General features: G+C 37.5%; 7 protein-coding genes, 1 long non-coding RNA gene and 1 pseudogene across 13 annotated transcripts; 1 reads left to right on the top strand and 8 right to left on the bottom strand.

The window, feature by feature from the left end:
• Positions 1–7,138: 7,138 nt before the first annotated feature.
• ppp2r5eb (protein phosphatase 2, regulatory subunit B', epsilon isoform b) lies at positions 7,139–27,454 on the bottom strand. The gene is made up of 14 exons (XM_056760880.1): positions 27,120–27,454; positions 24,393–24,553; positions 14,898–15,094; positions 13,804–13,905; positions 13,168–13,260; positions 12,928–13,058; positions 12,763–12,822; positions 12,253–12,361; positions 12,086–12,139; positions 11,062–11,112; positions 10,799–10,918; positions 8,859–8,986; positions 8,643–8,744; positions 7,139–8,549 (listed from the first exon to the last, which is right to left on the bottom strand). The coding sequence occupies exons 2-14, from the start codon at positions 24,547–24,549 to the stop codon at positions 8,450–8,452; spliced, it is 1,404 nt and encodes a 467-aa protein (XP_056616858.1). The 5' UTR covers positions 24,550–24,553; positions 27,120–27,454; the 3' UTR covers positions 7,139–8,449.
• A 5,893-nt stretch (positions 27,455–33,347) lies between these two features.
• wdr89 (WD repeat domain 89) lies at positions 33,348–36,615 on the bottom strand. 4 transcript variants are annotated; one of them, XM_056761001.1, is made up of 3 exons: positions 36,541–36,615; positions 34,221–34,926; positions 33,348–34,136 (listed from the first exon to the last, which is right to left on the bottom strand). In XM_056761001.1, the coding sequence occupies exons 2-3, from the start codon at positions 34,906–34,908 to the stop codon at positions 33,637–33,639; spliced, it is 1,188 nt and encodes a 395-aa protein (XP_056616979.1). In that variant the 5' UTR covers positions 34,909–34,926; positions 36,541–36,615; the 3' UTR covers positions 33,348–33,636. The 4 variants fall into 4 exon arrangements, with proteins under 4 accessions (XP_056616979.1, XP_056616977.1, XP_056616976.1 ...); XM_056760999.1 differs by lacking the exon at positions 36,541–36,615 and adding an exon at positions 35,952–35,993; XM_056760998.1 differs by lacking the exon at positions 36,541–36,615 and adding an exon at positions 35,079–35,970.
• A 745-nt stretch (positions 36,616–37,360) lies between these two features.
• sgpp1b (sphingosine-1-phosphate phosphatase 1b) lies at positions 37,361–49,831 on the bottom strand. Its single transcript, XM_056760377.1, has 3 exons — positions 48,837–49,831; positions 43,960–44,049; positions 37,361–40,046 (listed from the first exon to the last, which is right to left on the bottom strand). Exons 1-3 carry the CDS (start codon positions 49,533–49,535, stop codon positions 39,495–39,497), a joined length of 1,341 nt encoding a protein of 446 aa, XP_056616355.1. The 5' UTR covers positions 49,536–49,831; the 3' UTR covers positions 37,361–39,494.
• A 2,419-nt stretch (positions 49,832–52,250) lies between these two features.
• On the top strand, positions 52,251–53,019 carry LOC130431388 (uncharacterized). Its single transcript, XR_008908233.1, has 2 exons — positions 52,251–52,388; positions 52,631–53,019. It is a non-coding gene; the product is annotated as an uncharacterized LOC130431388 (long non-coding RNA).
• Positions 53,020–56,752: 3,733 nt separating this feature from the next.
• syt16 (synaptotagmin XVI) lies at positions 56,753–68,977 on the bottom strand. 2 transcript variants are annotated; one of them, XM_056760376.1, is made up of 7 exons: positions 68,768–68,977; positions 65,053–65,229; positions 61,582–61,794; positions 59,878–60,188; positions 59,153–59,590; positions 58,292–58,475; positions 56,753–57,663 (listed from the first exon to the last, which is right to left on the bottom strand). In XM_056760376.1, exons 1-7 carry the CDS (start codon positions 68,778–68,780, stop codon positions 57,350–57,352), a joined length of 1,650 nt encoding a protein of 549 aa, XP_056616354.1. In that variant the 5' UTR covers positions 68,781–68,977; the 3' UTR covers positions 56,753–57,349. The 2 variants fall into 2 exon arrangements, with proteins under 2 accessions (XP_056616354.1, XP_056616353.1); XM_056760375.1 differs by lacking the exons at positions 65,053–65,229; positions 68,768–68,977 and adding an exon at positions 64,190–65,034.
• A 618-nt stretch (positions 68,978–69,595) lies between these two features.
• Positions 69,596–73,695, bottom strand: LOC130431805 (snRNA-activating protein complex subunit 1-like). Of its 2 annotated transcripts, none has more exons than XM_056761003.1 (10): positions 73,442–73,695; positions 73,075–73,234; positions 72,808–72,948; positions 71,334–71,441; positions 71,076–71,225; positions 70,944–70,988; positions 70,781–70,843; positions 70,509–70,644; positions 70,129–70,203; positions 69,596–70,046 (listed from the first exon to the last, which is right to left on the bottom strand). In XM_056761003.1, exons 1-10 carry the CDS (start codon positions 73,570–73,572, stop codon positions 69,994–69,996), a joined length of 1,062 nt encoding a protein of 353 aa, XP_056616981.1. In that variant the 5' UTR covers positions 73,573–73,695; the 3' UTR covers positions 69,596–69,993. The 2 variants fall into 2 exon arrangements, with proteins under 2 accessions (XP_056616981.1, XP_056616980.1); XM_056761002.1 differs by having other exon boundaries at positions 69,599–70,046; positions 71,073–71,225.
• Positions 73,696–76,200: 2,505 nt separating this feature from the next.
• On the bottom strand, positions 76,201–78,773 carry LOC130431917 (interferon alpha-inducible protein 27-like protein 2A). Its single transcript, XM_056761137.1, has 5 exons — positions 78,664–78,773; positions 78,539–78,580; positions 78,276–78,376; positions 76,713–76,773; positions 76,201–76,502 (listed from the first exon to the last, which is right to left on the bottom strand). The coding sequence occupies exons 1-5, from the start codon at positions 78,770–78,772 to the stop codon at positions 76,414–76,416; spliced, it is 402 nt and encodes a 133-aa protein (XP_056617115.1). The 5' UTR covers position 78,773; the 3' UTR covers positions 76,201–76,413.
• A 10,668-nt stretch (positions 78,774–89,441) lies between these two features.
• On the bottom strand, positions 89,442–93,447 carry LOC130431825 (snRNA-activating protein complex subunit 1-like). Its single transcript, XM_056761026.1, has 10 exons — positions 93,177–93,447; positions 92,829–92,988; positions 92,562–92,702; positions 91,042–91,149; positions 90,780–90,932; positions 90,651–90,695; positions 90,488–90,550; positions 90,216–90,351; positions 89,834–89,908; positions 89,442–89,751 (listed from the first exon to the last, which is right to left on the bottom strand). The coding sequence occupies exons 1-10, from the start codon at positions 93,305–93,307 to the stop codon at positions 89,699–89,701; spliced, it is 1,065 nt and encodes a 354-aa protein (XP_056617004.1). The 5' UTR covers positions 93,308–93,447; the 3' UTR covers positions 89,442–89,698.
• Positions 93,448–115,131: 21,684 nt separating this feature from the next.
• LOC130431958 (nesprin-2-like) overlaps positions 115,132–117,716 on the bottom strand; it is a 6,946-nt pseudogene continuing 4,361 nt past the window's right edge.

The following is a 117,716-nucleotide window of genomic DNA, read 5'->3' as shown; positions in this document are numbered from 1 at the left end:
TATATTCCTAGATGTTTAATAATTCAAGATTCATTTCAAATGTCACAAACACAAAACACAGTGGGGGTCGTGACCTCGCTGCACTTCCAGAGATGGACACATGCTGTGAGATCGCAGACGTTCACAGTTACTTATAGTCATAATGTAAGCACACTCAACATGCCACTGTAATGCTATGGTGTTCACTAGCTCACCAATCTGCGCATGAACGAACACAGTTTTGAATCTATTTCCATTCAGTTGTGGCTACTGGTGTATACTGTATCTGTATCTCTCTCTTTCTCATGCCCATATATAGCCATATACAAAAAGTTCTTCCTGATTAGAATCTGTTTGAACACAACTAAAAATATCCTGTCGATAAGTCAATAGTCTCTGAACCTGAAAGCAAAAAGGTTTCCTTCAGCAATTGTGACAGTGTCAAAGATCCAATGATATCTTCACAGAGATCATAGATTTGCTTCGCCTTTACACCATTAGTGGTTTCTGTAGCTCTGCCAGACTTCCCTTAGAAGACAGGATATCAGTAATGGCTGCTCCATTAATTGAGCTAGATATGTTTAAAGTTAACATGAAACAGCATGGACAACCCATTTTACTTCTGTGTAATGGTATATGCAGTATATGGGTGAATTGCTAGTCATAAATAAATCAAATCCTGTGTTTATACGTCAGAATTGGACTGAATCTAGCAATACCAAACAAAATAGCATAATTACAAAACTACTCCGCTCACATAAAAATATTTGCAAGATATTAAGCGGCTGCATTGTTCTGGTGATATTAGACGAGTTGTTTCAAATTTACTACATAAGACAATAACTTTCTTTTAAAGGTTCAGTGTGTCATTTTCTGGAGGATCTTCGAACGGAAATGCAATATAAAATAAATAACTATGTCTTCAGAGGTGTATAAAGACCTTAGATAATTAAGCTTTATATTTGTATTACCGTAGAATGAGTTATTTCTATCTATATACAGTGCAGGTCCCCTTTCATGGAATTCACAGTGTCGTTTCAACAGCTATAAACAGACAAACTGCTCTAGAGTGCGTTTCATAAATAAGTAATCTCCTTCGACAAAAAAAAATCACAAATGTGAGAACATCGTTTTCCTGTGAGAGCCCCCGTAGTGCTTTGAATTAGAGGGGTGAAGGATGGAGTGAGCCATTTGTTGCTATTCACAACCTCACCACTAGATGCCACTAATATATCCACATGTCTCCTTTAAATTCCTAATGAATCGTGCAGAATAACATCAAGTAAATCCATTTTGATTCCATGTCCATCTTAAGAAATTGTGTAACTGTTTGAATAAAACTTTCAATTTGTACATTTGGCTTTTTGGAGGAAAAACATTGTTTAGACTAAACAGGAAAAAGGTAAATACTTTTTGGGGGAACCAAAAATATGAATTCTATGGCATCACTGTGATGAGAACCTTTCGTTGGACCTTCTGTAGGACCTTTTGTAGGACTGTGTTTTGGAAATGCAAAATTATTGTGTAACTGTATAGATCTAAACATCCCAGAAACAAAAATTAAGTCGTCAGAACAGTGAAAAGTTTGTGATCAAATTCAAAATTAGTCATCAAACTAGTACAGCACAGTTCACAGGAAACAGCTGTAAAGCTTAGCAGGACTTCAGCATCTGAAACCGACAGACATATAGGCATTGTGCTTTTCCCAGCAGACAGAGAAACGAGAGGTATAACAATCAAACATAAGACCATAACTGAAACTGAAGACTTCTTAACAGAGAATCAAGTGATTTTTGCAGCTGTTCTCACAGCATGATACAAATTCGAGTAAGACTTAATACAGGGGAAATTTCAGTTAGTTCATGAAACTATCAAATTTATTTATAAATGTTTTTCTGCCACCCTTATTCCATTTGGCTATGCTGTAAACATCTTATTTCATGCATCAGGCTGTCACTGTTTTTAAAGGAAATATTCTATGTGTTGCTGAAGCAGAGAAGCTTATTTATGCATTTGTGACCTAAGGACTTGTCTACTGTAATGCACTACTTAGTGGTTGTCCTGCATCATCTATAAATATACAGTTAGTTCAGAATGCATATGCCTACCACGAGACTGCATTTATTAGATATTATTTACTATAATGATCTTGCTTGTTCTGCATGCACTGTGCGTAGTTTTACCTTTTTTGTTTTTTTCTATTCTTCTTATTTTCTCCTGTAATGCTGCTTTGGAACAATGCACATTGTTAAAAGCGCAATATGAATAAAATTGAATTGAATTCAAAGACATCGCACATCAACAGCAGTATGTCCCAGAACTGAAATAACGCACCTGGAACCAATGAGATTAGACTCCTTTCCTCATGTGAAGTTGTAACATTTGTTCCCTGAGGTCACGTTTAAGTTCACGAATGTGTGTTTAAATGCAGATAAATACACATCGCCTTCCGCCTGTGATGTTGAGCGCCCCCTCGATCTCTTTTGTCTCCAAGCATGGGCTAATTACAGCTCAGCCCACGATTACTGTCCACGTTCTCACATTCAGAGCCGCGGAAACATTTATACACAGGAAGGTCTGCTTTTAAGAGATCTACTGCAGACACAAAGATATCAGCTTCTGCACACAAGCACCACAACAAGAAATAATGTGACTGACTCTATAACTGTATGTCCCAGGGGCTGATTTTTGTTACAACATACGTTAACATTTTACTTGTTGTTAGGCTGAGGTCATGATAAAACTGTCAATCTTTAAGTGTGTATATATACATTTTATCTGGTTTATACTGTTAGACATTTTTTGTTTGATAAAAACTGAAGCTAAAATTATAATAAAAAAAGAGAGATGAAAATATTTTTTATGAGTGAGAGAGTGAGAGTGAGAGAGATTAAAGAGGGATCTTGATTGGATATGTCTCACTGATTCACATTTAGTCAGGGCCTCATTTAATGAGTTAAAACATTCCTGCATTATCCAGGATTGAAGTGTGTTTAATAGTCTAAGACGATGGATAATTACAGCAAGTCTCAGACCAGTTCAAGGAGTCAAGATTTTTTATTATCTCATCAGAGTGAAAGTGTGAGCAAGAGGAGGGTTTGGGTTTCTCCACAGAGAGCAACACAGGTGATGATAAAAACGGATGCCACTATTTCAGAACATCCAGAGTTATATGTATGCTTTAAAAGATACATACTCACCCCATTCAAAACCCACAGTACTTGCTTCTGTGAAACAACAAAGAGATATTTAGCAGAATGTGAGAGCGATCGTTTTCATATAAAGAATATAACAATAACAACATCATTTAAGAAGTTGACATGAGTTATGCACTTACCACACTGCCCTACAAAGGCAAAGTGCAGTAACTACACATTTGGTCAAATTTTCTCCCGTTTTAGTGAAACAAGAGTGTCAAAATAGCAGAAACTGGGTGCAATGACGGTCTGGTGTGAAAACTTTGAAGACATTTTTCTCAGTTTCAGTGTTTGTGCAGTCACTGCCCTTTGCCTTTGTAGGGCAGCGACAGTACACAGTATGTACAACATCTTCAAAACCCTTAATAGATTTATAGAATAACAAAAACAAGAGTATTATGTATTATACAATTTTCCTAATCAGAATAAGTCTATTAATAAGTTTGTATGAGAGTGTCTCATGGTAACCCGCTGATGCCTCTTAAATGGATTTGAACACTTTGATAGGTCAGAAAGGTTTAGTTACAGCTCACTAAACATCTTCAGAAGAACATTAAAACGGTTTAAATATTCAGAGAGGATTGGAGAGAAAGACACAAAATAGAAGGAAACTGTTTTGGGGAAAAGAGAGAGACTGCGAGACATGTTCTCAAGTACTTCACCCAAGAATGAAAATTCTGTTATCATTTACTCACCTCGAAATCTGTATAAATGTCTTTGTTCTGATGAAGACAGAGAAAGATATTTTTAAGAATGCTTATAACCAAAGAGGTCTTGTCCCCCTTGACTCCCATAGTAGGAAAAATGACTTCTGTACACAATATTTTGAAGAATGTAGGACAGTAAACAGATCTGGTGCACTTTTGACTTCCATTGGATTTTTCCTACTATGGTAGTCAACGGGGGGCAAAATCTGTCTGGTTACAAGCATTCTTTCAAATATATTTCTCTGTGTTCATCAGAACAAAGATATTTATACAGATTTGGAACAACTCAAAGGTGAGTAAATGATGACAGAATTTTCATTTCTGGGCGAAGTATCCCTTTAATTTCTAAACATTAATAATGCATCTTTTTAGCACCAATAAAAATACATCTAAAAGCCTGCGGCGTACAGCTTTAATATTTACTATATGATGATTATGTTATTAGTGTGTCATTTCTTCGTAACTATACTGTCAGCAAATGTAAGTACAAAATAATTTCAAACCGATGAAACACTCCACCTTCCCATGTCGGACCAAACATATGCCAGTGATTGAGACATTACTGATATTTTAGGACGGTCAGGATTCAAAGAAAACTTATAAAACAGTCATGGGGAATATGTCTATTTCTGCATATTAAACTGGTAAAGGATTAAGCTTAGGCTTTTTAAAAACATGGATTCCCCCAAATAAAGTATGAAAGATTCCGAACCCCACACAGCATAGTCAGGGTTACGTAAGTCTAATGAAGGGGAGATGAGCTAAGAAAGGAGTGGGAAGACTCTTGTTTGTGATTCAGCCAATAACCAAACCTATCATTTGGGTCTATTTACCGGACAAGAATTTAAAAGTTTCATCAAGACTCACAGCGCAGTGTTTCATCACATTAATAAGAGTGTTATTTCACCGCATGACAGCGCAATTGTGAAATACATCACAGCTTTAGTGAAAGTTCTGTTGTGCCATTGATCACAACCCGGAACAAAGACAGTGGGGGCCTCAGTTGAATTTTACTTCAGGAACAGCAGTGGGTGGATCTTGCTGTGTACATCACCATATTTCATTCAGACAAACATATTAAACACTGAAGACTCTAAAAAAAACACAAATGTCCTTTGTGAAAACCCTGCTTTCTTAGACATACCGAGCTTATTTACACACATACGTCACCCAGCTAAAATCTTCAGAAGCTGTCCATCTGTAAACACGTCCACACACACACTTGCACACACTCTACTGACCAATAGGATAATAAGATATTTACGTACATTACATTATTATTTACATACATTAAGTTTTCCTGAAACATAAACAAGGGAAACCCAAATATAATTGAGTTAAAACTGGGTTAAAAGGTTTTACAAAGAACATTGTACAAAAACATATACTGGGGAAATAAGTGATTTTTAAGATCAATCGTGGAAATGTAATAGATAAATAAGCAGCTGCAAGAACTCTCTGACACTTGAATTTATTCTGATGATAAAATACACGTGCAGTCAGTTTGCTCCTGAATTCATTGGATTTGAAGCTACATTTGAAGTGAGGAACTTTTAATTTAACATGACAATGTTCTTATATTAATCTAGATTATGGAAAGAAATCTTATATGCGTATACAAACTTGTTCATATTTCATCAATGTGTCTAATGGAAATGACTAAGACTATTTTCAGTATTTTCCAAGAATACCTAACATCCATTATTTAAGTGGCATGTTATTATAGTAAAAATAAAATCATATAATATTCATTTCTATGAAATCAAAGCACATTTTCGAAATAGAAGTTGATTGTTTGGGCAAATATTGCATGAATGAATATACAGAGAGACAAATCACTGTACTGTAACAGTCTCTTCTGCAGAAAAAAGATATCCTTAAAGTGATAGTTCACCCAAAAATGAAAATTCTGTCCTTATTTACTCACCTTCTCGTCATTTCAAACCTTTATGACTTTTTTAAAATATCCTTTGTGTTCTGTGGAAGAAAGTTGGTAACCGAACAGCACTGGCCCCCGTTCACTTCTACTGTATGGATATAAAACCATTGCGAGTGAATAGGGGCCAGTTAAAATTCTTCAAAATATCATCTGTGTTCTGTGGAAGAAAGAAAGGCATATAGGTTTGAAATGATTCAAACACTCACTATAAAAAATAAAACTTGAATTAATATTGGATCAATAGGTTAATGACCTATTCCATTTATGAGTAGGCCATACTTATACATATGACATCCGCTGTCACAGGATGCAGGACAATCTTCCTAGCAAAACTTTACATTGGGGGATTATTTTGCCTGTGAAAGAGACTGATTATGTTGTTTCCAGCTAAAGCAAGCAGTCAGACAAATTTTCAAACCCTTTTCTCCTCTCTACAAGTATTTGACAAGTAAATGCTAAGACTGAGAAAATAAAGCCTGCCTATCACTTAAATACTGTACATATATGCCTGGAACGCCATATATACATTATATACATTAACGCCCCTGCCAAATCCTCAACCCAGAGTGACCTGCATTAAAAGACTACATGCACATAGTAGATAATACACCCAAGGTTCATAAAAGCAACTATTTTAAACAGTAAAATTAAATTCACCTGTAAAGTTTCAATTATAAGCTCTGCTGCCCTTTGCTGGTAACATTTGTTACTGCTGACTAAAGGGCTCTAGAGAGAACTGAAAGCATTTAAACAAAGATCAAGTTCACGAATTCATGACAGTTCATTAAAGTAACCTTTTTCAATTCATGAACAATGGTTTTGATTAATTTATGAATCAAAGTTAAACTGATTATGTTGGTGTTTTTTTCTAGAACCTTCACATCCCGTTTTCATTGACTTTCATTAAATGGATAAAGAATGGACAGGATATAAAATAACTCACCTTTTAGAATCACATGAGGGTGAGTAAACAGTGTTGACATTCGTGTCTACCTGTTTAAAGGGATACTTCACCCAAAAATTAACATTCGGTCATCTTTAGGGAAAACAAATACTACGGGATGAGATGCGTTTGGTTACTAGCATTCTACCAAATATCTTCTTTCGCGTTTAGCAGAATAAATAAATTTAAACAGGTTTAGAACAATCTGAGAACGAGTAAATGATGACAGAATTTTTTAATTTTTCCATGAACTATCCCTTTAAGCAAACTGATCCAACAAATTTGGTGTTTATTGAACCCTTATGCAGTCACCCGCTCATGCACACCAAAAATAAGGCACGAAGTGAATTTCATCTATATCACAAAACAGGTTTAATTTAATATCTCTTTATTTTTTAAAATAATTAAACATTTGTATTTCTCCGACCCTTTTTTTTACTTTTGTAACTGTTGATGTCTGGGATCTTAAGCACAGTTTCATTCTGACAAAGCTCACCACAGAATCAGTCCTCCACAATCCCAGAATTCCCCTCTCACTCCCTCCCCCATCCCCCCAATCAGCAACTAAGTAAAAAAGGAAGAGAGAACAAATTCCACTTGGTCAAAACAAATCCAATTCCAGACAAAAAATAAACCCGAAACAAATTAGAAGTGAAACCCGAGAAAGAAAGAAAACTAAATCCCAAGAGGCTGTGTTCAATCTTTCCTCGTTATATACTGGATTCTCCTAAAGAAAAATACGCTATAGGTTCTACTAGATACAGAGTATCAAAGTACTGCATTCAGATACAGCATACAGGTACTTAACACTGTAAGAAACTCCCTCGCACACTCCGAGGCAGAATGTGCGTGTGAACGTGCAGTTCCATTTCTCGTGACAAGCATCTCCGGCTTGGCGCTGGAATTCTGGATACCTCCTCAGATGTGTGTGTGTGTGTATGCGTCACTGGTACCAGTACCGGACTGGCGCTAGAGTCCAAATGCGTGAACTAGGCGGCACCTTTGGACAGAAAAAGAATGAAAAGGGAAAACGCATGGGCGTGTCAGAGCTGGTGTGTAATCATGTTTCTGTGTCCCCTTCCTCTTCTCTGCAGGTAACTGCGTAGTGTCCCTATTGAGAAGTCTGCAATCCAGACCTGCTGCATTTATCCAGATCTTAACAGATGATCCATTGCACTGGGGTCAAAGGTCAAGAACATTTTTGTTTCAATACAGGACATCCATGTTGCAAGAAAGGGAGGTATAGGAGAGGGGCGTGAAAAGAGAGAGAGAGAGAATTGGGCTGGTGTTGTTCTGTAAGGATGGGTGAGGTATGTCAGATTGGCGGGCTGAGATTCTCCGTTTGGTTGTTGATTTCATTCATTCGTTCATTCCTCCACAGTAGTGGTTCGATTCAGTCCTACTGTCCGTTTAAAGTCCTTCCCCCTCCAGTGTGGTTTTCCTTTTTTTGCTCGTTTTCTTTTTTTAACTGTGTTTTCTAGTCACGTTCTTATTACGGCATAATATTTTAACGGGGGAAATAAAGGAGATAAAATAAAGTTATTTACAGTGCTTTTGAAATAATGAGACTGACGAGGTGAATCTACAGTAAAGTAAGTCGCACAAATACAGAAAGGAAAATAAAGGCCAACGTTCCGAGCGTGTGGTGGAGGCGTTGGGAAAGCGTTCAGGAGGAGGCGCGTCGTTAAGTGGGAATAATTCCGTCGCTTTGGAAGCTTCTCTTCAACTCCAAGTCCTCGAGCCTCTTCCACAACTCCTCTCTCTCCTTCTCTTTCTTCTTCTCCCTGATGATGTGCAATGAAAACAGATAAGACTCGGAATGTATGTTTGTTCAATATAAACGCATACACGTTTTCCACGACAATAAGGATTCTTACCTCTGACGATCTGATTTGTAAGTGGATGTGAGTTCATCAAACAAAGTGCTGTTCATTTCCATGAAGGCTTTCAGAACATTATAGACTAAAGCTACTATGGCCCTGAGAGCAAAAACAAGGATCATTTCCATCATCATCACACAAGAACATTCAATTCAGATTCCAACATACACTGGAGATTGTATATTTGTGAGAATTATCTGATGTTTGACTCACGGGTTCCAGTGCTCTTTTGAGATCCGGTAGAGGCTTGTGAACATTATGGGAAGAATCACGTTGGAGTTTTCCTCTATCAGACTCATAATGTACTCATTGTTCCAGTAGTACAGAGCTCTCTCGGCCACCTGTACACACATACACAAGTATCACACCTGCGACTTCATATACGTACAGTGAGGGAAATATTTATTTGATCCCTTCCTGATTTTGTAAGTTTGCCTGTCTATCATTTTTATGGTTAGCTTATTTTAATTGAAAGAGACAGAATATTTAAAAAAATCAGGGGGAAAATGTTATATAAAGGTTATAAATTGATTTGCATTTCAGTCAGTGAAATAAGTATTTGATCCCCTAGAAAAAAAAAACTTTTTACTTGCTGAAGAAACCCTTGGCAAGCACAGAGGAAAAACATTTCAGATAGTTGGTCACCAGGTTTTCACATGTGTCAGGATACATTTGTCCACTCCTCTGTCAATCTTTAAGGTTTCTTGGCTGTCGCTCAGCAAATTGGAGTTTTAGTCTCCTTCACAGATTTTCTATAGGACTAGGGTCTAGAGACTGGCTAGGACATTAATGCACTTCTCCTTAAGCCACTCTTTGTTTGTCTTGGCAATATATTTCTAGTCTGCCATGTTAAAGGCACATCCATGACCCATCTTCAGTGAATAAGTTAAGGGATGGTGGTGAGATGGTGGTCTAGTGGGCTAAACCACTGAACTGGTAAATCAAAGGTTGCTGGTTCGATCCCAGCAGCCACCACCAGTGTGTCCTTGAGCAAGACGCTTTACTCCACGTTGCTCCAGGGGGATTGTCCCTGTAATAAGTGCACTGTAAGTCGCTTTGGATAAAAGCGTCTGCCAAATGACTAAATGTAAATGTAAATGTCTAAATGTAAGGGAAGAAAGTTCTCGTCCAAGATTTTACAGTACACTGGCCCGTCCCTCACCCCCTCAATGCGGTGAAGTCATCCTGTGCCCGTAGCAGAGATAAAAAGCCCTAAAGCATAATGTTTCCAACATTGTGCTTCTCTGTAGGGATGGTGTTCTTGGGGTCATAGTCAGCATTTCTCTCCTTACAAACACAGGAGTCAATGTTTTGGTCTCACAGCAGCAATTTTCCTTGTCAAACTTCAGACGAGCCAGATGGACCTTCTTTGGCAGGAGGACCTTGCGGGTGCTTCAGAATTTCAATCTTTTGTGGCATAGCGTGTTACCAATGGTTTGCTCGCTAACTGTGATCCCAAATGTCTTGAAATCATTTACAAGCTTCTTCCATATAGTTCTGGGCTGATCTTTAACCTGTCTCATGATCATCTTTACTCCATTGGGGAAATCTTGCAGGGAGCTCCAGAACAAGGGCATTTGATAGTTATTTTGTATTTCTTCTATTTCCTAATAATCGCACCAACAGTTGTATCCTCCTCACTTAGCGTCTGTCTGTAGCCTATTCAAGGTTTGTGCAGGTCTACAATCTTGTCCCTGACATCCTTTGAAATCTATTTGGTCTGGACCATGGTGGTGGAGAGGTTGGAACGGAAGATACAGATTCTGTTGGCAGGCATCTTTTATATACATAACAAGCTGATTTAGGAGTACTTTCTTAAAGTGATGGGACTAATCTGTGCTCAATATAGGCACATAAGTAATCTGTGGAGCCAGAATTCTTGCTAGTTGGTAGGGGTTCAAATACTTATTTCACTGAATGAAATGCAAATCAATTTATAACATTTACATAAAATTAGATTACATTTTCTGTCTCTATCAGTTAAAATAAACCTACCTTAAAAATGATAGACCTTTCATTTCTTTGTAAGCAGGCAAACTTACAAAATCAGCAGGGGATCAAATAAATATTTCCCTCACTGTATATCCAATATATCATTTAATATCCTGATTAATATTTAATTTACTGTCAGATCACACTGGGTTCACACAGACCTGAAAATGTGGGCTTGAGACACATCTGGAGATCTGTTTGAAGAGGTGTTCCTGGATCTTCACAAACTGTGTGGGCTCAATCACATCCAAAATCTCCTCCAGCTCTCCCAGGTACATGACCTACACGCATATCAATGCAGACATCAGTCGTGTGAATCAGAGTTGGACACAAAAGATACCACAGGAGCCCTCATCAGTGGCTCTATTGTCCTGAAATCATGACTGATCAACCTCATGCTGAGATCTCAAAAACTCTAGCTCACCTCTTTCTGACTACAGGTTTTCGGCCAGAATTTCAGCAGACCTCTGATGACCTGTTACAAACAAGAAAACCATCAGAAACTGTGAGACTGGAGGAAAGAGAAGCGGAATATATGAAAGGCGGTTAATGTAAAGACCTTGATACTTTATCTAACAAAAAAATGGAAAACCCAAAAAGGACTTGACAGTAGGGGTTGCACAAACTAATTGACAGTAATGTTCTGCTGCAATATTTAAAGCTTGATATCGACAAGTCGCAGGTCATGTGATTTTTTCGACACTGTACCTTTAAGAAGACGGCTGAATGTTCCAAGGACAATGTGTCTCGTTTTCGCCTGCGACATTCACAATTTGTTCTGACACCGCAAAAGCTCACAGGTAAAGCCTTACGTTCAGTGTGCTATCTTCTACACGCTGATCTTTTAATATTATAGGAATTTTTTGTACTTGTTCCCCATTTAATAAAACATGAAAGAAACAAGATAAATAAATAAAAATCTCTTTCTATTGGCTGTTGTCTCACTCCTTTTGTAAGTCCACTATGATATAGCGTCTGCTGCATTAGGATAATAAATGTATTGACTGTTCTAAAGTCAGAGGCAGACACAAACAAACAACACATTTCTCTGTTGTTTCATGTATTAGTGCACATGACCCTATCAGTTGATTTGTTATAAATGTCAGGGAAGTTTGGTCTGTACACATGCTTCTGATCTGAAGCAACGTTAGGCTGCAGTAGAGATCCACCTGCTGTTCTTTCACTGCATAGTCCAGCTACCACCGACCTTGCGCTTTAAAATAGTTTTATTTTATTTTAGTTGTTCTTGTGCAACCATATATTTAGAGGCTATTTTGTGCAAATCCTGCCATTCACCCATCAGATCTTGTTGCAAAACATTCCCTAGCCCTTATTTTATTTACTAATGACATCATCGACCAGTCAACATAACTTTATCAATAATACTTGACTTAAAAACAAGAAGGCCGTTCAACCCCTACTTGATAGAGAAAATTTATAGTGCTTACCGGTTCTGTCAATGCAGGATCTTTCTCTAGGAACTGTACAATACAATAGGCCAGCTGCAAAAACAACACAAACAAACAGGTCAAACCAACACTTCACTGTACATACAGATGAAAAACATCCAGAAGTCAAGACCATGGGAAACACGCATGCGAACATGGGGCAGTACCTGTGCGTGGAAAAGTGAGAGGCTCTTGACGGTGTGAAGAGGAATCAAAACTTTCACCAGAAACTGTTTGTGTTCAGCCTTCAGTGGCAGAGCGAAGCCATTGATGATGCTGAGAGGACAAAACAGAGCTAATGTTCACCATTTTGGCATAGCTTGGATTTAAACTGATCTTTCTCTTTCTCATCCCCATGCTTTTATTGCTTGGAGAAGAACCGCATAAACACTCTTTAAATAGTTTCTTTTAGATTTTGTCAAAAAGGAGTCATTGTGGGTTTGCAACACAATGAGGATGATACAATAACACTTTCCTTATAGCTTGAACTAAACCTTGAAAACTTCAGATACTTACATAATCAAGATAACTTCATATATCCTCTCTATAGGAAACTCCAATTATGCAGTTATGGTAATTAACTGCAATTATGTAATTGGCATATTTGTGTGAATGACACAAACTTGCACTGAAACATTCTTAAAATAACAAACAACTCAAGCAGCACAAAAACTCACCTGCCCAAAATCTCCAACAATTCTGCCACCCCATTGAAGTGCTCAGTTTCATAAACAAAACTAAAAAGAGAGAGAGAGAGAGAGAGAAAGAGTGAGTGAACATACTGATTGCACGAATAAATATTATGTAAACCAGTCATTTAGATCATGTGTAAGATGTCTCACCGTAGAAAAATATTATTTATCTGTTTTCGTATAAAAGCTCTCAGGCCCAGGAATTTGCCGTAGATTCTGTGTAAGACTGTCTTCAGGTAATCTCTCTCCCTTGGGTCTTCGCTGTCAAACAACTCTAGAAGCTATCAGGAAAACATACAAAAAGAGCAGAAATCAAGAAAACACAGAGATGAACAAACACAAGGAAGAGAATGAGGAATAAATAACCCTTAGTACGCAATGCCGCCTCACCTGTAAGACAAATTTCTGATCTATGTACTTTTTTGCAATGCTGGGTTGAAACTCCTGACTCTCCAAAAAACGAATGAAGAACTCGTACACCAGCTGAAAAAGAGAGATAGAAAATAGAAGGGTATGTTATTTAGTCATTTAAACATCTGTTCTTAAAACATGTATTATTAAAGCAGAGAAGGGGACGGTTAAACTGGGTCAAATGTCACGGTTCAGTTAAGGTTAAAAGACACACCCTGACTATCATCAGGGGTCGTCTGCATTGTAAAAACAGGATTGAAAAGACAGGAATACATATTTGGATCATTGTTTTTAGGTTATCGTGTTTGTTGCTCGGAATAGGTCACGAAACCAGGGATTACTAACGAAACGAACGAAAGAGGAGTTTTACCAGGAAGATTCTCCTTGAGATATGCATCTCATTTCTAAAGGAGTCCTGGAGGCATACAGCGAGTACACACACACACAGAGCGGGTCAGAAAGAGTGTATGTAGAAACACACAAACATGCAGAAACAATGACAGACTGCAGCTCTACATTAGGAGAGAGGGACCCGAAATGAATATCAGCATTTGAGCACGCAAGCAAAGAAAGAAAAATCACGCTTTTGACTTTATTCTAAACCACCTCACACACCTGTAAATGTGGCCACGAGGCTTCTAGAGTCGGTTCATCCTCCTCTGGGTCAAACTCATTACTGTCACTGGGAGGAAGAGTTCGGAATATATTATAGGACACCTGAAGAAAGAAAGAGATTCACAACATTTTCTGATTTTTTTTCCAGTTGATACATGACAAAACATTGATGATAGATCAAAATCCATTTCACATTTAAAATGTGAACAAGCCTTGAATAAACATGTAATCATCCATTAGCGTTAAATTTAATACAGATCCCATTATAGTTATCGTTTGATGTTGTGAACGGGGCATAAGACTACATGCACTTCTAAAACAACAGATACTAGGGGTATAACAATATTATCGATATTATGTTATCGCATTCGTAATAGCAAAATTGTCTCAATATTATCGTGGTAACATAACACTATGAAACGATAGGTAGTCCGGGCCTAAGATAAAGAAAGTTAGAAAAAATTATAGATGTCACCATTGTCAAAGTCCATCGAGTACAATTATTTTATTTAATAAAAGGGATGTTTCAGTAATTTGACCATACTCATTGTAGTAGAGTAGGCGGGGCGAGACCGTGGTTCGAGTCCGGTGAGTAATTGTGAATGAGCGCCAGCTGTGCGCACACCGGGCTCGAATCACGTAGGAGATTGGGAGCATATAAAAGGAACGAGCGACCGGACCGTCGGAGAGAGAGGACCGGGCCCGAACTTGTGTTTATATTTGTACTTATGTTCTAGTGTTTTGTATTTATGTTTTGTTCGCCGGCGGTCGGCCGTGAGGGGCCGCCGGCTGATATTATTTATATTAAACGTTTAAATGTTTGCCGGTTCCCGCCTCCTTCCTTCCCTTTTATGGAGATTTCTACACTCATATTATAACTTATACCTCTAAGCAACAGTTATGATATGGAGGATAATAAAAAGAGGATGCTTATGGCTCGTTTCCAAACCATCAATTGTCATTTTAAATATCGTACAGTGGTCTTTATTCCGAGATATTATCGGTCAGTGAGATTTTAATATTGTTACATCCTTAATAGATACCCACCGACATGTAACCGCTTACGTTGGTGATTTGACAGTGCGTAAACTCACCATTTTCACAACCTCTGGGTAGGCCTGTTCCGTGAGGTATCCTCTGCTGACCGTGACATAATCCACCAGCTCATTGAGGGTCGAGCGCTTGTATTCTTTCATCTTCAGGTCTGACAGAGTGTCCATGAAATCAAAAACCGCACAACACTGCTGAAGCTTCTTCAGGAACAACTCCGGCTGCTCCTGAGCAGAGACGTCTGTGCACAAACACGTACAAGAAGGACTAAATTAATATCACAAAAACTTCACACGTATTAACTCAGAATTGTGTGTTCATAAAAGCACTTACATTGAACCGGACTACCTAAATTCAGGATGCATTTCCATACAATGCCAAATCAATCTGACTTAAGAGAATAGCTGATAGTGAGATGCATTTAGGGAAATTGTGAACAGTTTTTTTCTATTTTAATGTATGGAGGAGAGATCTGACGGCATGAAAATCAGAGATCAGCGGTCAATCTGAACTATAAAAAATATGTGTTTTACATTCCTTTTCAGTGTTGATCATCTTAAACACGTCAGAACACATACATACACAAGGCATATATACATATATTTGTCTAAACTTTGATTATAGACTGTTTCATCAAACGTGTGCACGCCTGACCCCCAGTTAACCCCGGTTTGTGTTTGGCTAGTGTCTAATAACATTGCTATTGATATTTTATTTAATATATGTTAATATCAATTTGTATTATTATTTAACTGTATAATAATTGTAATAAATAAACAAACCATATGTTCATTTTATTCAATAAACCAATTGTTGAATGGGTTACATTTACACAAACCGTATGGTACATTGACATCTAGCCGTTGAGCTTGGTATCGGAGTCTAAATTTGAAACATTGGAGTGTAAAGATTAGCCAAGTAACGGTTCTTCTCGGTTTCTTTTGATTGTTATCAGAAATAATCTATAGGCAATCTTTTGTTTGTGAATGTGTACTGAAAGTTCAATTGGGGTAACAAGAGAGCCCATGCGAGTTTTATTTGATATGGAATTTATGAAACACATATGAATTTCTAATGTCTTAATTCATATGTGTGAATCGTATCCCGAGTTCTGTATCGTTAAAAGCATCACAATGTGAGCTGAGTGAATCGTTACATCCCTAGTTGCAAACCACAGCGATATGCACATTTGCAATTTTACAATAATTCTGATATATACTGCAGTCATAATAACTAATGTTACTAGCCATAAAGCTATGATAAAAAATCATGTTTGGGTCTCTAATATTTAAAAAGCACATGACTCCTCCTGACACCTGTCAAATACACAAATCTGAAACGCTAAACACAACCCTGTAATAGAGTGTTTCACATTTGGGCACCACAGACTGTTACAAAAAAACTGTACTATGATATTGCAGACAAGAGCGAGATGCAGAACCTCCCACTTAAACCGAACACCTAAATGTACACAACACAAACCACAAACAGCTAAAAACACAGAAAGACAGTGGATAACAAAGTCAAGATTGACTTTGAATAGCCACAGCAAACTCATTCAGACTAGCTCTAATTCTGACCTCTAATCACATCATCACTCAACAAAAAAACAATACAAATACTGAACTTCACCCGAAACTTGATTAACTTCAGACACTCACCATCATTTTGGCGTAATCGATTGAATCATTTGCTGTTGTTTTCCATTTGTGTCTACAATGAATTCCTATTGCATTCAATCTATTAGTCCAAGGAACTTGAATTGTTTAAACAGAAAGTATAAAAGGTTATAAACAGCAGCAGGTCTGAAGCCAAAGGGTTCTTCAGAGAGACATTGAATGGTTTGGGGAAATGGATCTCCAGTAAGCAGCAACACATTCATATTCAGTGACGGCATGTGCTGCTTTACAACACACACACAACATGTACACGATAACATACGCACAAACACAGTTAAAAAAATTCCGTGGGGAAAAACCCCTCTTCGGAGGAATGGTGGTCTTGGATTACTCCGCGAAAGTAAGCTATGCGAGTGTGTGTGTAAAAGAAGAGAGTACTGATCACAGAAGTGTATAAAGTTGTGTGTCTTGTCTAAGTTACTTAAGCACAGCATGTGCAAAGTGTGTGTATGTGTGAAAGAGAGAGAGTTGTTCTGACAGGTGGGATCAGCAGGTGACTTTCACAGATCCAGAAACTGGGAAAGAAATGTACTGCATGTATCTAATGCATAAACAAACAACTTGCCCACTGACAACCACACATACAAATCAACTGTATATTAACTACAAAGCAAACTTAATACCGGTTGTCACCGTTTCAGTAAAATTTCAGACAGTATAGCCAACCATTTTGATGTTCTTTTATCTAAAAAGATTTCAGTGTCAAGAAGAAACCCAAGTAGACAGAAATGTCAAGAATCGGTCCGATTTAAGATGGAATTTGAGTCTTGAAAAAAATGCATCAAATAAAGCAGCATGTTGCACTGCATGTTCAGATTTGGATGCAGTCAGAAATAATAATGCCACAACAATGCAACCCAGTTCATGCTGCACTGTAAACAATGCACAATTTAAAGAGAATACAACAATTCATGTCCACTTCAGCATGTAAAGCAGCTTTGCATACAATTCATGCACACATTCAAAAAATGTATACATTTAACCCTATGCAGGTCACAAACACAAACGTTTTCAATACAGTTCCTAAGCACAAATTCTGAACACGGTGATCTCCAAAAGAGGGAAGTCATGTTGTGTGTGCTCAAACTGACATGTCTGAATGTTTTGCACCAGAGTTAATTTAGCTTTATTAATATTTTAAATTAGCTTTTCTTTTACATTTTTGTGTTAATTTAAGTTAGGTTTCAGCAATTTTGGTATATGCTTTTATCATTTATAATTTATTGTTTTTTTTTTTTATGTTGCTATATAAGATTAATTCATTTTTATTTTAGTTTTCTATTTAGCTTTATTGTTATAATTTTACTGCTTTAAACTTACTTCAGTTTATTTTTCAGGCAACATTTCAAGTTTTCTTTGAGTTACTTTTCTCCTATCATTTTTAGGTCAATATTTGATTTGATTTCAATGATCATTTTAGTTAACTAAAATAACCTCTTTCTGCACCTGAGAATAAAAACACCTCATTGTTTGAAATTATTTCTAACAAACAAGAGCTGGGCAAACAGAACCTACAAATCCGAATAAAGACATTTGAGCCAGCAACCTGCTGGACCAAAATCCTCACCATACAGCAAAAACAATAAAAGATGGAGAACTAGAGAAAGAACAACAAAATATTATGCCACACCATATCTTCATCATCACTCACTTCAACAAGCCTTTTTCCAGATTTCTTTCTTCAATCTCAATCAATCCAGGGAAGTTGGTGACCAAAATTCATTGATTCATCGATTCATAACTCATTGATTCGCAAATGTATGTATGTGTGTACAGTGCAGAGAGCTGTAACTCCAGAGAGAAACACATGAGATCAGATGTCAGAGCGCCGAGCTGAGCCCACGGAAACTCGGATGGGCTCTGCGTCCAAAGTTCTATTTTTGCCCTCCTCGTTTTAAACTCTCCAGCTCACAAGGTCAGAACATGAGGAGGAGGGGCTTGAAGATGGGATAGGAGAGAAGATGATTTGTCAGTGCGTTTGGTGAAAAAACTAACACTGAGTGCCCCTCTGGTGGACAAATCCGGAACTTTATATGGACACAGATTTTTGCTAACTTTTGCCTTTGTCCTGCATAATGAGAGCAACTGGTGTGATGTGATTTGCAATAAGTACACATAAACCCAAAGCATTAACTTCAATTTCTTATGTAAAAAATAGTAGAGTAAAAAGTATGTAGAATACCGATATAGACGGTTTTAGCCCATTTATTGTCAAATGTCTGTCTCGTCAGGAAACAGTTATGTTTCCACAGCACCATCTAACGGCCACTGAGACACATGTCAGTTTGATACTTCTATTCAAAGAGTGCATAAGAACCCACAGGACATTATAATGAAATGATTTATAAAAACTCCTGCTGTAATCTGACTTGGAAAAGGTAAACTGTAAACAAACAAAAATGATAGAATACAATAAACACAGACAATGAATGCGTCAAAAAAAGAAAAGAAGTTAACATTTTTCTTAAAGCATGTATGTACAATGCATTATATAGAGTTATTAAAGGGTAAAATGGATTATAAATCTTCATAATGTGTGTAGTAAGGCATTATATGTAGTTGTAAAGAATTATAACCAATTTAAAATGTGTAGTGTTATAATGTATTGCATTATTGTTATAATGTATTAACTGCAATACTGTATTACAATGCTTTAAAACTACTTTTATAATGCATTATCATACATGCTTTACAGAAAGTGTTACCGAAAAGAAAGTCCTTTTATCATTTACAGTCATTCCAAACCTGTATGACTTTTATTCTGCAGAACACAAAATAAGATACTTTGAAGGGTGCTGATAACCACAAAACAATAGACAGCATTGATTTCCATCGCATACACACAAAACCGAAACAAGACATTTCTCAGGATATAATTTTGCCGTTTCACAAAAGAAAGAGCCATGTACATGTTTTAAAGCGGTAATATGGTGCAAATACGTGTTTTTTTGTGTCTTTTGTATGTTATAAGTTGCCCATGCATGTAATACACACGTAAAATTGCAAAAATGTAAGTGTTGGAAAAAAGAGGTATTCCTTCTAAAAGCGAATGCTCACCCAGACCTGCCTGAAACGCCTCGTGTAAGCGCACCCCCACAAATCTATGTCAGTTTGTGGTATGATTTGACTAAGGCCGCCAAAATGTATACGGGTAAGGTATACAGTAAGGTGGGTGTACCTGTCAGTACAATTGCTTTGGAACCTGATGTTTCAAATATGGTAAGAGTCGTTACATTTCCATCACACGCTTGCACTATTCGACCAATCACTACGCACTGGTTAACAGGCCAATCATAGTACACCTCGCTGTTCAGAGCGATGAGCTTTGTAAAAAATGTGTGCATTTCAGAGAGGCGGGTCAGAGAGGAAATACAACATGCACGGTATGTGGAAAATACAGTGTTTTTGAGCCTTACATCTTGTATACACATTGCATTATATCTAAAACAAACGATAATATTAGTTTTAGCCGTGTCATATGACCCCTTTAATGACAAATATTTATCCTTCGAATTATGCCAAACTCTAGAATACTGGGAAAACTGTGGAGTGGGGTACAGCCTTCAGACATTGTTGTGGATAACTACCACTTAAGCTACCATGTACCTCATGTGTACTGAAACAGGGCTTTAATTAGCCCATCATATCTGTCACTCCCACACCCATCTTTCTGACCTTTGAGTGACCCCGGCAGGGGGGGGGGGGGTGCTTTGAAGACTGCGGGGTACATCCTTCCCATAATCCTTATTGTGCATTCTGCAGGGGACAAAGGTCAATGCTAACGAGGCAAAGCATTTTCACTTCATCACACCTGTTCCCTCTGTTGGTTCATGAGCGATGAAGCGTGTTTTTGAATCAGTGACTGGAACAGATCCATCTGAATCAATAACTTTATCTGACTTAACAGCCAGTTTTACAAGCTGAATGACAACAATAGCAGACTGTACTTTTGCAAATTTGCCTAGTCAGTTGCATGCCTGAAAAATTTCTAGACTGATTAAATCAGATTTAAACCTATGTAAATCAAGCTGGTTTCTGATTTGTGTGAGCCCAATCTGATGTGTTGTTCAGATGACGTTAACATAGCATGTGGTTCAGTTCTAACTGCTATGTAGAACAGAGGGACACATTACTAAGGTGTCTCAAAGCACATTTTAAAATGCTCGAATATTATTTTCTCAAAACGCATATTAATGGTGTCACGGTTAAAAAAAAATGTATGAGACACAACATACAGTGAGAGCAATAATAGTTGATCGCCTGCTGGTTTTGTAAATTTGCCTGCTTACAAAGAAATTAAGTGTCTATTATTTTTATGGTAGGTTTATTTTAACTGATAGAAACCGAATATCAACCAAAACCATATTTACCAGGTAACAATTTTTATATAAAGGTTACAAATTGATTTGCCTTTTAATCAGTGAAATAAGTATTTGATCCTCTACCAAATACCTCAGATTACTTATGTGCCTATATTGACTCAAGATTAGTCCTGTCACTTTAAGAAACCTTGTTATGTATATAAAAGATGCCTGCCAACAGAATCTGTATCTTCCTTTCCAACCTCTCCACCACCATGGTCCAGACCAAATAGATTTCAAAGGATGTCAGGGACAAGATTGTAGACCTGCACAAACCATGAATAGGCTACAGACAGACGCTTGTGGTGAGGTGGAGACAACTGTTGGTGCGATTATTTGGAAATGGAAGAAATACAGAATAACTATCAAATGCCCTTTGTCTGGAGCACCATGCAAGATTTCCCCAATGGGGTAAAGATGATAATGAGATCAGCTCAGAACTACACAGAAGAAGCTTGTTAAGATTTCAAGACAGTTTGGACCTCAGTTAGCAAGCAAACCATTGGTAACGCTATGCCACAATAGATTGAAATCCTGAAGCACCCGCAAGGTCCTCCTGCCCATGGAGGCCTGCCTGGCTCGTCTGAAGTTTGACAATGAACATCAAAATGATTCAGAAAAGGCTTTGGAGAAAGTGCTGCAAGACAAAAATGTACTCCTGTTTTTGGAGGGAGAGAAATGCTGACTATTACACAGGGAACACCATCCTTACAGAGAAGCACAATGGGGGAAACATTATGCTCTAGGGCATTTTCTCTGCTACAGGATGACTTCAACGCATTGAGGGGCTGAGGGATGGGCCCATGTACTGTAAAATCTTTGACTGGATCACTGAAGATGGGTCATGCATGTGCCTTTAACATGGCAGACTAGAAACATATTGCCAAGACAAACAAAGAGTGGCTTAAGGAGAAGTGCATTAATGTCCTAGCCAGTCTCTAGACCCTAGTCCTATAGAAAATCTGTGAACTCCAATTTGCTGAGCGACAGCCAAGAAACCTTAAAGATTGACAGAGGAGTGGACAAATGTATCCTGACACATGTGAAAACCTGGTGACCAACTATCAGAAATGTTTATTTCCCTCACTGTATTAGGCAAATGTCAATCTGAACAATCCCTAAAGATGATGAACTTTGATTTAAAGGAGTGTTTCAACAATGTTTCATTCTGACTTCTTTACAATGCTAAACATGCTTATCAAAAAATTAGTTGGAGGTATGATGTAGTATTTCTGTGCTCGATAGATTCCCTTAAGGCTTGTATATGTTTCGGAACGTTTTTCGAACATTACATTTCCTTACGTAACAACTTCTCTTAGTTCCTTATTGGACAATTCTTCCGGAAAAGCACGCCAACGCATCAACCAGCAAGGGCAGGAGAAAGAGCACACCCATCAATGTTCTTTGGTTCGCAAAATTCAGCTGTTTGTTTGTTCACTGAATTTCAATGAGGAATGTTATATAAATGTGTATATTATGCTGGATTTGCAGATCGTTTCAATCGTGATTATTGGTGCGGTCACAAAGATGCCGGACATGAACCCCATATGTCTTTGTTATGTTGGCAATCGTTGCTTGCATGCATAAGGTAAACAACACAAACCTATAGTGAATCCACAGTTATGCAGGGATAATGCGAGGATGTATTGTGTGCTTGTGCTTAAGTTCCACCCCCCGCACGCGTAGTCGCGTACAGGAGGCCATTTGTTTTCGGAAATAATCGTACAGCTGTATCTGTCTTTTACAAATGTTATCAAACTAAAGACTCTTAAATGATACAAAGTATGCATTTACTACTCTATAGGTACTCAAGATTAATTTGAGATTGGCAAAAACTGCGTGGCATATCTGCATTAAACTTTCACAATGCAAACTGTCTAACAAGCACGCTAAAGCATCACTTACACAAATATATAAACAAACGTATAATTGTTATTGCATAAACTGCAAAACAAGAGTTGTGACGCATCCAAAGATTCAACGCCTTTGGCAACACAGTGTTGCCTTGTAAGCACACTCTCTGCACTGTTCTTTGATGAGTGAATGATTGTATTTTGCATTCATTTATGATGAGAGGTGAACCGACAAAGCCTCTGTGGGAGGGCAGTAGCCTGGACAACAGCCAATCAGACGCACTTTAAAAATACTAAATCAACCTGTATGACTGCTCTGCACACTCACAAGGAGTAAAAGGTTATTTGGTCAAAACAAAACAGTTTGTTGGAAGTCTATTTAAAACTACATTTACAGCAGACAACAAAATTAGCTCTGCATCACTTCAAAAGTTATTTCTGCGTTTGTTGAATGAACAAGTTGAGTTTCAAAGATTGCGTGAAGAACTCAAGAAGGAAGGCATTGTTTATATATGTCTAAGAACAAAGGCAAGAAGGAAGATAAACCGAGTCGGACTACTGGACAAATGCAAGGCACATGACTGAATCCACACAAGCACATTTTTGCTCTTTCTCTCAAACAGTGCACTAATACAATCTCTTCAGGCATATGGCCAGCTGACACAAAACTCTATGTCTCAGCTCTGATGCACTCATATCTGTCTGTGTAAGATGCCTGACAGCAGGTAATCTTCAAAGAAACCTAATTTCCTTTTTTGCCTGCAAACACAAGCACTAAAAGTCGTAGAAGCTGAGGCACAGTGTGCTTTTGGACATGTTGCACTTGCTAATTGCACTTCTGGTTAGACCAAAACTACATTTCGTTACACTGTACTTGTATATGTGTAATGACAATAAAGTTGAATCTAATCTAATCTAATGTTGGCTTCTAGGATCCCAGGACATGCACCGAACCCGCACACCATACTTTCCTGTCTACTGTCTTTCAACTATCCTATAAAAAGAGTCCAACTTAACAGGATTTTAGTTTGTGTCTCCTTAAACAACATAGAGTGATTCATTAAACTAGGATGCTAACGGCATATAATTTATAATCTACGTTATTTGCATCACATTCATTGGGATTTCAAAATTAATAATAATAGATCTGGACAATAATTGTGTATCCTTAAAAGTCAAATTCCTTAACAGCACACTGTTAGTTGTCATTCTAGACAAGCACAGACAAGTTGAGATTTACACTAAAGCTTTGCTAGACATTTCACAATCTTACAGCGTAACTTTATAAAACTATGATCCCTTGCACTCTGAACAGATGCCCTGTTTGGAATTGTATACTAAAATTATCTTAGAAAACTGCCGTTACCAATAATAATGTATAATGAGCATTGTTTACAAATGTTCTGCATGCATGAAAGAATAAAGGCTACATTTGCCACAATGGGAAGTATATAATCGTTTACATTTACTGAAATGTAACAACACGTACTACTGATGCTGTTTGAATCATGATTTCATTCAACTCGTATCAAATACAGGGGTTACAAAAGACTAGTTAAAAAAAGTGTTGAAACACCACTAAATAAATAAATGAATAGTGGTTCTGAGACTGTTTAGATGTGTGCGAGTGTGTGTTAAAGTGTCACCTTTGAGCAGGGGAAGAGGTGTGAGCTCAATTGGTTTGCCCTGAGAGCGGAACTGTGAGGAACTCTGAGAACGCTTCTGCTTGGCCTTTCGGACAGACTTCCGGGAAAATCCGTCTACTTTATCCACTGATGGAGGAGTGGTGGCTGCGGAGGACATAGCCCTGAATAAAGAAAACGGAAACATTTCGATATTCGTCACACAAAATTATTACTGCAAGAAAATATTTGCAAATTTAAACAGAAAATGCAATCAATTAATAAACTGCTATAGTCATTTCAACAGAGCTTAAAGGCGGTGTGTCCGATTTCCAAATTACGCTTGTTTAGACAAAGTCGGGACGAGTACCAAAACAACCTTGTAGCCAATCAGCAGTAAGGTGCACAGTTCACAGGATGGACGTTAGTCGAGCAGAGCGCTGATGAAAGCGAAAGATGGGGATGGTCTGTTTTGGTTATTTGAACATGAACAATGGCTATGAGAAATCGGACATCCCACCTTTAATGCAATGGTATAAAATAAAAATCTAGGCATTTATGTATAAGTGACAGAACTGGGAACTCTGAAAAGTATCATCAATTTAATAATCAATCAAGCTTTACGTTTATGCATTTGGCAGATGCTTTTATCCATAGCGACTTACATTGCATTTTACTATACATTTATATCTGAGCATGTGCAATCCATGGGATCGAACGCATGACGGTGGAGTTGCTGGCACAATGCTCTAACCACTGAGCTACATGAAAGCTTCAAAAATAAATTACTTTGCTCGAATGGGATATGATGTGCGGAAAATAGCAGGACACAGTCTGTTAACTTGTATTCCACAAACCTACAGGTTTCTGCTCGAGTTTCATCAATGGTATAATTACAGAAGATACTCACATACACCTGTCATGACTTCTGCATGAGAAATCAGTTGAGCTTGAGACACAAAAGTAAATGTGAGAGGGGACTTACATTAACTTAATTAAACTAACCCCTCTGGTAAGTTAAATACTGCTTGAAAAACTGGTTTTGATCTAAACTACTGCTTGAGGTGCGACAGCCAGCCAGTGAACAAAAAAAATCAACTCATGTTCTTAATAGGATGGTCCAACTGCCTGCATTTTAATCCGAACATTCAGAACACATTGATTTTGATTTCCAAGACATTTACGTTGGCAGCATCTCACGTCTTTGATGTCAGCTAATGATAACATCCCATTATGCTGCACTGTGTGGCATGAACAAACAATGGCATCTTTTTTCCAAGCCAAATGACAGGCCTCACAGTATCACTACCTGTAAAAGAAGAAACTCTCTAATATCCAAAATCAACGAACTTAACATAAATAACAACTCCACACAGAGCACTGACTGAAACAAGCACTCATTGTGGTTCGGTCCCTGAGAATATCTCTAACGAAAAAAAACAAATCTGACGAAACCTGTTAAGAACTTTATATTTCAACACAGTTTGGTGAAACAGGTGTTATTCCTTATTTCTAACAGATATGATTGGTCAAAACAATACATTTATATAAACAATAGTATTACAATCTATGGAATTTATGAAAAATAGAATTTGTAAGAAACTTTGCGATATTGCACCCTTCCAGACTTAGGAAAGCTGTGCATTTGGTCAACTTGTATCTGTGCACACAATTTCTTCTGAAAAAAAAAACAATATTCTACTTCAACGTTGAGATCACAGAAATAGTGATAGAAATATATTGGGCTTCAGATCAATTTTATACATTAATTTAGTCACAGAAATAAATACATCTCGAAACTGATTATAATTATTGCTGACAGAACTTTCTTCTGTCCTATAGGGCAAATAAAATAACACCCCGTCGTAATACTACAAAACTACTATCACAACCTGTATCAAACAGTAACCTTCTCAAAGACCAAACCAAAATCTACATCTAAACAAGAGAAACACTAAGCAAATTTAAGAAATCTGGACTTATCTTTGATATCTGTGCCATATATAGTATATGCAACAATCCAGCTTATCTGTTTAGTGACCTGCATGTATACAGATGCCTCAGGCTTTAATCACAAGTGACCATACACACAGTAACTAAAATAAAGAAACCATTCAAGTCCAACCATGCATTCAAAACAAAATTTAACTGATAACATGGCACTTATCTCAACTAGGTGATCATGACTCTACCATTAGGTTTTTAATACCATATACCATATAGCACCAGTCTGGCTTGCATGCATGTCGTGTTATTGTTGGTGATGAGATCTCCAGTGCCTAACAGCTGGGCAGATGAAGTGAACTAGACCATGGAAACGGGGCACAAAGTCACAATGCCACTTAGCCGATGCAAGAAGTCGGCAAAAGCAGCTAGAGATGCAGGTTTATGATAATTTATGATGTTTGATCTACCTTAACACAAACATATATAAATATATATATAAACCAGAACCAGTTGATAGACTATTAGATCTGCATCCCAAAACCACACCAACAAAAACAACAGATGAAGATTAAGCATTCTTCATAAACTTTCCCTGATCCACCCTTGCAATTTTTGTTTTACAGATCGACGTGTCAAATGTGTTTTAGTAACATTATTTCCCCCCACTTTATCTACACGTACTTGTATATGATGCTTTCGATCCAAATCTCATTTTAAGGGCTAACGTTACGCTGTTAAATCTGAACCATCAACGCGAGCCGGATGCAAACTTGAGCTGCAAAAACCTTTAAATATTCAACTTACCTTGATGTTTTCGATGTGAGGACCTGGTTTGAGTGTTACTAAGCGTCTTTCCTCCTTCAAAGCCTCTCGAAGCAGCAGGAAAAGAAAAAGAAAGACACAAAATCTGTTTTGGCCTTAAAAACTGCCAAACCCACAGCAATAATCCCATCAAACACTCAAATTTCCGACGATAGAAAAATATCCAGTTGAAATATAATCATTCCCGGGTGTTTCTTTATATCCACACGCTAAGATTATATGGTGTTTTTATCCAGAAAATATAATTTATTAGGAAAAATCTGCCCTTTTTCTCACTATTGTCAATACCGCTGGGCTAGGTCCATGGCACACATAACACGGACGCGCTCTAGCCTGCTGGGCCGGGTTCGGGCCTACAGCGACACGCCATTGGCTGGTTTGAAGATTCCTAAAGACACGATTGGGTAATGTTTATGTCAATCACCAAGAAAAGGGGCGGACAACCTCCGAGGCTTCTCAACAGATGAATAGAGAAGTTAGGTTGAGGTGTGTGCGAACAGGAAAGAGTCGCCTTACTACTATTATATCTCATTTATATATTTCCAGAACATACTTTACATTTAACATTAATAATACATAAATCGGACTTATTTGTCCTCTAGTAATGCTAAAAGCCACTGTTCTCTCAAAAGCAGTCTATTTTAAACAAATCTATTGTTAAAAGCTAATTATGGTATAAATAAAACTGAAGCCACTTGTTTTCCGCCATTGATAACTGAAAATGTATTGACAATAGTGGGCATTTTCGGAGGGGGTAGAAAAGGAAATACTTCCTCGTTTTAGGAATGAAGTTAAACCTGTGTTACCATGACCCAACCCTTATGAGGAGCGACTCATTCCGATGACGAGCAGACATGGTAGGCTATGACATATCAACAGCACATCATACGTGCATAGTAATATGTTATGCTTTACGTTTGGCTGCGGATTCATCTGCACAACAGGAAATGTGTGTGCACGCGCCCGCACCCACGTCACGGGGGCGCAGACGTACGTCTGTATACGCAAAAAGAAGGCTCAGCACGGTTTAATTTATTTTTAGTTTAAAATGGTTTGTTAATTTATTTTGAAATGGTTTGTTCATTCGTGTACTTGATTCTTAAAATAGTTTATAATTTTTTTTTATTAAATGGATGAATAATAGACTTGCACATTTCTGGATTTTGGACAGGGTAATGAAAAATCAACTATATTCTGTAACGTTAATTATTGTTGTCTTCTTTTTAAAATACATCAGATTTCAGAGACATCTGAGGTTTATTTTTTTGTTTATTTATTTTCCATGAATACAAATGACAGTTTCTCACTTTCTATCCTTTCCTGTTCCAGATGGCAAATGCCAAATTCTCATCCAGTTCAACATTTAGGATTGTTGAATGTTTCTGAGGATGAGGAAGTTTCTGTTCGCTGGGTAATGAACAAATAGTCTATTTTCCATCCTGTTGTGTTTGGGGTTTACATTTAGACTCACCAGGTCCTGCATGACAGCAGAAAGTCCAATGTGATCTCATTATCTCTGCTTACACTGTGTGATCTCAGAAACAAACAAAAAAATCAAACACCTTGAAGAATGTACAATCTGGCTGACAAACACTGTATGTTTAAGGGCTCACGTTTGTATACTCCAACAATAACTTCTATTAATGAGATTCAACTTCCCATTCCTCATCTGCTTTCCCAGAATGTAAAATTATATGGCGTTAGAAGAGTTGTGTAAATAAAAACAAAATGATTCACAAATAAATGTAGAGAGTTTGACAAACATTTAATTTTCATAAATAAATAGAATGGGATCAATGACTAATATATTTTTGACCTTTCTTCGTAGCTTTGTATTGATAGGAAAGTCAAAAACTTCAGAAGTTTTTTCTTACCTACAGACACCTTTTTAATGACTCCAATAGTGACAATTGTTTTTGGGAGGACAAGAGCCTGTATTTATAATATAAAAGTTGTTTTATAAAAATACATCTGAATAGGAGAGAGGGGAAAATGACCAAAAGCCAGGGCTCGAGGTTGGGTCGCCCGTTCTGCTACACAACATGTCCACTGGACCACTGGCGATTATAACAGTCAGAAATTTAACTCCCTAGCAGTAACATCCTCAGAAAGCCCTGTATGGAAGGAAACATATTTATAAACAAAAATTAAACTGATAGCCATAATATAAAAAATATATATAATGTCACAACATATTATTCAGGACACAGGCTTCACCTAAAGCTGTAAGATTCCTCGGAGGATGCATTAAAGGGTAGGAAGGATTCCAGTTTTTGTTCCACTTCTTGTGTTCAGAGATACCTGATTATAAAACAACTAGCAAATTAGAAGATATATGCATAATATGGACTGTACCTCTCATCATTTGTCATGATTATTTGAATGTAATTGTAATCTGGAATCCCAATAAAACAAATTCAAAGCTTTAGTTTGATTCCAATTTATTTCTTATACTTTAAAGAAGTTCGATCCTGTTTTAAGTTTTGATGTTTGAATTTGAGCCTGAAAAGGGTCTTTTCCAGAATTGTCTAGGGGTGGGCAAACTTTTTACCTCAAGGGCCACATCACATTTTCGCCTCCATGTTAAGGCTCTTTTTTATTTATTCCAAACTGGAATTGATAACAAATGGATTGTATGGACATGCAATTCCTCCTAAACCTGTGTTTAATAAACACTTTTCTATTGAAAAGGGGGCAAAACATTTGCACATTGTCATAAGACACATTATGATAATCATTTACAGTATAGAGTATCATTTATATTCTTGAATTTTTTTTAAATAGTCCTCTATTTCAGGGCTGTTCAATTAATCCCAAGGGGCCACGTGAGAACTGGGACTGTAGTGGAAGGGTGAACCAAAAGGCTAAACTGAATTCTGCTCCATACGGAGTTTACGGCTTTTAAAATGCAGTAAATATCTGATCTGATATATCTTTTAATTTTCTTTTAAAGAAAAACCCAGCCACTAATACTTTTCTGCACCTCTATCCTTTGTGCACATCACTAGGCATTGCAAACAGCTCTCAATTTAATTTATAACTGTCGTGAGCCATATTTACAATTATTCTGGTTCTTGAATCTGATTGGCTGAGAGCCATGCCATATTTCGCCAAGTATCACTACAGGAACTATATATATAGATCTATGACGGGAACCATTTCACAATCTGTGTTATTCCTCCATTTAGCTAAATCGGATGACGTTATGAGAAGTGAAAGTAAAAGCAGTCTCTCTTAGCATTTCTCACCAAGAATGACCAATTGCAGAAAATCAGAACAACACGTCACAGCCGAATCTCTTTCTCATAGTAAACCCTAAAACCAAAGCTCAAAACACCTGTCCGGCCTGGTGATTTAATAAATTATTTTTATATATAACCCAGTATAACCCAACCTTTAGGTTTAAGGGTTGGGGGAGGGGTTAGTCCTGTTTTGTTAGCATAAATTGGCAGAACACCTGATGAAATCGCTTTGGGGGCCGGATGTGGCCCGCGGGCCGTAGTTTGTCCACCTCTGGCCAGCTGCATCAGCTGAGCATAAGTTACAAATTAGCCTAGTTTTCACTTAAACGGGGACTAAGTTACAATTTACGCACTACTAAATAATTTTGAGGTGCACCATTTAACTTAGTTGAAGCGTAATGTTACGTATAAACTAAATATTTAAGGAAGCCTCCCATTGGGAGTAATTGTAGGAATACATTGGCAGACTCACTGAACTAACTGAATAAGCTCTCGTTTCACTCGACATTCTTCAATGATTTACACACATGATAATGCTGACATTTACAGTCACTTACCTTTTAAAATACAGAACAGTATGTGATGACATTTAACAACATTTAGCGTTATATATGAGAGTGTTGTGCACGGCAAAAAAAAGCTTATTTTTATTTCATTAGCGGTTGGCAGTTGCATGTCATTTCTTATTGCTTTAATTAGGCTGTATTGTTTTTAAAAATTTACATTTATGCATTTGGCAAACGCTTTTATCCAAAGCGACTTACATTACATAAACCTATACATTTATACTTAGGTATGTGCAATCCCCTGGGATTGAACCCACAACTTTGTGATGTTAACGGAATGCTCTTACCACTGAGCTACAGGAAAGCTAAACAGCTTTTGTTTTTTAATCTTGTGAAATATTATACCCAAAAAATTATTCATACAGTGGATTGATCAACTTTGTGACCAAATTATTCAGACACTTTGACCTGACCTTGTTTTGCTTAAGTGTTTTTTTTTCTTCTCTAATTGCCAATGCGACCTCTCTACACTACAGTCTGAAGAAAATTAAGCATTGTTTGCACTAAGTTGGTATTTTCTAATTGTGTACTAAAATTTATCAGGTGGCCGCAATTCAGCCTAATCCATTGCATGCCTTTCTATCAAAGTTATCTGACATTATCAAGATGAATATCTTGAATATATTTTCACTGTGCTGATCAGGCACTGTGGCATGATTTCTTCTTTGAGGGATGGACTTCGGTTCAGAGTTGCCACTTTAATCAGGAGTGGTTTCTTACGTGTTACTGTTTGTTCATTCTTTTCGGGTGATCTTACTTGTTTTATCGCCCAGATCGGATTTTTTTCTACTGTGCTGATCGGGCACCAAGACACGATTTCTTCTTCAGGGGATGGACTTCGGTTCAGAGTGGCCACTTTAATCAGCCGTGGTTTCTTACATGCTCTTTCTTCACGCTTCACATGCATCTCTATGTGGTCTATCTCTTCAACCCCAGGCATTTAATTTCCTGTGTTGGAAATGAGTTTGAACCCAGCAGGTGAAGGTTGATGCTGAGGGGTCATGTCACTCAAGGGTTCCACTGTTGCAAACAGAATATTATCAGGTGCAGCTTCAGGTAACATGACTGTTAAATGGTTCAGCCACTGGACACTGTATAAAATGCAAACAGTAAGTTATGCAAATATGTTCTGCATTTACATCTATATTTACATTTATTAATTTGCCAGACGCTTTTATCCAAAGTGACTAACAAGTAGGCGAGCATTTAACATTTTGTCAACACACTAAACAGTAGTGATAGTTTTAAAGGCCATGTGACTAGAATGATTTTACATAAACTCATCTAAATAATTGAAATGTCAACTTTTTAAAACTGCAAGATATGTTTTGCAGTGAAACGGATAAAGAATGTACCTTATCTATTTCTCCCTGCATCTTTGTCTTTCTGTTGCTCTCAATGGACTTTTCTGGTGCTGGAACGTACAGCTCACTGCTGCGAGCTGGCTTGTGGAGGCCAAGCCATTTAGGTAGTTTCCACTTCATTTTGAGATGGATTAATCTCTCTGTTAATCTACCAAAAAATGTAATTAAATGTGTGAGGCATCAAACAACTTAAGATGACAAAATAAGTAACGCGTATCAATTATTTAAATTAACCTCTGACTTATTTATCATTTTACACATTGTTTCTTATTTAAAATAAATGCATTACATCCATTTTTCAAGGATTGAACACAAAATTTGTTATTTTGAAGAATTTTGAAAACAAACAGTCCTGGGGCACCTTTGACTACCATTGACATTTTTCCTACTATTGTAGTCAACGATGTTCCAGAATTAAAAATTGCTAACATTCTTCGGAATATCATTCTTGTCATTCAAATGCTATTTTTAAATTTTGTGATATTTGTCTCTTTTTACCCCCTGCATTGTGTTTGTATGTTGTTGAAGTTGCAATAAAAAATCCACACGTGTTCAAAAAATTTTACCTTTAAAGTAGGCCAAATGTAGCTACTTGGAGTACCGAGAGCAGCCACTTCCGTTTTGTGATAGTATGCCCCAGTGCGTGGGCACTAAAACTTAAAATAGATTTCCTTAACAGAAACAGTACATAATTTAAGTCTGTTTCTGATATGGGCTCCCCTCATTTTATATGAATTTTGCCCCATGATGCAGATGCAAAATAGTAAAACAAATTCATCAAGAAAATGCGTTTTATAAGGAAAACAACAATGATGTCCAATTGTCCATATGATAAACATTAAAACATCAACTTTTTGGAGCTCATTAATGTTCTTTAATTTGATCCCCAATCTGTCATGAGTCTTTTAACACAGTGGACATCCAAGTTTTTAAAGAATTATTGCAGTATGGAGAACACATTACTAGTTTTTTTGGTTAAATGAAAGCACCTGCTTGCTGAGCAAGATCAATATGACAATGAAGTACAAATGGTAGAAATGTATTATATATTAATTATTTATTTTAAAATGTAAATGGTCTGTGTTATTGTCATAAAATGTATACTGCTGCTGCAATCTGCTTAACTTAAAATATACATATATAAAAAAATATATATAAGGCTTTGATGTCAGCCCACGGCAAAGATAATAATAGCAAGCACAATCAAAATGGTCTAGTCAGCAAAAGCTACAAAATTGCTTTCAAATAGACAAAATGTTTCAAATCACAGAATATAAAATGCTATGCATCTTAACATTTTGCCACACTAGTGACACTAATATTTTTATCATAATAACTTGGAGGAATAGTCTTTCCTTTGAGCATTTTTTCTGTGGGCTTTAGTTTTAAGCTGCATGGAAGAAATGCTTTTCAGAGTATCTTTTTTTCCCACACCAATCTCCTCTGCTCCCGCCTTCCACTGCAACAGCTGGCCATCCTCTCCTCCCGTCAACAGAGATTGACCGTTCACGTCCCACTGGAAGCATCTCACTGTGGCTGAGTGACCCCCTTTCAGGGATTTGATTAACCTCAGACCACCTCCACTGCAGTCAACCAGGTGGAGCTCACCAGAATTAGACCCTCCGACTAAAAGAATACGTCCCTCATCTGATAGCCATGTTCCACCCACAAAATACTCAAGTGAAGCTCCATCAGGGAGCTGGACAAGTGTTCGCGCATCATTGAAACTCAGAAGGGTCAAAGTGTCATCGCTGTCTGGGTGAGCCACATCCCACAGGTGTAGCCCTTCATCGTGGGTCAGACAAAGCAGCTGGTCAAGATCTTTGCCTGTCAATAAATGAAATAAATTCACAAATATTTCACACTTTATTTACAAAAGCATATGTTTACACTTAACAAAAAAATGCTTACCTGTCCAGCAAAGGGAGCTCGCTGAGGAATTGCAGTTGCATGTCGTGATGAGAGCATCATCCTCTCCTCCCAAACTCAGATCAAAAATGTTCACAAGTCCATCTGTAGCTCCAGAGGCCAACCGGTCTGCTTGCTCTGGGTGGAACTGTACAGCAGTGATGTCATCACTATGTGACTCAGAGTACACGCCCAGCAGACCGCCCTGTTTTGAGGCCATCTCATCCCCTTCCTGAACCATGCGAGCATCCCAGAATACTAAAAAACTGTCCTCTCCCACTTGCTCTGTGCCTGCGCACAGCACACGATCATTGCAGCTCACGCCAAACGAGCAGTAAGAATGTGTCGAATCACTACGGAACACCTGTGTGGAGTCTGAACAGGGTCGTCTTACATCCCAGCACCGGAGTGTCCCATCAGCAGAGCCGGTGAACAGCAGGTGAGGGGAGAGGTGAGAGAAACGAACCCCGCAAACAGGAGCCGTGTGACCTTGAAACTCGCCCAGTGGGCGCAGTGTCTCTCTGCTGTGCAGGTGCACAGAGTGATTAGAGCAGCACACAGCTAGAACATCTGATCCTGCAGCAGAACCACTGCTGGATGAAAGAGAGAGGTCTAAAAGATACACGGGCTCGCTTGGCTGCAGTCTCCTGGCAATTGACAAAGATTTAAATGTTTCCTCAAGAGTGTCCATACTTGATCACATGGAAACCTTAAAGGAAAAAAAACGAATTAGTCATTTCAAGATTCAAAGAAGCTTTATAGGCACGATAAAACTAATTTTTACATTGCCGCAGCACAGGAAAATTAAACACAAACAAATACAAATTAAGTTAAAAATAAAAGTATATAAGAGCAAAGTACTGGAGAAAGTTCTCAGTGAGGGTGAACGGATCCATTTTGTTGTGGCAGGATTTCACATATCTTGCATCCAGTTTTGAGCTTCTTGAGTTTTCTACCAGTATGTATGAAATCTTGTCTTTTTGTGGAAACTAGTTATAGTCTTTAGTTTGTGAACTGGGGGAAGAATGTTTCTCTGATGTGTGTATAGTTTGGACATGAGATTAAAAAGTGCAGCTCTGATTCCACATCATTCTGTGTGGATATAACCATTTTACAAAATATGTAATACAAAGTCACATTAAGTGTAAATTCTCCATGTGTAAGCTAAAGTTAAATGTCACAATCAAAGAAATATACAGTAACAAAGAAGAGTCCATGTCACTTTGTAGGGTATAAGCCTACAAACAACCTTTCAACTAGTTATTACAATCAAATTACAAATGTCTTCCATATACCATATACGTATAAGTATATCGATTTTCAATGCAAGTTATCTTACATTTCAGCGTCTTCCTGACACAATGCTATACTATGACCCAAAAGACAAAAAATACGTCAAATGCACGAGTCACATGAGCTGATTTGTTTTTATTATTTGATAAGTTATTTGAAATAGTTACACGGAGAATTCATTTTTGTGTAAACTTGTAAATCTTATAATTATTGCACGCATAGAACCAGAGCCAATCATGCTTCAGATTTCAGTTTAATTTCCACTTGGGTGTAAAGAAAAAATGTACCTCAACACAACAACATTATCAGTAGCTTAATGGAGACTATTATCCGCCTGCAGTTCCTAAAATATGAACGTCATTGCTAGATGTTTGTATATGCTTTCGCGCAATGGAAGAAAAATATATTTTAGTCATGAAATGCCAACGATTAAACACTCACACGCGTGTGTGACAGACATCGGCGAATCCCTTCACCTAAAATGTCCCCCCGGAAACACAGTATGGCTGATTATTAGTTCCGCACGGAAACACTATCACAATTATTATACACGACTCAAATTGACTTTAAACATAAAAACTGTACCAACATGGAATGATTGACCAATATTAATAAAAGAAGACACGAAAATAAATATTTTAATTGTATTCGTGCAAGACAGGATACGCGGCGGTGTTCCTACCGTTAGATGGCAGTGTTTATCTTTATTAAACAACACTACAGAACGTAAACATGGCAGGGGTCCTCCATTTGTGTCATTTGACAATAATAGACAGATATTAGATGTTTCATCTTTTGTATTCTTCAACCTAACATATTCCAAAATGTTGTTCTGTTTGTTTGTCCAAAACAGACCACAGTTTCTCGATTTAGTAAAAAATAAAGAACTGGGACATGGATTATAGGGACAGACTGTATACGACATGGGTATCATTGCATTTTCTTTGTCTCTCCCATAGGACACGAACAAGTGAAACTTGACAACAATGAGCACTCTCATCAAATGAAGACAGGAAGTATTTATGCTGACCTGAGCAGAACAAGCCTGTGTTGACCTCGATGATCATATTTCCAAAGATCCTGTTCCTCATGCTTTTTAATCTGTATAGGACACGTGGAAATTTTCAACATAGAAAATGTAAAGAAGCAAGTGCATGTAGGCTTTGTTGGTTAGGTACGTTCTGAAGCATGGTAGCTGGTCCTTAGCTGGTCATGGGCTGGTTTGAGGTGGTCTTGAGCTGGTTATGAATTTAGGACCATTTCAAACCATCTTAAACTAGCTCAAACAAGCTACCATGCTTCAAAACCTACCTAACCAGTATATATGCCTTTTTGTCAACCAAGAACATCAATTCTCTGTTGTTTGACATAGTGGACTTGTCGATGAACATTTTTGTGTGTAAGACCGTGTGTGAGGTAAAATATGAAGCATCCAAGTGACTTTATGTTAATAATTTACCACTAGATTGTAGATTGGTCTGCTTATTCTCTTTGAACACACACACGTAAACAACAGAGCTTGTGAATAAACTTTAGCCAGGTGTCAGAGAGTGTTTTGCACAATAATGTGTTTGGAAAGCCTAATAACATCAATGTTTTTCAGTGCTTTGTGCTGTATTAGAGACTAATATGAATATACTTGATATATCCGAGAGAACAAACACATGAACATGTTAATTTTCACCAGATTAAAACTACACAAACAGAGAAATATCAGGTTATCATGACCACCTGGCGTAATGTCATAATTTATCACAAACATTATATATTTATTTCTATATCACCCACTACAAAAGAACAGAAGATAACTTGGAACACGTGGGGGAAAAAAAAAATGGGACACATAAGAGTTGTACATGGAATGATAACTTTATTTTTGCTTGTTTAAAACACAGGATATAAATCACTGACTGCGGGCCAGTATGGACAGAGCAGCAATTATTTTCATTTAGAATATTTCCACTTTAAATAAAATAAAACAAATCTATTTGAAGATCAAACATCACAGAAGAAAGGTTTTGCACATACATTAAAGGCACTGTGTGTTATCTCTATGTGGTATCTATTTGCAGTAGAGTATGCTACACACGTTTTTGTAAAAACCCAGAGAAATCCAAATAAAAAAAATACTTAAAACATCTTAAATATTAATTTTTTCCATTGGATTTGGTTTAAGACTAACAGGTAAATCTGGGGGGATGCAGACATCTGAATTTGACATCGAGGACATTTTAAAACAATCTCCGACTAAGGCAGTCTCAGTGGAAGCTTAAAGCATTATAAAAATATTGATAACCAACATGCCAGGGGAAGGAAATGCCTAGAACTGTGTGAATAGCAGGAATTTGTGGGACCTACAATTTACAATGTAGTGTATTTACAGCTTTTGAAAGCACTTGTTTTTGGTCAAACAAAATTTTATTATTTTTCTCTTTGTTCAATGTCACTATCTCCAAATACGCTAAAAGCTACGGACATCAACAAGCAAAAACAAACATATAAGTTGGTCCAGGAAACAACGGTCACCACTGAACAGGAAAGTGTTTGTGTATTAAGTTCCTACACGTGTTCTCATCCTAGATCTGCCCTTAATGTAAACTTGCTTGGTAGAATCACGGTTTTCATCATCACTCTGAGAATCATAAAACAATCGTGTTTACAAAAGGAACTGGGAAACCACCTTCCCTTTTGGTAAAAAGGAACTTGTGTGTATGTGAGGACACACAAGGCCACAGGAAGAGCAAAAACACAAGGACGCTGGCGTGTCTCACAAACCTAACCGCCAAACACCCTGAACAGCAGGCAGCAGAGCAGTGCATTCTGGGAACAGTGCATTTCAATACAGTACAAAATATACATCTATGCATTAACACATTGATTATCAAAAGGTGACAATTATCTGATATGTACTTCGTTTCACCACACAAAATGAAAAAGCTATTAGTCAATCCACTCCTTATTTTCAAGCAGGTCGTACCAAATTTAAAGCAGCAACATACAAATAGAAGCAAAATGAGAAATTTCAGATAAACAATTACAAGACTCCCACACAAACAGTCGATTTAACAAACTAATTTAAAGTTACTATAACCTGAAATGAAATCACTAGTGCAATTTCAAAAACAAAATAACCCACAGTATGGGTCAAACCTCATCAAGACACTAGTTTTGAGTGGTCTGTTAAGGCAATCTCTCATTAAAGTGTTTTGGAGATGTAAAAGTCTTTGGAGAAATAGTCAAACCTGCATAAGATCAGAGGTTAAATGTCCGGATAAAATTAATCAACTTCAATTCGAAAAACATCAATGCTGCTCCTGACAGCAAACCATCACGCCGGGGTTGTTTTGTACAGTGACTTTCTTTAAGTATTTTGGCCAGAGTAATGTAGTAATGCTGAGTAATGTAAATGTTGATGCCGGCTAAAGTAAATCTACTGCAGATAGTTAAACACTAATTTGCATTGGTCACACCTGACAGATAAAGTGGGCAGTCCATACACATTTGCTTTAAAAAACACATACAAACCTGAGCTACTTTCTAAACTCTTGATGCAAGAGTTTAAGTCCTTCTAAGAAACTCAGTGTGGCAGAAACAAGCTCTATTCTAGCATCTATTATTAATATCACAAATGATATTAGATATCACAAACCACTGTATTGCTTGATAATTCTGACAGGCATATTGAAGTTACAAAAGTTCATAAGATTAGTGATCAAAATTGGTTTTATAATCTTAAATCATACAGATACTATGCAATGTAAATTGTATAGAAAAAGCTAATAATCTCCGAGTCGAGGACAACACCATATTCGGGTGTTAAACCACAGTATAAATCAACAGAAATTATGATTCAGATCAGGGGAACTTCTGCAAGGTGAAAGCACAGTGTTACATGACTGGCATTAGTTTAATCCAATCACAGACTGGGATAGGCCTCGGGAGTCCATATTGGCAGAAACCTAAATGGATGTCTTTTCCACGTCATCACAACAGACCTATGTGTGCAAACACAAAAGGCACGAGGAAAAGTGAATTGAACCCCACAGTTCCATAGACGATATATCGATACGGCAGCTCCACCTCCATGTGCTGCCTGGCTTTCCGAACGTCATTGCTCGGAATCCCAAAAGCCCAGCACACGAGTGGGATGGTGAGGGCCTTCATCACAGCTCTGGTCACCAGAAGAATCATCACGCCGAGGAGGAAGCGGAGTGCACAGAGCCCGATCATGCTGAGAGTGAAAGCGGGGGGCTGGAGCGGCAGCATCGACACGGGTGGGTCTGACAACAGGCCCAATCTGTGATTGAGGTGGGATGCCAGAGCAATACCCGCCCCAGAGCCCAGGATCTGGGCGGTGTCGCCACGAGAGGTGCTCCAGGTGTCCAACGTAAAGGAGAAGAGGCCCAGTCCCAGGTGGAGCGAGACGATGAGGACTGGTGCGTAGGGATGGGTCTGATTAAATGTGTCAATGGTGTCCAGAGCAGGTCCAAAGATCAAGAGGATCAGCAAACTGAACAGGAAACCAGCAATGACATCCTACAAAAATAAAACAATGACAAACCACATAAATAAACTGAAAATATGTGAACATATAATGCAGAAACAAGAACCAAACCATCCGTAACAAATACACGACTACCAGCTGTTGAGGAAGTTCGGAAGATTAATAAACTGCCATTCTTAAAGCACACACAAATACAAAACGAACACTCCAGGTGCAAAGGAAACAAGGAACAATATAGAAAGAAAAACAAATACAAGAGGTGGCCTTGATCAGGGAATGAATACTAAAAGCAAAACAAATCTGGTGATTTAAATACAGGATTAAATATCAACTTTCATTTGAGATCTCACAACAATAAAATTGTAAAAAAATTACAGAACACAAACGACCAGACTTAAAAATACATGTTGTATACCCTTCCACACACACAGATGTACTTGTGTTTATATTTTTGTGGGGACTTCCTTTACAAGTAACCATAACTGATCCCAAATGTAAATCTTTAATCATCTCCTAACGTTAACCACTAACTTCAAAATTCACCTTTTGGCATCCTAAGGACAAAGTGCATTTGCGATTGACTACTTCATAAATTCTGTCCTCTAGAGCAGTGCTTCTCAAACTTTACAGATCAAGTACCACCTTTAATCAAATCAGTTGTTCGAAGCACCACCTAATGACCACCATAGAATAAGAAAAAACATGAATAAACTAATAGTAGAGCTGTGAATCTTTCTCATTACACCGCCTCCTCCAATTCTAATGTATTACTACTAGCTATTTTCAAACCAAAGAACATGTTTTGTAAACAGGGCTATGTAAACTCTTATGGGCGATTTATTAACTTTGTAGGGACTTACCTAAATCCTAAAAACGTATATTAATTACAAATAATGTGGATAAAATAATTAACACAGAAGATAAATCAATACACGTATACTTCAGAGACTGCAGCGGCTCTTGTCAAAGCGACGAGTCAAAAATGCATCTCAACGTGCCAGTGGTGGAAAGTAACAAGTTAAAAATACTCAAATTACTGTGAGAAGTTTTTTTCAGGAATTGTACGATAAAGGAGTTTAAAAACAGTGTGCCTTTACTTGAGAACATTTTACTGCTGTATCGCTACTTTCCTTCACTATTTATCCTCCCATTGTCCCCTTCCCTTCAAATCGCGCTAGAAAAATGACGTCACACAGATTTCAAAACATCTGCTGCCAATCACGGAGGAGGAGTAATTTGTAATATTTTTATTATTTGTGTAACTCCCTCTCATGTTTTTGTTTTGTTTAATTATTATTATTATTATTATTATTTTTCTTTCTATTATTTTTGTCTGTTTCGAGCCATGGTAATGTTTTTTATTTTCTCTCTTTGCATTAATCCAAGTGTTTCTTAATGTTAAGCTTCTGTTGTAACATTGTTTTGTTATAAAAAAATTCCGAGATATGGTGAAATATTGAGTTCCTGTATCACTTCGTTCGCCGAGTTTCATCCAAACGGCCATATCATGAGATACAATCGTCCATCTCTCTCCAAAGTCTCTACATCAAGTGCTCTGCCCTTACAAGTGAATAGGGAACATATGCGATTGGTACGCATGAGAATCAGTTTCGCAAACTGTGCATTACCGGTTGTAATGTTGCAAATAACGTTCAGTTTCAGTTCGATCGATTCGATTAAATAAGACTTCAATAATACATCTACAGAAGACGCAGGGATTACTTTTATGTTGCCTCTGTCTGTATTTTGAACTTTTAAAGACACAAACCATGAAAAACCATCGGCCACAACTCAAGGTAAAATCTTTATTGTTCTACCTAAGAAATAATGTCACATACATCTTGGGTGGCTTGAGGTTGAGTACTTGATCAGCCAGCTCCTCTACAGATATGACTGTTAATGCTAATCCAATGCAATTAAGGTTAGAAATATTTTTGATTTGTTGCATGCAGTATTTGGGCCTCTTACTTATTAATTTCTGCATTGTGGGGCCCAGTACACATGATTGAACAGTGTTGGAAGTGCATAAATGGTTTTAAATGAAAACATAATAGACAGACAGAACAACACATTGAACGGTTATTTTGTCTGAGTTGTATCCAGTTATATGCTTTTTCAGTAAGGTAAAGATGTTATTTTTAGTAGCTATTTTCTATATAAATCTCAAAATTTGACTATTAATAATTATTCTTAGTTCTTTAATTAACACCGCCTAATAAGTAGCGAGTAACTAGTACTTGGAGTAGTTTTTGTGGAGTCATTTTTACTTTTACGTAATTACTTTTTTTTTCCAGTACTGCAACACGTGCTTCATTGATTTAACCTTGAGTAGATTCAAAAGGGGTTGAATTAGCACTTTACCGCAATAAAAACGGTTTAAACAGCGGTTCAAAGTATCTGTCTGCTCCGCTCTGTATTTGAGCTGCATTTTAGTATTACATCGACCAATGGTAAATAAACAACACGAATTCATACAACTCTATTTTAAAATTGCACGTAGGTTGAGATTTTTTTCCGTATTTATCAATCATGAAGAACATTTGAAATTGTAATTTATAGTTTTTAATTTTCTGTTTTGTCACCTCACGTACCACTGGGTCTCTTCACGTATCACTAGTTGTACCCGTACCGCAGTTTGAGAACCACTGCCTTAGAGAATAGCAAAACTCATTCTTCCGTTAAGGATTAAGCATAATGGGCTCATTTTCCACACAAGACTCACAGCTTCACTGCTTTAGCATACAATATGTGTGTACTTGACAGTAAAAGATTGTTAGACTTAAGTCGAGCTCTGTGATTCTACTCTAAAAGTGTTACTTGATAACCTTAGTCTAATCAAGCCATCTCAATAAAGTTGTGTCAAACATGTAGCTTTTGGTATCAGTAAACCAAATTTTCGTTCAAAATACACCCCAATATCTTTAACTTTTAAAAAAGTTCCTCGATAGGAGAACTAACTAAAAGCTAGAGATAAATGTTTGATGCTAGCAGATGTTAGAAAAAAACAGAGAACAAAAATCTTTCTGGGCCCAATGTCACCCTTCTGTTAAAGGACTGGAAATATAAGATGTATCAAATAGTCATAATATCAGAAAAAAATAATTGAGCAACGTTGTAAATCCTGGAAAGATTAAGATGTATACATATTTTTAAATATTCAAAATAGGTTTTTATCTTCCTGACCTGTACCAACACAGTTTGTCACAAGAACATGACAGTCTATGAGCATGACATCTGTTTTGCTGTAATGGTGCAATTTAGTCCATTCTACAGGGGTTTAACTCTTGGAACACAATTCAACTGTTACCAAGACAACAGTCTCTAGGGCAACAGCCACTCCTCCCCCCAACAGGGCGACTAGACGCATGAGGTCACCCTGAGGGTGATATTACCGCTCGGAGCACAGATGTGTAGATAAACCATCAAATTACTGGGATCTTTTGAACTGGAGGAAAAATCCAGACAGACACAAACTTCGCCAACTAATGAAACCATTAGAGCGAACATACTTTTTGTTTATAACTGTAAAAGAACTGTCATGTTTTTTAACATGACTGATGTAGTAATGTGATTTACTGTGTCTGTAAACATGCATGTGACATATTTATTATGGATGAGGATTTTGGAGCAACTGGCAACCTGAGACCAACATTTACTCAAACAGATGGGTGTTCCGGTAATGATCGGGCCTGCTAAAGAACAATCTGGGGATTTTGTTTCTCCCGGTGTGCCCGCCCTTTGGCAAATACCCAGAAAATCACCTCTCACGAGGAAACCAAAACGTTACCTTACCTCGCACAGGTTTACTTTTAGACATGTGCATGAAGACATAACATTTAAGTATATGTTACACTTCATCTACGGTCTACAGAATTAAACTGTATATTAAATAAAAAATAAATGACAAAACCGGATGTAAAGTGCGTGTGCCATTTTGTATCTCACCAGTATGGAGTGCATTCCCATGTATATGCGACTTAAACACACCAGCACACACCAGACGATGGCCAGAGAGACTCCTAGCAGAAGAGGGTACTGTGGAAATAAACACACAAACACGGATTCAGACGATTAGTTGGTGAGACAAACAAACACTTGCCAAGAACTTTACTTGCAAACATCTAAAAATAGACCAACGAGAGCTTAGTCCCTTCAGCTTTCAATTCCTATTAAATCACAGTTGTGCAACACCCCAAAACATTGGATACAACAAGTTGGAAGCTGTCACCTTCACGAAAATGATAACATTTATTTGCATCCTGCTTTTTGTTAAACTAAAATAAATTGACAACAAAAATTAAGCTCCAGCGTAGACCAGAAACATCAGAAGCTTGATCGAACAGTTATGTGGAAAACAGCAAGTAATATTATAGCAATAAATTCATAATTTTGTAAATAAAAAACCCATTTTAACGAGAACAATTTGTCTACAGATGGGCCGTTTGCTAAAAGGGCCGTTAAACCAACAAACAGTGAAACACTAAAGCCAAACCCTCAGCCCATCATAGAACAACCATAGTGCATAAACTATAAGAAGAGCATCCACAATCTTCACCGAGTGTCCTGGTTAACGTGACATTGAAATGGTCATAAACATATATGGTATATCATCAGAGATAACATTAGATTACATCATTTCCAATGTCAGGTGATTGACTATGAAACTTTGAACTGCAATGTTTATTGAATATTGTCCAAACAAATCAGGTGAAAGGGTGAATCTCTCATACGGGTAAATATCATGTAAATTATCATGTAAATATAACAGATTTCGTCCGGTCGCTTTAAAACACTTGTTGAAACAACACATTCCCGCAGTCTTCATTCAACCAACATAAGCTCTGTCTGTGTCTGACGACCTGCTTTTTTTAGACCGATTACAGCACACTAGAGATTTACATGCTTTGACATCCATGTTTATGTCCAGTGATGGAATTAAAGTTGGACTGAAAGACCAGCTGCCAAGAAAATGACACGGCGAATAAAAAACTGCTTTCGCTCTGGGACTTCCATTCAATGATGCATAATAAAAGGGAACAGGACATTTCCCCATTGCTGCCCTGACAACAAACATCGGCTCAGTGATAAGAACCTGCCAACAACTTTTTGGAAATGTAGCAAGACTTTACTATAAAGCTTTAAAAGATAGAAGAGAGAGAAAATCTGCTTTATACAGACATGGTCTACAAAGAAACGTGTATCAACCAAAAAAGTGTTTTCTAGGGTTTTAGTAGCAATTTATGGATGTAAGAAAATAATTCAGTAAGTTAAGAAATGTAATAAACAAATCAAATCACATTTAAATATTCATTTTAATTTATCATTGCAGATTGTTCATGTTAGTTCATTGTGCATATAATAATGTTAACAGATACAACTTCTGATTTCAAAAGTGTTTTAGCTCATTCTAAAACACAACTAAGATTTTGACGCTATACAAGTATTGTTCATTGTTAGTTCATCTTAGCAAATGCATTAACCAATACAGACTTGTAAAGTCTGTATAGTGTTCATAAGATTGTAAAGTGTTCATAAACAAAACAAAACAAAAAGGTTTAAATGAAGTCTGTACTTCGTAAAATATGTGCTTCAAGCTGCTGAAAACAGAACTATCACTGAAAAGATAACAGTATCACACGCTTCTCTGAAGCCATCCTGTAACTCCAGTGCAAACATCACGATTCAAAGGATTCAGAACCATTAAAAAGGATTAGGACGATCGCAAACACACACAGACGTTTGGACCTAGCTTGTTATCCAGACCGCACCTCATGCCCTGCGCCCACATGACACAGATCTATGGACCACATGCTGAAGGAAAGCACAGAGAGAGAATCAGCTAACCTCATGTGGTGAACATCTGCCTCTCATTACAGACCAAGAGAGCGTGTGTGAGCTGAGCTCTCTGCAGCTGTGTATGCTGTGTGTGTGGAAAGAGGACGGATGCTTTTGATGGTTGTGACTGTTTGTGTGTGTAAAGGGCACCACACTAACATGTCTGTGATTGCCATGACAACAGCATGGTAGATTTTGGTAAAGTACAGTCAGAGTATGAATGTGTGAGTCAGTGAGATGACACATGGGAGGTTGAAACAGACCCTGTATGTGGGAGTAAGGGTTTGTGGGTGTCTCACTAAACCTGCTAAAGCATCTAGTATTACAATAATTTAATGAAATTTATTCATCTACCTTGGTTGTAAGTATGGAACAGTTGAAAATCCAAAAATGAAAATTCTCTCTTCATTTACTCACCCTCACAAGTTGTTCCAAATCTGTATAAATATCTTTGTTCTGATTGACACAGAGAAAGATATTTGGAAGAATGCTTGTAACCAAAATGTTATTGGGCAACAATGACTAGAACCGTAGTAGGAAAGAATGCTTTGTAAAATTCTTTGTTCTATTGAACAAAAAATAAGATATTTTGAAGAATGTAGGAAAGCAGTTGGGGTACTTTTGACTACCATTGTAATTTTCATTCTATAGTAGTCAATTGTGGCCAAGAGCTATTTGGTTACAAGCATTCTTCCAAATATCTTTCTCTGTGTTCATCAGAACAAAGACATTTATAAAGATTTGCCACAACTCGAAGGTCAGTAAATGTTGACAGAACTTTTGTTTTTGGTTGAACCCTGACAGAAGCAGATGATGGCTGTGCATTATCCTTTTAAAATGGCTGCTTAACATATTCTCAATAAAATGGTCATAACATTGTTGAGTTAAAATCATGGTATTATGTTTGAAGAAAAGAAACGTAAAGTGATACAAGGACCATTATATCCAGCACAGTATATGGAACAGCAGGTGCCTGCCTGGGACAATGGTGAAATAACTGGTTTGTAAAAAACCTATAAAGTATGTAATGGATGAACAAAATAAGTTAAAAGTAGGAGACAGCACAAAAAGAAGACCAGAGGTGAAGATATAAACCACAGAAAGAGCAACAGATAAGAAAAGTGCTTATAAGTCTGCCTGCAGAAGTTCTGCTGATTACTAACATGAACAGCTCGAAGGTTTGGACAAAAATCTCTTCTGTTGGATTTACAGATAAGACTAAAACTAAACAACCCAACCTGAAATGCAATCGCCTCTAAAGCCTGCAGCAAAGGTTAGAGTAAACAGATATGGCATTGTAAGGATAACAATTATCATATTTTGTTATTTTCACCTTGCATTAAAAAAAATACTATTCTGAAATAAAATAGCCTGCGAGTTGGGTGAAAGCGAGCCAAATTAGTATCTTAGTAATAGAATTAGTAATAGAATTCAGATACATGTCACCAGACACCCCTTCTCCTTAACCAAAAAAATAAATTCTGCCCTGCCCTTAGTTGTTCCAAATCTGTATACATTTCTTTGTTGTGATGAACACAGGCAAAATATATATGGAAGAATGCTTGTAACCAAACAGTTCCCTGCCACCATTGACTGCCATATTAGGAAATATTTACTTGTTAAATTGCTTTGTTCTGGTGAACACAAAATAATATATTTTGAGGAATGTAGAAAAGCAAACAGTTCTGGGGCACTTTTGACTACCACTGTCATGTTCCCTTCTATTAGGCTATTCAATGATGGCCAAAACTTGTTTGGTTACAAACATATCTTTCGGTTCCTTTAAGAACCATAAATGAAACTAAACTAAAAAACAAATATGACACCACTTGATGACCGCTTGAAACTCTGGGTCCTTAAGTGCAAAGGCTGTAAATCACGAGCTAAGGAATACATGACTCATTTGTTAAACTGGCCTGTCAAAATGACTGTAATGGCAATTTAGGACACACAGAAACACTGTAAGCACAAACGGGTTTCGCCACTTTAATCTCATAAAACTTTCCCTCAGCAGAGTCAAAAAACTTTCAATCATTCCAAAATATTCTTTCTGCTAATGGCCAACAAACCTTTTTGTGTTTATTTTATAAGACTAACCAGGTTCAATCTTCTGCTTAAAGGTTACAACCTAAACATGTGTTGAAGTAAATGGTCTTTTGAAGGGTCAACCCAAAAATGTGCTCTACTTCTAAACGGTGTAGACGCACTTTGTCTTGCACACTTTTAATCTTGAGGTCACCATGTATTTCTTTATTACATTTCTCAAAGAGCAATCCATTAGCCAGCGACCCTTCTTTGTAAAATAAGAGGGCATAAGTAAACATTTACAACCGTAATGTGTCCAGAAATAAAAAGAAACACCGCATTAAATTACTTTGTTATCTGGCTGTTATCAGGTTGAGATAAAGTGCGATTGAATTTGCATTCTCAAAGCCACACTGGTGAAACAACACAGAAACTTCTTTTTGTAGGTTTACATGGTGGGCTCACATCTTAAGATGTTGCAACATGCTGTCAACGGGGTTTTTGTTAACTCTGGTTCATCTTTATCCATGTTCAGCAGGTTCAACAACTTTAGCAATTCAGAAAATGTTAAAAGCAGCACTCAAGGTCTTGTGAAGTGTGTGAAAGTTTCCATAATTTGCTGCTAAAATTATTCTGGTGTCATAAAGGATTTTTAAAGTATTCATGAATGAATACAATTCTTCCTTAATTAAAACCTAAATATTAATTAAGGTGACTAATAGAGAGGGGGTTATGTAATACTTACAATCAGATTATTTTAATAGGTGTTTCTACTTAACATACCTACACCGACCCCTAAAAGTATTTGACATTGCAACAAAAACAAATACATAAAACAAAAGATTAGCACAGATAACTTCATCCAATGACATAATCCTCGTGCATTCTAGGTTGCTACAGAGCACCTGACAACATCTGGGGTGCATTGAATTTTAATGCATTGAACAGTGAAATTGTCTTACCTCCCACCGGCCATAGGTGATCAGGAATAGGGACAACGGTATGGCCGTACCGGACATGGCATGAGTGGAGGGCATGCTGTACTCGGAGTTGTAAAACATCTCCACCTTGACCACTGGCGGTGATGCGGGTCTCGGCCACCGGAACACATCTTTCGTGCACTGTCCAAGATACATGACCCACACCCACACCACGACGAGCCGCCGGCTCACAAACGCGTCCACGTTCCACATGAAGTTGGGGAAAAAACAGATGTAAAAGAGTTCGTTACCAAGCTCGGTACCGAGCATGAAAAGGCAGTAGAGAAGTTTGTTCTCGATTAGGAACTCCTGCCCGACATCTCCGGTGAGAGAGTTTCTGCGCATCGGCTTTACCGTGGATCCCCGAGCGCAATCCTGTTCGGACCCGTCCTGTTCATCCCATGACCGGTCGTTAACGGTTTCACGCGCTGGCGCCCCGTTCGCCACCCCGTTATTGCGCTTCTCCTGGTCTGTCTCGGTTTCTGCTGCTCTGCGACGGATGCCATCTCCGCCTCCGTTTTGACTTACGTTATCCCCGTGGCGAAGGCAGGATGCCCCGTTGAGTCTATCACGCGCCTCCAACCCGCGAACCCCGCACAGCCGCTGGAAGTGCGCGACATGTTGCGGATCCTGTAAATTGTTCACGAGACGCACAAATCCCGTTTTAATTCCCCCTGCCATGACCGGCAACAAACTCCCTAAGCTGAAACCACCCAGTAAAACCGGAGGAAGAAACTGGAGATGCGAAACTGAACAGTGAATGGACCGAGAGGTGAATTATTAAAACATTCCCGTCAGTTCCGTGCTAGGTAATCTAACCGAGGCGAGTAGACAATTTACGTGAACCATTAACGTTAATACTATTAATGAAAGGCATTTGAAACAAAACGAATACAGAAACGTCACTTGCAAGGTAACGTCAGTACCAACGTCCGGTATGGTACAGGATCAAGCCCCCTCATCTGTGTAAACCCACGGGAAGTCTTAAGTAATGCCTGATCAAAAGCCCACTCGCGTTATCGCGATATCTTGTTAAAGCGAATCATCGTTACTTGACGTTAAACTTGTTAAATCGTCTGTTAAGTGTAATCTGTTTCTGTTAAATACAATTTAAATTGGTTTTGTTCCTTTAAGCCTTTAATTGTAACTCGGTTGTTATATTTATGTTGACGTGTTAATATCCAGACCGTTATTATCAAGTGACACCTGTGCTGTTTGTAGCGCTCGTCAGGACCAGTCGTAGTTGTATGTAATTACACGGTAATTTAAAATTACTGCTAGGCTCCACTTAAAGTTAGTCTTATAATGAACAAATGTTTTCATATACGTGAGCAAGTACATTTTAAAGTGTGTAAATCAATTTTTAAAATAAAAGATTAAAAGCGCCCATTTGGACAGCAAAGCGACAATTAAAGGATAACTAGCAACATGCGTTCAAGGGTTGCAAGCAGTGATGGAAAGCAGATTGATGAAGCCTAATACCCGGTAACTCTTCCATGTATACACTTTTACTTAAACGTAAATTCAAAAGGAGACTGAAACGAGTGAAACATTCACTTTTTTATTTTGTTTAATAGCAGTGCCTGAAAATAGACGTATCTCTCTTTTTAGTATGCTACTTTAATATCTTTTGGCAAAATAGCACTAAATTCTCCGAGGAATAATGTTTCCTTTGAAAAAATAGCTTAATTTCAAAATAAACGGAGTATCCATATCTACTTTAGAAGTCCAAAAGACAGCACTCTCAATTTAGCTTTTAGAAAATGACATTCAGATATTGACATTAAAATAAAACAAACATCATTTTAGAATACAAATGTGCATAAACACACACACACACACACACACACACAAAATATTAATAGGCAGAGTACCACTCATTATATACCGTACCAAAATATGTTACTATTTTGCCCTGTTAAAAACCTTATGTAACCAACATTTGACAACAGGAGAATCGGTTCTGTGTGGGAGGGAACAGGAGATTTTACAGTACATTGGGCATTTTTACCTTGTCATTCCTTCAGTCACAACTGAAAGAAAGCTGAATTAACCGTGGGCCCATGCACTGATTTTAGGCCATTGTTATGAGATTTTTGACACCCACACTGTCAAGGGATTTAACCAGATTCAACGATTGAAGAGGCAGAAAACTAGCAATGTTCACTGGTTTATCAAACTGAATAGATTTCCTAAATGCATTACAGAGGTCAGCAGAGGGTAAAACAACCTAGTAAAGTTGTAGGTTGTACAGACAATTATAAGTGAATGAAACAAAATAATGTTTATGTTGCTGAAAATTCATCACCATAACACTAGAGGGCAGTATAGAACCATTTGTATATAACAGTATCTGTCCCATAACCTTTTATTTGATGGGCAGTATGCAAAGTTAATCATATATTTAAAAAAGAGATTCAAATTATGCTTGTAAACTTCATAGTATCTTTTTATAAGCAAAATACATGTTCGTTTCTGTAATGTATTGTGTGGTGTAGACACCCTGTTTAAGCTATAACCAACCAGAATGTCAGTTTAGTTTTCCTTTTTTTTTGATGAAACATTTTTCTTCCTTTTTCTAGCAGTATGAAAACCTCATTTAATGCAAAACCCAACTGAACTCTTCAGTTTAAGGGCAGACCAAGTTCGAGCAAATCACTAGTAGCCACTTACATAGAAAAGTCAATTTCACAGCAATAAAGCTTTAGTTAAACATCAGCATCACTTCATCCTTCGGAGCAACCGAGACACTGATCATTTTAATTGTTTTCTTTTCTTCTTACAACATAACAACCACAAGGTGCATGGCTTTTTCTGCCTTTTTATCCCTGAAAACAGTTCTTTGTAACTAACTCAAGCAAAAAAACGTCTATTTAGAATAATAAACCGAGGCAGTGAAACCAAGATTCAATTTTTTCCTGCATCAGGAAAAATACCCTGATATAGACAGATACCCGGCTTTTCCACTGTCACAAACTGCAGGGTGCACCCTCAACAGCAGACTGCACAAGCAAACAAATGTACAAAAACCCAAATCCCCCTTTTTCTTTTGCTGCTATCTTCGCTCCTGTGTAAATCAAAGACTGACTGCATGCACATACTGTTATTTCATCCTTTGTCATCCAAATGATAAAGTAGCACAGAAGCTCCATGATCAGGAGTCAGGGTGTGACAGCCCCCCAGGCCACAGATGCATGTGCACGGGGAGGACGAATACGGGAGCAACTTGTACTGCTGGAACTCCTGGAGCCCAAAGCTCGAGGAACGACACTGGGTCAGCACCACCTTTAATCTCTTCCTGCTGGGGGAGAGAATCCGCCTTGTCTCCGTCTCCTCCTTATTGTCATCATCTTTCTGTTTCTCCCTCTCTCTCTGGACCTCGTCCAGGTGGATCTTGCGTAGCAGGTTGTTGATGAGGACGGAGCGACGGAGGTAAGCCTCTGGGTCGTCTAGGAAACGCAGCTTCTGCAGAGACAGACGCAGGATGCAGCTGCGCTCCTCACAAAGGATCAGGTGCTTAGGAGTGACAGACAGGTAAGGGAAAAAAAGACAGTGAGATGGAGAAAAGATAGACTTAAGCACAGGTGTAACTGAGATGTTGACATGAGTGATTGGTGATGTCAGCAAAAAAAGGAAATAGGTTCAAAAACATTTAAAATGTAAAATTATGAAGAAAAAAAATCTCATTATATTATATATATAATATAATTATCTTTATTGGCATGCACTGATAAGATAAATCAACTGACACTCACTTTTTGTATATATCCATGTAGGCTTCCCTGAACATCCTCCTCTTCCGCATATTTTCGCTTAAAGTAGGCGACTTTCGACGTTGTTGACTGCTGAGGGCACTCTTAAAGGAAAGATCCTGCAGTCAAACACAAAGGAGTTATGTAAATTGTGTCAGGATTCACTTTACACACTGAATGAAAAATGGTGCAACACTCACTCTTTTTAGAAAAAGTATTATTAGCTAAAAATCAATGACGTCGGCCACTATCAAGGCCTTCATCAGACATCAAGAACAGCAAGGAACAAACACACTTTACACACACTCAGACACAGCAACAGGTGTTTGCTACTAATTGTGCTGATTGTAGGAGTGGCTTCTTCATAGAATTAAGAAAAAATGCAAATCATCAATAAAGCATAGTGTAGTCAATTTCTTGATTCACCCCTTCGGAGAAAAATGTATCTAGAGTGAAAATCCAAAATGTTTTTACGCTTTACATCAATGTCCCCTCCCCGACCAATAAAACTGAATTAGCTCAATGCAATGTTGTGCTGCCGGATAACTGACATCTCCACGTCTTATGGGACTATGATGTTCACAAATACAAGTTCTCAATTCTTTTGATGTTTCCCAACCGTATAACAATCCACATGGACAACGACTAGCATAAATAACAATAAATTCCAGTTCTTGGAATTGCAAATCCTTTCAATCTCCTAATATATTGGCATTGGGTGCAATTTCCACATACCAGGTGGTAACACAGATGATAAAGTCCTTTAAGGACTTCTAAAAACATATAAAGACCTCTTTTAATGGATGGTAGATGACAACTATGAGAATCTAAGAAGTTAAAACTATCTGTTTTTTTCTTAAAAAGATCTGTAACAACATGGACTTCCAAAAAGTCCAAAGTATCCTCACTGAATGTCAATGTGAACTTTAGATGGTCCGTTACAGAATTCAAGTACTGATGAAAGGAGTTTAAAGATCCCAAATCACCTTGAAACGATATAAAAAGATAATCAATGTAGGATTTGTATAGAATTATATGCTTAAAAATTGGATTATTGATTTCATTAAGGACCTATAATTTCTCAATATATCCATGATGAAGATTTGCATAATTAAAGGCCATTCGAGTGCCCACAGCTGTACCACATTGCTGTGAGAAAAAGTCATTATCAAATCTAAAATTGTGTTAAGACAAATCTCATCAAACTAGCAAGAACATCTAATGGAGGGTTCTTATTCATTTTTAAGTCAAGAAAATAATGCAATATTCAATATACCTAAATCATATGGAATAACAGTATAGTATACTGGACATTAAATGATACTAGCAAGCAATGTTTTGTAATTATCGTCTAAGTCAAAAGTCTGAGGAAGTCCCCAGTGTTCTTTAAAAACATTGTGAATTTTGGGTATTGTGTAAAAAAAGTGGAACCCGTGCATGCTGGACATATAAGAAAAAGAAAGGTGGTCTTGTCAATGACGTTATTGCTCAATGCAACTTCTAATACCTCTTTTATTTGTTCATTTAAAATGACTGTTGGATCACAGGAAAGAGGATTCCCTATACAACAGTAACTGTGTCCACAAAGATGGTCATGGACAAAACGGATTAGGTTAAACAAGAGTCATTGTGTTATGTAACAAAGTCTGTATCTTTCAGCCTGCAATTACCTGAGGACTGCTTCACGCAGACACACCCACACACCTCTGTGACAAATCCTCTATTCACCTGGGGATTTTTCCTCTGGCTCACACACATTGCCTAATGGTTACTAATCAGAGAGAGAAAGAGAGAGCATTGAGAATATTGTTATTATCCAAACAGCAAAAATGGCTGAGCCAAAATATCAACCAATCGTTCTGAAAAACAGAAATGATAACAATAGTAGGCTAAATAATATAGAATAATATGCACGTGACAACTAGATTTACCGTGATAGCCTGTCTACCCAACCCATTTTAGTCTATTATCTATATGTTATATTGTAGTTGTTGCTGAAGAAACACACAATAACAAGCAAGAACTTGGTGAATTCAGTGAAAATTGCAGCTCATTGTATAAGAACAATGGGAATAAACGCGCGAGAGATTTATGCGCCAATCAACAGGTTAAAAGAAACGTCGATTCTTTGTCAACACAACAGTGCCGTGCGCTATAACCGTGGGCGGGTAATAAGTGTGGGCTGAGCGTGAGTTTATGCGCTTGTGAGGGAGATATCAGCCAACACAGTATTTATCTACTCAGTTTAATTTGAGCGAGGGAAACAACACACATGTGCTAAATAAACAAATTAATGACACCCATCTACGCAATTAGTCAGAATGATGTACAAATCAAAGCCATCATACTGCTGCATTAACAAATGGTTGAACGCGCATTTGACAAAAAAATGCAAAGTAGCCTAGACGTTTTGAGAATGTTGTATGCAATCAAATTCTATATTTTGCAACGGTTGAGACGCATGCAATATAAATAGAATAGGTTGTAGGCTGAACACACAATAGAGAATCAATAAAAGAGGTAAAACAATACTACCTTGTTTATAAAGACACCCCGAGCCACATTAACAGTCCCCGCACGCGTGTTCATCAGATCAGAGGCGCGCACGTCTCATATTGTGAAGAACGTCGCCGCTTTCAGCACAGCAAGAGCTTTGACGCTTCGCCCCCAGATGTCGAAGACTCGCTTTTGATATAATCCCTGTAGTATTCGCCTCACTCTCTGCTCTTAAAATATAATATCCCCTTTCTGTGCGGCGAGCAATAACAGACTTTGAAGCCATCTGATTGGCCGACGCTGAAACAGATGTTTCCTGTTGCTAGGAGAGTCACTAGGCAATGATGACGCTACAGCATCAAACTCCATTCTTCTCGCATCCTCTGCTGCTGCGTTTCCTCTTTCTTCTCAACATATGGTTCACTCACTTTATTTCATCTTAATTTTTTTACCAAGGATTAACTAAGATCTACATATTCTGAAGGGCGTTTCTCTGATGAAACATTGCAAAAACTTCTTATGGATTTAATGGGAATTGTACTGGTTTTAATGCTATAATGGTCTCTTTGGGTCTGGACTGGTAATGTGTTTGGTTCTAATCGTGGATGGTACATGAACACCATTAAATCTTACGGGAATACGGGCTAAAATACACTACATCAAATAATATTATTATATCGGTAAATAGCTTCTGGTTTGTGGTTCAGTTGTATTGTAATGGAAACCGTTACGATTTGTAAATTCTTTTCAGCAAGGGTTGCCACTGTGTTGACGTCTGTAAATGTCTTAATTAATTAAAAGTCTTTTCACTCACAATACCAACTGAAAAAAATTGACACATTAAAAGCTCTTAAACTGTAGTATCCCTCACATCTCTGAGTCTAATTATCCCCCTGGAGCATTAGCGATTCTTCCACTCCCTTAAGTACACAGTAGAGGGTGGGAAAAATAAAACACACACACTCTTCTGGTAGACAGCTTCAGACACCCTGTCAGTCTGATCCAAGCAGCCCGATCACCAGATGAGCGATCATATGGTGGTGGGTTAAAGTCAATTGTATTTTTCTTTGGCAGAATGTCATCTACAGCATCGTCTATTTTCACAGGTTTGAATCACTGTTACACCAATACATTACCATTCCAAAAATAACAACAATACAGCATGGTCAGTAACGGTTGCATTTTAGATATATCTTTAATGACTGACAAAAATATAAAAAAAATTCTTCAAAACCACTGTACTTGAAAGCATGCAGAACAGGCACTATTGATTCGAGAACACACAGATCATCATGCATCTCAAATGTTCCAGAGCTCTCCATGCTAATTTGTAATATCACTAGCTATAAATAAAAACTCCCTATGGGTTTGACAGGCACTTTAAATGCATAACGTCATTACAGACATGCAATACAAAACAGTTTGGTCACAAGTGGACAGGAAAATAATTTAGACTTGCGGTTTCTTGGACATACATAAGTATCTGTGTGGTGTACAGACAATGAATGTAGGTTAAGGTTGGTGACATTTTGGGCAATAAATTGTCATTAATTATATACCCTAAGCTTGTTTAAACATGAATGATGACCACATGTGGGCTCTTTACTTTCCAGCATTAAAAATATGTCATTACAGAAGAAAAGTGAACCGGAGAGTAAAGCCATTTATTTAACTCCCTGGCTGTAAATTGCAGCATGTTTTGAACAGGTAATAACGTTTTATTGCAATCACCAAAATAAAATAAATGAAAGTGCACAAGTTCAGCAAACAGCTCTCAGATCATAAAATGTTAGGTCTCTCAAAACCTCTATATCACACTTGGCGTGGGTCTTATCTTGAGGTTTTAAAACATCTTAGGAAAGGCATTTAATTATTTCAAATCTGACCTCCATTCTTGAAATTGCTAAGCGACAATTACTGATGCTAATGTGTTTTGATTGGTTGCTGCAAGGGGCCGGAGTAAGTTGTTTGTATATTACATTGTGAGGTCATTTCCTAGATACCAGATAAGGGCCTGTATCAAGTTTTCCTAAGGAAAGGCGTGTGTTCTTTGTGTTTTTACGTGCTCACAATATGGCATGCCTCATCTTTGTAACCAGTCTCTGTTAAAAATGTTTTTTCGTTGATCTCAAGAGTATACTTGGCCTCATTTTATATGGTCTATCTCCTTCCCATAGGAATATCCTCCCGGTCCAACACAGTAAATTATATTTCCATCAAATGGAATCTTCAAGTTCTCTCTCTTCTCTAAGCCTCAAGTAGGGTGTGCCAGCGGCAGACCTGCTGGTTTCCGCTTTCCTTCATGTCCTGCCAGTGAAGAAGTTCTTCCTCTCCACTACTGTTCTGGCCCAGAGCCACCCAGCCAATCATCTCCTTGCGTTTCATGTTCTTTCGATTGTACATGGACACCATTAACGTGACGTCAGAGAGCTGGAAGAGCGCCACTTGGAAGACGAACGTCTCCTTGAAGACGGGATTTGGCTGACTGCGACGGATGGATGTCTTACAGCGGGATATCTCTTGTCCCATAGAGTTCATCATAGTGAGCTTACCAAATGTGTCTAAGAGAGAGAGAGAGAGAATGAAGAATTTGTAAAGAAGGGAACTGATCGTAAGCATATGCTCATCTGTTAATCGCTTTGGATAAAATCTTCCATCATACATAAAAATGTAGACCAGCAAAACACAAAAAACATTTCCTTACATCCTTTACAAAGTAAATCACTTCACACAGCTCATTTCTATTGATATCTGTGTGTGTGTGTGTGTGTGTTTGTTTTTCTCCAGGGGTGACTCATCAGGATGACGTGAGCCGAATGCGAAAGAGAATCTGGTGTTCTTCGATAGATTAATTGCCCTGTAAACTCATTCACTGACAGCATCGCTGTGACACGTGACTCTGTGACAGATTAACACTCCTGGGGACTACACAATGGGCCGATACCTGACTCTCAACGGCCCTGTAATGTGCGAGAATGACACACTCAAAGTGTCTTTTTATTTAGCGTGCCCGCGTGTGTCAATGTGCGTTTTTGTGTAGAAGATATTTATCGCGGAACATTTGCTGTATATCAATATCAGAGATCTTTACAAAAGGGTTATTTGCTCAAGAGTCATTTCTGGTGCCTTAATGATGGCTCCAAGAGTGCTTTTGAACCCGATGTTATGTACTTGTGTGAATGTGTTTACCTGGAGGTCTGTTGACCGCAAAGTTGCGGAAGTGGCTGCCTTTAATGATCTCTACAGACAGCCGTCCTGTGGTGGCGTTATATGATAAACCCAACAGCATCTCAGGATTTCCACCGTGGGAGACGGACTGAGTTGAGGAAGCACTTTCGCTCGGTGTAATGAAAGACATCTCTGAGTCTACTGTCTGCAGAAGAGAGAAGGGATAGAAATAGTTTAATTTATTGCCTCATTTTGCACAACAACACACTATAAACAATATATTTTCAATGTAGTCTTGTTTTGATTTTTTTACTGCAGTGTATAATATGGAAAAATAACAAAACCATTTTTTTCCAGAATTTACTATTTACTGTATATGTACGTGTGTGAGTAAAACGATATTCATTATTCATTATCTGAACTGGTGACAACATTCCTACAAAATTCAAGATGAAATTGCAATTTACTTTTATTTTACATTTATATATTACAATTAACAAACGTTATTTGGCCCAAACTTAACTTCCGTTAGACCTCCGCAAAGAATCACAGTTGAGTAGTTAATTCAATACAATTAATATACAATAAAATATTAATATCAATTAATTTTAATATAAATTAAATCTAAAATAATTCGGGCCAGGCGTGTGCGTCCAATGGATCCATCTACATTTAAATTATATTTATAATATATTTTATATATATATATATATATACATATAAACAGTACATATGAGAGTTTGTTAGGTATCAAATGTGGCCACAATAATAGTGTAATGAAAATCTGACATTGTGACAGGCCTTACTGATGCTTTAAGACGGAATACATTTTCATGACTTTTCTTTGATTTGGAGTCAAAACTTAACAAACAACATACACACCTTGAGATTACTGCGAGGTTCCAACACCAATGTGATCTCAAGCTGATCTGTATGTCTCAGTCTGCTCAGACGGTACAAGGCCTCTCCCATCATCCTATCTCTGTTCATCTTCCCCAGTGCATACAGACGGAACCTGAGCATTGAAGTACCTAAATCCCCTGGTTCTAGATGCGAAAACCGGAAAGTCTCCTCGAACCTTGGCGTGGACCCTTTCTGTACGGCCGTCTTGTGCCGCTGACGTTTCCCTGGTAACATAACCACGCGCACCTGCCAGGAATCCATGCCACTCCGTGTCTTGTCTGGAATGCCTTGGGCTGTTACCACGGAGACCAGGAGCCTGTGGGTGTCAGCCCTGTAGTCGAGGGCAATGATGAGGTCACCGCATTTGGAGATGTGGTGAGGGGAAGAGCTCAGAGGGTGGGATGGAGATTGCTCATGCTGTCGGAGAGCATGTTGGAAAGGAAGAATAAGTCTGTTTACTCTCATTTATTATAAACATACGTATAAACAAATATGAAGGTGTAGATGCTGAAATGCATTTAATATGTACAATCAAATAATAGACTGCAAATATTGCAATTAAATCATTGTTGGTTACATTACGGATGCTCTTTATCCATGTGAATCAATTACTGCTGGAATTGGACATTTGGGTGCCTTGCAAGCACAGGTCAACGAAAATAGAAACGTCAGCATTTTTAAGTGCTGACCCACACATCACACACCTCAGGGCTACATGCAGAATCTGTAGCCTCAGTATTGTCAAAACCATAATTCTCCATCGCCAGGCTCTTATGTGGTGTTTGCCGCCCCATGCTGCCCACCCGACTGCCTTCATCTCTTGGTAAGGCCTCAAGACCATCCGCTGTGTCCTGGGAGCCAACAGAAATCTGCTCAGCCATTAAAGAGAGTGGGTCTGTTGGGGTTCGCCGCTCGGGTAAAGGGCTCTGCGATAGGGGGTCTCTAGGCTCCGACATAACACGCCGTCTGGATGAGAGAGGATCTTGAAACCCCTGAACACTGATTCTCTCCGTTTCTAAACAAAGGCAGAAAAATGTTTTCAGAGCTAGAAGAGTTTCAAAAATCATCCTGGAAAAAACATTCAAAGTTTCATTTATGAATTGACAACTCTGCCATACAGGTAAAGCCACAGACTCTTCGTAACACACACCCATGGCAAACACACGCAGAAAACGTTAAACGATTTTATTGAAACTCTGGCATATGTCATAATTGTAGAACAGGGCTCTTTGACCGTTCAGACTCCACAGGGCTGAAATTCGACAGATGATAATTATAGTCATTTAATGCTTTGAGTGCTTGTTCTACAGTACGTGACTCTGTGCATTTCACTGAATGAAATCTCATTCAGGGAACAAACTGTTCTACTCCAGAGCGGCAGCCAATTAACCGCAGACAGGTCCGGTCGCTCTCTTTCCATGGCAACCGGAAAGACGCTTTTCCACGGCAACTGACGCTGCGAGTCACATTCCGGGAAATGTAGCTTAATACGGGAAGAATTCAATGGACACGTGCAATCAAATCTGAATGTTATAGTTGAAATGGCTCGGCACACGTCACACGGTACAGTAAATCAGAGATGTTTACTGAGCATTAGGGGGTTTAGAAGTGATGTGACTGGCAGCAGCAATTAGAAACGTCTGCATTATACATTCAGAAATGCAGATGATACATCACAGTTCAATTATTTAGTGAGTTATACTTTAATACATTTTTTGTTATATTTCATGAAAGTCTCTTTAATTTTAAAGGGACACCTTTTCACTAGTTCATCCCAAACTAAAAAATCTGTCATCATTCAAACACCCCCGAATTGTTCCAAATCTGTTTACATTTATTTTGTGAACAAAACAGAGTAGAACAAATAAATGTATAAAGCAAGGACCGTTTGGTTACAAGCAGTCTTCTAAATATACATGTATGCAGATTTGGAATAATCTGAGGGTGAGTAAATGACAACAGAATTTTCATTTTTGGGTGAACTGTTCCTTTATGACCTCTTAGAACCACTTGAATATTGCCCTGATTTGGATCTGAATTTAGTCTTACTCTAGATCTTGTATTACGGCCTTTTATAAAAGACCACAGTCAATTACTAAGTAATGTTTCTATTTTATTGTTAATGCACTTTGGTCAAACTTTGACTAACATCTCATGAGTTCCGCAGAACTGAGCAGATTTGAAACCATGAGACTGAGAAAATGACCTAAATGTAAATCGCACTTTAGGATGTTTTACTCTCAAAACCACAACTCTGACCTCAAGTCAGGGATGTTTTCAAAGGATGGTTAAATATTTAGTGAGATGGACTTCATCTATATCATGCATTCAGAAGTATGCATGTTCATTTATAATTATTTGAGTGCAGGAACACTCTGCATGTATATACAGTATGTGTGTGTGTGTACCTTCGCAGTCAGACGGCTCTGTGCTTCCTTCCTCCTGGTCAGACTGCAGGGGTTTAAATTTGTGCTGTTTCCCCGGTGCATCCTGGGTGTTGAGTTCCATGACTCCAGAGCGGAAACTTTGTGAGCGAGAGACAGAGATTTCAAACTGCTTTGCTAGTTCATCCTCGCTCTCCGACGAACTGGAAATCTCACCGTCATCACCGTAACTATTCACTGCACACACGTGAATCCCAGAACAATAGATGACAAAGTTAAAGTGATAGTCCATCAAAAATGAAAATGCTGCCCTCATTTACTCACCCACTTGAAATTTCAAACCTGTATGAAATTTTTTATTTCGCAGAACACAAAAGCACTTCATTTAAAGAACGTTGGTAACCGAGCAACGGCGGTACCCATTCACTTGCATTAGTTTTGTGTCCATACAGTAGAAGTAAATGGGTGCCGCCGTTGTTCGGTTACCAACATTCTTTGAAACATCTTCATTTATCCTCTACAGAAGAAAGAAAGTCATACATGTTTGAAATGACAAGAGGGGATAAACTAGAAATGTTAAGAAAACTCAGCAAGATACACAGATCACAAAACCTGTGCTATTTTTGCCAACTTCAACAGTGCAGGAAAAACAGTCAGTGCTATATGGGAGTAGTATGAATATATTTTGGACATACTGCGTCCGCCATGTTTTATGGACATGTGTTGTATTAACAACAACCTATAAGTGAGTGTTGATAAAAACATAATTTAGTCACGAGGAATTCAATTATTGGCACTTACATTAAAACAAACGTCCGCCTTGAAGTTTTCAACTATATTTATTTAATTTACTTTTGAAATTTGCTCCTGTGGCATCATGGGATAGAGAAGTGTCCATCCGATCCACACTCACGAATCTTGGCGGAAGTAATAGACCATCCTGCTATTTCTCGCCTACTGTTTTTTGCATACTGAGGTTTCGGACATACTATTCATGACTCAGACTATAGAGTATGGAAGTGGGCGATTTCGGAAGCAGCGAGAGAGATGGAAGGTTGTACGAAGATGAATCAGACACTGTGGTACTTTTGAAAGGTAACGGAGTGTGTGTGTACTTAATCATAGTAAAGTAGCAGATTAGACTTTAAATGTTTTCCATGCCCGTTATAGCTGCGCTTCCATTCATTTTGCTTAATGTTCAATACATCATTCACTCACACATATCAGTTCAGCCCAAGTGGCTATTCGGGAAGCAGCATAGGAGGTTGCCATGGTTATTTGCTCCTCAGACTGAAGTGTTGTTTTTCGGGGTTTTTTCACATTCTACATTTTAGGCGACAGTTTTATGGATCATTTTTGTATCTATAATCAATAATAATTCTTAATGAACCTTTGTGAGCAGTAGGACAAAGATAATCACTTCTTTACTGAACACAAAGACCGTCCTTCTTTCTTCATCTTTCTCAGGTTGTACGACATAACCATGGCAACAATTTACTGGATGCATACCTATTGACTGATAAGCGACAAATACGCTCCCAACATTTTTAAAGCCTGAATTATTTTTCCATTCAAGCCTTTTAGAAATGTACAACATTTTTCAAATGTATTAAAATGTACAAAGATATAAATATACTTTCAGAATTTGAAAACATTTCACCATCTAAAGCTCAATAGAGCTTGTTTATCGACATCGTGCCGTGTTAAATGTTGGGCCATCTTTGGAGGATGGCTGCTGGTGCGTTCAATGCAGTGTTTTGTTTTTCTTGTTTGATTAGGAAATATAACTATGGTAGGTCGGTCTTGCTGTGTTAAAAACTGCAATAGCATAACGCAGTGTCATTCAGGAAAAGCACATGGTTCTTTCACTTTTGATTTCTCCATATATCAATCAAAACAAGAAACAGTACATATCAAAACAATAATGGCAGTGGAGTCCTATTCTCCCAAGATGGTGGCACCACAGCACATGCAAAATAGGGTGTGACGTCAGCTTCACATCCTCAATATCAGAGAGGAGTGTGTTTGACCTGTGTGTGTTCAGTGTGTTCGTGTGTAAATTTAATCATTCTGTTGTTTGTTTTAGAAGGGTGGGTGTTTTCAGTTTACCTACTTTAATAAATATAACAGCACATGCATGTAAATGTGCACGCACACACACACAATGAAAATAAAAAATTTAAAACCAGATCCCAGAGACCAGTTGCTCTTCTTATTATCTTTCTCAAATCAATTACATTTAAAGGACATCAAATGGATATGGAAGTCTTCTCAGTCAAAAAAGCTAGAAATCTCTCAAATGTTTTCATTAAGAGTTTCAAAAGAGATCTCAACAATGTCACAATCTGAGCCACGATTTGCCACACCTACAATCAAATGTCAAAATTATTTAAGATTTCAATATGAACTCAAACATTTCACATCAAATTAACAAGAATCTCATATCACACCTCTGTACTCTTAATGTATAATTTAAACAACTGCCTAATTTGTTTTTCTTTTCATTCCTCCTTATCAATTTTAATACTTATTGAAACTCAACTCCATTAAATCTCCTGTTCAATCTCTAATACTGCAACCCCTTTTCCCCTGGGAGATTGACAACTGAAATGAATTCTGACCTCAATCTTACCAGAATTAGAACATTGTGAAGCAAAACTCCTCCTGCTCTCCACCTCATCTAGTTCCTCTCTGATGGGTGTGAGACGTTCACATGAGTGGCTGGAATCAAACGTGCTGCCCAAACCACGCAGTGCCAGCTGATCTTGAAGTGCCTCTAGCTTCTCCTGTGAATCCATCCTGGAAACATCCGCTATATCCCCATTAACATCGCTCACGTTCTTCCCTGAATCGCCATCGGAGTCCACCTCTGAACAATAACCTTCCACAGAGACCCCAGCATCAGGGGAGTGGGATACCTCAGAGTCAACACCTCCATTCTGACCGATGCTGCGGAAGCTATTGGAGATGGCGTCTGAAACCTGAGCGAACCACGCAGAGAATGCTGGGATACCTGACTTAGGAACATCTGCCATTCTGTCAGGTTTTAAACTAATTCAGTAAGTTGCCAGCACGGCATGTAAAAAACATAACTATTCCAATTGAAGCTCCTGCAGGAAAATATACCTTCAGTCAAGCCCGTTCAACACCATTTGAATGCAGACCGGGTTTGTAGCACAGTCAGGACCTCATGTAGGACTGACGGACAGACCTACTGAATGTTTGCTAAGGGAGCCGCTTTTGAAATACCACAGCAGAACACTTCCTCCAACATACACTGTGTAATTTGTACTGTGTGTGTCCGTCTGTGTGTTGTACACACGCTGTGTGTCACCGAAAGGTGCAGTGTTGACTCATGTGAGTCAGTGTGTATCACATGTGTTTGCCAAAAATGAATAGAGAAAGGTACAACCCACAGAACACATAGAGATGAGCACTTACTTACTTCATCTCCATTTACACAACATATTAAAGCTGTTCCAATATTACACTCACCCAGTCCCTGGTGTATCCCAGCCCGATCTCTTCGCTTACGGCGACTGTACTGCTCGAGGCAGGGCAATCCTCCCACACGGGCGAAACAGAGTTTCTTATTGATGAAGAGAAAGAGTATGGCCAGCAAAACGACAAAGATGCCCACTGCTGACAGAAAGCCAACCGCCTCAGGAGTGACTGGCGAGGGAAAACACACAGATACACACTGTTCAGACCACACAAAACACACAACTTTAGTATGCTAATTTATTAATAGTGTTTTAATTTTCTGGAGTTTTTCGTTTGTCACGTTGTTTTGGCATCTAGTGATGAGGTTGCAAATTGCAACCAAAGGCGCACTCCACCCCTCCCTTTTGAAGCACTACAGCAACTGAAAGTGGACAAACATCTTCATGTTTTTGTTTCTTTGCCGAAGGAGATAACGTATTTACGAAACAAGCTCTGTAGAGCAGTTTGTTCGTTTAGGGCTACTGTAGAAACAACATGAATGTCATTCAAGGGGGCCTGCATTGGGAGTAGATGGAAATACCTCATTCTAAGGAAATAAAAAGAATGCTTCGTTTTGAAAGGTCTTTATACACCTCTGAAGACATAGGTATGTATATTATTTTGCATTTGTGTCAATAGATCCTCCAAAAGAATTACACACAGCACCTTTAAAAGTATGTCTTTAGTTCATCCAATCATCGCTGTCTCACGGAAACCTCAAATAGCCATTTTCAGATTTGTCTGTGGGCTTTAAGCAGGGCTTTTCAAATGTGACATTACAGTGTTAAATTATAAAAATACAGTGTAGCTTTGTAAACATTTGTAGCTTTGAGGATACAAGGTATCAGCCAAACAGCAACAAATTAGTTTTCACAACTTTGCATGTCAAGGCTTAATTTACACTTCACATAATTCTTGAAACATTACCGGTTCCCTGCACGGGTTTTGTCTTGAAAAGTCTTATAAGCACATGGCTTCTCTTGAGAGCACAGATTGTGTCTGCTGTAATATGCACATAATTCTTCAAAGATGCTTTGAAGTGAACACTTCGGGTGTAAAATGAACCATTAATGTGCATAAGAGTAGTTCTCTAGCCTAACAGGGCAGACTCCTCTGAATTCGAGTGTTTACATGTGCGTGTTAAAATAAAAGAAGCTAACCAAGGTTGCATCCAAGTCTACTGCACACACAGCAACTGATTCTCTGTGTAACCTTCCAGACAGACACACTTGACGATGCAGAGAAAATAGGCAGCTCTCACACAATATATTGGACAAACGTGAGAAATATGGTCATTACAACAAGCATACTGGAAAGAGATTTGCGGGGAGGTGACATGCATTTGTGCATGAATTCCCTATTCAAAACCAGCTGACCCTGATTTTGGCACTTTTCTGCATGTATATGTGAGAACACGATGACCCTGTGAGCTGAGAAACACACGCACGCGTTCACATGGACCTCTGTGCTGCGTGAGCCAGATGGTTTCCTTGGAAACAGCTCAAGCATTCTGTAAGGACTGATTTGATTATGGCTTTGAAAATATAAACACGCAAGTTCACGTTGCCATGGATTTGCTGTTCTTTACACTCTTAAAAAAGGTGCTTCAAAAGGTTCTTCATCTGAAGAACATCTGAAGATCCTTTCTGTTTTACAAAAGGTTCATTGTGGCGAAAAAAGATTTTTAAATGATAAAAAAGGAAGAAATAGATGGTTCTTTAAAGTACCTTGGTCTTTGACTGAATGTTCTTTGTGGAACCAAAAAGGGTTCTTCTATGCCATCGCTGTGAAGAACCTTTTAAGCACCTTTATTTGTAATAAAGTAGTACCATTAGTACCATGTTGTACAATTCATTCATTTAATTTCAGTTCAAAATAAGGATAGAGGATTTCCATCTTTTCCCCCAAAACTGCCTTCAAAAAGTATGCAAAATTCTGAAATACACATGGTTTGATTTGCTGCATCTATGGTTTACAAACACAATATATCCCCAACTAATGCCACCCTACTAAATCTCGGCCATTTCCATCACTGTATATTCTTAAAAATACAAGTGTACATCTCCATAAGTTTTTAAGTTTGTGATCAGACGTTTTACGTCTCCATCTACTGGTTATTTACATGAACTGAAGACTTCTATGTAACGTGCAAGGACCACTTGACTATACAATTTCCCAGTTTTAATTCAACTTAAAGTTTTGATCAAATTAGATGCGTTATTAATGTACAAAGTCAATTTCAAGGTTGTCTATAATAAGATGTAATACCAATCAAAACATTGAATTAATAAATTTGTAGTTATAATACCTTTTTACAATGAAATTTCCGAGTTTGCATTTTAGTTAGCAAATCTCTCAGTTTAACGCAACAGTTTTACACATTCTCTCTCTCTCTCTCTCTCTTTGTATTTAACATTCTCTGTCATTAGTTAATTACTTTCAGGATGTCTGGGCTCCTAATTTCTAAAGAAACTTCCTGTTGGGCTCTAACTCCCTTCCTGCTCCCAGAAACAAACTGATAAAGTCTTATTATATAAAATTCTTGTCAATGTTCCATCAAAATTGTTTTTATAATAAATAGAAAATATGCCTCTCTCCTCCCACAAAGACGGGACAGCTCAGTAACAACCTGGTCTTCACGAAAACTAAAATAAAATTAAATATCAAGAAACAGGCATGAATAGACTTAATGATATTAAGCATAAACTTCTGACAAAACTCTTCAAAGATTATTTAACTTTTCCTTCATAATCTATATAACAGACAGGTATATGTCACTTTTATAGCAAATAAAAAACACCATCCAAATAACTGTAAATCTTGTTTATTTACTCTGGAATATATGCACAGTTACTGCTTTTCTGAGACACACACATACTACATGAGATCACAAATCACCCTCTTTTTTCACAGGTGGATAGTTCATGCAATAAGAAACAAGTGGTCGACACTATACATAAAGCAATTTAAGTAAGGCAGGACAGAACTCGCACACACACAAACCAACACATACCTTCTGCTCTGTAATGTGAATTAAAAGTGAATAATCAAAATAATATTCATAATATAAATGAATTAACAAAATAATATCTTTTTAAATAACGAACTAAATACTGAATATATGCCGTAAAGATATCCTAAAAAGTTTAAAAGCAAGCAAATCCAAACAAAGGAAAGGAAACAGTATTCAAGGAGCACAAAAACAAAGCTATTTTGACATAGGCCTATCCATATACAACTACAATGATGGTGAAATTTGTAAATAGATATTTATTCTAAATCACTTATCATTAAAAGCGAATTTACTTAAACATCCATTCTTACATGTGTTTGTTATAATTCTTGGGAACACAATGGAAACCAGCAGGTGATGAAACGAGAAGACGCATAAATCGTGGATGCGCATGGCCAACAGCACAACACGCATCGCTTAACACACTATACATTTTCTTTCCGTCAAGTTTATAATTGTCCTGTCTGAACCGTCATCTCCCATAATCCTGTGGTGGAGAAGAAATGAACCGTGAAAAAATTACAAGAACGACGATGTTAAAGATGATGCTGGTGTTGCATCTCTCCATCCTGCCGCAAAACCAACCAACTTGCATTTCTTACATTTAGAATCTTATACTGTACATAACGATATCTGATCAGACATGAACACAAGCATTTCCGATCGGTATGGGTTACGATTTTCTGTCTCATTGAAATATCATACCATACTTACTATCAGCTGCCATGGTCGCGTCGCACTGAACCCTTCGCGTCAATCACACCCTAACGATTAATGTCCATCATATCATATCATATCATCATACGTGTAAAGCGCCGTAGAATGAAAGTGGTCCGACTGAAGGTATAAGGCCTTGCAAAACGACTGGAAACAGCGGAAAAGCCCACCGGGACCCTCTGACGAGCAGACATATGAGCACGCTAATGTTTGTGAACGAGGACGCGCTGCGCGTTCGGGTCCTTTCTCCAGCGCGCACACGGCCCTATGAACCAGATTGAGCTATAGAGCTCTTAATGCTCACCAACATTTAAGACCGGTTATAGATAGACAGATATGAACTCCATACTGATATTACTTAGGCCAATGTTAAAAAAAAAAACAATTATATAAATATACACATATACTACAGCTTTCCTGTAGCTCAGTGGTAAGAGTATTGCGTTAACAAGGTTGTGGGTTCGAGCCCAGGGGATTGCAAATACCTATGTAAAATGTATAGGATAATGCAATGTAAGACGCTTTGGTCAAAAGCGTCTGTCAAATGCCTAAATGTATATGTTCCTGTAAATGTTCTACTGGCTGGTCATGACTACCTGCTGTAGTAATATATTTTTTGTTAATTGTGCATTTTTAAAGGGTCAAAACCCTTTAATCATAGGCACTTTTCTAGCAAACTATTCATCCTGTGTTTGACCCTAACTTGCCACTATAATTTACATTTGGCAAAGCTGTGCTAATTATCATATGACCCTATGATTTACATCAACAACAGAAAGACTCTGAGACGGAGATGATAAAGATATTGATAAAAACAGGCAGTCGAATGAGGGCATCAATAAAACCGTCAGGTTACAAAGACCTGAACGAAAGGCATGAAAAAAATCACACGACTCTCTTTCTCTCATCCGGTGTGTACGTGTATTAACATGAAAATGTAAAGAAGACAAAAGTATAACAGGGTGGGCTTAACATTAACACTGGATTTTTTTTTATTTCTCATGCCCTGGATGCTGTTCAATTCAATTTTCAATCTTTTTTATCATGCTCCATACAATAAACCACATTATCATCTAAAACACTAGTAAAACAGAAGTAAAATCTGTGCCTTTCTTGCACACGAAAGGTATTTGGATACCAAATATTCATTAAAATGTTAAAACAGCAACCTTAATAAAATGTACATTCATTTCATCCTCCAGCCTTGTTTTTTCACTGAACTTCTACGTGACATCACTTTCTGGTTTTGGGGTCCATTTGAATTGCTTCTTTTTCTCTGAGGAATAAAAACAAGGCAGATTCAGATCAATCATGAGCTCTAATTGGTTAATTTGACTTAATCCCGCCCATTTGCTTACCTGTCACCTTATCTTCTTTCACTTTACTCAAATTCCACAACCGAGTCGCTTTTGTCAGTTTCTCTCTCTCAGTTCCTGGGGAAAAGTGGCAATTGTGAGTGCCTTTAGATGCACGAGCACCAATCACTTAACATATTTACTTTTAAATCTTATTTTAATTAACAATGTGCAAGTCTATAGTAAATAATTCAAAATTTTACTTTACATACAAAACTCCTGTCGGTTTTTTCAATATGCATGACATCAAGAACGAAGAGTAACCATATATTTTCACATCTGACGACAATGCTGTATTTCCACTCTGTCAAATGCTATAATGAGCTGGTTTTGGACTGTGTAAAATGTAAATCTTTCAAATATTTTGAGTGGACTGGAGGCACCTTGAATCTCGAAACGTAATTGCGTGCGATTTTTAAGAGACGGGGGTCTCTTCTTCTTTGAAGAGGTGTTAGGTGTGTGATCTCCATCAGCTGATAGGACCAGCTGTGACTGTCTGTGACGTCGGCCCTTGGAGGCCTAGAAGAAAATGATGGAAATGTTAGAATCCAACCAGATGTGTTTGTTACTTTTGTTTGTTTTGCTTACTGTGCTGCAACTGTGACCGTTTTAACAAATAATTCAAACAATCTCTTGTGATTATGTGCACATTTACCTCCATAACTTGCCCATAGGATCTAGATTTGATTGAAGCTAACAGCTGGGCTCTGCGGGTGCTCTAAAGACAGGAAAAAAGTTAAAGAACTGCAAACCAGCTGTTAAATAAGAACATTGCAATAGCATAAACCGAAGTAGTGACAACTTTGCAAAGGTCTTACATCTTGATTTGAAGGCCCCTCTCCAGTATCCAACTGCTCAGCTTTCTAAAAAAACAAGCAAAATTAAATAAAGACACACAAGATATGTAAAACAAAGATGTACACTTAAAAACAAAGTTATAAACACACTACGGTACGATTCTCCTGCCAGTTGGAATAAGTCAGGACAGCATTATTTAGTTTGCAGACCAGGTTCTGTTCGATAAGGTTGACGTTCGAATCAGAATCTGTGAAAACAGCTTTCTTCAGAGTCTCATAATGCTCATGCACGTTTGCAAGTTCCTGTAGAAAAAAAAGGAAAAGAAATGAACATACCAAAATACATGTCAATCAACACAATGCAATGCACCACAAGGCAAACGTCTTATTTTGGTGGAGAATTTTGGTCACCTCTAGCACATCTGTAGTGACGAGTTCCTGGATTCGTGTTGGTGGATCAACAAACTCTTCACAGATTTTCCCCCCCTTTCCATCTTCCCTCTTCGTCCGACATAAGAGCTGTGAACACATTAAAGGCTGTTTTAGAGGCTTTTATTGTGTTTTTTGGGTGTTTAACAATGGATGTTTATGTTTCTAATAAAAAAAAAACGCTTTATATTTCCAGTCTATTGTTCATCGCTGTCCCTCTTGTAACTAAACGACTGGATCTTTTCTGGTCTATATAAAGTCCCTCTTTCCAAAACGCTCCCCAGCTGACCAGGGCTTTTGTGATTGACTTCTGCTTCTCAGGCTTTGTGATTGGTCGGTGCCCCTCTCAAGTGTATTCATAAACTTTGGCTTTAAGCAATAAACAGTTAAAATGACGTCAACTTCACTTTATCAGTTAAAAACATGCGAAGCGATCAGAGAGATCATGAATTTCTTTCCTACTATGGCAAAGGGAATGACAGAATTGCATCAGACCGGTTATATTAATTAACACTAATAACAGAAGCGTTAGTTTTGCATTTTTATATTGGACTTGAGTTGGATATTAAAAGAAGCAGATTGACCAGGAGACATTTGCAAGACGGACTTCAATGACGTTTCATAGAATTGTTTAAGAGGTATATGCACACACACACACACACACAATATCAGTGTATTACACAGAACAGGTTTCATAGCCAATGTTTAAGTCATGGAAGGTGTTATTTGAGCGTTCGTTAACTTAGAATGTGTGTAGCTGAATTCTTATTACCAGCTGTAGGACTTTGTTGAAATTGAAAGTAGTTTTTTCGCTTAGCTCAGTCGTAATGGTTTACGATTTCTGTAGTCATTGAAAAGTGAATTCTGTTAAAGACAACATCTCGCTTGGCACTGAACTTTGAGCTTTATCATTTTGTAGGTATTGTTCAGAGGTGGAAAATAACAAATAACATGTACTCGCGTTACTGTATGGAGTTTTTTTTTTTTGTACTTGTACCAAGAGTACATCGTTGCAAATTTTAGATAGGCAACCTCAAGATGTTTATAACAATGTATTAAGAATGTAAATAATGTATTTTTTCATGTTGATATTAGGCGGTTAACTAATAACCCAATGCTACACAGTCCGGTGTGTTTTTGTTATGCATGCATCTTTTACACTATTGTGAACTGCGCAACGATCAGTCAAGTCATCTACCACTATTAACTTCAACCTGTCCAGCCTAGATTGGCTACATCAAATCGCATTGCCTTAATTGCATAACTGAGGCTTGCATGCACTTTACATTTACACATTTGCCAGACGCTTTTATACAAAGTGACTTACATTGGTTTATACTAGCCTGAACATTTTTTTGGAGTATTTGCAATCCCTGGGATCGAACCCGTGAATGCCATGCTCTAACCACTGAGCTACAGGATTTTAGATCCATGAAGATCAGTCATATTAACCTACCATTGTCGGCATGGCTGTGAAAAGAAAAGCTTTATCGGACATCAGCTTTTTAAAGATATAAACCACGTCATGATGTTGAGCGTTCTCTGCATCCTGCTGAAATTGCAAGACATCCTTCCAGTCCTTCAGAGCAATCCGGATCTACACAACACGTAGAAAACAGGTTAAAAACGGCTCTAACATTTTGCAGTACATTAATTGTACATAGTAAAAAACAAAACAAAATATAGACAGCAGGCTGTAAGAGAAAGTACACATCATGTACACCTTTTCTTTGGGAGTGCAGAGCTGTGTATGGAAGAGACCGTAGAGCAGATAAAGACCGCCCACTCTGATCTGGAAAGTGTAGGGTGGGTGGAAGTATGGAGACACAACAGACAGAGCCAAACGAGCGAAGTGTCTTCTCTCCTTAGGGTCTGGTTTACCACTTCAAAGAGAAAGATATCTATAAACCCTTGTGCTTTAAATTTTAACTTTTATTTTTAAGCAAGTACATTAGAGAAAAACAAGTTGCATCAGACCGCTTGCATATCATTTAAGATACACAAACAACTCTGAGTAGCATCTATGCGAGTGATTTATATATCATTAAGGTTCAACAAATCAGCAATTTGAAACCGCTTTACAAACTTACTAAAATATGCTGTTGAAGTTAATGTCCTTCCATATCGCTGAAAAGCGCTCGAAGCGAACTGACTCGGTCGCTTGAAAACGACCAAGCAGCTCCTCGCAGTCGGTCTTTAACGGTCCCCTGAAATTATCCATTCTTTCACTTAATCAATATAACATACATATTACAGTGCTAGTACGTTTAAAAGTTATAAATAACTAAAATATTCTCATTTGTGCTCATGTGTGTAGTGTGTTTCTTTCTCTCCTTCGCTTAGACATAGGGTTACTTTAACCGGTTTAAACCTCATTACCGCCACCTAGAGTTTCGGCAGTTTGAGTGCTTTTTTTTACATCCTCCAGTGTGCCAATTTCTCTCACAACACATTTTTACAACTTTTTTAATTGCATCTTATGAATACACACGTACTATACGAACTGTATTCTCAAATAATAAAAATGCTATAACACTTCAAATCTCTTGTTTATAAAGCGAATGTTATATTTGATAACATAACAATTAAATATTTTGAAAGAGGATGTGGCTTTGTTTAAGAAAGTGTATATGAGTTTTTCTCTGTGCCTAGATGAACAAATAATATTTAAATAACACAGCAATGGACATTCCATAGAGAATGGTTTAAATATATAGTTTACCAACAGGGCCGACCCAAGCCTACAGGGCTATAAGCAGAATTTTATTTGGGTGCCCCTGTTCCCCCAAAACGATCGACTATATTCAATGTTTGATTATTTGCATGCACACTTCAAACTTTACGCACCCAATTCTATTAGTTGTGGCTGTGTTTGGGAATGCCATAACAACACATAAACCTTTCATTACAAGTGTATTGTGATTGTCAAAAACATTTGATAATTTCATTACTTACAATTTTATCTGAACTGTCCATTTAAAATTTGAGCAAAGACCATATAAGCGTGTGTTATTTAATGTTCAATGGATTTAACTATTTGCAAAATTTAAATATATCTCTCTTTATTTTATTTAAACCACAACCTATAACCCTTTAAAGCCACACGGTCCTTGATGATGATTTAATCTTTTTTTTAAGTTTTTTTATTTAGATAACAATTACATTCATTTAAATTAATGTATAATATGCACACACAATTATTCTTAACCTTATCCCAAGTAAAACGCTGAATTAACAGATAATTAGAAATTACATAAATCACGTAAATTATGTATTTTTCATCAAAATCAGCATTTTGTCGTTTGCATCAGTGAATACTGTCGGGTGTTCTACATTTCTTTCGTTAAACACTAAAAACAGTTGTCAAATATTAAATGTTTTATTTTATAGTTATCTTGTGTTGCAAAGCACTCTTTCAACTTTTAAACCATGGAGATGGTGGTCTAGTGGGTTAAACCACTGAACTGGTAATCAAAAAGGTTGCTGGTTCGATCCCAGCAGCCACCACCAGTGTGTCCTTGAGCAAGACACTTTACTCCATGTTGCTCCAGGGGGATTGTCCCTGTAATAAGTGCACTGTAAGTCGCTTTGGATAAGAGCGTCTGCCAAATGACTAAATGTAAACTGAAGCGTCTTTGCTGAACAGGAAAAGATGTGACAGTAGCGCCATGCTCTTTGATTTGATGGTCACTGCTCGGCTCTGTAACCAGTAACTTCCCCCTTTATTAATTTGATTGGCCACCTGACTTATTTTGAAATTGACCACAGAGAAAATTGTGAGAAAATGCATGTCGTGACTATACCGAAAAAAGATGTAAATTCATGTGCTCTTGGGGCCCCCTAGTGGCGGTGAGGCCCTAAGCAGCCCGAAAATTCGCTTGTACTACCTTGTCAGATTTTTTCTTGTCAGAAAATGTATTTTATCCACATCACATCGACAAAATAAACATCTAGGATGATTTTACAGTGCAAAATAACGCGTCAAATTATCCTGCTAGTTTAAAATGAACACATAGAATGAGTTTACAGTGTATATACCCTATCAGATTATTATACAACATAAAAGAAAAAAAATGTTGGATTAATCTAGAGTGCAAAACACCCTATCAAATTGTCCTACCAGTAATGAATAAATATGCAGAATGTTTTAACAACGAAAATAATCTATCAGATTGTCGTAGCAGTATAAAATTAACAAAATGTCGTAATTGTGATGTGCGCATTATAGGACAGTTTGGATGAAATTTCAGGACACCGGCTCTGTTTACCCAAAACTAAAAAATGTTTTATCAATTACTTACTAACATGTCATTCCAAACATGTGTGACTTTAGAATGACTTCTTTCAGATTTCTTCTGTTTCTTCTTCAATTTGGTAAAAATTACAACATCCTTTTGTCTCCTTTTCAAACCGAATGTTTTTTTGGATGAACCGTACTATATATGAATTTTTAGTAAGAACATATTTTTAAGATTTATTAGAAGGCTTATCTATCGCCCTTTTCTGATACTGACATTATTCAACTAGGCCTAAAAGTGGACTGCGGAGTTTTCATGTGATTAATTGAACGCCGATTGCTTATGAGTAAGAGCAAAAATGTTTAAAATAACATAGTCATGTTCAAAAATTAATTAATTTTCATTCTTTATAATGCTTTTGTATCTGTGTCATCTATTATCCTTATAATTGATTTTTTTCCAGAGATTCTTTATTATAGATGTAAATAAATCTAAATTATAAATGCACATGTAAATTTGGAGAATGCGATGTTTTGGGAAATGTGCTTACAATGTCATTAAAACAATGGCTTTACATTACAGTGTGCACTGTTAAGTGGCATTCTTAATAAATCCACAAGAGACGATACTGTATGATAGGAAGTATTTTATTTGAATAATTTGAACTGATTCAATTAAAAATTGCAGTAACAATCAATGTAATTATTTTTATGTTTGGCATTAAATTACTAGTAAGTCAAACTGATCTATTACAAATACTAAGATCATCTAAATTAAGATTAAGATAGATTATTTAGCACATCGACACGGCTCCTGCATGCACATCAAATCAGGATCGCAGCCAGAACGCCTCCCGCGCCACTCCCGACAGCCCCGATCACAGTCTGAGCTGCGAGGGGGATACCAGCAGCACCTAAAAACCCAACAAAGATAGAATCTTTAAATGAAGAATTTTGTTTAATTCGTTAGATCAGTCATCGCATTAAAAATGTACATTTAAAACTTCCTACGTTTTTTAAGGCCTATTGATAATGGGAAATAACTGATGTTTTTACCACTAAATTCACATAATGGCTTTAAGATTCAATACTTCCATGGTCCATCTTCATGACTATAAACTCACCTGCAGATTGAAGAACCGCTACCACAGATCCAGCTACGACCCCTCCTCCGTTAGCCACAGCCAGGGGCGGAGCCAGCCGATTTTGCCGGGGCTTCAGCCCCGGATGTTTTGAGTGTAGCCCCGATTCCCGAACGAGAAAAAAAAAAAAAATCCCTTTTTTTTTTTTTTTTGAGCCTATGTAAACCCGCGAAATCATAAGTTGTCCTATTTGCGCTTTGGCTTTGCACGTACTGCATAGTGCATACAGCCTGTAAAAATAGACCTTAAAAATAATCTAGCCTAGAGTATAGGCTACATTTATTTGCTGTCGTTTCTTCCTGTTGAATATGCAGCAGGTAGGGGAGGAGCTAGCAGCAAAGTCAAGTGTCTGAGAGAGTGTTGTTAATAACGACAGACAGCGGGCAGGAAAAATGAAGCAAACGAGACTTTGGGGATTTTTTGGAAAGAAGTCAGTGGGTAAGAATTCATTTTTTTTTAATCCTTTAAATCTAAAGATCATCATCTGGATGTCTTCTTTCACTGTATGTCTATTTGTTTAACTAGCTATTAGGGTACTAGCATCACTTGTATGTTACTAGCATCTGATAGAAGTTAGTAGGGGTGTGTGCCAAAAAATCGATTCACAGAAGAATCTAGATTCTCATTTGCAACGATTCAGAATCGATCTGAAATGTCCAATAATCGATTTAATAAATTAATTAGGGCTGGGCAAATTAACGCGTTAACGCGGGCGGTTCATTTTTTCAGCTTAACGCATTAAAAATATTTAACGCAAATAACGCAGCGTCCGTTTTTATATCCATTTTGCTTAGCGTTACATGATCATCACGCTTATTCATGTAAATACTTCCAAGCGTGACAAGACACAAGAGAACGCGCTGTATGCCAATGTCCTGTGTGTGTGTGTGTGTGTGCGTCTTATGTCAGCTAATCAAGGGACACACACACACACACACACTCCACGCACAGACAGACTCGCGTCAGTTTCCTGCTCACAGTTGCTCACCTGCTCGAGTTCTCTTTTGCTCTTGAACAAACAATAACATAGAGGATTTTGAGTATTCTCATATCAGGAGTCATAATTAGTTAAATAACGTCTTAAATGAACTTAAAGAGTTGTGAGGAAATGAGATGCGCGGGACATCGCGTGAGATGCGCGGCTGTTCTTAAAGTGACAGGAGCACTGATGATGCCTGTCATTAATGTTCATCACAGAACAACGGGAACAGAGAAAATTGAAGCTTTAATGATGATTCATCTATATTTAATTACTAATAATACTAATCATATTGAGCATAATGTTAAAGATGTATAATGTTATCATGCTCAGTTGAGCAATGGTTATGCTCTTCATATCCAAAAAAAAGGTTGTGCTCAGTTGAGCACTGAGAGGATGTTAGCCTGCCTTGAAGATAATGTTAAAGATGTATTTTGACTGAAAGTAAAGTGTTACTGACTGTAATAAAAAAAAAAAACCTCTTCGAGTGATCCCTGTATTTGCATTAAATGTTCTGGGCTAAGCCCCGGATGTCCTTCAATGCTGGAAACGCCCCTGGCCACAGCTGCAGCTGACATCATGGAGGAGGCAAAAGAACTGGCAGCAATTCCTGCACCAGTGAAACCCACTGCGCCAAGAATCAAAGGAGCCGCAATAACTGTTGTGGCTACAAAACAAGGCAATAATAAACTTGCTGGTTTAGATAAATAGATCTATGCAAATAAATAATAATAATAATAGTTATTCTTTTGCATAAAATTTAACACTTTTTAACGTTCAAATCTTCTGTCGTCTTTAAAATTTCTGAATACGTTTTTCCACTTTTTACCTCCTCCCGCAGCCATCGCTGTTGCACCGATTGCGTATGTTACTAAGAAAGAGAGAGACAGGAGGTATAAACCGCTTGTCAGTGCAGGATAACAAAAAATCAGCAAGTTAGTATAGCCTACTTACAGAGTCCCATTTTCGTCCTGTCTCGTTGGCTGGGATGAGGTATCCGCTTCCAAGTGGTCTGCTTTTCTCTGAGGGAGAGCTTTAAGCTCTGCAGGCGGGTCCTTCTCATGAAACGAAACTGTTCCAATAGCATCTGGCTGCAGACGAGATGCACTGTCAGACAAATGCACTGTCACATGCACGCTCTAACGTATTTCACGAAGTGAACTGTAAGATTCTATTAAATTTTTTTTAAGGTTACTGCTTTTTAAGAGTACCGTGAATACTGTTGGTTCGGTTCAAGGCCAGGTATTTATTATAATTATAGCTGAAATACATTAATGAGCATCTACACTAATAATGAAAATACATGACTAAATAAAACCTTTCTTTATATAAAAATAATTGTTCTAATATTCATTTGTTTTAAAATTGCAGGTTAGTTTTGTTGTTTGAAATAAAACATAATTTATTATAGAAAGAAACGTGAAGCATTTTAGAAATAATACTAGGGAAGTTGTTCATTTTGTAAAAATAAATCTTGAATAAATCGCATCGTGAGCTGAGTGAATCGTTACATCACTATATTTGATAGATTTCAACGTCATATTAAATAATTTTGAGAAACACATAAAATAATAACTATTTAGTGCAGGTCACCTACAAACTTTCCTGTGAGTTTTCAAGCAACGCTACAAAATTAATTTAGATAACGTTAGTTCTTCAATAAATTACTGTATGAATAACATGTATCGTTAACCAAGTATCATAGATGCGATATATCTACCATTGATTATAAGGATTAAGTTAGGTTTCGAAAACTTTATCTTATATATTGAAACGATACTTTACATCTATCTAATACTGTATGAATGAAATCAATATACTTACAACATTCGTCTGATAATGTTAAAGAACGTTTTCGATTATATTTGTCAAATAATTCATAATAACACTTTTACTTCGACTTAATCTTGTATGAGAATAAATAAATAAATAAATTGAATATTTAATTTAATTAAATATACTTATAATTGGCCTGTAGGTGCATTTAATTCACACACGTGTCTGACAGTGCGTTTGTTTGAGTGCGCATGCGAGGCTGAGACTGCATGTGTCGGAGTGCGCATGCGCTGCTGACAGTGCATCTGGTCTGAGAGTGCATCTGGTCTGCAGCCAGACACTCCTCAACTGTTCCCCATCAAAAGCTACACTCGATGCAGCGTGTCAAACGTTATGGGAGAACATTCTTAGTTCGACCGGTTTTGAAGCACGTGTGTCAAACACGCCAACAATGATTTTGGCTGTCATGATGTGGCTAATTACACCCGCACCTTCATGCTAAAAATATGAGTGAATGCGGACACGTCATCAGGTTCTTTTGTCTTCAAGGACCGCTTTGTGTGTGCGTATGTGTTGTGAGGGAGAACTCTCCCTCTGTGTTGTTTACAAGTTTTTCATAAGAAAATTATTTCACTAGTGACCAAGCACTTTGTAGTTACGTAGCCCAGTGTAAAAATAAACCAAAGTAGGAATTATGAGACCATGGCTGAGGAGATGTGTCCCTCCCTGTGAGAGATTCCTCTCCGATTTCGATAAACATGAGTTCTGCTTTGAATGCTCGGGTGCTGACCATGCCGGGGACCTGAGGGAGAATGCAAACTCTGTGATGTCATTGACTTCAAAGTTTTGCGTGCTCGGCTCGCCTCGCCTTTTTTAAACAACACGAGCCACCCCTTCCTCATCCTTGTTTGTTGTTTAATGAACAAGTTTTTTATCTTTTATTATGTGATTTCCACAAAACTAATGCTCCATAAAAACCCATTCTGTGTACGGATATTGAAAAACAGCCTATGAAAGTAACCCAATTATTAAAAATAATGAATAAAAAGTATTTCACAATTTATAAACTGTAATAGGCCTACTATTTTTTTATTAATGTGAGTTTGAAAGAATTAACAGTTATTGAATTATAATTATCATAATTATACACAATGTACATTTGATCACAAACCAACAAGAGGCAATCAGTAAACAGTAAACTTTGATTTTACAGACATCAAGGATCAGTGCAGTTTCTGAAAACATGTGACAGGGATTCCAACTGCTGCTGCACCCAATGACATAGAATATTGAAAACAGGATGTATAACAGTCACATTATTGAAGGGCTGTGTGTGCTTTACTTATACATTATCTAATGACTTGTATTAATTTTGAATTATTTGCATCCCCTCCTCTGCGCTATTAGTCACAGCTTTAGTTTACATCACAATAAATTATGTGAGGAAGATAGCAGTCGCCAGCACAAAAGGGGTGCAGCATCATTCTTGAACTTAACCCTAGCGGATGTTTAATAGCTCTCCGGGCAGGTATTTTTTCTAGGAAACGAAACGATGCATATACGTATGGAGGACCAGGAGTATGGAGGACCAGGAGAGTCTTGTGTAAAGTAATAAAGCATTTCATTGTTTAATAACTAATTCTTCAATAAAAATAGGCATTAATCCATTTATTTTTTAATTCATTTTTTAATTCAAATATAAATAGTGGAAATGATAAAGTAATTTATTATATATTGTTTTAATGGGCAATAAAACGCGTGATTGTAAAAATAATTAATAAATGAAATATTAATCCCTCAATAAATACTTCAAATTAAAAAGGGACTTTTAAAAATCAACATAAAACACGAAATAAATACATATTTTAAAGCGCATTAATGAATTCCTTTGTAAATAGTGGAATTTCAAAATCTATTTAAAAATGCGATTTAAAAAGAGGAATACATAATTGGATTTACAAATTAAACTAGAAATAAAAGTTTTAATCCGTCATTTAAAAGACTATTTCTTTTACCATTTGCATTTCCATTTCCCCTCTGCATTTCCTTTTCCGATTTGCTATTCGATTAGCTTAGTCATTTAGCTTTTCCTTTTAGCCTCTCTTTGAAAAAAAAAGCTTAAAATTTTTTTTTAAGGTTACTGCTTTTTAAGAGTACCGTGAATACTGTTGGTTCGGTTCAAGGCCAGGTATTTATTATAATTATAGCTGAAATACATTAATGAGCATCTACACTAATAATGAAAATACATGACTAAATAAAACCTTTCTTTATATAAAAATAATTGTTCTAATATTCATTTGTTTTAAAATTGCAGGTTAGTTTTGTTGTTTGAAATAAAACATAATTTATTATAGAAAGAAACGTGAAGCATTTTAGAAATAATACTAGGGAAGTTGTTCATTTTGTAAAAATAAATCTTGAATAAATCGCATCGTGAGCTGAGTGAATCGTTACATCACTATATTTGATAGATTTCAACGTCATATTAAATAATTTTGAGAAACACATAAAAAAATAACTATTTAGTGCAGGTCACCTACAAACTTTCCTGTGAGTTTTCAAGCAACGCTACAAAATTAATTTAGATAACGTTAGTTCTTCAATAAATTACTGTATGAATAACATGTATCGTTAACCAAGTATCATAGATGCGATATATCTACCATTGATTATAAGGATTAAGTTAGGTTTCGAAAACTTTATCTTATATATTGAAACGATACTTTACATCTATCTAATACTGTATGAATGAAATCAATATACTTACAACATTCGTCTGATAATGTTAAAGAACGTTTTCGATTATATTTGTCAAATAATTCATAATAACACTTTTACTTCGACTTAATCTTGTATGAGAATAAATAAATAAATAAATTGAATATTTAATTTAATTAAATATACTTATAATTGGCCTGTAGGTGCATTTAATTCACACACGTGTCTGACAGTGCGTTTGTTTGAGTGCGCATGCGAGGCTGAGACTGCATGTGTCGGAGTGCGCATGCGCCGCTGACAGTGCATCTGGTCTGAGAGTGCATCTGGTCTGCAGCCAGACACTCCTCAACTGTTCCCCATCAAAAGCTACACTCGATGCAGCGTGTCAAACGTTATGGGAGAACATTCTTAGTTCGACCGGTTTTGAAGCACGTGTGTCAAACACGCCAACAATGATTTTGGCTGTCATGATGTGGCTAATTACACCCGCACCTTCATGCTAAAAATATGAGTGAATGCGGACACGTCATCAGGTTCTTTTGTCTTCAAGGACCGCTTTGTGTGTGCGTATGTGTTGTGAGGGAGAACTCTCCCTCTGTGTTGTTTACAAGTTTTTCATAAGAAAATTATTTCACTAGTGACCAAGCACTTTGTAGTTACGTAGCCCAGTGTAAAAATAAACCAAAGTAGGAATTATGAGACCATGGCTGAGGAGATGTGTCCCTCCCTGTGAGAGATTCCTCTCCGATTTCGATAAACATGAGTTCTGCTTTGAATGCTCGGGTGCTGACCATGCCGGGGACCTGAGGGAGAATGCAAACTCTGTGATGTCATTGACTTCAAAGTTTTGCGTGCTCGGCTCGCCTCGCCTTTTTTAAACAACACGAGCCACCCCTTCCTCATCCTTGTTTGTTGTTTAATGAACAAGTTTTTTATCTTTTATTATGTGATTTCCACAAAACTAATGCTCCATAAAAACCCATTCTGTGTACGGATATTGAAAAACAGCCTATGAAAGTAACCCAATTATTAAAAATAATGAATAAAAAGTATTTCACAATTTATAAACTGTAATAGGCCTACTATTTTTTTATTAATGTGAGTTTGAAAGAATTAACAGTTATTGAATTATAATTATCATAATTATACACAATGTACATTTGATCACAAACCAACAAGAGGCAATCAGTAAACAGTAAACTTTGATTTTACAGACATCAAGGATCAGTGCAGTTTCTGAAAACATGTGACAGGGATTCCAACTGCTGCTGCACCCAATGACATAGAATATTGAAAACAGGATGTATAACAGTCACATTATTGAAGGGCTGTGTGTGCTTTACTTATACATTATCTAATGACTTGTATTAATTTTGAATTATTTGCATCCCCTCCTCTGCGCTATTAGTCACAGCTTTAGTTTACATCACAATAAATTATGTGAGGAAGATAGCAGTCGCCAGCACAAAAGGGGTGCAGCATCATTCTTGAACTTAACCCTAGCGGATGTTTAATAGCTCTCCGGGCAGGTATTTTTTCTAGGAAACGAAACGATGCATATACGTATGGAGGACCAGGAGTATGGAGGACCAGGAGAGTCTTGTGTAAAGTAATAAAGCATTTCATTGTTTAATAACTAATTCTTCAATAAAAATAGGCATTAATCCATTTATTTTTTAATTCATTTTTTAATTCAAATATAAATAGTGGAAATGATAAAGTAATTTATTATATATTGTTTTAATGGGCAATAAAACGCGTGATTGTAAAAATAATTAATAAATGAAATATTAATCCCTCAATAAATACTTCAAATTAAAAAGGGACTTTTAAAAATCAACATAAAACACGAAATAAATACATATTTTAAAGCGCATTAATGAATTCCTTTATAAATAGTGAAATTTCAAAATCTATTTAAAAATGCGATTTAAAAAGAGGAATACATAATTGGATTTACAAATTAAACTAGAAATAAAAATTTTAATCCGTCATTTAAAAGACTATTTCTTTTACCATTTGCATTTCCATTTCCCCTCTGCATTTCCTTTTCCGATTTGCTATTCGATTAGCTTAGTCATTTAGCTTTTCCTTTTAGCCTCTCTTTGGTAAAACGAGGTAACACAATGCAAATTAGCTATGGAGAGAGACATGTTACAGGCTCTCTGATTGGCTAGTTCATTTTACGTCATGTTCAGAGGTGTGTCAGATGAGCAATGGAGAAGAGAGGATAATATAGCCTGTTGTTCACTACACATGTACCCAGCGCGTTATCACCGCCTTCTTATTCTCTAACACAAATCATAGAAAATGAAACTAATTGTTAGAACAGGTTAGAACATTCATACTGCACGTGGAAGCAGCAGTGCTGCGGTCATTTTGGCGCCGAGTCTATTTATGATGCGATGCTTAGGCGGAGTTAACGTGACATAAGTTACGGTGCTTATGGCCAAAATGCTTATAGATTCACACGAAATGTAACAGTTTTACCATTAAAGCATGTAACTGATGTCAGCTGTGTTTTAATCCGCCAATATCTACTTTTTATGAAAACGCAAACACACACCATGGTGTGTATTATATGCATATAGTAGATGCAGTGCCGGTGTTACAAATTGTCTGTTACCCGTGATATTTTTTGACCGCAGTAGGCGCTGTTGTCACTGTCGACAATTCTCTACGCAAAGAGCGCAAAATCGGGCGAGGATGCGCGTTGTGCTCGTGCGCAGCTTTTTAATCTTGGGCAATAACGCGCTGTGTTCTCGTGCACGTTACTGTGAGCGGACTTTTCGGAAGGTCTGTTAAGAGTGCTGACGTGACGTGAGTGGCTGAAGACGCATATTGAACTGTACAAAGCAGGATCATTTAATTCCTGTACTGATTGCGTTTGGAATTATTGTGATTGCCATGGTAATTGTTTTATAGCCAACATGTAGGTGTGTGTGTGTATGTATGTATGTATATATATATATATAAAGTGAATACACACACACATATATATATATATTTATATGTGTGTGTGAGTGCGCATTCACTTTTACCCATATAATAGAACAGCAATCACGACAATTCTAAACGTTGACCATTTAAGAAACATGAACATAAATGAGCTTTGTGGTATACATACATACATGCATTATAGGCTATAAAATGTACATAAGAACATAATATTATAAAATGATATGTCTATAATGTACGGAGTAACCTTGTAGTCCTACAGCAGGTCACCATATTTCACGACGCGCGAAAATCTGTTACCTTCCCCTGTTTTATAATATATGGGTTAACTTTCTGAAATGAGTGACAAAAAATATTGACCTTTTCCATGATATTCTATTTTTTTAGCTTTATTTGTATTAAATACTAAATAATTATTTTTTAATATTCTTCCCATCTCCCCATATCGCACATGCCAATCACATGGGGGCTCCGTTAGCTAGTTTGCACCAACTGGAAAACAGATTAACGTGATAGGCACCTGATATTATATCTGTGCAAAATGGATGTTTACATGCAGCTGGGGCTGAAGAACTATCTTTTAAAAGTTTACAATGCAAATGGTAAAAGAAATAGTGTTTTAAATGACGGATTAAAACTTTTATTTCTAGTTTAATTTGTAAATCCAATTATTTATTCCCTTTTTAAATCGCATTTTTAAATTGATTTTGAAATTCCACTATTTATAAAGGATTTCATTAATGCGCTTTAAAATGATGAATTTATTTGGAGTTTTATGTTGATTTTTTAATTTGAAGTATTCATTGATGGATTAATATGTCATTTATTAATTATTTTTACAATCACGCTTTTTATTGCCCATTAAAACAATATATAATAAATTACTTTATCATTTCGCCTATTTATATTTGAATTAAAAAATAAAATTAAAAAGAAATGGATTAATGCCTATTTTTATTGAAAAATTCGGTATTGAACAATGAAATGCTTTATTACTTTACACATGACTCTCCTGGTCCTCCATACTGGTCCTCCATACATACGACGGCGTTTTAGTGCCACGTTAAAAATGTAATCCAAGATTTCGAGAATAAAATCGAAATGTAACGAGAAGAAAGTCGAAATGTTTCAAGAATAAAGTCGAAATGTTACGAGAATAAAATCGAAATGTAACGAGAAGAAAGTCGAAATGTTTCGAGAATAAAATCGAAATGTTTCGAGAATAAAGTCGAAATGTACAGAGAAGAAAGTCGAAATGTTTCGAGAATAAAATCGAAATGTTTCGAGAATAAAGTCGAAATGTACAGAGAAGAAAGTCGAAATGTTACGAGAATAAAATCGAAATGTAACGAGAAGAAAGTCGAAATGTTTCGAGAATAAAATCGAAATGTTTCGAGAATGAAGTCGAAATGTTACGAGAATAAAGTCGAAATGTTACGAGAATAAAGTCGAAATGTTTAGAGAATAAAATCGAAATGTTACGAGAATAAACTCGTAGTATATTTAATAAACTCGTTTGCATATTGTTTTGCACTATCTGCCTGGCCGGGGGGGCTGCTTTAGAATTCATACTTGTATTAAATGTGTCTCATGTACAGCTGCTTTGTAACAATGAAAATTGTAAAAAGCGCTATATAAATAAAGTTGAGTTGAGTTGAGTTGAGTAATACGAGAATTAAATCGAAATATTTTGAGAAAATCATAGAACTGATAGATACAATGAATGTGGAGGATTTGGTTAAATCCCACATAAGATTATGATTTAGCCTTAAGGAAATTCTTTGTATTTTGGCGCATCATCACGGAGTTATAATTAGTAAACGGACTCTGCAGCGGTTATGTAGGAAACTACATTTATTCAGAAGAAAAAATCAAAAATGAACTAAGAACACATTCACTGGTTCAGATGACGTGCTAAAACATAACTTAAACTCTTAAAAACTACAACATTCACGTAAATAGAACGCGTATTACGAGGAGTTTATTCTCGTAACATTTCGACTTTAATCTCGTAACATTTCGATTTTATTCTCTTAACTTTTATACTTTATTCTCGTTACATTTCGACTTTATTCTCGTAACATTTCGACTTTATTCTCGCAAGATCTCGACTTTATTATCTATTGGATTTTTTTTACGTGGCACTAAAACGCCGTCGAAAATCAAAGGACAGTATATTGATATTTATAAGTACTGTCTGTGTGTAAATTCATATTCTGCTGTAAACAAATATCTTGAAATATGGTAAAAAAAAGAGTTTGTTAACATTGAACTGGAAGTTTCACCCATCAATTGCGCATAGCGTCATGGGGCATAGAAAACTTGTGGATACAAACAGCAAGAATATGGTTAAAAGGGTTGTGCAACGGTGTTTCATGCATTCTGACTTTTCACAATGTTGAACATGTTGTCTACTCATGCTATAGTCAACGTGTCATAAAAACGAGTTGGATGTATCACTCCCCCAGCATTCATTGTAAAAATTGATTTGTTGTCTTAACAACCATATTGTAATATGTTAAATAGCTTCTACTAAAAATAAACACATGTATAACATTTCTAGATTAAAGCGTCAGTCCGCAGGATTTGCCTCTTTGTCGCCATCTCAGTTTGTAATTGCTACTGCAGGTGATTTGCGGAGGTATTTATTTAGGCGACTTATATAACTTATATTTATTTTGAGTTATGTGAATCACCTCCTCTGGGCTATTAGTCACAGTTTAAGTTGACATCGGAAGAAATTCCACCTGTGAGGAAGATAGCTGTCGCCAGAACAATAAAGGTGCAGCAACATTCTTGAACTTTACTCTTGACGGATGTTAAACAGTTCAGGCAGGTCTCACACACGTACTATACAAACTATATTTTCATACAATATAAAACGCAATAACACTTAAATTTCTCTTGTTTATAAAGCGAATGTTATATTTGTTACATTGCATAACAAATAAATAGTTAGAAAGAGGATGTGGCTTTGTTTAAGACACTACATGAGTTTTTCTCTGTGTCTAGAACTACAAATAATATTTAAATACAACAGCGAGGGACATTCCTAAGAGAATATTTTAAAGTTATAGTTTACCCACAGGACCGATCCAAGCCTTTACAGGGCCATAAGCAGAATTTTATTTGGGTGCCCCTGTCCCCCCAATTCGATCGACTATATTCAATGTTTGATTATTTGCTTGCACACTTTAAACCTAACAGACCCAATTATATTAGTTGTAGCTGTGTTTGGGATTTGGGAATGAAATAAAAACACATAAACCTTTCATTACAAGAGTATTGTGATCGTCAAAATAAAAACATTTGATAATTTCATTACTTTCAATTTTAGCTGAACTGTCCGTTTGAGCAAAGACCATAAAAGCTTGTGTTTACTATTTACAAATATTTAATATTTGTATCTTTAATTTGTTTAAAACAAAACCTATATTCACATTTTCATAATCACAACTCGTTTAGAGTTATGTTCGTGTCCGGAATTACCTGAGCCTGCCAGCAGACATATGAGCACGCTAATGTTTGTGAACGAGGACGCGCTGCGCGTTCGGGTCCTTTCTCCAGCGCGCACACGGCCCTATGAACCAGATTGAGCTATAGAGCTCTTAATGCTCACCAACATTTAAGACCGGTTATAGATAGACAGATATGAACTCCATACTGATATTACTTAGGCCAATGTTAAAAAAAACCACTTATATAAATATACACATATAGCTACAGCTTTCCTGTAGCTCAGTGGTAAGAGTATTGCGTTAACAAGGTTGTGGGTTCGAGTCCAGGGGATTGCAAATACCTATGTAAAATGTATAGGATAATGCAATGTAAGACGCTTTGGTCAAAAGCATCTGTCAAATGCCTAAATGTATATGTTCATGTAAATGTTCTACTGGCTGGTCATGACTACCTGCTGTAGTAATATATTTTTTGTTAATTGTGCATTTTTAAAGGGTCAAAACCCTTTAATCATAGGCACTTTTCTAGCAAACTATTCATCCTGTGTTTGACCCTAACTTGCCACTATAATTTACATTTGGCAAAGCTGTGCTAATTATCATATGACCCTATGATTTACATCAACAACAGAAAGACTCTGAGACGGAGATGATAAAGATATTGATAAAAACAGGCAGTCGAATGAGGGCATCAATAAAACCATCAGGTTACAAAGACCTGAACGAAAGGCATGAAAAAAATCACACGACTCTCTTTCTCTCATCCGGTGTGTAGGTGTATTAACATGAAAATGTAAAGAAGACAAAAGTATAACAGGGTGGGCTTAACATTAACACTGGATTTTTTTTTATTTCTCATGCCCTGGATGCTGTTCAATTCAATTTTCAATCTTTTTTATCATGCTCCATACAAGAAACCACATTATCATCTAAAATACTAAAACAGAAGTAAAATCTGTGCCTTTCTTGCAAACGAAAGGTATTTGGATACCAAATATTCATTAAAATGTTAAAACAGCAACCTTAATAAAATGTACATTCATTTCATCCTCCAGCCTTGTTTTTTCACTGAACTTCTACGTGACATCACTTTCTGGTTTTGGGGTCCATTTGAATTGCTTCTTTTTCTCTGAGGAATAAAAACAAGGCAGATTCAGATCAATCCTGAGCTCTAATTGGTTAATTTGACTTAATCCGGCCCATTTTCTTACCTGTCACCTTATCTTCTTTTACTTTACTCAAATTCCACAACCGGGTCGCTTTTGTCAGTTTCTCTCTCTCAGTTCCTGGGGAAAAGTGGCGATCATGAGTGCCTTTGAATGCACGAGCACCAATCACTTAACATATTTACTTTTAAATCTTATTTTAATTAACAATGTGCAAGTCTATAGTAAATAATTCAAAATTTTACTTTACATACAAAACTCCTGTCAGTTTTTTCAATATGTGCATGACATCAAGAACGAAGAGTAACCATATATTTTCACATCTGACGACAATGCTGTATTTCCACTCTGTCAAATGCTATAATGAGCTGGTTTTGGACTGTGTAAAATGTAAATCTTTCAAATATTTTGAGTGGACTGGAGGCACCTTGAATCTCGAAGCGTAATTGCGTGCGATTTTTAAGAGACGGGGGTCTCTTCTTCTTTGAAGAGGTGTTAGGTGTGTGATCTCCATCAGCTGATAGGACCAGCTGTGACTGTCTGTGACGTCGGCCCTTGGAGGCCTAGAAGAAAATGATGGAAATGTTAGAATCCAACCAGATGTGTTTGTTACTTTTGTTTGTTTTGCTTACTGTGCTGCAACTGTGACCGTTTTAACAAATAATTCAAACAATCTCTTGTGATTATGTGCACATTTACCTCCATAACTTGCCCATAGGATCTAGATTTGATTGAAGCTAACAGCTGGGCTCTGCGGGAGCTCTAAAGACAGGTAAAAAGTTAAAGAACTGCAAACCAGCTGGAAAATAAGAACACTGCAATAGCATAAACCGAAGTAGTGACAACTTTGCAAAGGTCTTACATCTTGATTTGAAGGCCCCTCTCCAGTATCCAACTGCTCAGCTTTCTAAAAAAACCGGCAAAATTAAATAAAGACACACAAGATATGTAAAACAAAGATGTACACTTAAAAACAAAGTTATAAACACACTACGGTACGATTCTCCTGCCAGTTGGAATAAGTCAGGACAGCATTATTTAGTTTGCAGACCAGGTTCTGTTCGATAAGGTTGACGTTCGAATCAGAATCTGTGAAAACAGCTTTCTTCAGAGTCTCATAATGCTCATGCACGTTTGCAAGTTCCTGTAGAAAAAAAAAGGAAAAGAAATGAACATACCAAAATACATGTCAATCAACACAATGCAATGCACCACAAGGCAAACGTCTTATTTTGGTGGAGAATTTTGGTCACCTCTAGCACATCTGTAGTGACGAGTTCCTGGATTCGTGTTGGCGGATCAACAAACTCTTCACAGATTTTCGTCCCCTTTCCATCTTCCCTCTTCGTCCGACATAAGAGCTGTGAACACATTAAAGGCTGTTTTAGAGGCTTTTATTATGTTTTTTGGGTGTTTAACAATGGATGTTTATGTTTCTAATTTAAAAAAACGCTTTATATTTCAAGTCTATTGTTCATCGCTGTCCCTCTTTTAACAAAACGACTGGATCTTTTCTGGTCTATATAAAGTCCCTCTTTCCAAAACGCTCCCCATGTGACCAGGGCTTTTGTGATTGGCTTCTGCTTCTCAGGCTTTGTGATTGGTCGGTGCCCCTCTCAAGTGTATTCATAAACTTTGGCTTTAAGCAATAAACAGTTAAAATGACGTCAACTTCACTTTATCAGTTAAAAACATGCGAAGCGATCAAAGTATCTATTAGTGCATGTGCACACGTCAATCTTTGTTAGAGATCATGAATTTCTTTCCTACTATGGCAAAGGGAATGACAGAATTGCATCAGACCGATTATATTAATTAACACTAATAACAGAAGCGTTAGTTGTGCATTTTTATATTGGACCCGAGTTGGATATTAAAAGAAGCAGATTGACCAGGAGACATTTGCAAGCCGGACTTCAATGACGTTTCATAGAATTGTTTAAGAGGTATATGCACACACACACACACACACACACACACACAATATCAGTGTATTACACAGAACAGGTTTCACAGCCAATGTTTAAGTCATGGAAGGTGTTATTTGAGCGTTCGTTAACTTAGAATGTGTGTAGCTGAATTCTTATTACCAGCGGTAGGACTTTGTTGAAATTGAAAGTAGTTTTGCGCTTAGCTAAGTCGTAATGTTTTACGATTTCTGTAGTCATTGAAAAGTGAATTCTGTTAAAGACAACATCTCGCTTGGCACTGAACTTTATCATTTTGTAGGTATTGTTCAGAGGTGGAAAATAACAAATTACATGTACTCGCATTACTGTATGGAGTTTGTTTTTTGTGTACTTGTACTTGTACCAAGAGTACATCGTTGCAAATTTTAGATAGGCAACCTCAAGATGTTTATAACAATGTATTAAGAATGTAAATAATGTATTTTTTCATGTTGATATTAGGCGGTTAACTATTAACCCAATGCTACACAGTCCGGTGTGTTTTTGTTATGCATGCATCTTTTAGACTATTGTGAACTGCAGCACGATCACTCAAGTCATCTACCACTATTAACTTCAACCTGTCCAGCCTAGATTGGCTAGATCAAATCGCATTGCCTTAATTGCATAACTGAGGCTTGCATGCACTTTACATTTACACATTTGCCAGACGCTTTTATACAAAGTGACTTACATTGGTTTATACTAGCCTGAACATTTTTTTTGAGTATGTGCAATCCCTGGGATCGAACCCGTGAATGCCATGCTCTAACCACCTTAGCTACAGGATTTTAGATCCATGAAGATCAGTCATATTAACCTACCATTGTCGGCATGGCTGTGAAAAGAAAAGCTTTATCTGACATCAGCTTTTTAAAGATATAAACCACGTCATGATGTTGAGCGTTCTCTGCATCCTGCTGAAATTGCAAGACATCCTTCCAGTCCTTCAGAGCAATCCGGATCTACACAACACGTAGAAAACAGGTTAAAAACGGCTCTAACATTTTGCATTTCATTAATTGTACATAGTAAAAAACAAAACAAAAAATAGACAGCAGGCTGTAAGAGAAAGTACACATCATGTACACCTTTTCTTTGGGAGTGCAGAGCTGTGTATGGAAGAGACCGTAGAGCAGATAAAGACCGCCCACTCTGATCTGGAAAGTGTAGGGTGGGTGGAAGTATGGAGACACAACAGACAGAGCCAAACGAGCGAAGTGTCTTCTCTCCTTAGGGTCTGGTTTACCACTTCAAAGAGAAAGATATCTATAAACCCTTGTGCTTTAAATTTTAACTTTTATTTATAAGCAAGCACATTAGAGAAAAACAAGTTGCATCAGACCGCTTGCACATCATTTAAGATACACAAACAACTCTAATTTATATATCATTAAGGTTCAACAAATCAGCAATTTGAAACCGCTTTACAAACTTACTAAAATATGCTGTTGAAGTTAATGTCCTTCCATATCGCTGAAAAGCGCTCGAAGCGAACTGACTCGGTCGCTTGAAAACGACCAAGCCGCTCCTCGCAGTCGGTCTTAAACGGTCCCCTGAAATTATCCATTCTTTCACTTAATCAATATAACATACATATTACAGTGCTAGTACGTTTAAAAGTTATAAATAACTAAAATATTCTCATTTGTGCTCATGTGTGTAGTGTGTTTCTTTCTCTCCTTCGCTTAGACATAGGGTTACTTTAACCGGTTTAAACCTCATTACCGCCACCTAGAGTTTCGGCAGTTTGAGTGCTTTTTTTACATCCTCCAGTGTGCCAAAAATGTGCCACACAACACATTTTTACAACTTTTTTAATTGCATCTTATGAATGCACACTTACTATACGAACTGTTTTCTCAAACAATAAAAACGCTATAACACTTAAAATCTCTTGTTTACAAAGCGAATGTTATAATTGATAACATAATTAAATATTTTGAAAGAGGATGTGGCTTTGTTTATGAAAGTGTATATGAGTTTTTCTCTGTGCCTAGAAGAACACATAATATTTAAAAAACAACAGCAATGGACATTCCCTAGAGAATGGTTTAAATATATAGTTTACCCACAGGGCCGACCCAAGCCTACAGGGCTATAAGCAGAATTGCATTTGGGGGCCCCTGTTCCATCGACTATATTCAATGTTTGATTATTTGCATGCACACTTCAAACTTTACACACCCAATTATATTAGTTGTGGCTGTGTTTGGGAATGCAATAACAACACATAAACCTTTCATTACAAGGGTATTGGGATTGTCAAAAACATTTGATAATTTCATTACAATTTTATCTGAACTGTCCATTTAAAATTTGAGCAAATACCATATAAGCTTGTGTTATTTATTGTTCAATGGATTTAACTATTTGCTAAATTTAAATATATGTATCTTTATTTTATTTAAAAAACAACATATAAACTGATTTTTAAAACCACACAGTGCTTTATGATGATTTAATCTTTTTAACGTTTTTTTAACTATTACATTAATTTAAATTAATGTAAATTATGCACACACAATTATTCTTCACATTATCCCACTTAAAAGCTGAATTAACAGATAATTCGAAATTACATAAATCACGTAAATTATGTATTTTTCATCAAAATCAGCATTTTGTCGTTTGCATCAGTGAATACTGTCGGGTGTTCAACATTTCTATCGTTAAACACTAAAAACAGTTGTCAAATATTGAATATATTATTTTCACTTATATTGTGTTGCAAAGCACTCTTTCAACTTTGAAACTGAAGCGTCTTTGCTGTGTGATGTGACAGTAGCGCCATCTTCTTTGATTTGATGGTCACTGCTCGGCTATGTAGACAGTAGCTTCCCCCTTTATTAATTTGATTGGCCACCTCACTTATTTGATATTGACCACAGAGAAAATTGTGAGAAAATGCATGTCGTGACTGTACCGAAAAAGCTGTAACTTCATGTGCTCTTGGGGCCCCCTAGTGGCGGTGAGGCCCTAAGCAGCCGGTAAATACGCTTGTCCTATACCTACCTTGTCAGATTTTTTATTGTCAGAAAATGTATTTTATCCACATCACATTGACAAAATAAACATGTAGGATGATTTTTACAGTTCAAAATACCCTGTCAGATTGTCCTGCTAGTTTAAAATGAACACACAGAATGAGTTTACAGATTGTTGTAGCAGTATAAAATTAAAATGTAAGATGATTTTACAGCGCAAAGAAATTAGCATTCTGGAAAGTTTGACTGGTTGCTTGACATTTCAGGACACTGGCTCTGTTAACCCAAAATTAAAACATGTTTTATCACTTACTTCCTACCATGTCATTCCAGACATGTGACCATTTCTTCTGAGAAACACAAAAAAAGTTTTATGTTGATTTGGTAAAAATACAACATCCTTTTGTCTCCAGCTGAATAAATGATATTCTTTAGGCGGAATAGTTTTTTGGACGAACTATTGCTTTAAATGAATTTTTATGGGAAAAATTTATTTTAAAGATTTATTAGAAGGCTTATCTTGGCCCTGTTCTGATACTGACATTAGGCAACAACTAGGCCTTAACGTGGCTTGCGGAGTTCTCATGTGATTACTTTTGGGTAAGAGCAAAATGTTTAAAATTATATAGTCTTGTTTAAAAATTAATTAATTTTCATTCTTTGTAGAAGTACAGAGCTAATGAAATGCAGTTAGCATCTAACCAGAAGTGCAAGAGCATAGTGTTATATAAACATGAAAGTGCAGAGTAAGTGAAGCTAAGATGTACAGAGTGTACAGTGGAGTTGCTATATACAGTATTGAGCAGAGAATATACAAAATATAAATAGGAATGCAATGTAGAGATTGTATATACATGATGAACAGAGCAATGTAGGATTATAAATACACATTATGAACAGCAGCAACGTGAGAATAGTGGTAATGAATACATTTGTATGAGTGTGCAAAGTATTGTTAAAATGTATTCTATGCAAACAGTAGTGCAATTATATTTTTATAGAATAGTTTACTGTGCTTTGTACAGTAACAACAGTTTACAGTGCTCTAGTTAGAACAGTGTGCAGTCTGTGCAAAATATGAGTAGTGCAAATACATGTATGGAAAGTACTTTGACCAGTGCAGTAATAAAGCAGGTGCCGGTTAGATTGGTGGAGTGGCGTTCAGAAGGTTCACGGCCTCGGGGAAGAAGCTCTTCCTTAGCCTGCTAGTTCTAGAGCGTAGGCTCCTGTAACTCCTGCCGGATGGAAGGAGGGTGGAAAGTCCATGGTTATGGTGAGAGGTGTCCTTGATGATATTTCTTGCCCTAACCAGACAGCGCTTGTGATGGATGTTCTCAATGGAAGTTAACTGGGTGCCGGTGATCCGTTGAGCAGTTTTCACCACCCGCTGGAGTGCTTTTCGGTCAGATGTGGAGCAGTTACTGTACCATACGGAAAGGCAGTTTGTGAGTATGCTCTCAATGGTACAGCGGAAGAATTCCACAAGGATCCTGGGATTCAGGTGAACTTTCTTAAGGGTCCGTAAGATGTAAAGGCGCTGCTGTGCCTTTTTGACCAGGGTGGAGGTGTTATGGGACCAGGTGAGGTCATCAGAGATGTGGATGCCAAGGAACTTGAAACTCGACACACGCTCCACTACAGCTCCATTGATGAAGACGGGTGTGTGTGCATGAGTCCTTCTCCGCCTGTATTCCACAATGATCTTCTTTGTCTTCTGGGTGTTTAGTTCTAGATTGTTGGTGGCACACCACACAGCCAGGTGCTGCATCTCAACCCTGTAGGCTGACTCATCATCGTCTTTGATCAGACCTACCACTGTGGTGTCATCTGCAAATTTGATTATGGTGTCTTTGAGTCATAAACAGGAATGCAGTCATGTGTGAATAGGGAGTACAGGAGAGGGCTCAGTATCGTCGTTAGGCACCGAGGCAGTGGAGTGTTTTGGTACTGGTACGATGGTGGAGGTTTTGAAGATAGTGGGGACAGTTGTTTGGGGCAGGGCTAGATTGAATATGTCCGTGAAGACCTCAGCCAGCTGCTCCGCACACGCTTTAAGCACACGACCAGGTATTCCGTCAGGACCAGTTGCCTTCTGTGCATTCACCTTACGCAGAGTAGAGTAAACATCTGATGTGGAGAGTGTGTGAGGCAGTTCACTAGGTTGATGTTCTGGCTGAGCTGTAAGCCTCCCGGTCTCCAGACCTGAAGGCTGCATCTCTTGCTTTGAGCAGTAGGAGAACCTCTCTGTTCATCCAGGGCTTCTGATTGGGGATTTTTTTTATTTTTTTGTGTGTGGTCACCCTGCCCACACATCTGTTGATGTGCTCCAAGACAGAGTTGGTCTAAGTGTCAATGTTAATCTGAGAGTTTGTGGTGGCCTGGGTAGCAAACTCATTCCAGTCTGTGTGCTGGAATTGATGTTGAAGAGTGGAGTCAGCACCTTCCAGCCAGATTTTAAACCGTCATTATTGTAGATTTCACACATTTGATGCCCGGGGTATACTTGGAGAGCTGGAACAAAGAGAGGTGGTCAGACTGACCCAGATGGGCGAGTGGTGTGACTTTGTAGACATCAGTCACATTAGTATAAACGTGGTCCAATGTTGTGTGTCCCCTTAAGAGTGCATGACACATTTTGGTGAAATTTAGGGAGAGCAGATCTTAAAGTGCAGTGACTGAAGTCCCCAGCAACAACAAAGGATCCATCCGGGTGCAGTGTTTGCAATTTGCTAATAGCAAGTTCTTTCATAGCCACTTTAGCATTAGTGTCCGGAGGGAACATCAACTGCATCAGCAACAATGCAAGTAAACTCACGTGGTAGATAGAATGGCCTTCACCTAATAATCAGGAACTCCAGATCAGCAGAGCAGTGGGTATCAACAATGCCAGAGTCTGTGCACCATGATTTGTTTACATAAATGTATACTCCACCAACCTTGTTTTTACCAGTGGCTGCTGCTACTCTGTCAGCCCTGAAGAGCGTCCATCCATATGCACCACGCTGTTTGGGACATCGTTGCAGAGCCATGTTTCAGTGAAGAATATAACTTTAAAGTCCATTCGCCATTTCTGTGTGAAGGTCCAGATCTTTGCATATGATACATTGATTACAAACGCATATGTAAATAAATTTTGAGAATGTGATGTGTCGGGAAATGTGCTTAAAATGTCATGAAAATAATGGCTTTACATTACAGTGTGCACTGTTAAGTGGCATTCTCGATACTGTATGATAGGAAGTTTTTTATTTGAATAATTTGAACCGATTAAATTACACGTTGCAGTTACAATCAATGTAATTTTTTTATGTTTGCCTTTAAATTACTAGTAAGTCAAATTGATCTATTAAAAAAACTAAATTTAAAACTGAATTTATATATCATCAAAATTAAGGTCATGATAGATTTTTTAGCACATCAACACGGCTCCTGCATGGACATCAATTCAGGTAAGCAGCTGCCACCGCACCTAAAACACCCAACAAAGATCGAATCTTTAAATTAAGAATTTTGTTTACCTCGTTTGATCAGTCCTTACATTAAACATTTTAGGTGTATGACAGACATCTGTATTCAGTTTCTTTGTAAATCTGTCATATGAAAGTCATAATAGATATGCAGGAAGGACTGTTTGACAAGATATTTTGTGACTCATGTTCTTTATATGTTGAAAATGTATTTATACCACACCTTCCCAGTTAATTAATTGAATTGATTCATGCACTGATTGATAGAGGACACTGAAACAAAAAAGCTATCTACAGCAGTTTTAAAAATGGATGTCCGACTACTAATGTTACTCAGTTCACATTATTTGTTTGTTGTTTAATGAACAACTGATGAAAGTTTTTTATGTCTTTTATTATGTGATTTTCACAAAACGAATGCTTCATAAAAACCCATACTGTGTAGGTAGGATATGTATATTGAAAACAATGAAAGTAACACAATTATTAAAAATAATGAATAAAAAGTATTTCACAATTTCTACATTCTAATACTACAATTTTTACAATGTGAGTGTGTAAGAATTTACAGTTATTGAAGGAGTATTAACATAATTATACATAAGGTACATTTGATCCCAAACAAGAGGCAAACAGTAAACAGTAAACTTTGATTTTACAGACATCAAGGATCAGTGCACTTTCTTATCACATGTGACAGGGATTCCACCTGCTGCTGCACCCAATGACATATAATATTGTGCCAGAACAGGATGTAAAACAGTCACATTATTGAATGGTTACAAGATAGCAATGGCCAGCACAAAAGGGGTGCAGCAACATTCTTGAACTTAACCCTAAATATCGGATGTTCAATAACTCTCCAGGCAGGTATCTCATAGGAAACGAAACGAAGCAGTGGACAGTATACTGATATTTATAAGTCCTGTCTTTGTTTAAGTTCATATTCTGCTATGAACAAATATCTTGAAATATGGTAAAAACGAGTTACATTGAACCGGAAGTTTCACCCATCATTTGAGCAAAGCGCCATGGGGCGTATAGGAAACTTGTGGATACAGCAAGAATATGGTTAAAGGGGATGTTCAACGGTGTTTCATGCATTCTGACTTTTTACAATGCTAAACATCCTGTCTTCTCATGTAACATAGTCTGTTAAGTGCCATTCTTAAAAATCCACAAGAGACGATACTGTATGATAGGAAGTATTTTATTTGAATAATTTGAACCGCTTCAATTACACGTTGCAGTTACAATCAATGTCATTTCTTTATGTTTGGCATTAAATTACTTGTATGTCAAACTGATCTATTACAAATACTAAATTTAAAACTGCTTTTATATATCATCTAAATTAAGATTAAGATAGATTATTTAGGACATCAACACGGCTCCTGCACGCACATCAAACCAGGATCGCAGCTGCCAGAGCGCCTCCCGCGCCACTCCCGACAGTACCGATCACAGTCTGATCTGCGAGACGGATACCAGTAGGACCTAAAAACCCAACAAAGATAGAATCTTTAAATGAAGAATTTTGTTTAACTCGTTAGATCAGTCCGTACATTAAAAATGTACGTTTAAAATTTCCTAAATAAATTTTAGGCCTATTGATAATGGGAAATAACTGAAGTTTTACCACTAAATCCACATAATGGCTTTAAGATTCAATACTTCAAGGGTCCATCTTCATGACAATAAACTAACCTGTGGATTGAAGGAATGCTACCATAGATACAGGTGCGATGGCCCTTTCGTTAGCCGCAGGTGCAGCTGACATTGCACTAATGAAACCAGCCAGGCCTATAACGGGAGCCGCAACAACTGCTATGGCTACAAAACAAGGAAAGAATAAACTTGCTGGTTTAGATAAATATATATATATATATATATATATATATATATATATATATATATATATATATATATATATATATATATATATGGCAATAAATAATATTTATTCTGTTGCATAAGATTTAACACTTTTTAACGTTCAAATCTTATGTCGTCTTTAAAATTTCTGAATATGTTTTTCCACTTTTTACCTCCTCCCGCAGCCATCGCTGTTGCACCGATTGCGTATGTTACTAAGAAAGAGAGAGACAGGAGGTATAAACCGCTTGTCAGTGCACGATAACAAAAAATCAGCTTTTAGTATAGCCTACTTACAGAGACCCATTTTGTGGTTTATGTCTGATGTTCTGTGAGCGAGATATTTTAGCTCTGTAGGTGGGTCCATCTCATCAGAGGCGGAGCCAGAAAGGTGTTTTTATTGGGCAGTTTAATGATGATTGACATCTCATTTCACCACTTGCTGAAAAAGCGTCCGGTAACCGTAACCGAGTAACCGAAGAATAATGAAATTTCGCATATAAGGTTAGTTTTAAGACTAGGCATCGGGATTTTGTTTGCGGAAATCATTTTGAAAGTGAAGTCGCTGTATGAGTAAACATGAATGTTGGCGCTAGACGGGTTAATCAGATAAGAGAGATTGGTTCCCGATTTAGCCTAAACACTGTGTTTAACATTACATTTGTGCTAGTTATATACACATAAACAGTGCAGTGCCAATACATTGCCACACTATTTGCCTGTTTACTTAATGTAGGCTGACGTCAGCTACAGCCACCACCAGTGTTTAAATATTAAGCTAACTTTGAAATTCTTAAACTATTTATCTGGTCGTGATACTCAAAAGATTACCTCAATTGCAAATAGCCTGTTTACATATCGTAAAGGGCTAATCAAATACAGCTAAATTACTCCATATTACGGCCAGCCATGAAACGAAGTTGTGTGTTACGAGATAGAGACTCTGACAATTCATAGTATGTGAATATTTTTTTAAGCCAAATCACGTTACAAACACCAGGTTAAGTAAATTATTATTTCTCTTTTGATGCCAGGTTAGGGTTACACATATATGCGCAAATAAGCTAAAATGTCACCCGCATCCGCTGCTTCAAATAAATTATCCACCCGCCCTCACGTATAATTTTCTCTGATATAGTTATCCGCACCCGACCCGGATCCGATCGTCACTTTAATTACTTAGTAAATTTTCTAGCAATGTCTTTGTCTGTAAATGCTTCAATCTAATATTTCGATTTAGCACACCAGTCTGCTTAGTTAACATCAAGCACAGAAAAGGACTTGAAACAGATCAACTGAGCAACAAGTCAGTTTCAATGGCGTGTCCCGAAACAATGGTGAAGGTCTGGTATGTCGTTGCTGCCTCGTCCCAAAGGCACAAAATGTGCAGATTACATCACTGGTCTCTGCATTTTGCAAGTATTCCACCATGAAAGTCCCCACCTGTTAAATATATGACAGTTAGTCTTAAAAGATAACTAACATTTAAGTTAAAATGCATTTAATGAACAAACACAGAGGCCTTATAAAAATGCTAATTTTAGAAGAAAACTTCAAACTTCACTTTTAGTAATTTACTTCATTCACTACATTCATACAGTATATCATTTACTTCTGAGGATATACATATATCACACAGTGATGGGCAAAACTATTAGAACACTAGTATTTTTACCAGCTGGAAAATGGTATAAAAGTCAGTTATTTCTATCGTTTGCTGTCGTGTGTCAGAAGGAAATTTCTGTTTAATTTTCCAAACATTATTCTTGTCATTTGTTGTTTTAATTAGTGAGATTAAGAGGCATAGCTTTTAGCTAATGCAGCTAACGGTAACGTTACCTGAGGGAAAAAAAGCGTGAAAATGCTAAATTTTAAATTAATGCTAGTTGGTTGGATCCGGCACGTCACAGACACTTATAAAATATCCCCTTAGATTAAGTTTTGTATGAAATTATCTAATTCTGACTAAACATTACAAAGCCATACAGTAGGCAAACAGTAACCGAACTATACCATGTATTTCTGACCTAAGGCTAGTTCATACATTTCCATGAGGATTTAACGTGAAGGATAAAAACCTTTTAAAGTAAAAATATGCACACGTACACACATATATATAACATAACGATAAAGCGATTGTTAAGGACTTTTTTGTATAACAATTAGCATGCTAAACTGCTAAATTACTTAACGTTAATCAATCACAGAATAAAACACTTCCTCCGCACAGCGACAGATCAAGTACTGCATTAAACAGTAAAATCAGTGTGCACTTACCACAAGTTATTACAAATAATCATATTATCATATTAATTTACCTTATAAAATCAGCTTGCTGTGATGTGCGTTTCCGTCTGACAATGAGACGAAGGATCCAGAAGGTTCGATGAAGTGGAAAAATGAACAAACCGGTTGGGTCAAAATAACCCAACCCAGCTGTTCAGTGGTGAAATAACCCCTACAGTCCATTTGACCCAGCATGAGCAACCCAACTGTGTGTTTACAGTACCTCAAACAACCCAAAATTATGACCCAGCACAAATAACCCAAAAATGTGTTTACAGAAATAACCCAGAATTTTTTAGAGTGTACATACCCAGCACTTGATTCATCCTTGTCGCTAAAACGCTCCCACCCGATACTTTTCTTTCCTACCTTTTCTTACACACACACACAGACACACACACACGCACGCACACCAAGCCGTCACAGAAAACTTTCAGAATTTTTACATTTTCGAATAAACATAATTTTGCTGATTTCTCAAGGGGGCCAAAAATGCTGTTGTTAATCCCATTCTGGGCTGTATGACAGACATCTGTGATCAGTTTCCTTTTAAATCTGTCATATGAAAGTCATAATAGATATGCAGGAATGACTGTTTGACAAACAGATTTTGTGAGTCATGTTCTGTATGTGTTGAAAAAGTATTTATACCACACCTTCACAGTTAATTAATTGAATTGATTTATGCACTGATTGATGGAGGACACTGAACCAAAAAAGTTAAGTTTTAAAAATGGATGTCCGACTACAAATGTTGCTCAGTTCACATCATTTATTGGTTGTTTAATGACAACTGATGAATTTTTTTTTGTCTTTTATTATGTGATTTGCACAAAACGAATGCTTAATAAAAACCCATACTGTGTAGATATGGATATTGAAAAACAGCCTATGAAAGTAACACAATTATTAAAAATAATGAATAAAACGTCTGCGCCTGGGCAGAGGGAAAATTCCTGTCCCTCAGAGTGATTCACATCCCGGGGCATGTGAATGTGGTTGCAGACTCGCTGTCCAGACAAGCTGTGACAAACGGGGAATAATGGAAACTCCACCCCGAAGTAGATTTTTCGAAGCAGAGATGGACCTCTTTGCTACGCAGGATAGAGCACAATGTCCCCTCTACTTCTCTCTGATTCATCCAGCTCCCCTGGGTCTGGACACGATGGCCCATACCTGGCCCAGACTACGTCTTTATGCATCTCCTCCGACAGCACTGCTTCCCGTAGTCCAGGTGAAGGTCCATCAACAGGGGTCTCGCCTCTAATTGATAGCTCCCCGCTGGCCAACCAGGATCTGGTTTTCAGACTTGGAATCCCCTCCTAGAGGACTCACCGTATGCGATTCCATTCAGGAGAGATCTTGTGTGTCAGGCACAGGGGACAGTGTTTCATCCTCATCTCGAGCTCTGAAACCTGCATGTCTGGCCCCTGAAGGGCACTAGCTAAGAAGTGCTGGGCTTCCGCATAACGTAGTAGAGACTATTCTAAGTGCTAGGGCTCCCTCCACTACAAGGAGCTACGCCCTTAGAAGGAGCGTTTTTGTCAGATGGTTCATTGGACACCATTCAGACCCAATTCACTGCCAGATCGTTTCATTGTTGTAGTTTCTGCAAGAGACACTGTCCTCAGGGACAAGCCCCGGTACTCTCAGGGTTTATGTGGCCGCCACTTCAGTCTGACATGCCCTGATTGATGGGCTTTCTGTGGAAGAACACCCTTTAGTTGCCCGCTTTATTCGTGGAGCAAGGCAGCTGATGCCTCCTAGACAGACAGTCCCTCCATGGGACTTAGCTACAGTGCTCAAGGGTCTAGTTAGCGCCCCCTTCGAACCTATGGAGTTAGCGCCTGTCAGGCTTCTGACCTTTAAAATGTTTTTTCTAATGGCAATCACCTCTTTTAAGAGAGGCGGAGATTTGCAGGCACTCTTGACCTCGCTGTCTTGTTTACATTTTGCCCCTGGGATGGTCAAAGCTATTCTTCATCCTCATCCAAGTAATCTGCTGAAAGTTCCGTTCTCCACCGTTCATCCGGTTGTTCCTGAGGGCTTCTGCCCTCCGCCGTTCACGACGTCGGAGCAGGAACGATAACACCTACTGTGTCCAGTACGTGCTCTTCAGACTTACGTCCACTGGCCAGTGGCGTAAATCGAGCAACTTTTTATATGCTACGGGGGCTGCAACAAAGGGGTGGCTGCCACCAAGCAAACAATATCACATTGTGTGAGGGATTCTATTCCTCTGGCCTAGGTGTGCCCTTGCAGCAAGTGTGTGATGCACCGGGCTGGTCCTCTCCGCACACATTTGTCAGATCCACTCTAGGCTCTCGTGTCCTGGAGTCTACATCCCAGAGTCATATCTGAGGCCTCTTCTCGGATCGTGCACACACGCTACACAACCTTGGGGGTTCCAGACAATTCCAGTGCGCAGCGTTGGTATTCTCGTTCCCATAGCGTTTGAAAAGCACCTTCGAGTGTAGTTTTGAAAGGAAACGTCTCGGGTTACCTGGATGTAACCCTGTTCCCTGAAAAAGCAGGAACGAGATGCTGCCCCTTAATGCCAGACTATAGGCGTGCCCAGACGTCCTTTCATACAGAACCTGATGACCTGATGATGCGTCCGCATTCACGGGTATTTATAACCTGCATGTGCGGGTGTAATTAGCCAAAGTCCTTCTGAATACATTTCGCAGTTTTTTCCTTATTTGTAAATGTCACACCCAGTTTGATCACCAGGAGGAACGCATGAGCAGCAGGAAATGACATTCTGATACTGTTCATCATTTCTGTCTTCAGTGTCTCTTCACTCAGTAATGTATCGGAAATTCCTGCAGTGTCAATGACTGTAATTTCTCTTTCACCGATCACTGTGTTTCCTCTCTGAGAAGTTGAAATAACAGCAAATGGAGACGAACTTTCCCCTAACTCATTGTTTCCCAGAATGGTGTTTCCTGATGCACTATTTCCTGGTCCAGTCATACAGAATAACGCAGCCCTTAGATCTGATACCACAAAACATAAAGAGAATGAGGATAGAATGGCTGACAGACAGACATAAACAGAGACACAGACAAGGTTTACTTTGTGGAGGCAACTACAAGCTCTGCCTTCTTTCTATCATAAAACAAAACAAAAAAGGGGGTCAGCTGTACATAATTTAATAATATTCCATAAAATATGATATTAGCAGATAACTTTTAAATCAACCTATTTTCCCCATAGTCTAATTTGTCCTCATTTAATGAAGACAAATGTTATATTTAAGTAACTAATCGTCTTATCAACAAGTATGGACAATATTTCAAATGTATATTTAAAATACAAAAACAAATGTACTTTAAAAGCACACAGTCAAAGCACACCATGAAAACAAACATGAATATACTAAGAGTCAAGATCACAATTTAAGGAAACACTAATCACCATGAGGGTGACATCCAAATGAATTCCTTTCAACAAAACAAATATTAGCCTGGTTCTATAGACAAGGGTTAGGACTAGGCCTAGTTACATTAGGATATGTAAGTAGCTTTTATTAAAATGCCTTAGATATAAACAATACTGGCATGCATCTTGAGACAATTCCATGGCAATGACATATATTAAGACATGTCACAGCAATATCTTTCAGTTAAGACAGCTCAAAACGTCCTTTTAGTCTGGGACAAGTTTTAAGCCTTGTCTGTGAAACTAGGCAATTAAGTGTTAACCCGCCCATTGGCCCTGTGCATGTTGAGGGTTAACATACAAAATAGTAGGCTGCTTTGTATTTCAAATACATATTTTTAATACAGATATTTGAAATACTGCCCATCCCTGACACCTTAATTGAAAACATGTTTCACAGCATGTAAGATATGAAGAGCTCTTTTTCAAAACGCTATAAATCCATTTTAATAGTTTTCATGAAAATGACATTTTTTTACCTAGACCCATACATTTTGTCGATGTATATAGAACAATATTTTTGATTATAAATTCCATCCATCCATCCATTTTCTACCGCTTTATCCGAACTACCTCGGGTCACGGGGAGCCTGCGCCTCAGGAGTCTTCGGGCATCAAGGCAGGATACACCCTGGATGGAGTGCCAACCCATCGCAGGGCTGATTATAAATTCAAAGTTTATTTTTCAAAACGCTACAAATCCATCCTTTTTTCCCCCAAAAATGTTGGTTTATTTCTTTTTAAAAACAAACAAACAAGAGAACATGCAACATATGACATCAGGACATGCAAATGCATGAAATAAATAACAGCCAAATAAAATAAATAGTAACAAACTAAATAGTCAGATAAAATAAATATTTTCAATTTCATGTTTCAATATTTCCTACCACATACAACAAATTATTTAAAAATAACACACTAACAAGCAAATTCTGATTGGTGGAGAGGAAATATCACAATGAGGCAAAAAACCGTTTCGGTACTTATGACGTTTTGGAAAGAAACTGCATCTTGCAGAACATTTTAAACAACGAAATATAACGATTTGGCATGAAACATTGATGGAGCAGTGAATAGGTTTACTACACAACAAAATGACATGACAAACTCATTTTTTTTTATTTGGCACATGGACGCGTAAGCTAATATTATGGTTATTGTGTTTACATTAGTTGCTTAAAGAATAAACTTTTCATGTTCTCGTTTTACATGTTACACTACATATTGTTTGATTAATTGCATACGTCATTATGTCCCTATGCGACGCCGTTCGACGTTTACTCCATTATTTCATGTACAGTGTCAACAAACAGCTCATCTTCACAATGGTACCACATACAGTTTTTGGTGTTTTTTTTATAGAATTGTTGGCAACCTTCTTATCTCCCATTCAGACCAAAAATGTGCTTTCTTGCTTTAAGCCATGTTGTTTTCTGTAACACGGAACGACTGTCCCCTGCTGTGTGTGTGTAATCTGTTGCAAAGTGCAGGGAAAGTCTCTACACGCCAGTAATAGTGCGATTAAGGTGTGTATATGTCTACACCGCACTTCGATAATGCGATTTAAATAGGAGTACTCCACCCGTATTAATTCGATTTGTGTTTAATATGGTTATGAGTTCAGTCGGATTAAGTTATTCAAAAAGCTCTGTTTACATGGTCCATTCTAAATCAGAGTATTGTCTTTATAGTGTTAATATCAGATTATTGTTGCCCCTCTAAACGTGGTCAAAGAAAAACACCCAAAACTGTATGTGGTACCATGGCGAGGACAAACTGTTTGTTGATAAATGAATTTTTGAGGGAATGTCGAACGGCGTCGCTTAGGGAGATAATGACGTATGATAATATTCAAACTATGAAGTGTAACATGTAAAACGGGAACATGAAAGGTATATTCTCAAAGCAACTCATGTAAACACTGCAATCATAATGTTAGCTTACTCAGAATATGTCAAATAATTTGAATTCTGATGTCGATGCTTCGTCTGTTTTCTGTAGTTAACGTCAGCTTGTCAGCTGTTAACGTCAGCTGACAAGCCTATTCTTTCTCAGTGCGTAGCCTGCTTCAAATAGAAAACTGGAAGAGCATGTCTGACTTCTCATTTATGAAAGACTCCATAATGAAGAGGCTTTAAGCCAAGGCACATGGTGAACCATACTCCAATAACATTTTTTGGAGGCTTTACACTTTACATGAACAAATAATTTTCATTTCACATGATTGTTAAGATTTTGAGCTCAAACTTGCACTCAAAAAAGCTATTTTTTTTATCATGATTTAATCATGTGGTTCCACGTTTTAGTCATGATTTCTTAATATGAAATTAACATGTATAGAGAACATGAGAGAAAAAATTAAACTTAAAATGTGATCTGTTCACCCGGCGTGTGGACCACTTGGAACTTCGAAGGCTGCAAAGCTAGATACCAACGGGTGATCCGGGCATTGGTATCCTTCATGCGATGGAGCCACTGCAGAGGAGCTTGGTCAGAACAGAGGGTGAATTACCAGCCCAGTAGATCTAAGGGTGAGGACGGCCCATCTGATGGCCAAACAGTCCTTTTCTATGGTGCTGTACTTAGTCTCCCTCTTCGAGAACTTGCGACTAATGTAAAGCACCAACCGCTTCTCCCCCCACCTCCTGGGCCAGTAAGGCACCCAGCCCCCTGTCCGACACATCAGTATGCAACAAAAAATGCCACACAGAGAAGCCTTCACTTGGGTAAAAGCCTGCTGGCAATGCGCCGTCCACTGGACCGGATCTGGCGCTTCCTTTTTAGTGAGATTAGTCAGGGGGCTGGTGAGGTGCAAATAGTAAGGCACAAACCGTCTGTGGTATCCCGCCAGCCCCAGGAACTGTCTCACCTCCATTTTGGTCTTAGGTCTAGATCTTTAAGATACTCTGTTATTATTATTTAGTGTGAACTCTATGTTAACATTTCTTTAGTGAAATATCTTGCTCAGGGAAGGACTAAACTCAAAATAAACCTTAATTTTCAAAAATCCTCATATTTTTCCACATTTGTCAGCTTTTTCCAGATTCTGCAAGCGGTATGTATACTTTTGAGCACAACTGTACATAGGGTTGCCAACCATCCTGTATTAGCCAGGACGTCCCGTATATTGAGCCTGCCTGATTTGTCCCGAGCGTGACTTCCCATGTCCCATATTGACTGCTCCGCAGATTGAAGCAACAGTAGCACCAGAGCAAAATGTCGGCTAGGCATGCTGAAATGACAGAACATCAGATGACAAGGGGGCAAAAGGGGATGCATGAGATGGCCTAGAAGTTAGAGGGCATAAGCTGTCTAAACAGGAGGTTAGAGTGGAGCAAATAGTGTGGGTGGCACTGTTAGTATCGAAGCTGTTCAGAGAGAGGGAGCGTGGCAGAGACCGATAAGCGATTATCTGATGTGTGCAGCTGGGTGCCTTGGGAGTGATGAGTGGAGCAGTGTCGTTTGTAGATAAGATCTAGCTGAAACCAATTCAATATAAAAGGGCTCATATGGTGTACAAAAGGCCCGGCTGTCTTCAATGCCCCGGATGATACGGACCTATCAGAGCCTGCATCGCTTCAGCAACGTCATCAGGTGATGCGGAAATAGACATTGGTTTAGACAGCGCACGTGAGGAGACGCAAAGTTCGACGGCTGTACTCTAATCCACTCAGATACAACTGAGCTGGAGACTTCATTGGGATACAGTGTGCGTAAAGGTGAAGTAAGTAATGGCTGTTCATATCTCTCGTTACTATGTAGAAAGTGCGCTATCGTTCTTGTGCTGTTCATCTTAACCGATAAGGCTCTGTTGATATAACATGCTCGATTCTGTACATTCCTAAATGCTTCAGTGATGTTTTCTGCAAGATGTTTATATTTAAACTGTTGGTATTACCTATCCGCATTATTGTTGGACATATGTGTTATGTTACAATGCTCGTTGACGCGGGAATCCATGTTTTGTCCGGAAGGCTGCCGCTAAACAACTTTGGATGCTGGTAGGGCCCCCTTGCGGACATTTAGAAGATAATTACCTCATATATATGTATTGAATTAGTACTGTTATATGGTAATTATTTTACTGTTCAGTGTTTAAGAGCTGTTCAAGGTGAAAACGTTGTATATTCATGTGATTTAAGTTTGTTCTTGGTTTAACTTGTTGCAGAAACCACATCTGTATATCCACCAAGCTCTTCAGTAAAGAGGACATCTTTCAAACCTTGTATGTATGTATTAGGCACGTAAAATAGCAAAAATTATAGTGTTGAAACAAAAGATGCATTCCATCTAACAGCGATTGCTCAACCAGTCCTGCCTGAAACACCTTGTGTAACCACACCTCATCGAATGTACATCATTTCGTGGTATGACTTGAATAAGAACACCCAAATTAAAAGCAAGTTAGGTGGGCGTACTTGTAAATCTCATTGTATCGTCACTGCCGCAGCCATGTCGTGGACACGCTTTGTGTTTTGTTGCGAAAAGAAAGCCTCTTTGTTTGCACATCCAAAAGATGAGACAACTAAAAATGAATGTCTACATTTTATTAACAACACTCTGAATATTCAAGTTTGTTTGGCGCATTAGATATCAAGACTGGCAATGCACGAAAGCTTTGGTTAAAAAGTGGGGCCATTCCAATCATTACAACTTCGCATGACAGGCGCTTCAGATTCACAGCCTGTAAGTATATTGTCATTGTAAAAGACTTTGCTACGGACTAACGTGGGTTGAGTTGACTAACATGCACGGTATGTGGAAAATACCACTTTTTAACCTTAGAATGTGTATACATATTACATTACATCTTAAACAAATGATTATATACGTTTTAGTCGTGTCATAAGACCCCTTTTCATAGAGCCCAACCTAAGACAAATATTTAGCAGCCGGTGTGGCAGTGTCATCTGAAAAAGTAGATAAGTAAATATATATAAGAATATATATAAGAATAAGTAAATATTTTGCAGAGGATTACTAAGGACTTGCCATTGAAAAGACATTTAAAGGCATAGTGAGCAGCGGATTTTGGAATACAGCTTATTAATGTTGTCAAAGAAGTCGCTTATCAAGAAGTAAGTCAATTGTTTCAAAATAATAATTCAGCTAAACTGCTTGAGGCTATAAATGTTTGATCCTACAACCAATATTATTATATGGAGGAATACCTGTTGGACGGGTTAGCAAATGCCATTTTTCAAACTCATGCTTTGTGTGTTAATGTTGTCTTGGTCGTTCTGTTTCCCAAACACTCCCTTATTTAAGTTGTGCATTATTTCATAATGGACACTGACTGCAATAAAAGAACATGAAAAGTGTTTATAATTCGCAGTATTTAATGTGTCTGAATGCTTATAACTTATAACTTATGTTTAGACCAAATAAAATGTAGATATTCCCTTTTGTATTTGTTTGTTTAAATAAATCATTGAAGAGACCGGTGTTAAGGTCAAGAAAAAGAAGTAACGAGATGTATTTTAATACAAAGTAATAAACACATGAAGTGCAGTTGAAATTTTAAAACATTGACAAATAATTACTGTATCAGTTTGTAAACTGAGCATCAACATATTTTTTTACATTGCAAAAATGAGATTGCAGGGATTATTGGTTACTAACAAACAAAATAGGCTACATGATCTCGTAGGTCACACCAAGGAATGTATAATCACAAGACAAGAGGCAGTAAGTGTGATTATGAAAGCATTTATTTACTGTCACATTAAAAAACTATGTAAAACCCAACTCTTCTGTGAATACCTGACAGACATATAAAATAAAATAAAAAACTTTGTCTCAACAGGTAGTGGTCTAGCTTTTGTTGAAACCAGTAACTTTGTATTGGCACCAAATGTATTATGGCTCCTGTATGACATATCGCTTTTTGCTCCCTAACTCTTTATAAATCGCTTTGGATAAAAGCGTCTGCTAAATGACTAAATGTAAATTTAGGCCTTACAAGGATCCATCAGTCCAAAGTGAATCCGACTGAAGCAGGATGCTCTTGAACTCGTCCTTCTGTAGGCCAAGTGAAGTCAGACATGCACGATAAAGCTGTGGAGCAAAGAGGTCGCAAGAAGTGCATGTCAATTGAGGAAAGGTAGTGCGTGCAGTAGCCTTTATGCAAAACCATCGTGTTTTGTTTTTCTTGTTTGAATAGGAAATATAACTTGTCAATCTTCTTGTGTTAAAAACTGCAAACACAGAGTCATTGAGGAAAAGCTCCTGGTTCTTTCTCTTTCCATTTCTCCATATATCAAACAGACAATTAAATCCTACGACACTAGAGGTGGCGCAACAATGACAATAAGTTTGTAATCCCCATATGTGGTACTAAACTGCTGTGGAAAAGCAAAGACAGCCGAAGGGAAATGAGCTGTACCGAGCCGAGTCGTACTAAACCTGATTGTACAATGCAGTGTAAAAGTGGAAATAGTGCAAATAAATCCCCTATTTTATACAGGTATAACTTTAAGTATTTTGCTTAAAAAAATATGTCTCATGTACAGCTGCTTTTTAACAATGAACATTTAAGTGTTATACGATTTTATATTTTGGCTCCTATCGAATTTGTTTACTTGGAGAGGGAAGGGTATAGGGTCTGTAGCCTACTACAACCAGCCACCAGGGGAAGATCAAAGGGCCAGTCTGGTGATTTTGAAATACAGCTCGATGATGTTTTCAAAGAAGTCGCTTATCAGAAAGTAAGACAATTGTTTCAAAATAATAATAATGCTAAACTGCTTGAGGCTATAAATGTTTGATCTTACAAGTAATATTATTATACAGAGGAATACCTGTTGGAGGGGTTAGCAAATCCCGATTTTCAAACTCATGCTTTGTATGTTAATGTTGTCTCAGTTGTTCTGTGTCCCACACACTTCCTTATTATGTTGTGCATTATTTCATAGTGGACACTAACTGAAATAAAAGAACATGAACAGTTCTTATAATTTGCAGTATTTAATGTGTCTGAATGCTTATAACTTGTGTTTAGACCAAATAAAGTTTATATCCTCCCTTTTATATTTGTTTGTTGACATTTTTTTGTACACGTTTACACAGTAAACATTTCCTTGCAATTTTTACACCAGAATTGTCATGGTTCCGCCATCTTGTCTTGTTTATTCTTGGTCTTGGGGGGGAGTCATGACATAGTCTAACCTTTGTCCTCTGTCCTCCAGACCGGCTTGTGCCACTCCCGCTGCCCCGGGCTGTCTGACATCATCCGTGAACAACGTAGACACGTGGCGGTATGTTTTGATAATTCGCCGCGTGTCCTCCGGTGTTCCGTGTAGCCCCGCCCCCTTGTTTCTCCGCTAGTCTTACATTAGTGTTTTATCTCAATCACCTGTCTCCCTTTAATGTTTAGTCCTGTCACCTGCCCGTCGCTCTCCCTGTGTCATTATCCCTCGTTATTGTTTCCCTTCTTAAACCCTGTGTTTTCCTAGTCCTGTGTCTGTTTATTGTGTGTATTTTTATGGCATCTGTACGTGCGCTTTACTCGCATTGCCATTTTCGTGTGGATTACCTTTTTTCCTGTGGAGTACCATTTCGTGTTTGGATTTATTATTTACTAGCTGTTTTGTTCCCCTCGTGGAAAGTTTTCTGTTTTGTTGTACGTGTCTCTGTTTTGCCCCATCGTGGGTTTTGTTATGTTTATTTAATAAAAGTCTCTGTTACCTTAATCTGCCTGAATCTGGGTTCTGCTCACACACAACCTTGACACTATCACTTGATCTGCACCGGCTTACTTCCACACTCTCCTGCACTCCTACACCCCATCAAGATCCCTGCGTTCAGCAATTGAACTTCCCGCAAATGAACTTCTCGTATTGCCTTCCCATAAGGGCAGTAAATCGCTCTCCCGCTCTTTCTCATTCACAACTCCTTCCTGGTGGAACATTCTTCCTAACTCTGTCCGTTCAACCACATCTCTCACAACATTTAAAAAACTACTTAAAACCCATCTCTTCTGTGAATACTTGACAAACAAATGAAAAAACTACACTAACCCTTTCTCTTAACAGGTAGTGGTCTAGCTTTTGTTGAAACCAGTAACTTTGTATTGGCACCTAATATATTATGGCTCCTGTATGAACTATCGCTTATTGCTCCTAAACTCTTTGTAAGTTGTTAGGATAAAAGCGTCTGCTAAATGTAAATGTAGTCTAAGGTTCTTTGTGGAGAGAGAGGTTGGGCTTTAGAGATCCTCTCACTCTCTCTCTGAGTCTCTTCGGTGTTTCCACCCCTTTTGTCTTGATAGCCTTCCCATTGGTGTTTCATTACCCACAACTGCCCATTGTTAATTATCCTGTGTTTGTTCCCCTTTAAACATCCTCGTTCATTGTTCATTGTTCACTGAACCATGTATCTTGTTTGCTTTGTACCTTGTCAAGTTAGTGTAGTTAGTTGTCGTTCTTATGTTTGTTTTCCTAGTCTAGTAAGTCCGCTTCCTTGTTGTCGTTTATAGTTTATCCTGCCTCGTTTCCTCGTGGGTTTTGTTTTGCCTTGTATTAGTTTTCTATGTTATAATAAATATCTGTTTAAAACCCCTTCATCCCAGTGTCTGCCTGCAATTGGGTTCTTCCTGTCAAACTCCTTGCAAGCCGTGACAAGAATACAACAAACGAGACGTAATATACATAAAAACAACACACAACAGCAAATTTGCACAATGTGCGTAGTGTACAAAAGATAATGACACATAATTTACAAATAAATAAATAAATAGCATCAAATGTACACCAAATGTGCGTAGTGTACAGTGACGGATATGTATTGTTGTATTACAGTAAGACAGTGCTAAAGTTGTGCGTGCTAGTGGGGGATAAAGTGCAGTGCTAATGAGTGGATTGTGGCAACCAAGATTATTATTCGGAGCAATACCTGTTGGAAGGGTAAGCAAATGCCTTTTTTCAAACTCATGCTTTGTATGTTGATGTGTGGACACTAACTGCAACAAAAGTACATGAACAGTGCTTATAATTTGCAGTATTCAATGTGTCTGAATGCTAATAACTTGTGTTTAGACCATATAAATGTAGATCTTCTCTTTTATATTTGTTTGTTTAAGCAAATCATTTAGGAGGCCGGTGTTAACGTCAAGAAAAGAAGCAACAAGATGTATTTTAATACAAAAGTAATAAACACATGAAGTGCAGTTGAAAGTTTAAAACATTGACAAATAATTACTGTATCAATTTGCAAACTGAGCATCAACATTTATATTGCAAAAGTGAGATTATTGGTTACTAACAAACAATATAGGCTACATGATCTCATAGTTCACACAAGGAATGTTTAATCACAAGACAAGAGACAGTAAGTGAGATTATGAAAGTACTTATTTACTTTTTTGGGGGGATTCAAAGTAACTTAGGCAGTGCCGTTGCTAGCCATACTTGCAGCAGCACCCAAGGCGGCCCCCACAGCACCCACTGCGGCTTGACCTGCGACAGAAAGTCCTGCTGCGCCTAAAAGTCAATTGAATAAAAGACATGAGTTGAAATGATTTGACAGTTCTGTGAAAATGGTATAGATATTTAAAATTATACATAATTAATATTGCTGTTTAATATTTGACCTGTGTTTCTCTCTCTGTGCTTTCACTGTGCACGCGGTGCGTGTCTGTCTGTGTGTGTCTGTGTTTCCATCTGTCTGTCTGTCTGTGTGTGTGTATATCGATGTGTGTAACTAAGTATGTTTGCTTATTGTGTGTGTGGAGCGTTTGAGTGTGGATATGACTGTCTTTTGTATTTTCTCCTTTTTCTTGTTTTTACAGGTAAATAACTTTAGTTGATTTGCTTATAGTCAATATGTGTCATATACAGCTGCTTCGTAGCAATGAAAATTGTTAAAAAGCTATATAAATAAAGTTGAGTTGAGTATGCACAAATTTATTTATTTCAAGATTGTAATTTAATGTTAAAGTATTCCAAGCCGATTTTTGACTCACCTGCGGATTGAAGAACTGCTACCACAGATCCAGCTACGACCCCTCCTCCGTTAGCCACAGCTGCAGCTGACATCATGGAGGAGGCAATAGAACTGCAGCAATTCCTCCAGCAGTAAAGCCAGCAGCCGCTATAACTGCAGGAGCTGCAACAACTGCTGCGGCTTTGGTTGGATTGGAAACTTATTTACTTACTGATTTAGATGGAAAAATTAGTACATATTCTTTACTTTTAAGTGACCAAAATAGTTGTTTTTAGAAATTTTACCTGCTCCTACACCTGTCGCGATCATTGTAACTAAAAGATGAATAGATGAGGGGAAAGAATAGTACATTGTAAATAGCTAAATCGCACATTTAAGATTCTATACAGTTACGTTAGAAAGTAGGTCCACTTACAAGGATCCATATCTGTCAAAAGTACCGAAGCAGGATTCTCTTAAACTGGTGCTTGTATAAGAGCTGAGCTGAGCCTTATAAGCTATGGTGGACCTTTATTGAGAAACGAAACTGAAACTCAAAATAAATATAGCCATACCCCAAGACAAACGTATAAGGCATGTTTTTGTAAAGGAGTATGCTGTGCGTATGTTTATTTAAACTAACATGATGTCAAACATTTCACCACAATGTCAAGTAGTACACTAAGATAATTTCATCGATTCTGGGCTCAGCTGACGTTGTCGTGGTCACACTAGCTAGACCTTTCGTTTCATTGACTTTCACTGGATCATCCCAGCAAACATTGGTCCGACGCACATTGTGTCCTTGGCGAAAATAGTCGCGGTAGGACGTCAAAAATCGATAAAAACAAGTGACATAGAACATGTCCTAAAATGCATTCAGGTCATGTGTACATGTCAACAGTTCTCTGGGGTTGCATGTATAATTTTCACTTTGACTTTAGCTACGTGTTATTCTATAAATATTGAATCTGTTTGAAAGGGCGTCTCTAGTGACATCCTCTAGTGGCATTACATGTGCATTTTGAGTCCATCTTGACCCTCTGTAAAATTCTTATGAAGTATGCAAAAGCAATTGTGCTTACACCTTATATAATACTGCAATGATTCATTTGAGCGCTCAATTAGTTTAAAAAATGTTGTGAATAGCTGTACACTGACGTACATTACACGTCACGCAACACAAATTGTTAAAAGCAGGAAATCTTTTTTTTAAATTCTTTTGTATTTATATAAATTAGTTAAATTACCAATTATATTTGCAAAGTGCCTTGTGTGGTCAAGTGATTACAAAGCCAACTGTAGTCCTTATTCGAAAAGTGACGGAGTATTACAAATACTACAGTTGGGTAAGTACATTTTGTATGTGGTTGAGTCTTACTTGACACGAAGGAACTGATAGAAAAAATGCCCACATTGTCAACTTCCATGAAATTTGAGTTTGGCTAAAATAAGCTAGCACGCTAAAAGGTTAAGTTAGTAGGTTAGTAGGACAACATTTTTTAAAGCCTGGCGGGGAAAGAGTTAACGTTGGCTGAGTTTTGTGTCACTGCTTACAAACAGTTACAATTAACATTAAGTTGAGCAAATTCATGCAACTACAGGAACAATAGATCTTTATATTTTCTTACAAACGGAGGTCCGGTCAATAGGTTTTTTGAAAATAAATAAATATTTTATCAATTTAGCCAAGTTGGATATACTGTATAATAAAAGATAGGATCTTTTATCAGGCCATTGATTTTATATTTTTATGTCCATGGTATGTAGGCCCTGTGACTAGGGGAATGCCTTCTTTATAGAAGTCTGATCATTTATATTTGTAAAAAAATAAACTACTGACAACATGCAAAAAGAAAATATAATGTTACAATTATAATGCTCACATAAACAGAAAACAAAGTTATTTTCTAAATTAGCCTTTCCATGCCATTCATAATAATTATATCTTACATCATTTCTCCAAATAGAACATGGGACCCTGCTTGTGAAAAGC

This window comes from Triplophysa dalaica, chromosome 11 (assembly GCF_015846415.1).
Source record: "Triplophysa dalaica isolate WHDGS20190420 chromosome 11, ASM1584641v1, whole genome shotgun sequence".
NCBI lineage: Eukaryota > Metazoa > Chordata > Actinopteri > Cypriniformes > Nemacheilidae > Triplophysa > Triplophysa dalaica.
The sequence above is the reverse complement of the archived record's forward strand: the minus strand, read 5'-3'. Positions and strand labels throughout refer to the sequence as shown.

Coding starts and splice junctions, on each gene's coding strand:
- ppp2r5eb (XM_056760880.1), bottom strand. CDS start 24,549: ATGTCCTCCGCAGCCACCACTCCTCCATCAGTGGATAAAGTAGACGGA. Junction 13,906..14,897: donor ACCCAGAGGTTGTGAAAATG/GTGAGTTTACGC, acceptor TTCTTTCTTCAG/GTGTCCTATAATATATTCCG. Junction 13,261..13,803: donor CCTCGTGGCCACATTTACAG/GTGTGTGAGGTG, acceptor TCTCTTTTTCAG/CTGGTGTACGAGTTCTTCAT.
- wdr89 (XM_056761001.1), bottom strand. CDS start 34,908: ATGGACACTCTTGAGGAAACATTTAAATCTTTGTCAATTGCCAGGAGA. Junction 34,137..34,220: donor GAGCTCCCTTTGCTGGACAG/GTAAGCATTTTT, acceptor ATTTATTGACAG/GCAAAGATCTTGACCAGCTG.
- sgpp1b (XM_056760377.1), bottom strand. CDS start 49,535: ATGGCAGGGGGAATTAAAACGGGATTTGTGCGTCTCGTGAACAATTTA. Junction 44,050..48,836: donor TCACCTATGGCCGGTGGGAG/GTAAGACAATTT, acceptor TTATTTCCACAG/TACCCTCTTCTGCTAGGAGT. Junction 40,047..43,959: donor TGGGAATGCACTCCATACTG/GTGAGATACAAA, acceptor TTATTTTTGTAG/GATGTCATTGCTGGTTTCCT.
- syt16 (XM_056760375.1), bottom strand. CDS start 64,592: ATGGCAGATGTTCCTAAGTCAGGTATCCCAGCATTCTCTGCGTGGTTC. Junction 58,476..59,152: donor AACCTCGCAGTAATCTCAAG/GTGTGTATGTTG, acceptor TCTCTTCTGCAG/ACAGTAGACTCAGAGATGTC. Junction 57,664..58,291: donor TGCGGTCAACAGACCTCCAG/GTAAACACATTC, acceptor TCTCTCTCTTAG/ACACATTTGGTAAGCTCACT.
- LOC130431805 (XM_056761002.1), bottom strand. CDS start 73,572: ATGGATAATTTCAGGGGACCGTTAAAGACCGACTGCGAGGAGCTGCTT. Junction 72,949..73,074: donor TCTGCACTCCCAAAGAAAAG/GTGTACATGATG, acceptor CGTGTTGTGTAG/ATCCGGATTGCTCTGAAGGA. Junction 70,844..70,943: donor AGGGGCCTTCAAATCAAGAT/GTAAGACCTTTG, acceptor TCCTGTCTTTAG/AGCACCCGCAGAGCCCAGCT.
- LOC130431917 (XM_056761137.1), bottom strand. CDS start 78,772: ATGAGAAGGACCCGCCTGCAGAGCTTAAAGCTCTCCCTCAGAGAAAAG. Junction 78,377..78,538: donor AGCGATGGCTGCGGGAGGAG/GTAAAAAGTGGA, acceptor CTTGTTTTGTAG/CCACAACAGTTATTGCGGCT. Junction 76,774..78,275: donor CCTCCATGATGTCAGCTGCA/GCTGTGGCCAGG, acceptor GCTCCGCCCCTG/GCTGTGGCTAACGGAGGAGG.
- LOC130431825 (XM_056761026.1), bottom strand. CDS start 93,307: ATGGATAATTTCAGGGGACCGTTTAAGACCGACTGCGAGGAGCGGCTT. Junction 92,703..92,828: donor TCTGCACTCCCAAAGAAAAG/GTGTACATGATG, acceptor CGTGTTGTGTAG/ATCCGGATTGCTCTGAAGGA. Junction 90,352..90,487: donor CCTATGGGCAAGTTATGGAG/GTAAATGTGCAC, acceptor ATTTTCTTCTAG/GCCTCCAAGGGCCGACGTCA.